The sequence below is a fragment of the Thamnophis sirtalis genome, unplaced genomic scaffold (genome assembly GCF_051295495.1).
Source record: "Thamnophis sirtalis isolate CommonGarterSnake01/CBP01778 unplaced genomic scaffold, rThaSir2_p1.2 scaffold_2, whole genome shotgun sequence".
In the NCBI taxonomy this organism is placed as follows: domain Eukaryota; kingdom Metazoa; phylum Chordata; class Lepidosauria; order Squamata; family Natricidae; genus Thamnophis; species Thamnophis sirtalis.
In genome coordinates this window covers 87,517,176-87,661,354 of record NW_028261382.1, presented here as the reverse complement: position 1 = coordinate 87,661,354, position 144,179 = coordinate 87,517,176, and the positions used below count along the sequence as shown (strand labels likewise).

The following is a 144,179-nucleotide window of genomic DNA, read 5'->3' as shown; positions in this document are numbered from 1 at the left end:
ATAGCTAATCTCCAATTTATGACTGGACACTTAATGACTATTCAAAGTTACGACAGACTCCCCCCCCCCCACAAGGTACTTATGACCCAGTATCCAACAGCCAACACACCAGTAGTGGGATTCAGCCAGTTCGCACCTATTCGGGAGAACCAGTTGTTAATTTTCTAAGCAGTTGGGAGAACCGGTTGTTGGAAGAAATCTCCTTTTGTTTTTCCCCCACTTTACAGGGCTAATCCTGTAAGGAAGGCAGGAAGGAAACATTCTGGTGGTGTTTCTAGCCTAATCTTTGTTGCCCTGCTTACAGAAACTGCCTCTCTGGTTAACCCTTATGACATTGTCACAGCTAAGGCGAAGCGCCCATCAACGTGAGTGACGTTGAGTTGACTATGCCCACACAGTCACATGACTACCGAGCCACACCTACCCAGCTAGTCATTAGGACAGAGAACCGGTGGTTAAATTATTTGATCCCCACTACTGCAACATAAATACAAACACACACACACACACACACACACACACACACACACACACAGGTTATATGATCACATTTTGGATATGCTGGGTAACCAGCCTGCATTTACAGATACTGTAAATTTAACTTATCAACCACTACAACTTACAGCCATAATTCTGGGCTCAAATAAATCAACAACTGCCTACCCAACTGAGCCACAATGTTTGGGCTGACAAACAAACTACACCCTGGGTTAGCACCATGGGCAAAAGAGTATTCAGAGTCATCTAGACCTATCCAATGAAATGCACATCAAATCGCCATTGAGTTACACAATTTGTAGAAAGCCGCTGCATTTTTATGGCTTTTTACGATTCAGTTAGTGGCCAAGTGGCCAAGACATCAATCTTCCCATGATTTCTATCCTACCTTTCCAGGATGGTGCAATGACCATCGCTAAAAGGAAATCCCACCCATGAGAAATTGTTCAAAATTGTTCATTTTTCCTTGGAAAACAATAGAGCAATTATCCACATCCACCCAATTTCTCTGACCACAAATTTAGAGGGGGATTTTGAAAGGTTATTATTTTTTTGTGTGGAGTCCTTGGTGCTCTCTGATTTTGGTTGTTGTCTTTTTCCAGACATTTCATTGCCAAACTAGGGAACAGTGCTATTTTTGCCCAGTTCCAAATCTATTCATTATGCTTTAATGACAATGATATAATTTATACAGTGGGGTCAGGGGGTTAGTGGGGTCAGAGGGGATGTTACATTTCAGATCAGTATGGAACCAGGCTACTGAATCAGAGGATTCTCAAGCTTTTAAACTCACCTCCAGATGCTAAATCCCCCTTGGGGGATCCAAGCATCTCTTAGATTCTTCATTAGATCACCTGGACATTCAGAGCCCCTAGCATTTCTTGTTCAAGCAACTGCCATTAAAATGCCACAGATGAGCCTAGTATTGCAAAGACAGAAGGCCACCGGCCTTCCCTGAGGTCAGAACTGCACAGCACAGGTGTTGAGTCAGAATTCCTCCAATGGAATTTCTCCAGATTGACATCAATGTTACCCAGAGGAGCACCTGCCATTATTCTCCCGCAAACAGCACAAGGAGCAGCCCTGAGCCATCCAGTAGGTCAAATCCTGACCTCTAAAGATGCAGCCACACAGGCTGGAATGTGTTTCCACAGCAACCTGTTGAGTTTGGGTTTCTCCCCCTCCCCACTTACCAAGGGGACAGTTTATGTTTTGGCAGCTAACAGAGCAGCCTAGGAGTGTAACTGGATCCACTCCTGGAATTAAAGCAATAGTCTGCATTGTTTAGGACGTTTTATAGATAGAGCGAGAGGAGGAGAGGGCTAGATGTTCAAGGCTGAGCCTCAGAAGCAAGTGCTGAAAATAGGGCACCTGTCTGCGTGGCCTGGAAGCTGTCCTACTGGACCATTTGTGGTTTAATGCCTGGCTAGATGTCAGTAGGAAAAAAATGAGTGGCAAAGCCAAGCTGCAAAGCCAAGTGCAGTGGTCAGGAGGATTTGCATACATACATTCAAGACCAAAATAAGGAAACCACCCAGTGTTTATCAGCCTGGTGGAAAACCTGTATCTTAGATCTTACATCTGCTATAATTTATAATCTGTCTTTAGTATGTGTTATAACAGATAACAGATTAACAGAGTTGGAAGGGACCTTATAGGTCATCTAGTCCAAACCCCCACCCAAGGAGGAGACCCTACACCATTTCTGACAAATTGCAGTCCAATCTCTTCTTGAAAGTCTCCAGTGATGAAGCTCCCACAACTTCCGAGGGCAAGCTGTTCCATTGGTTCTCACTGTCAGAAAGGTCCTCCTTATTTCTAGGTTGAATCTCTCCTTGGTCAGTTTCCATCCATTCTTCCTTGTCTGGCTTTGACGTGCTTTGGAAAATAGCTCGACCCTTTCCTCTCTATGGCAGACCCTCAAATATTGGAAGACTGCTATCATGTCTCCCCTGGTCCTTCTCTTCACTAGACTAGCCATGCCCAGTTCCTGCAACCGTTCATCGTATGCTTTAGCTTCCAGTCCCCTAATCATCCTGGTTGCTCTTCTGTGCACTTTTTCTAGAGTCTCAATCAGGGGTGGGTTTCAACCGGTTCGCGGCGGTCCCTGCGAACCAGTTGGTCGGCAAACCCGGAAGTAAGTAACTTCCGGGAACGGCGAAGGGCCTACCCACCCGCCCACGCTCCTTACCCGGTTTTGACGAGTTCTGCACTTCCACGCATGCGCAGGACGCATACAGCACCTGCGCGATCCTCCAGGAGCAGCTGGAGCATCGCACAGATGCTAGTACGCATGTGTGCACCGCGCACGTGCACGAGGACGCTGCCGGCCCCGTTCCAACCGAACCAGTTGGAATGGGGCGAGAAACCCACCCCTGGTTTCAATGCACAACAGAAGGTGCACTCATGGCCATTGTCTACTCTTGAAATATTGACATGAAGGTCCACTTCCAATATCTAATTTTCCTCTTGTTTATTAGAGGCAGGAGGAAACTATTTGCACAGGGTCTTCAGTTGTGTACCCAAAGGGGATTTATCATCTTGAGCATCAAGGGCAGCCTTTTATGAGAAACATCACTCTCCTCCCCCACCCCAATGGGAAGATTAGCTTGACACAAAAGCTTTTGGTCATCTGGGCAAATTTATTTCTTTGTTTTATGTGGTGTGGTTCTTTTCCAGCAAGTGGAGACCAGCAAGTTGGGCTATTGGTGTAAGGCTTGGTTGGATTGAGCCTTAGTTGAGGTTCCAGAGCCAAAGATCTTCTAGACTTTCTGGTCTACATAGTGGGACAAACCTCTAAGCAAGACGGTGGGATCATCTATGCAGCTCAGCCCACACCGGATGTAGGATTTCCTACCCCTCCACTGAGGTCTGTATTTCTTTGGAGATAATCTCCAAAAAGTCGATGGCGGGAGCAGCTGAAGTAAGCAGTCAGATGTTGCTGGGGGTGGAGATGGCCTGAATCCTGGGAATTTAAGAAAGAAAGCTAATGTGAAATGGAATAAGAATTCCATGTCGGATTCCTTAGCCGAATTGCCTGGCATCTTCTATATCCATTATCCTCATTAACCAGCTGTTGCTCCAACTGGATGATGGTCAAGAGACAGACGAAGGCCAGGGAAGGAAATCTTTGGAAGCACATCTGTCTTTAGCTCCGTTGTAATAACAGCAATCTGGACAGTCAAAAGAAGACATAGTCCAGGTGTGGGAAGGTTAAGGACTAACAAAAGAGGTGGGGGGGAAGAGAGACTTTGTTCCCACGGTTACCAGGATGCAAACATGGCCCCAGAAATCCTGGATCTAAAGATGCTTCAGGCAAGGAACAGCTTCTTTGGAAACACTGTCTGCTGCCTCTTGGGTTTCGTAGTGTGTCTGTTGAATAAATATTTCCTTTTCTCCCCCGTGCAGTGACACTTTCATTGTTTCTTCTTCCTAAACAAACAAAAAGACTGGATTTTCACCACTTTCTTTGTCTTGCTTCTTGTGCCATGTTAAAGCCAGAATACATACTGGTAGTAAAAGAGCAAAAATACGAGAAGGAGGCTTCCATGAAATAGTTGCTTTATCCTAGCAATGTCCAGAAAGGTTTCTTTCTTTTTCTTTTTAAAGGGGCTTTAGGCTTATTTTATTTTAAGGAAAGAAGTATCCAAAGGGTCAAGATGAGGGTTATGATCATGCAATCTTGCAACGAATCATAGGCCCAGGACAATTTCACAGACAATTTTTCTCTCTTTCCCCCCATTCCCCTTCTGACTCTAATTCTTTACAAAGTTAACACCATGGGGAATAGCCACAATCTTTTCCTTTAACTTTAATCCTAACTGAACTAGTTTTAGACATCAGTTAGAAACCTTAGGGAGTAGCTAATATTTTATCCAAATCCAGTTGTAAGTTTTGCTTAGCATGGTAAATTAAAAAACATCAACAACACAGGATTGTGCGATTTGTTCTTTTAGCATGTTGGATGAAGCGGGCCATGTAGCCGAGGTGGCGCAGTGGTTAAATGCAGCACTGCAGGCTACTTCAGCTGACTGCAGTTCAGCAGTTCGGCTGTTCAAATCTCACCGGCTCAAGGTTGACTCAGCCTTCCATCCTTCCGAGGTGGGTAAAATGAGGACCCGGATTGTTGGGGGCGATATGCTGACTCTGTAAACCGCTTAGAGAGGGCTGAAAGCCCTATGAAGTGGTATATAAGTCTAACTGCTATTGCTATTGCTATTGCTATTAAACAACTATAATTTACAGGCGTTTCACTTACAACTATTCATTTAGTCACTGAAGTTACAACAGCACTGGAGAAAGTGACTCATGACCACGTCTCACACTTACAATTGTTCCAGGATCCCCATGTTCATGTGATCAAAATTCAGATGCTTGGTAACTGACTTGTATTTATGGCGGTCCGAGTGTCTTGGGGTGCTTTTGTGACCACATTTTGTGACCTTCTGACAAACAAAGTCAACAAAGAAGCCAGATTTGCTTAACCACCGTGTTACTTACTTAACAACTGCAGGGATTCGCTTAACAACTGTGGCAAGAAAAGTTGTAAAATGGGACAAAACTCACTTAATAACTGTCCCGCTTAACAACATAAACGGTAGGCTGAATTGTAGTCAAGGACTACCTGTTTATCCATCGGACTATTGTGGTTTACATGAATTATTTTTGGCTGATGTGCATTTAGAATGGTGTGCATACCCACCTTTAATATAGGACTGTTCCAGGTAGATTTTGGAAAAGATATGATGGCTAGGAACCAGGGGTGAAATTCAGCAGGTTCTGACAGGTTCTGGAGAACCAGTAGCAGAAATTTTGAGTATTTCAGAGAACTGGCAAATGCCATCTCTGGCTGGCCCCAGAGTGGGGAGGGAATGGAGATTTTGCAGTATCCTTCCCCTGGAGTGGGGAGGGAATGGGGATTTTGTAGTATCCTTCCCCTGGAGTGGGGAGGGAATGGGGATTTTGTAGAATCTTTCCCCTAGAGTGGGGTGGGAAGGGGGATTTTGCAGTATCCTTCCCTTGGAGTGGAGATTTTGCAGTATCCTTCCCCTGGAGTGGGGAGGGAATGGGGATTTTGCAGTATCTTTCCCCTAGAGTGGGGTGGGAAGGGGGATTTTGCAGTATCCTTCCCTTGGAGTGGGGATTTTGCAGGATCCTTCCCCTCGAGTGGGATGGGAATGGAGATTTTGCAGGATCCTTCCCCTGGAGTACGGAGGGAATTGGGATTTTGCAGGATCCTTTCCCTAGAGTGGGGAGGGAATGGGGATTTTGCAGTATCCTTCCCCTGGAGTGCAGTGGGAATGGGTATTTTGCAGGATCCTTCCCTTGGAGTGGGGAGGGAATGGGGATTTTGCAGGATCCTTCCCCTGGAGTGGGGAGGGAATGGGGATTTTGCATGATCCTTTCCCTGGAGTGGGGAGGGAATGGGGATTTTGCAGTATCCTTCCCCTGGAGTGGGATGGGAATTGAGATTTTGCAGGATCCTTCTCCTGGAGTACAGTGGGAATGCGTATTTTTCATTATCCTCCCCCTGGAGTGGGAAGGGAATGGAGATTTTGTAGGATCCTTCCCCTGCTATGCCCACCAAGCCATGCCCACAGAACCAGTAGTAAAAAAAAATGATTTTCACCACTGCTAGGAACCAACAGATGCTAGGAAAAAATTGCAGGTGTCCCACAGCCACCCAAAACTTGTAACCTAGTTCCAAAGTTCCAAAAACTGGGACTTTTAATGGAAAATCAGATTGCTTATTTTATTGAACAATTTCTAGATTTTAATGGAGGGTTGACATATAATAAAGAAGCAAAATACCAAGACATTATCCACTGCAGTTTAGCATAGACCCTTGGGAAAAGATTGGTAAAAGGCAGAGCCTTTGAAAATCTCTCCCCACCACCGCCAATATATGCATATAGACAAAACAAGGGGATTTTTTAAAGAAATTGGCACAGATGCTGGTATACAGGCTGCAGTATCTCCTACAAAATGCAGACAGTTTTAAATTAAGGCTTTCTCTTAGGAGTTAATGCTGTATTTTGACATTGCTCAACACGATTAGCTATAACTTTCCATCCAGGTTTCGTTCAATTGTTTTTCATTTCCTTTAATGAATTCTTTTCTTCAGTCTGAAGATTATTATTTCAAAAAGCTCTGGTCAAAATTGTTCCGCTATTTCACAGGGACATTTATAGAGAGAACTTTTTCCTGCCTCTGAATTCCTTGACATTCAGTTTACTAAAAGGCCAAAGACGGCTTACACTCTGTAAAATATTCATCATGCACTTTGGCTAAAGGGCCATATAGAACATGTTGCTTGATTTAGTGACATTTTAGCAAAGCCAAAGAAATACTTGTGGCAAGGTTGAAGGATCGGAGGGCTGCAGCTTTAAAAAAAAGCGGTCAGTTATTTTTAAAAACCAATGTTCATTTGGAATGGGAAACTCTGCCAACCTGTCTGTTCCTAACCACAGCTTACAACCACGTGATTCATTTAACAATTGCAGTGATTTGCTTAACAGCCATGGCACAAAACATCATAAAATGGGTGCAAACTCATTTAACAACTGCTTTGCTTAGCAATGGAAATAAGAATGCAGTATTGCAGACAAGAATGTGCCCACTGCCAAAAGTTCGATCCTGACCGGCTTAAGATTGACTCAGCCTTCCATCCTTCCGAGGTGGGTAAACTGAGGACCCAGATTGTTGGGGGCAAGAGGCTGACTCTGTAAACCACTTAGAGAGGGATGTGAAGTACTACGAAGAGGTATCTAAGTCTAAGGGCTATTGCTCTCCTCCTTTTCCTCCTCTTCTTCCTCCTCTTTTGCCTCCTATTTTAATCTTATAAATAGCCCTGGTGGTTCAGTGGTTAGAATGCAGTATTGCAGGGTATTTCTGCCAACTGCCAGCAGTTCGACTCTGAATAGCTCAAGGTTGTCTCAGCTTTCCCTCTGTCTGCCGTTGGTAAAATGAGGATCCAGATTGTTTGGGGGCAATATGCTGACTCTGCAAACTGCTTAGAGAGGGCTGTAAAAGCACTGTGAAGCAGTATATATGATAAGTCTAAGTGCTATTGTTATAGGTCAAAGACTACCTGTATATTTTATTTTTAATGGAACAAAAGTGTGGAAATTATTACAACAATTGGCAAATCAGGAGCCTACTAAAGCAGAGCAAATTCAAAGATATTAGCTTCTTGGTTACATGGAAATGCAAGAGGACGAGGTAAAAGCATGGGATTCTGCATTGATTTGCTTGGCCCCAAAACAGTAAATTATATTTAAACATGTTGGGAACACATTGGCAGCAAGGGATTGTTCAGAGACAAATTCTAGTACAGGTAGTCTTCAACTTATGACCACAACTGAGTCCAAAATTTCTGCTGCTAAGGCAGACTCTGAATCATTTTGCCCCATTTTATGACCTTTCCTGCCATGGTTGTTAAGTGAAGCACTTCAGTTGTGAAGTTAGTAACAGAGTTGTTAATTGAATCTGGCTTCCCCTTCTGCTTATCAGAAGGTCACAAACATGATCACAGGACTCTGGGATGCTGCAACCATGATAAATATGAGACAGTTGCCAAATGTCTAAGGTGACCAGACATCCTGCATTTGGCGGGACAGTCCCGATTTTTTACAATTTGTCCCGCGGCGTTTTTGAAAAGTCCCAATTTTTGGAAAGAATGTACGACAAGCTAGGGAACGGCGGGAGAACAGGAAGGGAATATACGGTTTTCGGCGGCCATGTGGATATTTCGCCAGGATATGAGTTTTATATTATTTTTGTTAATTTTATAATGTTAAATTTTAATAATAACAAATAATTTTTGAGAACTGATTATCGAGAACTGCTTATCAAAGTTCACAGTTGTTAGAATTTAGAACTGGAGGCGGGGCGAAGGGGCGGTGGAGGAGGGCGTCACGCGGACATGTCCTCTCACGAGTTTTGGTGGTGGGTTTCAGCCCTGGCACGTGCGGGAGGTGGGGGAAAGAATACTGTACTTAGCCGCATGTCGCAGCGGGGGCGGGGGTAGGTTGTGAGAGAGAAGGGACGTGGCGGTCAGAGGCATGCGCCTGGTGGTTCTAATGCTACAACTGAACACGTTTTTTTTTTATTTTTAATCAAGAACCCCCCCCCTCGGTCAATGGTGTCCCGCTTTACCAATGTTAAAATCTGGTCACCTTACAAATGTCTGAATTTTGATTATGTGACCACAGGGATGCTGTAATGGTCAGAAGTATGAAAAACAGCCATAAGTCACTTTTATCAGTGGCGTTGTAACTTCAAACTGTCCCTAAACAGACAATTGTAATTTGAGGACTATCTGTACATCCATAAAGAAAATTTTAAAAGTATAGACACTAGATTTGGTCAGTGTAGCTAAGCAAGTATATACGTCTGCTTTGCAAACAACAAAAGAAAGAAAACATGGAAATAGCCCCCTTTGATTTCATGTTAGGATGTTTAAAACAAGGGTGAAAAGTAACATAAAATAAAAAAGTAAAGTCCTATTATTGCCAAAAACTGTTCCGCTTAATTCTTTTGTTCCACCCATTCTGAAAAATGTCCCAGGCAAAGGGCCGTCCAGAATGAGGAAATAGAAGCCATCATATTTTACTATGTCTAAAGTTCTCAAATAGATTACTTTAATCTACCGCCACGTATAGGTTAAAGATACAATCATGAAGTCTCTTTTTCTGTTCCTGGAGAGATTTTGTTTGAAGACAGTTCTTAATTTCCTGCTTGGCCTGCTTCAAAGTAAAGGGATGCCTTAGGGAGTATGTGGAACTGGTTTCTAGCAAAGGTTTTGGATGCAGAACTCCTGGGAAAAGTGACAGCTGCAGCCTTAAATATGACGGCGACTTTATAAATGAGATGAATTACTGGCAAAGCACTTTGCTGGGCTGAAACTGGACTTTGAATACAGGAAGACAAATCTGCTCTGAGCAGTAGAGAAATCGCCCTCAGAATGTCTAACAAAAACAGGGATGTTTTCTTCAAAAAGGTCATTTGGTACGCTAATTAATTTATTGAGCTAAAAACAACATACCCAATTAAACTACCAGAGGGATTTCTTTTTAGCTTCTCCAACCAGCAAGAGGTAAAGTAGCCCCTGCAGATTTTACTCTGTGCACTCTGTTAATCGTTGCTGACTCTAGCGGATTGTGCTCACCTCCTTTTCAAGGCCATTGAGACAGCACTATCCAAAGACATTTCCACAGTCATGGGGCCGCCATAACATCGCATAACATGACTGGCCCAAGGTCACCGAGCTGTGCATAAGGCAAGACTAGAACTTACAGTCTCCAGTTGATTGGCCCAAAGTCACCCAGCCAGTGTTCATGTCTAAGACACAGGGGTGGGTTTCAACCGGTCCACGGCGGTCCGCGCGGACCGGTTGGTCGGTGAACCCGGAAGTAAGTAACTTCCAGGAACGCCGAAGGGCCCACCTGCCCGCCCTCACTCCTTACCGGTCTTTAAAGGCTTCTGCGCTTCCATGCAGGCGCATGGCACATACAGCACCTGTGCGATTCTCCGCGAGCAGCTGGAGCATCGTGCAGGCGCTAAGACGCATGTGTGAACTGCGCACGTGCACGAGGATGCCACCGGCCCCCATTCCAACCATACCGGTTGGAACGGGATTAGCAACCCACCACTGTAAGACAGGATTAGAATTCACAGTCTCCCAGTTTCTCCCTGATTCCATCCTGGTAATGTTTTTTGAAGATATCTCCCACCTGACAGTTGGGTGAATTATAATTGGACTATGGACTGGGGTGCCAAGGGGAGGGGATTGAACTATACATGATATTCTTTGCTTTCGCGCCTAATTAACCAGATTCAGCTTTGCTTAGCTACTATTCGTTTGTAATGAGTAAAAATACACTTAATTTCAAGCAAATGGAGTTGAGTGGTTTCTTTCCTGATTATTAAATGAAGTAGCATCTGACAGATGCCTTCACACTACACCAAATTATACCACTTTAACATTATACCACTTTTTTATCGAAAAATTCTCCCCCCACCACAGATAAATGTATAACTTACCGGTAAAACTTCTAGAACCAAAGTTAAAACCTCTGCTAAGCCTCACCAAAGGTGTACCTTTCACCAAGCATATATTTTTGGGCCATAATACATTTTCTCCAGCAAGCACTCCACTGTGGTAGGAAAGCAACTATGCCTAATTGGAAATGCTGCATTTTTTTTTAATGGCTCCTGCAGAAGTATTAGCACATAAAAGACCAAAATAGATTTTAGAGACATTGTTGATTTCCATATTAGCTTCCAGAAGGCGGGTTTTCAAAGGTGGCACCTCCTTCTGGGAAAACTTGCTGCCTTTCAGGAAAATGAACTACATGTTGCAATGACCTTTCAAAACACGGAGAATACCAATTAGTAGCCCTCACCACAAGCATCAGGCCACTGGTTTCTATACCCCACCCCCTGGTGACTGTAATGCAAACTTCAAATTACTCTGCTCTTTGATCAGGTCACCAAAAATACCACCATAGAACTGGCAACCAGCCACTAATAATAATATTCAAATGAGTCCTGCAAATTTCGAAACGGTTCACTTAGATCCGAAGACCTCTCCACCACAATGGCCGTTAAATTAAAAACGCGGTATATGGAAACCCCATGAGAACATCCTCCGAGCACGATAGGTTGCAAAAGGAGGACAGGGGTGTTAATATTAAACCTTCCTCATCCGTTTACAACCTGTTGACATTTTAAGAGTCATTTTCTTCAACTGCAACCCAAAGCTGACTCTGGATGAGTGGGAGTTTGATTTTGTTTTTTCCCCCCCACGTGGGTTTAAATGTGAAACCTAGAAAAGTGGCTATGGGAACGGAGACAGGAAAATTTGAGAGCTTTAGCCTGCGTGCCTTCTCCCCTTAGGCCTCTGGCTCACCCACCCACCCACCCCTCCCTAGATCTGCTTCCCCGTGGATCTGGCTTCAGCAATTTGAAATTGATTATTTTGGTTTGCTTGTCTGCGTAAAGCCCTTCCTTTTCTGCTGGCAAATTAAAACGTGGCCTTGTTCAGGCAGCATGCTTTTAAATTGCTAAGGACTGCCAGGCTGGGCCTAGGGACAATGGCAACAAAGAGGAATTCATTAATTCTAAAGTGACAGTGTTTCTTTAAGAGGGGGCTTGCGGTACAGGAGAGGGGCCGGGTCCCGTTGATTGGGAATCCTGTTCTCATCAATCTCGCGCTGTGTGCAAAGGCAGCGGAAACGCAGCTCCAGATTTTGGCTCTTGGCTCAGCTGTTGGCTGAGCTGGGATCGAAAGTCTCTTTCTCAGGCTCCATGTTTCTCCTGGGGGAGGACCGGGAAAACGATTGCTCAGCCAGGCCCTATGTGCAGCCAACGTTAATGAAGCATCGCTCCTCCCCAGCAAGAGCGCGGTTGGGTATTTAAAATCCTGGAGTCCCCAAGACTGCGGTTGTTCAGGCTGCCTTGGTCCCGTCCCGTCCCAGAGCTGAGGGTGAGATATCTAAATGAGAGCAGCAAGGCAATGTCAGTTCAGCTTTGTGAGATTCACTCCCATGAATGCCTGAAAGGTTGCCTGTACAAACTGCATTAGACGCGCTCCAAAATGTTCATTCCTGATTGGCTACGCTGTGACCCACAGCTGCATTCCCTGGCTAGGGAGTGAAAGATGCACAGTGGCCTTTGTTCTGCCAAAATCAGGGCTTGGAACCATGACAGGACGATCATATTACTGAAATAGAGGGTCATCTGGAGAAAAATGATCCTCGCCAGGCCTGGAGGTATGGGGGGGGGGGAGGTTTATGTCCCTCCCTGGAGGAACAAAAACATGCAAACTCTCAGGTCCGCTTCCCTAAGACAGAGTCAGTGCAGCCGAGGTGCAAAAGACAGATCTAAAGGAGCCTCAAGCCTCCTGCTCCTCTTTCATCTAAATCACAGCCAGAGGACAAATATCCCCCTTGCTTTTTAATCACACAGCATGCTAAGCCGTAATACGGCTTGCTTGGTTTTGATTTCCCAGGTTATGTGAACCGAGCTCAGAGGTGGGTTCCTACCAGTTCACACCTATTCGGTAGAACCGGTTTGTCGAATCTACCGAACCGGTTAGAAGACATTCCACCAGTGGACCTGGAAAGCAGGCCACACCTACAGAAGAGGTTCTGAAATTTTTTGAAACCCACCACTGGTCCTTGGATATGATTATTCTACAATATCATGCTCATATTTATAAAACTCAGTGCCTCTGTGAAAGGATGACTACTGCGTTTGTGGTGCAATCAGAACATTGCGTGTGTTGAAGTTGTTTTAACGCAAACCAAAGATCCCTTTTAAAAAACAAGTTTACATCACATTCTTATGCATGCCAGTGCTGTGTGTGAGGTAATTTAAGGTGGTTCTGACAAGTGTCATCGGCATCTTCATATCCGGTTACATGGGCGGCAAGCCACTCCCATCCGGTCACATGGGCAGCAATCCACAAAGGAGGCCACACCCACAGAGTAGGTTCGAACAATTTTTGAAACCCACCACTGACCGAGCTGCACAAGGTTGTCTTAGTGTGATGGATGTACTCAGTCAATGATTCATCCATAAAACTGTACCTGTATAACTTTGTGAAATGGTTGAAGTTCTCCAATGAACATTTAATGGGCAATTGGGGCTTGCCGGTGCTTTATTCAGCAAACCATGGTTAGATAAACCATGACTCAATCTGCATCAATCACTGGAAAATGTCAGTGGGAAGGTGTTACTGCGTTGTCCTTATGTCCCATTTGTGGAACAAGGCCACAAGCATCTGGCCGGATTACAGAAGCTGCTTGTGTGATCTATAGGACATTTTAATTTATTTATTGCAAGCATTATTTTTATCGGACTTGAATTGGTTTATTGTCCTTCAAACAGAAGACCAATGAAAGAGAGTGGAGGGAGGGAAGAAAGAAAGAAAAAAGAAAGAGAGGGAGGGGTGGAAGAAAGAAAGAGAAAGGAAGGAAGGAAGGAAGGAAGGAAGGAAGGAAGGAAGGAAGGAAGGAAGGAAGGAAGGAAGGAAGGAAGGAAGGAAGGAAGGAACAAGCAAGAAGGCAACACGCAAGCAAGCTATGGCTTAAGATAGGAATAAGTTGTCAAGTGGGAAAGTCAGCTGACTTGGCCAGTTAATTGAGTAGGAAGTAAAGAACAAACAAAGAATGAATAAAGTGAACTATGCAGATTTACTGGCAATTTCTAAGCTAATAAATCAAACTAGAATCTGGACGACAGGGATCTTTGAACTACCTGTATGTGAAACTGACGGAGCAGATTGGCAAAAATATTTGCTCATTCCTGAGTCATTGGAGACCTCAGAAGTTGAACAGAGATTCTCTTGAGCGATTCCAGCCGTGTGAAATTCGGTGTGAATCTTCCTTGCTGGTACAATCTTAGCAGCCAGGAGAAGCAAAACCCTGTGAATTGTGTCTGAAATGACATATGTTGCATAAATGCCTCTGTTTTGCCAAATGTTTTTTTGTTCCCAGCCCCTTTTTGTTCGCATACGTTTTTTTCTCCCTCTTCCCTTCAACAGTTCATTGATCAGCTGCATTCACAGAAAATGTCTGTTGCTCTCTAGATAGTTGTGAAATCAAAATACGTATTACATGTTGTAATATGGGATAGGATTATGTGGGGTTTCAGGCTTAATTCCAAAATGATATTCCGGAGCATACAGGATCACAAACATATCGCTGGTCCACAATACTCTGAAAACAGCTGCAGTTTTTCCTGGGTTCGTATGCTGGCAGCTGCTTCAAAAAGTTGAAGATAGATGGTAGGTTTATCACTCCTAATGCACTGAAACAATTTGGGAGGATAAAATCTGAAAAGCTGCACTATCTTTGTGTGTGAAAAATAAAGTTTTCATCTGGGATTTTATCTATTCAACTAATCAATGGGTAAAGGCAAAGGTTCCCCTCGCACATATGTGCTAGTCGTTCCCGACTCTAGGGGGCGATGCTCATCTCCATTTCAAAACCGAAAGAGCCAGCGCTGTCCAAAGACATCTCCGTGGTCATGTGGCTGGCATGATTAAACGCCAAAGGCACATGGAATGCTGTTACCTTCCCACCAAATTGGTTACTATTTTTTCTACTTGCATTTTTATGTGCTTTTCTGAACTGCTAAGTTGGCAGAAGCTGGGACAAGTAAGGGGAGCTCACTCTGTTACACGGTATTAGGGATTTGAACCGCTGAACTGTTGACCTTTCTGATCCACAAGCTCAGCATCTTAGCCACTGAGCCACCGCATCTCTCCAACTAATCAATATGCTCTTCTTAAATAGTTCCATTCCATTCGGAATTCCCTCATCTCCTCTAGATTGTTTTCTATCCCATTTCCTTCACAATAATCTCACTCTTCATTTGATTTTTTTATTTGATTTTTTTCTTCTGATACCTTCTCAAGTGCCGGGAGAAAAATTGTGGCCAATGGGCAAACATATCCTGGTTTAGGGTGTTCTGTCAACTAAGCTTTCAAGGCATCCAACAATGCACCTTTTATTACAATACAAAGAATAGGGCCCCTATTTGTAAATTGTTACCTAAAATACATTGTAAATATCTATAATTGCCTTTGTTTAAAAGTTTGTGGCAAGATGCAGCTCAATATTCTAACATGCATACAAGCACACCAGGGGTGGTTCCGGTTTCTTTTACACCCTGGTTCACTTAGGGATGCGCTTCAGGCGCGCATGTGCTCTGCGTGCGCGCATGCACAGTAGTCCAAAAATTGTTTCCGCGCCTGCACAGAAGCAAAAAACAAGCTGATAAAACCAGTTCAGGTGCGTGGGTGGCCAAGTTACTACTTACTCATCCGAACCGGTAGGAACCAACCTCTGAACCACGCATTGTAGCCAGACGTAATTCAGACCGGGCCCTGAATGCCGGATCAGAGCAGGAAAGCAAGCCAGTGTGGACAAATTCACAGCAGCATGCAACAACTTCTGCCTCCTCGTCAACATAAAGAAGGCCGAAGTGATGCATCAGCCAGCTTCAAAAGCCCAAGAGCCCACCATCACAGCGAAGGGACAAAAGCTGCAAGCAGTGGACCAATTCACATACCTTGGTAGCATCCTCTCCCTTGCAGTAACAATTGACATTGGGGCCAACTGCAGAATTGCCAAGGCAAGCTCTGCATTTGGCAAGACTGCTGACCAACGTGTGGGACCGCTGGGGAATAAGCCTTGCTACAAAGCTCAAAGTCTACCGAGCAGTAGAGCTAACTACCCTGATGTATGCCGGTGAGACTTGGACTGTATACAGGAGGCACGCTAGGCAATTGAACCACTTCTAACACAACCTGCCTCTGTAGAATTCTGAGGATCTGGTGGCAGGCAAAGTGCCAGGCACAGAAATCCTCTCCAGAGCAGGCCTGCCATCAGTTCACACCCTGCTGGTGAAAGCCCAGACACGCTGGGCAGGCCACGTTGCAAGGATGCCAGACCGTCGCATCCCCAAATGGTTCCTCTAGGGTGAGCTGTCTCAAGGAAAGCGATCATGCGGGGGACAAAGGAAGCAATACAAAGACACATTGGAAGCCTCCTTTAAGTCTCTAGAAATCAACACCACCTCCTGGGAAACCCTGGCACAAGATCGATTGACATGGCGCACGCTGATCCACCAAGGCTGCCAGACATCTGAGGACAGAAGAACAACTATAGCACAAGAGAAGTGAGCACTCCGCAAAGCCAGAGCTGCAAATGCTGCAACAATGGTGCTCGCATATGTCTTCCTGACATGTGGCAGAATATTTCATGCCCGTAAAGGCCTTACCAGCCACCTGCGGACAAATCGTGGACAGCCCACAACCTGTTAGATACCAAGGTCCTCTTTGAACACAATGGAGAAACATCAGCCAGTCATATGTTAACCCAATTGTTTGAACCCAGCCATTGTAGTTAGCGTTTGGCTTGGGCATAATGCACATCTAAAACATTGGGTCAACTCTATAAACCATAAACTATGATTAGCAATGAGTAAACATATTATGAAAACAACCCAAGGTTGCATATTTTTTGCTTTAAAAAAACTACCTGGGCCATATTTGTGTTATAATCTGTCTCTGGATAGGGATAAATGAATCTATCAATTTCACTTTGAATCAGTTTCTTGTTCTTTTTCTTTGAAAACTGTGGCTTACTCTTCTGTAGGTACTTTAGATTTAGCCCCTTCTTAAATGAGGTTCTTCAACCAGCTTGAATTTCCCTTATTGATATATTTGCAACTTGATTGAGGCAATCAGATAGAGTGTTGCTGAAAGGGGAGAAAGAAGGATCCTTTTCCCAAGATCTGTTCATATTTCCCTCAATCTGAAATGCTGTCACTTCTTGTCTAGCTTTGACTCAAAGCAAAAATCATAGCATATAGCGCCCCTTACAAACAAGGCCAAAAATACGTTTTTCTACGCTTGGGCACTCAAATTTGACCTGTTTTTGGTTCTTGAAAGGAACTGTCTTTTCCTTTGATTGCACAACTGCTCATCACAAGAAAAGAAATTTGGTTTAAAGAATTTAAAAAAAGAAGATTCTATATATGTGCTCTATAACCCTAAGAAATAACTAGGAGGCTGTGGAGTGAGAAGACATCTCAGAGGTTGCAGCACCATGGATAGTTCCAACTGCTCCAATAAGATCTAAGGGGACACTACCTGAACAGCTTTGATTCAAACTCCACCCCTTGTCTTAAAGGGGCAGGCCTCTGGCCTAAAGGATGAACTCTTTTATTTTTTCTAACATTTATTGTTAGATGTATTGACCACATTGGCGCACCAGATTTATGGGGTGAGGTTCTGGAGGTGGCAATGCTGACTCTTCACTGGTGTTCCATGAACATCTCTAGAAGTTGTAAAGCAGGGTTGTCCAACCTTGGAAACTTTAAGACTTGTGGACTTCAACTCCCAGAAATCCCCAGCCAACATAGCTGGCCAGGAAATTCTGGAAGTTGAAGTCCACAGGCTGTAAGACTAGACAACTCCTGCTGTAAAGTCTTCCCACAATGGTTTGCCCTCCAGATACAGTGAATTGTAATGCTTTAGCATTCTTTCCCTATATTAATCAGAAGACAAAAGGGAAAATAAAGGTCCAGAAGTTATTCTCAATACCTTTCGAATAGTTTGTACACAGTTGCTGCATCACACCACCAAATTCAATGACACTTTTTTTCCTTTTCATGTTTTAAGTGGAAATAAATAAAGCCATTCCCATCTTACTACCATGCTTCTCTCTAGTGTTAAATAATACTTGAGAAAAAGTGCAGTCTACTGATGCAAATAAATAAATAAATAGTTCTCCACCCCTCTTTTATAGCAACAACATGGAAAACGTTCATGTCATTCATAAGAAAGACTTCATATTATTTTTTTAAAGTCAAGAATAGAAGGACTAGCTCATAAATAAGTAAAAAAAAAATCAAGAATGGCTTTTGATCGAATTATCTCGAACTTTCCATCTAGCTGTTCGCTATCTCTGGGGTAGACTGTGTATGGTTAGACGTGAAGAGAAGACCTGTCTGTCATCCCTTCTGAACCATAAAGTGGCTTGTCCTCTGATGTTAATTTAGTTAGATCACGGCCAAAGGGCGTAGCTTCTATCAATGCCAAGTCTTAATGAGCAGCTCATTTGAATCCATGCAAAGTACCAGGAAGCATGGAGACATGCTAATTAAAGTGACTGCTGTTCTTTAATTAAGCAGTAATTCCCTGCAAAGAGGTGATTCTCATGTAAATTGGACACCACTGAAGTGATGTAAATGGTTTGGACAATATCTGACCTGTTTTCATTGGAAAGGAGGAGGGAGGCATTATGCCAGTGTTCATGTACTGGTTTTAAGCAAGCAGATAAAAGTTATTCATTTATTGAGCTGTTGGGTTCTCAAGGCTTTGTCCGGGAACAATGGGATCAGGCAACAAGGGTCTCCTTACAATAATATATTTATGAATAAACCCACTTTCATGCTAAAAGCCTTTTCATAGTGTTCTCAACATTCAAGGGCATTCAGGACTGCAGATGTAGAGTTAAGGTCTGCCAGGAACAATGTGTGGGTGCCTGTGTGGGATGGGCACATGGGAGAAACTGGCAGAGAATCTGGCAATATCAGCATTTGGAACCGATTAAATGGCATAAAATAGTAGGCCAATCTGGGGGTCCTCTAGAGTTGTTCATCAGATCAGTTGTTACAAGAAGCAGAGAGACTCCAAAAATAAAGTAAAATCATATGTTTTAGCCACAGACTTTGTCGATTGAAGTAAACCTCAAGATGAACTGTTTGAATTCATGCTGGTATAATACCTAAATCAATTTTGCAAAACTGAGGAAGGTAGGCCTTGTTCCCAAATTCTTTCTGAATACGGCATTCCCACGTAAGTAATGTTTGTTGCAATATCAACCTGTCTATCAAAGCACACAGTGTTATATTGCAGCCCTGTGGGTTTTTAAAAAAAAATTAAAGAGAGAAACCTTTCTAGCTCTCATTGTATCTCTGCTCCATCCTTGCTCCCTCAAAATTTCATTCTCACTATACTCTTCCTTGAAACTTTGCGCATGCACTCATAGGCCCTTTCTCTCTTTCTTTCATTTCTGTATTTTGTCCTCTTTTGTGGAATTCTTTAATCCTGGTTGTGTCTTGGGGCATGTATGTCCTTGTGCAAACAGCTAGCAATCAAGGTTTCCCCAGTGAAATGAAAGGCAACCACCTTTGTAGGACATCAGGGCATCACAGATGCATTTCATCATCATCATCATCATCATCATCATCATCATCATCATCATCATCCTCATCATCATCAGGTCCTGTGCAGAGGACATTGGGCAGCAAGTTATTTCCAGCAGTTCTTATCATTCGCAGCATCTTCGGCTTTGTCCTAAAAGAGATTAATAATCTTAACATCTTCCTTAAGTGTTTGGCACCAAGGCTGGCTGAACTCTTTCCTCCAGGAGGCATCCAATGTAATGCAGTTTTTGGATGCCAGTCTTTAAGCCGTTGCATTTGGGATGCTGTAATTACCTTACTCTAGTGGTGGGTTTCAAAAATTGTTTGAACCTACTCTGTGGGTGTGGCCTCCTTTGTGGGAGTGGCTTGCCACCCATGTGACCGGATGGGAGTGGCTTGCCGCCCATATGGCCGGATATGAAGATGCCGACGACACTTGTCAGAACCACCTTAAATTACCTCACACACAGCACTGGCATGCATGAGAATATGATGTAAACTTGTTTTTTAAAAGGCATCTTTGGTTTGCGTTAAAACAACTTCAACACACGCAATGTTCTGATTGCACCACAAACGCAGTAGTCATCCTTACCTTTCACAGAGGCACTGAGGTTTATAAATATGAGCATGGTAGTGTAGAATAATCATATCCAAGGACCAGTGGTGGGTTTCAAAAAATTTTGGAACCTCTTCTGTAGGTGTGGCCTGTTTTCCAGGTCCACTGGTGGAACCTCTTCTAACCGCTTCGGTAGATTCGACGAACTGGTTCTACCGAATAGGTAGGAACCCACCTCTGCCTTACCCCTTAAAATTGCATATAGACAAAATAAAACTCTGCAGGTAGAATTGAGGAAGGTTTAACCCACCATTTTCTGCAGATCTTTTAAGGACCAATCCTCTGTGGTCACAGAGAAGATGAAAAGTAAATTGATCACTGAAAGGTAGTTCCCAGAAAAAAATCCCCATTTTAATCTCTGCTGATGAAAGGAAGAGTTAATCCTCATTTATGCATTCATATCATTCACCAAGAAATATTTGATTAGTTCCAAACATCACTCTGCCAACAAAAGTGTGTATAGTCATGGCTATGGTTTTCCCAGTTGCAATGTATGGCTGTGAAAGTTGGACCATTAAGAAAGGCTGAACGCCAAAGAATGGAGGCCTTAGAACTATGGTGCTGGAGAAGATTCCTGAGAGTCCCTTGGACTGCAAGGCGATCAAACCGGTCAGTTCTAGAAGAGATCAACCCTGACTGCTCTTTAGAAGGCCAGAACCTGAAGATAAAACTCAACAGGGACGTGCAGTCAGGGGAGGCAGAGCCTCACCACTATCATCATGAAAAGAAAAAAAATGTAAAAGGAAAAAGGCAAGAGCTGAGATCGGGATGAGCTAGTTGCTGCCAGAGTCATCGTGGATTACTCTGCTTAGTGCTTAACTGTTTAAAAAAGCGCCCTCTACAGGACGAGGCAGGAGAACGACGTGCTTCATCTAGTCTGGCGTTTTATGATCACTCAAGCAGAGTTAAGCAAGGATTGAAACCCTAAAAATTTCTGACGTAGGTGAGGCACGTCATTCTCTTGCCTCCTCCTGTAGAGGGTGCTTTTTTAGAGGCTTTTTTAAACAGTTAAGCAGAGTCATCCATTAAGGTGACTCTGGCAGCAACTAGCTCAGCCTAACCTCAGCTCTTGCCTTTTTCCTTTTACATTTTTTTTTCTTTTCATGATGACAGCCAAGAGCAGAGTTGTAATCCTCTCTGCAACAGCTGGAAAAGGTAAGTATGGGTCGGAGGGAGGGGAAGGAATTCAAACTTCATCCTCAAGTGTAGATCCCTCCCCAAGTGTAGTTTGATTGCAGGCAGAGCCACGTTGCCTTTTCAAACACACACATACACACACACACAAACACACGCACACCTACCTGGATAAAACTATATAAGCCCAGCTTCACTGATTATAAGTTTGAAAAGGCAACGTGGCTCCCCCTGCAATCAAAGGCTCGAATCAGCTCCAATCCAACTTCCTGTGGGCGTGTGTCTGTTTGAGAGAGAGGGAGGGAGAGAGAGAGGAAGGAGGGGGAGGGAGAAGAAAAAGAATGAAGGAAACTTTTTCGCAACGGAGAAAAAGAAATGCTGTCACTTTAAATTGGAACTGAGCATGCCTGGCTGTGGAATTCTGGGAGTTGAAGTCCACAAGTCTAAAAAAAATTGAAACCCCTGTGTCAGTGGCTCACCAGCCATAAGCCTCACCGCACGTCACTAAAACTCAAATGCTTTGGCCACCTAATGAGAAGGAAGGACTCACTGGAGAAGACCCCAATGTTGGGAACAATTGAAGGGCAAAAGAAGAATGGGATGACAGAGAATGATGTGGCCGGATGGAGTCACTGAAACAGTAGGCGTAAGCTTAAGCGGACTCCAGAGAATGGTAGGGGACAGGAAGGCCTGGAGGAATGTTGTCCATGGGATCGTGATGGGTCAGACACGACTTCGCAACTAATGGCAACAACAAAAACAATGCTGGGCTGCTTTTGGAATTATAACTAGCTCCAATCTCACAACTTGAATTATTTGCTTGAATTATTAACCCTGATCATCATTTAATTAATCATGTTACATAAGCACAACTTTGATAAGCTAGCATTGTACCTTGGCATTCTGCAGAACCTTTTGGTGGTTACAGAGTACTTTCCTCTTGGTTGTGCTGCCCAGCAGTATTCGGGAAAACAACAAGGGGGAAAGACTTAATTATCCCTAGTTCAGACTACACATCGATTGGTAAGGTGATACTCCTTGAATTAGGTTACAGGGATGAGCCAGAATTGACCCAGTGTTTCTGAACTACATCTTACACACTCTTACCACTGCCCATATTTGCTGGCAGTTGTAGATCAACAACATCTGGAAGGCTCCATATGGCTGTTGCTCAGCCACGACTTCAAAGTTTATGGTTCTATGAAATTTAAGAGAATTACTAGATTAGATATGGCTGGTTAAGGCCCATGAGGCATGCACAAAGATATCAGGAAACAAGTTCACAAATCGAATTTAATCAATCAAGATCTTTCCCTCTCAGGCGGTTGGGGACATGTCAGAGGTTACCAGGGTCAATTCACCATTTCTACATGGGAATGTGGACAGGCCAATCTGAGGATCCATATAACCAATACAAAGAGTTGTAGCATGCTGGACTTTCCCCGGAGCCGTATTTCACAGTCTCCTTCCAAGATGTGGTTTTTTAAATAATTGAGGTCTTGATCTTGTTTATTTGGCTTTTAATCCACAAAGAATAATTATCCTCGTAGGGGATTTAGTGTTTTATTAGAGGAGTGTTTCTTTTCTTTCTTTCTTTTTTTTTTAAAAAAAGTCCTTAAGCGCATCAGGCTGATGAAATGCATCTGTTTCCATGGGGCATTAAGATGCTGTTCCATCATGTAAGCAGAGAGGAGAATAATGGACAGTGGAAATCTGGAGTAATCCCAAACGGCAAGAGGAACCAATGTGCTATCTGAAGAAGAAAACAAAAACAGAGGCTTGAAGCTTATGGCTTTGTTTATTTTATACTTGGCCTGCGGAATCCTTTCGCAGGAAAGAAAGAAAGAAAGAAAAAAAAACCCTCAAAACAGCAGTAGCTATTTATATACAGCCAAGCCCAGAGTAAACATTCCGGGATGGAGTTGTCTCCATTCACAACACAGAAGCCATTTTCATGGATTCGTGCCATTTCCTGTTTCCATAGCAATGCGACTCACCCTGATTCGCCTTTATCACTTCCCTACTGCCCGAACCTTATGGAATTCCAGAATTCCAACTCATTCAGCTTTCCACAATGAGTTTGGCTGAGGATCAGGATGAGTTGTCTCACTGCCCATCTAATAAGAAGGACTCTATGGGCAATAAAAATGCCGAATCCAGTGTAAACCTCTGGCTGACGATGTGACCAACCATAACAATGCAGGGAGTCCTTGATTTACAACAGTCCATTTAGTGACCATTCAAAGTTACAATGGCCCTGGAAAAAAAGTGACTTATGGCCATATTTCACACTTCATCCCCATGGTCACTTCATCAAAACTTAGACACTAGGCAACTGGCTTGTATTTATGACAGTTGCAATGTTCCATGGTCATGTGATCACTTTTTGCAAACTTCTGACAAGCAAAGTCAATGGGGAAGCCAGAATTACTTAACAGCCATGTGTCTAAGTTAATCACTGTGGTGATTCACTTAACAACTCTTGTAATAAAAGTCATAAAATGGGGCAAAATTAACTTAACAACTATTTCACTTAACAATAGGAAATTTGGGCTAATTGTGGTCGTACGTCAAGAACCATCTGTAATCATAAGGGAACATCATTGGCATTGACGAAACCTCTATCAGTCAATTGCAAAAGGCAGCTTTACTTGGCACAGCTTACATCCAATAATAATAATAATACCTTTCGCACCATCAAACAACGACATCTGCCTAACGGGAGTCCTTAGAAAGGACTCCATAGGTTGATAAAGATGCCAAATCCAGTCTAAACATCTATCTGACCATGTGACCAACCATAATGAAGAATATATCCTTAAAATTCCTTGAAACATTAGCTTGACAAGGGAGAAGTTAAGATGATTCCTGGTTTGCTTTTGGAAACAGAAATTGCATGGCTTCAGGGCAATGCATGGCAAAGCCACCATTTGGTGCAGCTTCTAATATTGTGAAGGTCTTCCTGTTTAACATATATCTTGTTTTAACGGGTTTTAAGTAAAAACACATCTCCAGGCAGTGCCTCCTGGCCAGTGGTGGGTTTCAATTTTCTTTTAGAACCTCTTCTGTAGGTGTGGCCTGCTTTGTGGGAGTGGCTTGCCGGCCATGTGACCGGGTGGGAGTGGCTTGCCAGCCATGTGACCAAGTGGGAGTGGCTTGGCAGTCATGTGAGTGGGTGGGTGTGGCCAATTTGTAAAATGTGGCGAAACTCACTTAACAACGCTCTTGCTTAACAACCAAAATGTTGGCTTAGGAAGTCTGGCATTTGAAGCACGCAAGTCTTAAAGCTGTCAAGTTACAAGACCCTAACCTTTTAGAAAAAAAAAACCGGGGGCATTCAAACTTGACAGCTTTAAGACTTTAAGGTTTAGATAGGACTCTTAGAGGTGGGCGGGGCAACTGGTGAGCCAGCCAATCAGTTAGCGGCGGGCGGGGCAAGCGTGGTGCAGACGGGCGGGGGGAGGGAGCTGGAACCGGTTCTAAACGGCACGGTAGATTTGTGGAACCTCTTCTATAGAAGAGGTTAGAACTGGCAGGAACCCACCCCTGCTCCTGGCCCCATCTACTTCACCAACATCTTTTCAACTGTCAGCAGCTTCCTTTGTGAAGTGACTGGACAATGTAACATGAATGTTCCTTTTCACGTGCTTTTTTTTTTTTCAAAGAGCACAGTGCCCTTTGAGCAAGTAATATAATATTTTAACAGTTAAAGCAAGGCCATTATCTTTTCTGCGCTGAAGCATTCTGCAATCGCCTTCCTGCTTTGGATGTTGGTTTAGCAATCCAGAAGAATAGCCCTAAGCGAATGAGGATAATTACACCTTCAAGAGGATTTTTGTGAATATTATGCTGTAGAGGTCCAGGGTGTTTGGTTAAATATCATCCTTTTCAGAAGAATCATTCTAGGAACTCAGCCTTCTAGTGACCCAAATTAAACTGGTGTTTTTAAAGGAGGAAAGGGCAGTTTTCAGCAAGATACACTGTTCATCTGTGCTAAAGAATGAGCCCATAGATTCATTTCTCTAGCCATCCAACATATTCAGCTTAATTGTACAATTGTGTAGGAGTAATAATGGTTAGAATGGGCTATGCAAATGATCTGCCTGCAAAACTCTGCATGCCCACCAGATGTAAGCAGAGTTAGTTTTCAGTATCACATTTTCTGCCATCCAGAGGCCATCTGTATGTTTGCAGACCAGATTCAGTAGCCATAGTAGGAGTATTGATATCTGCTGTGACTTATCGCCACAATTGAGCCCAAAATTCCTGTTGCTGTGAGACGTTCTTTTTATTTTATACTCTTTCTTGCCACCGTTGTCAAAGGAATCGCGGTAGTGGTTGTGTTAGTTAGATACAGATTAACAGAGTTGGAAGGGACCGTGTAGGTCATCTAGTCCAACCCCACCAAGTTGTGAAAAGAATCTGGCTTCCGATTGACTTGGCTTGTCAGAAGATCACAAATGTTGATCCCCTCCGGACACTGCAACCGTCACAAATATGAACTAGTTGCCAAGCCTCCAAATCTGGATCAAACGACCATGGGGATGCTGCAACGGTTGTAAGTGTGAAAAATGGTCATAAGTCACTTTTCCCAGTGATGCTGTAACTTTGAACGGTCACTGAATGAACTGTTGTAAGTTGAGGACTGCTTATATTTGAGGACCATGTTTTCTGTTAAGATGCAGAAGAACATTATTGTTGCTGAGCTTATGTTAATTTATATAAGAAGTGTCATTGAAGAAAGAAATGTCCTTCTGGGTTCGGCTCCAAGTGGGGAAAAAGACACTGGAGACATGGAGGCTGCTTGGAAAGATGGTTTTAATGCTGGACACGACCACATGGCTTGAGCCCGGAACAGAAAAGATGATCACATGCTTCAATGTTGGTGGAGAAGAAGAGAAGGGCTGAGGGAGGGGCTTGCTAGGCTTTTTATAACCTCTTCAATCCCACCTCTCTGTTTCCTGTTCCTGTGTAAGAAATGTATTCTGATTGGTTGTCAGACTCCCATGGGGCCATGCAGGGGCGACTCTCTAGGCTGTGTTTTGAATCCAGGTTTGGTTGAGTTCTCAGATGCCATGTGGTCAGTTGGGGCCAATATTATCATGCTTTAACCCCATCCCCCTGCAGCTGAAGTGGAGAAGTCTTTATTACGTAAAGTGGACTAGCTTGGCCCTCTTAATGGCCCATTGACAAAGTGGGGATGGGCAGGAAGCTACAGGCAGATATTCTGTCTTTTAAAACATGTTTCTTTCTTTTCACATCCAGAGAAATATTCTGCCTTTTCAATATTTCCTAGGATATTTCATTTTTCTGGGAGAGGGCTGGGTGAAAACTTCCTACAAAGCGTCAAGTACTTCCATTCCATTTCCCTAACATAGAAACTCCAGATACTTTTGGGAGCTATAAACTCATTCTCAGCTAAGTAGCGCCTTCCTCCTCTTCTCCACACAGAGGCATCTTTTGTTCTTCTGTTCAGGTACTAACCAGGGATGGGCTTCAAAAATTTCAGCAACGGGTTCTCTGCCTGGTTGCTGGGTGGGCATGGGAATGTGTGGCCTAGTCGGCTTCCTGCACCATGGTGGGGCGCGGGGAGGGCGTTTTTGCCTTCCCCAGTCTCCGGAGGCTTTCCTTGAGCCTCTGGGAGGATGAAAACTGCCTTCCCCGCACTTTGGAGGCTCTCCTGGAACTCCCGGGATTCCATTTCTCCCCCTCCCTGAGCCTCTGCATGGGCCCTGCGCTTACCTCGCATCCAAAATGGGCCGCGTGGAGACTCCTGGGAGGGGCGAGGTGAGGTGGGCAGGGCCAGCCAGGGGTGGGATTTGGAAGTTCTCCGAACTGGCCATAACGTTAGCTACAGGTTCTCCCGAACCCATAGCAGCCCATCCCTGGTACTAACTATATCCAAACCAGCTTAACGTTTGGTAAGGATCATCTCTCCCCAGTTATAGCTGGTACTCAAGTTATGACTGTAATGGAACCTGTCCATCACTGTTGTAAGCTGTGACAGTCAAAAAATGGGTTGTTGTGTGACTGGTCCCAGTTTTAGAACTTTTTTAGTGGTGGTCATAAAGGAACACAGTGATCATTAGGCAAACACTGTGGGTTGTTAAACAAATACTGCAGTCATTAAATGAACCTATAATTTGTTATGGGGCATTTGTGCCAAAAAAAACAGAAGTAAATGCTGCGTTTTTTTTTTCTTTTAGCAAAAACATTGTTAAATGTGGTCACATGCTCACAGGATACTCCAATGTTAAAATACTGGACACATTTTTTGCTGCTATATCTGTCCCAAATCATATTATTTTGTAGAAAAGAGAAAGATCATCAAAACAATCAAGGGAGAATACGTAGCATTTTCGAGCAGTTCCGTTTAGGGAAAAGACAAAAATGGGGTCATTAGATTAAAATTTGGAAAGTATGGAAAAAAGAGGATAAGGATTCTACCAGACAGAGTCCCCGATACATGAGATCGCTAACTAGGCAAGAAGGACCCAAATCTCAGGAGTGACTCAATAAGTCTTACTTAGGAGTAAATATGTAGCAAGCTTGCCTTGTCACTTTATTTTTATTTTTAAAACATTGATAAAGGGGAGGTTTGGCACATCTCCATGCTTCTTCAGAATGTTATGCCAAAATTCTAAAACAGAGGTGGTGAGAACAGAAGAGCATTAAGTTGTCTCAATAGCAAATGCGTCCGGGAGTTTGTACGCATGTGGGTGCATTGAAGCTAAGTCTGAATTAGGACGAGAAAAAACAGATTGTGAGCCTACTTGAAGTTTTGGACAGCTAACAATACTTTATTCAGTTACTGTAAAATAAACGCTTTGTGTTACGGCATGCTCTAGATATGATCTCAAAAAAAAGGGGGGGGAATCCTGCCAGTTTTGTATTTTCTGTGCCAATCCTCAAGCTGCAAAAGAGAACCAACTGAAGCAAAGCACTGTCAGCTCGTTAGGAAAATATTTTCACCATTCAGAGAACTGCCGTGCTTGAAAATATAAAAGCAAACCCAGTGACGTGCATGCGTGTGTGTGTATGTAAACCCTGTGGTGGTTTAGTATTTAGTGTTGCAGGATAATTCTGCCAACTGCCAGCAATTCGAGTCTCACTGGCTCAAATGTAATAAATGAATAAATAGCTTTTTGGCCTTTTGGTTAAGATCAAGTGTAATAAATTCAAGAATCATGTATATGTATATGTATATGTATATGTATATGTATATGTATATGTATATGTATATGTATATGTATATGTATGTGTATGTGTATGTGTATGTGTATGTGTATGTGTATGTGTATGTGTATGTGTATGTGTATGTGTATGTGTATGTGTATATGTATGTGTATATATGTGTGTATATATGTGTGTATATATGTGTGGGAAGATCACTACTTCCAAAACAAAACTCAATATATATTTTTTTACTGTTGCCTTTTTGTTACATTTGTTATATTTGTGCTGATAAATAAATGGTTTCTGTCTGGATGGTCTCTTGTGACGAGCCGAAGAACAGAGAATGGAAGTAGTGATCTTCCTCCCATATTTGGGCATACCGGGGGTTGTAAAATCTAAATAGATACCTTTCACCCTGGCTGCCTGATAAGGAGTCGAGCTCTGTGGCTCAATGGTTAACACATCTGCCTTAGAGGCAATACAGCACAGGCTCGATTCCCAGTAAGGGCATGGCTAGCTGATGAGAGCTAAATAGCTTGAAATAGATCTATACTAGTCTCCCTTTATTTATTTATCAGCACAAATATAACATATATGTATGTATGTATGTATAGGTGTGTGTGTGTGTGTGTGTGTGTGTGTGTGTGTGTGTGTGTGTGTGTGTATGTGTGTATGTGTGTATGTGTGTATGTGTGTATGTGTGTATGTGTGTATGTGTGTATGTGTGTATGTGTGTATGTGTGTATGTGTGTATGTGTGTATGTGTGTATGTATGTATGTATGTATGTGTATACACACACACACACACACACACACACACACACATAAACTCTAGAATGCCTTGAGCAAGTTCAACCAAACTTGGTACACAGATGACTTATTCCCTGGAAAAAATACTGTGGAGGTAAGATACCCTTAACACCCCTCGGGGTGTGTGTTCTGTTAAGATACAGCCTGTTGTGCCTTAAAATGACTTCTACTGTACAGTGCAGTGGAGTTGCCATGGTAACAGCTTCACAGAACTCCACAAGGGGGCTTCCTCTGGTAAGGGGGAAAAGCCAACATTAGAAATTATGTTTTGTCCGGACATTTTCCCCGTATAAATAAATACACGGACAATGCCAGGTTATCACTAGTAATACAATAAAGGTGGTATGAACATCAACATCAATAGCTTGCACTATGCTGATTACAATACCTGATAGCTGAACACTTAAAGGCTCTGCAAACTTTAGTACTAAAAGTTAAAGAACACAGTGAAAAAAATGGGACTAAGATTAAGTATAAAGGAAACCAAGCTAAAAATAACAGGTAGAACAACCAGCCATACAGCTGACTTGCAGAATTAAGATACAGTGCTGAATAGTTTCTGCCTTTTAGGATCAAAGCACAGATGACCAGGTTCAAATTATCTTATTTTGGGCACATTATGCAAGGACCCAGCTCTATAAAAAAGACTTTGAACCTGGGAAAGGTAGAAGGAAATGGAAGAAGAGGATGACCATCAGCAAAGTGGGTTCTGTAAACTCAACTATAGCATTGATGGGTAATCCTAACAGAACAGATGAAGAATAGATCATCAGGTAGAAAATCTATCAGGTTGAAAATGATGGAACCGCACAACCCACCAATCAATCAATGCATATTACTGTCCTCATACGTCTTATTAAATCATGATTTGTTTAATCACAGTTTATTCAATCAGTACCACTTCTGGAATCACACAACATACTAAACCAGAAATTGTGGCATGGCCTTCATTCCACAATAGCTCTGGTCAAACACTGAAATAAACCACATCATGAATTAATTCATGCACCACGAATCCGGCCAAGCAAAATTCCTTAGGAATGAAAGTTGGTGCTTTTATAAATATTTGGGCTGCAATCCTGGAAAATGACTCAGTAAACTTGCAAATCCCTTTCGCTCCCAGGGTACAGGTTTATCAGCCTCGTTTCAATGCATTGCAGAAGTAGAGTTGGGGGTGTCAAAAGGCAAGTCTTCCTCTCCTCCCCCTGCTGCCCCCCCTCCCAAGCCCCGATCAAAACAAAATCTCAAAGCAAGGGGCCAAAGAAGCCAGTTGGTTCAACTTCCTGTCTCCTGGGGACAGGTCAGGCCAAGTTAAGTGATTTAACTTTCCAGAAGTGTTAAGTTCCCTTTCTTTACCCTTCGATTTTTGTTTTGTTCCTCCACCCACCCTTAGGCTTAAAGAAATGTGGATGTTTCTCCAACTCCCCTCCTCCTTTCTTGTTTAATTCTCCAAGAATGCAGAAGGATGTGTTACCCCAAGGCGTCTAACTTTAATCACAAGGTTTTTAAAAAAAAAAAAAAAAGTTTTGAAGGTCCTGTACTGAGGAGGGGGTGGTGGTTGGGAAACAGCTTTTCTAGGGTGCTAATTAGCTCTGGAGTTAAGCTTCTGACAAATCCAGTTGAAATCAATGCAAGATGGGAAGCACACAGATCCAGGAATGCAGGTACAAGAAAGGAATGGAGGTGAACTGAATGGCATTTTGTGATTATACCACCTCTCCCTGCTCTCCAGCAGATAGGGAGTGGGAAGGAAAGAACCCTTAATCAGGGACCATGGAAAATTGCATTGTGAACTGGCTTTTTTAGCATGTCTGCTTGGGTTTTTCACTATCAGCAGGACTATCCTCTCCTTAAGGAAAAGAAGGAAGAAAGGCTCGGTCAGAAGGATAGATGGATGAGAAAACACCATGCTGGGGTATTGAAGGCATCTTGGCGGGGAACTGGATTAGAACAGGTCCTTTGGTAGTCCTAATCTCTGCCAAAATAAAACAGCTGTCTCTGTGAAAGAGGCAGGAAAGCCACATTAAAGGGAATTTACAGGAGGCTGATATGATCATTGCAGTGCATTTCTAGCAAATATTTGGCTCCATACCAGCGATATCCAATCTTGGCAACTTGAAGACTTGTGGACTTCAATTCCCAGAATTCCCATCGTCCAGTTCAATAAGACTTTCTGATAATAGGTTTGGGGTAATAAAGGAAAATTTAGGAAGCACTAGTTTAAGGGATCTCTCTTTGTGGGAAAGTTCTTTGAGGTTAATTTGCTACGGTGCTTCTCTTTTTGAGAGGAGCTGTTTACAACTGGCTGTAAAATTTCCCCCATGACTGGCTGTGTTCAGCTGTAAAAGTTTAATCGTTGAAATATCTTGAACTATATTAAAATACAGTCAAAATTCAAGCAATATATCAGTTTAAAAACAAAGCTTTTGGGGGAAAGGTTGGGAAAAAAAGAATACTTTCCAACTTTGGAAATTTGGATAAAAAGCTTGATAAAACAACAGTGGGTTTATATCAACCCAAGGATGATAACCAAATGCAAGTAATGACAGTACAACTAGATTTACAACCAGATGGATTGGAATGTAGTTTCCTTCTAGGATGAGGTTGATTCAGAAAAGAGGACATAGAATAACAAGAGTTGAAAGGGACTTTGGAAGTCATCTATTCCAACCCACTGTTTCTCCATAGAGGTCCCCCTATGAAATTTCATTTCATTCATTTCATTTATTGAATTTCTAGGCCGCCCAATCCCGAAGGACTCCAGGCGGCTTACAGAAATGAAATTATTAAAAAGAATTTAAAAACAATAGGACACAACAAGGTTAAGAGGAAACACAACATACACCCAATCAGAGTGGGTCTGGACCTCAGTCAAGTGGTCAACAGCCCCAGGCCTGCTGGAAAAGCCAGGTTTTAATAGCTTTGCGGAAGGCCATGAGAGTGGGTAGGGCCCGGATCTCTGGGGGCAGCTCATTCCATAGGGCCAGAGCGGCAACAGAGAAGGCCCTACTCCTAGGCGTCGCCAGCCAGCATTGTCCCGCTGAAGGCACCCGGAGAAGGCCCATCCTGTGCGATCTTATTGGTCTAAGGGAGGTATGTGGCAGAAGACGGTCTCGCAGGTATCCGGGTCCTAGGCCATGTAGGATTGAGGATATAGAGCAGGGGTGTCCAATCTTGGCAACTATAAGATGTGTGGACTTCGATTCCCAGAATTCCCCATTCAACATGTTGGCTAGGGAATTCTAGGAGTTGAAGTCCACATGTCTTAGTTGCCAAGTTGGAAAACACAGACGGTCAGAATTGATAGTTGTAGAAAAAAGGACAGAGACATATTGCTTTCCCTTTGGGAGAATTGATTAAGGACAGAAGGAACTCTATTATCTGCTAACCAGTTGGAGAACATTGCAAGAAATAATACTTTTAACGCAAGAATTTTCTTTGTCTATCAGCTTGTGAGAAATGCTTAAATAATTCACCAATTGTTAGGGAGGTGGGGTGAGTGACATAACCTTACTTTTTAGTACTTTAAATAAATGTCTTTTACAAGTAAGGCTATTGGGATAAGAAAATTATCTGGATGGAATTTAAATACTGCATTAAAACTCCCTCTTCTCTAAATCTTCCATGTTATATTTCAAAATCTAGAAGAGGTGAAAGTGAGGCAGTGAAATGGTTTCATTACGCTTAATGTTTTACTTAACTTGAACCTTTTATTTTCAATTCCCTGCTAATGTCAATATAAAAAGTCCACAGTGAAGACTTTTGTTTTGTCTAGTGACGCTAATCCTTGCAAAATGCTTATTTTTAGAAGGCTGGAAAGTCAGCCAAACATGCTGCAACCTACAATCTGTCTTCCTTTTGGATGCGTAAAATGCGAACGTCCGTTGTTTCATGTTTATTGTTAATCTTAAAAAACCCTTAGCAGTCAAGTGCATTCTAAACACAGCCATATGAATCAAACCCACACAAACTAAATCATTTAAAATCTGAACTTTTCCTGCTACGCGGTGATTCTAGGATAAGATTTTATGGTTCAATATAATGAGGAAAATGTAAGAACTGAGCTCCCAATAAACGTATTCAGTAGTATATACAAAGCAATGCAATAGAATTAGAGATTAGTTAGATATACCTAATTTGGAAATGTAAGATACTGAGTACTAGAGAGATTGCAGAAAGAAGGTGAACTTGGTTTGATAGCTGAATGGTAGTTAATCTAATCACATTTGACTTTTTGGAAGGACATCAATCTTCTCCATCTGCATCGCTAAGCAAAAGCAGAAGTAGGCAGCCCTGCTGATCACTGTTTTCAAAATATTCTGCTAAGCATCTGTTCAGAAGTCTAGCAAGAGAACCATCTCTTGGAAAACAGCCTGAACCATAGGAAGGGGAAGGGAAAATAAAGGCAAGGAGAATGAAGATGGTTATCCTGCACTCAACATTAACATATGGATTGCAAACCATAGTGGTCTGGTTTACCTGGACACTGAATCAAATGTTCTCAAACCTGGCAATTTTAGGGTGTGTGGACTTCAACTCCTAGAATTCCCGAGCCAGCCATGGTGGCTGGGGAATTCTGGGACCCGGTCTCTATATCTTAAAGCCACTGAGGTTGAAAAACACTGCCTTAGCCCGTCGGGGCAAGCCAACACAGGAAAACATACAGTAGAGCCAGTCTGAGTTTCTAATTTTTTTTTCTTTGTTCCTCAGGACTGAAAATATGTTTGTTCTAACTGTTTCTGCATAGTTTCTCCAAAGCCATATCTGTGATTCTGCATAACACTGCACAAAATTCAAAGGCCATTTGGGCACACCTACCCTGCAGGAGTGTTGTTGTGGGAAAAATAGGTGGCAGCAGTATTAGATATGTTCGCTGCCTTGAGTTAAGAAAAGTGGACTTTTAAAAAAAGGCGATGGAGCTTCAATCACAATGCAGGATTTAACATGAAGGCAGGCTTGACTGTGGTCTGGACACACTGAGAGCATTTCCATCTCCATAAGAGAGGAAAACAAAAGTATATCTCTGGCATAAAAGTGTGTTGCAGAACATGGATATGAAAATCATGCCCAGAAAGCATAATAGAATAGCGCAAATAGTAAGTTATGAAAAGTAGGGTGTTGTGTTTTTTTTAAAGTATTTCTCATGAAAAAGATTATCATTGCACCTTCCTTACAGGTGCAAAAAATACAACCGGTTATGTAAAATGCATCTTAAAATTTCTTCCTCTCCTGGGGGCAGATTTCTAATTATTAAAAAATATGTTTTTTATTAATTTATCACATTGGGTTATTTTTAATTTCAGCCTTTGTTATGCATTTCGCCACTGTGGTCTCCAGAGGCATCAGAAGTAAAACGGAATCTCTGATACGGCATTCCATACCGCTGAGGGTAAATATATTTTAACTCAGTTTTACAGATGTGTAAATATAGATGATTGTAGCAGGTCAGTATTCCGGGCCTGAGCAGCAGAACTTTTACAGATAGTGCTCGCCTTATGACCATTTGTTTAACAACTGTTTGAAGTTAGAACTGTGGTGAAAACAAGAGTGGGCTTCAATAATTTCAGCAACAGGCTCTCTGCTCAGTTGCTGGGTGGGCGTGGCCATGGTGGGCGTGGCCTAGTCATCCTCCTGCATCATAGCGGGGTAGGGGGGGCGGTTTCACCTTCCCCAGACTCTGGAGGCTTTTCTGAGATGGAAGCTTCTGAGATGGAAAAAACTGCCTCTCCCGGTCTCCGGAGGCCTTCCGGGAGGCCCGGTTTTTCCCATCCCGGAGCCTCCGCTTGGGCCATTCACTTACTTCACATCCAAAATGGGCCGCGTGGAGACTCCTGAGAGAGGAGGGGCTGGGCAGGAGGGGCGGAGTGGGTGGGGCCAGCCAGGGGTGGAATTTGGAGGTTCTCTGAACCGGCCATAACGTTAGCTACGGGTTCTCCCGAACCCGAGACTTATGCCCAGTTCTCACACTTATAATTCTCACACCATCCTCGAAGTGACTTGATTGTGCTCATGCAACCCGAATGTATTTATGACAGTTGTAGCATCCTGGAGCCAGGGGATTGCCATTCGCCAGAAGTAAAATCAGTGGGGGAAGCCAGATTTGCTTAACGACCGTGTGACTCGTTTAACAACTGTGGCAAAAATAGTGGTAAAATCAGGCACAGTCATAACGACTGCATCATTTAGCAACATCAATTCCAGCCCCAACTGTGGCTGCAAGACAAGGACTACATGTACCGATATCTTTTATTGTTATTTAGTGGTGTGCAAATGCAGCTTTCAAGTCTTTTAAACGGTGGAGTTAAATGTGTTTCATGAACACAGCTTCCATGCTGCTTATGTGCCATCTCTTTCTATTGTTAAGAAACCTCCTTAAGCAATATTAGAAATAACTGCTGTTAGAAACATTATTAGAAACATCCAATAATATTAGAAATATTATGATCCGTCTAGGGCAGAGGTCGGCAATCTTAAACACTCAAAGAGCCACAACGGTCCTAACCGGAAGTTCAATTCTGGAGACGACCAGAAGTCCGGTTCCCCCACCATAGAGTCTCCTCCTAGTATGGCATTCTTTTTCCTCTGCCGACCGGATGTCCATTTCCCCCACCATAGAGTCTCCTCCTAGCGCGGCATCCTTTTTCCTCTACCTGTCCTAACTGATATTCCTATAAATTGTGAAACCAACCGGCAAGAGGGAGCCGCAGCAGAGGGATGAAAGAGCCACATGCGGCTCCAGAGCCACAGGTTGCTGACCCCTGGTCTAGGAGGACATTTAAAGTTAAAACTATTAAGACCATTCTTCCACAATTCAGATATTTCAAATCTTAAAAACCAGGAATCATAGTCATTGTAAATAATATGATCAACCAACCCACAGACTTTCCCCTAATTAAAACAAAAACAAAACACGGTCCTAAGAAGGATGGCTATATAAATTTAATTAAGTAAATAAATGTAATATTGCACTGATCAAATTACCAGACCTTCTGGAACCAAAATAATCCCACCCTCCTCCTTTTCTTAAAGGCAAAGTCTACATTCAAACTAGGTGGAGGGCTGATCCTTAGGGATGTTGTTTCAAGATTTGTGGACTTCAACTCCCAGAACTCCCCAGCCAGTCATGCTAACTGGGGAATTGTGGGAGTTGAAGTCCACAAATCTTAAAAGTTACCAAGCTTGGAACCTCTGCATAATCTATCTCGTCCTTGAAAAAGAACAGGCACGTATTCTCAACGCTACTTATGTTGCACTAGCGGTCGGAGACCGAACACCTACTCCGCTTTGCCCGATCTTCGCACCCCTTCCCCTTCCCCTTCCCGCTGTCATCCCAGTTGGTATATTCCCAATCCAAGCCAAAATAGAAGAGCGGGGAGGGGGAGGAGCGAGAGGCCTGGAAGGACAGCGCCGGTTGGCTGAGCGGGAGCCGAGGGCGGGGCTTGTAGGAGGCCAAGAGGGAGGAGAAAGGGGGAGAGGCGGCGGCGGTTGGGGCGGGCGCGTGAGCGCGGCCGTGCACGCGAGCGATGGGCGGGGCTTCCTCCGCTGCGGGCGCCTCTAGCCGAGCCGGGCGCGCAGGCTCGGTGGCTCGCGCGTCGCCTCAGCCCGTCGGTCCGTCAGCGCGTGAGGGAGCTTCGCCCGGAGCGGCGGCGGCGGCGGCAGAACGGGGACCGGGACCGGGCTGCTGGGTCGGCCGGCCGGTGTTGGATGGAGGCTCCCGTCCGCCTCGCCGGTTCTCACTGGAATGTCCTGGGGAGCGTCTGTCGAGCGGCAGCGGAGCCTCTCTGGGCGCAGCTAGCGCCGCGACGGCTGAGAGGTGTGAGGGGGGGGGACCCCCTCCTGCTGGGTTGGCAGGCGGCGGGGGCACCGGGGAAGGAGGGGACGCGGGAAGCGCGCTTGAGGTCGTGTGAACGCGCGCACGGGATTCTTGGTAGACCCCGCGCGTGGGTCAGGTCGGGATGGTGAAACGCGGGGAAGGGAGGGATGCTCTGGTGGATTGCCCGACCTTGTTTTCATTCTGCGTGTCCTGCAATTGGGGTGAGGGAGAGGGGCTGCCTGCCATTACCTGTGGGGGATGGGGGTGTGAGGAGGGGACGCCCGTGGAAACCCCGACCTTAAAGGGCTTATAAAGTAGGGGAGTGGGTGGCTTGGCGAAATCCTCCCCACGGGCGATCTCGTGGAAACCCACCCACGGGCTCGCAGGCTAGGCTGGCGGAGGCCGGTCAGCTTTCACCATCACCCTTTGCAGCAAGGCTGGTGACACCCATTTGGGGAGGGGGTGGTTGGGGAAAAGAGGAGGGAGGCGACAGGAAGATGAAAGAGTGCTTGGCACCTTGGAGGTAGATTTATGATCCCCCTCCAACGCCCCCCCTCCCATTCAATGATGGGGAGTTGTTGAATTCCCCATCTTTTGGGGTATCCGAAACTTCTCTTGGGTCTTTTGAGAAATGGATTGGCAAGATTCAAAGGGGTGCATCTCTCTTTTGGATCACTATTGTTGAGCATGGAGGGAAAGGGGGCTTGTGGGGGTGGGTGGGTGGGGTTGTAAAGCCTCACAGGCTTCCTTTAAGCATTAAGGGTTTGCAGAGAGTGAGCTGGGTTTGAACTGCTGCACCAAAATCAACCTAAAATTCTTCTGACGTCTTAAAAAGACCAGCAGGTATACAGTAGGGTAGATTTTCTGGGTTGTAATGCCCGTCATTTATTGCTCTGTCCCAAGAGACCAGTCAGTTTGCACCCACGGTTGGGTCTTAATCATAGGGAAGATCAAAAGGAAAGGAAATGCAAGGTGTGCAGAGGTGATAATTCTTCATAGGGCCATTCAGATGTGCACATAGGTACCCATGGAGGACTAAATGAAATGGGAAGTACATTTTTTTCTCTATCTAAAAATCCTAGGACATTGAAAAGAAGGAGTTAAAAGTGATGCTTTTTCTGATGCCAAAACATCTGCTCCCCTAAAGTTTAAAAGGGGAGGGGGAGAGCAAAAAGAAAAGTTACCTGTTTTTGAGCACATACAAGTGCAAAGTGCATATGCAAAATAACACTGGAATTTGTCAGGAGTTGCTGTTACTTCCTCCTTCCTATACATAATCAGGCAGTATGTATGGAAGGGAGTTGACCCTGCTTTACTGTTTCTTAACCCATGTGTAGCTTTTGTTTCCTTGACAGAATCTGAGATGAGTTAATTATTCTGTATATATATCCACTTGTATTTATTCCTCACCATAAGTTGACTTATGCAAGCCATTGCTTTTAATGTTTTGTCTCCCTGTGAATAGTCTGTTATGATACTTTTGATTTCAAAATGTTTTCTTTCCTTCTTTAGTTTATCATAATCATTTTTAGTTCTTTGTGCATCATATGGAAAAGTTATTTCTTAAATCTAGAGATTACTTTAGCTTTAACGTTACTCCAGGGGCATGTGAGAAATAGAATAACCTTGTGTTAGCTGGAATTTATTTCTCTTTGCTATGGAGGATGATACTTCATTTCCATAACAAAATCCTAAGAAGAAGCAGATAATTGGATCCTGTGCAGTCCTTTTGATATTGACTTGATCAGAAAGTTGCTTTTGATAAAACCAAAGGCAGTGCCTGGTACTTCAATGAGAAACATGATTGAGAGGCTCAGTTGTCATCTTCAAACTGTTTAACTTTTGGCAAAGTTCTTTTTGAATGTGAAATTGTAAGCTGCATCTTGTTTTTCTTAAAGAGTATTTATAGCAGCAATATGTTGGGAGGTTTTTATTTGGGCGAAGATGAAACGCCACATTTTGTCTGGAAACTTTAACTGTTTTTATGTGCTGCTCAACTAGAGAACATTCTTAGTAGGAGCAGATTGCATTACTGCTATCTGTTATACACATGTCAAAATTGCATAGTGTCCAAAAAGTTGTGTGAAAAGAAAAACAAATCTAAAAAGGAAATTTTAGTTTCATTGCATCCAATAAATCATCAATATAATTCATTTTGATTTGTGGGTTTACATAAGAACATTCCTTGTGTAAAGTGCTTTCAGCATATTAATTAATCAAAAATACACAAGATTGAGAGAATGGTGGGGGAAGGGTCAGTTCTCATAAATAGAATCAAAATCTTTGATTACAGCCATACTCTGTCTTGACACTTGTATTGCTTGTAACAAGTATATTAGCTATGAGTTTAATTTTATTTTTGTCTGATATTTAATATAATTCAAATGTATAAAGTCAAAAAATTCCTCTTCTCCAAAATAGTAAAAAATTGGATCTTGTTCTAGTTTGTATTTTTACATCACACTGGCCATGGTTGCAGGTGGTTTGACTTTGAAATAATGAAATTGATTTTGTTTAGACAGCATGCTTTGACAAGTTTAATAATACAGTAGTGGCTGGGTCTTGTATACAGTGGAATAAAACAGCTGTGCTACTTTTGTAAAAGTCAAGGGAACTCAATATTGAATTCCTGGTGGGAAGCTTATAATTCTACATTTCTTCATGGATATAAAATTCATACAGAGCTATTTTTGCATCTAGTATAAAGCGTTAACTCATTTCTGTTAGTTTTATTATGCATATCGTAGGTGCTATATTTTATTGTGTATAAATGACAGCTATACTTTGATAGCTGAAAATTCTTTAGGACTAGTTCTCTGCATTTTAAGCCAGTTTTTTTAAATATAAAAATATGCCTGATTGGGAAATAGTCCATTTATTAATTATAGCTTAGGGATTCAGAAGTTCAAGGTATAAATGTGCAGCATTTCATATGAGTCCTGTTATTAGGGGATTTTATTTTAAAAGAAACTGTAAGGGGGAGGGAGGAATCACTGCTGGTTTCTGTTAATACACAAAGAGCTAACCATGACTAACTACCTTGCTGTTAAAATGAAACCAGGCAGTATGGTATAATACGAAACATTCAATGCAGAATGTATAGCATTTTGCATGATTCATGTTCAGTTATCCTTCAGTTTTTCAAGCTTAAAACATACAGTATCACTATCATTCACAATCTGATAATAGGACCGAGGTGATATTAATGTGGCTCTTTTAAAATCAAACTAATTATATTTGCCTGAAAGAGCCACATTAGTGTGATTCTAGCTCCCTGGTGTTTTTTTGGAGCCCTGGAGACAACCTAGTGAATAGGGTTGAAAATTCATTCTGTATTTGATTAAATGGAACAGACTCGCTGCTTCTTACCCCAGCGGGAGCTATGAGATCTCTTGATCCCCGAAGCGGCTCATAGACCCTGGGAATTCCATTAGCAAGCACCTGAAGAATTTCTGCCCTGCAGTGCCTTTTTTTTTTGTAAGGGAGCAGGGGGAGTTGGTGGGGGAAATAGAACAAGAAGTATATCACTCTTGATGATAAGTGGGGGAGGCTGAACTGAAGTAGAAGAATCCATGTGTTGGCAGATCTAAAATCAAGGCATGACTTAACAGCCCAACCTGAAAGAATAGTCAGACACTAATGTTTAAAGTCAATCTGTGCTGTACTTGGGGCACTAAAATTAGTTCATCCACACTTAATGAAATCATCTGATTTGATTCCTTGTTTCTTAGTCTGAAGAGGCAAACTCTTGGGGAAGGTATGTGAAAACAGACAATTGTACTTGTGAAGTGGGTGAGTTACTCTTTTTTAATGAAATGTAATACAGTAGGCAGTGGCATATGCTTTTTGTAGCCTATCTATATAAATAGGAAGGTGATTAACATGTTTAAAATACAGCTTTCCAACTCTTAAAATGACAACATTCTAGTAATTATAATGCAAATTTGGGGTTTTCTTGCAGAGCATTATTTTTATTATGCCTATTACAAATTTGTATTATGCTGAATTCTTGGTAAGCGATTAACTTCTCTTTCAGGAGAAAGTACTGTTTTCAAATATTTAATCAAATATTGTTTATTTTATTTCTAGAATGCTGATAATGTATATGTAGTAGATAATTGAACCCTATATGTAAAAACCAGTTATCTCAGGAAAAATATCCTTATTACTATTAAGATGAGTAGTGCTTATTATCAGGTAGTAATTCTATACTAAGAAGTGCTTCAGAACAAAGTAGTGATTTGTACCGAAAGCTTGTTTTATGTGTAAGTAGTTGGCTTAGCTAAGCCACTTTAGATAGGTTTTCTGTTAAAGATTTGTCTTATGTTTCATTTTATTAATAATATAGAGCCAGGTGGTTGTTGACTGGATATCTTATCCAATCGTAATTGCAAAAATAATCAGGAATTAGTCCTCTATTTTGTGAATATTTTTATAATTGTTTCTAATATGTACACCCACTCTTTTTTGGCACAGTCACTCACAATCTCTGCTTCTTTACTGGCCCCAATATTTTGACATTTCTTTTTACTCAAAGATTTAGGAAGCTTGCTTTTGAGCTTATATAAACAAAACCTGCAGTTGACACACTGAAGCTCATATAAAACAATAACATCAGAGGGAATTTATTGTTTGAGTGACTTTTCAATGTTTAGAATTGGTAGATAGAGTAAATATGTGAAGTTGTCCACTGGGATTACAAATTTATCTAATATTGTTCCAGTTTATTGTTTGAAATGCTAACACTGATCATGTATTTGAATATACGATAAAATGAATTTGTAATATAAGCTTTAAAAAGTGGTTAATTTTCAACATGATAGACAGGATATGTTTGATTATACTGAACAGCACTAGACCTAATTTTCTATTTTTATGTTTAAACCACTAAACATCTGCTATAGTTTTGAAACATCATTTCAAAAAAAATTGTTATAGTCAGTTTGCAAGATTACTATATAGTTTTTCTGAATTTTTGCAACAGTTGAATGAAATTATATTTCAGATCAAATATTTATTGTGAAAACCTTGAAGATTATTTTCTGCGTACCTGAAAATATTCATCTATTTAATTTTGGTAGACCAGTTTATTTTGTTCTCCTACAAATTTGTAAATGTTTACACTCTGTTCAGTTCTACCAAATGTGGACTATTCTGTGCTCCCTCTGCTGGTCAGTTCCAGCATTTTTATAAATACCCTGTATTTTCATGTTTTTCTAGCATACTATTAGGTCTATTACCTAAGGCTTAAAACTAATTCACTAATGTTTCTCCATATGAGCAAGCATTGCTATGTCAAAATTATGTTAATCAGCAAGAATTCTTATTAGGTCTTTCTCTGTTGCTCCCAATACAAGTTTGGACTTCAAACTTTGTCCTGTTTCTAGTATTAAACAAGTAAATCTGATATTTTAAATTTGGTGATTTTTTTTTAAGATAATTTATTCCATACTTCTATTGCTTTCTTCCTCTTTCTGGTTCTCCAACTAATTCTCCTTTAAGTTCACAAGGAAAACAACATAGTGTATTGGAGGCATTGATCATTTTAATGGGGACAAAAAAACTAATGAAAACATTTTCTGCTCATTTGATTCCACTATTTGAGAGGTTTCAGAAAAAAATTGCCATTCGTTCTCGCAAATGTACACCACTTGGTAGTAGTCTTGTACATTTGTCCATTAACCTGAGAAATTTATTCTATCCCATTGGATTATTTACTTCCTGCTATAAGTGATTACAAAATAGCTCAGTTTCCCAAACATTTGCCTTTTAAGGTATATTCCCTTCAAGGTTTATAAGGACTGAATTAAATATCTGAACAACGCTGAACAAGCATTTTTCAAGTATTGGATTTTAAGTCATGAAATGACTCTGGTATTACATTTTGATTTTGATAAATCAAAACTTTTTCAACAGCAAAGTAACAAGAAACTCACTTCTCTTTAATTCAAATATGTAGACCATTGTTATGGATATTAGTTGAAAACTTGTGTATTTCTATGCTTCATTATCTCTTACCTAGCATTCTATGCTGCATATACTGACAATCAATAGGAACTATTTGCTTCATATATTATGTGGTCACTTCCTTTTTTTTCTTACACTACTCATTTCCTTCATGAGTAGGAATTTAATATGGTAGAAGACTGGCATAAAAGAAAACACAAACAACATGTGGATGTGATGTAAGCTAAGTAGTTGTGAATGAGAATAAGTGACAAACGTGGAGAAAGCACCAGCCAAAGCACTAGGGTGCTGGCCTCCAGTGTCTCAGAGTGCAACTAATTTAATACACTGTACTTTTTAGAAAAAGAAAAATATTTGTAATGAGGCATTGTGCATCATGGAGGCACAAAAGGCTGTTTGGCTGATGGAAGTGCTGGAGGAGGCCATTAGTGTGATGGAAAACAAAGTTGGAATTAAACTTTCTGGGAGCAAGTGAGAATTTGGTTTGCTTCATGAGGGAGCTTGGAAGGGGTACGTCACTCGTAATGGAAGCCCCTTTTTGAAAATGTAACACAACCCCAACAGTTGGGATCCAGTTTTCAAAGGTCTCTAGTATTGCTCTTTCTGACCAAAAATCTGAATTGTGAGAGCATGGCAGAAACAATTGAATGAATTAATGAATTCATTGAGTTTATAAATCAATATGTGAATTAATAAATTGAATTGTTTAGTGCATTACTAAAGACCAGGCATTGAGTAGCCCTGAAATACTGTTGTTTTTAAAGCCACAAATACACTAGGGCACACTGTTTTTAAATAAAAATATGGTCTTGCATTTTCAGTGGTCATGCTTTGTGGCTTGAAAAACAATGGCTAACATATTGGGCAAATTAATTTTAGGTAAATATTGAGGAATAATGCTTTAATTTTAGGTAAATATTGAGGAATAATGCTTTATCCTTTCATCATTTAATATATTTGCAGTCAAAGAGGACTTGCCTATTATTAGGGGATTTTTATAATTACAATATCAAGTCATTGGGTATTGGATAGCACACAAGTTTAATAGATTGTTATTACTGTATTATTAAAGTCTGAATTCCCTATAAAGCAGTTTCACCTGTTAGGGGGTACTAGTTTGGTTTCATATTCAGGCTAGAAATAGTGCCAGCAGATTAAAATACAAGCTAAAAAATAGATGTACTTATTGCATCTTGTTTTGTCCTTGCTATATTTTGAAAGGAAAAGTAGATTGGGAAGCTTGCCTTCAGTTCACTGACAAAAGTAACAAGATATTTTTATCTGGTTTTGGGGTGGGGGCAGGGTGGCATCTTAATTTTAATTTTAATCTTTTTCTGTATGTGTAATATGCCAAAAAATGTAATAGGAACTTGAGTGAAACTAAAATTTAGTAATTATGTGTTGATATGCTTCAGTCAAATTTATATCATCTCTGTTACCTGGACATTATTCACAGTTTAAATCTGAGTTATTTTATTCATTATGCCTGTATTTTCCCTCTAGCTGTAGAATAACTGATTTCAAATGGCTGGTGATGTAATCTATTAGTAGATTAGTGGGTAACTTCTGGTTGCAGATATGTATTTATATATTCCTTTCCTAAACACATAGTCTTATTTTCCTAAAATGGAAAGTCTGTAACAAATAGTTGTGCTTTCCTATTGTAAATGTAGAAGCAGGAAAAGTGCTTCATATCTGGGGTGGGGTGGGCTCATTACCTAAAGAAACTTCTTTTTTCCTGTGTTTGCATAGTAGTCACACAGCTGCAAGCATATGCATTTGAGTTAAAAGAGTAGGATTTTGGGGGCTGTGGTTTGACATTCAGAAAATCTGAAGCAACTGATATAAACCAGCTTGCAGAATAAATAGTTTCAAAATGAATTGTCTAGCAGTGATACCTTTCAAATGCAGATCAGCAACCTAAATTATGGACATGTCTGAAACAGAAAAAATCCTTTTATGAGTTTGTATTGGCTTATATTGCGATTATTTATGTTTCCTATTTTAGAATGGCAGGAAACCTCTGTGGAGACTGTCAAGTAGGGGTCAGCAGCCTTTTGAACTCATGAACACATTTGGCATATAGGGAAATGTTGCAGGCAGAGTGTTAAGGGCTCCTAAGAACCAGCCCATTTTTAAGTAGCTACCATGGAGGATGAACATTATTTCTAAATCCCAACTGCCAGCCCTGCTACCCTACATATCCTTGTCTCTTTGTGGGGAGGGGCAGAGGGGCATATGAAGCAGTGGTCTGCAGTCACCTGTTGTTTGTACAGGTAGTCCTCGACTTATGACCACAGTTGAGCCCAAAGGTTTAGTTGCCAAGTGAAGTGAATTTTGCCCCATTTTATGATTTTTGTGCCAGGGTAATTAAGTGAATCACTGTAGCTGTTAAGTTAGTAATACGGTTGTTAAGTGAATCTGACTTCCCCATTGACCTTGTTTTTTAGAAGGTTGCAAAAGGTGATCACATGATCCTGGGACTCTGCAACTGTCATAAATCAAGTGCCAAGCATCCAAATTTTGTTCACATGACCATGCTGTAACAGTCGTAAGTGTGAAAACAGTCCTAGGTCACTTTTTTCAGTACCATTGTAACTTTGAACCGTCACTATATGAACTGTTGTAAGTCGAGAACTACCTATATTTTGCAAAATAAATGTGGCTTAATTGAGACCTTGAAGCATTGTTGGATCAAAAATAACTTTAGAGGATATGAAGCCAGCTTCCCATATGTGGAGAAAAGTTATTTTTTTGTTTTAAAGTCAAACGTAAGAGGGGGAATCACCAAGGGAGATGGTGGCAAGCTTTAGGTCTGGGAGCTGTTAAAAGGAATGTGGGGTCGCAGGTTACCCACCTCTGTGTTTCCTGCTTTAATCATTGTATGCTTTATAAATGTTGGATTCAGGGGTTTCTGTAAGAAGATGGCACTTTTATGTATTTTACCAACAAAACATAATGATAGTTGTTCACCAAGATAACACGTTGTTTTAGTTCTGTTGTCTTAAGAAAATGTCATGATTAGCACTGTCTAAAGATTTTTTTTGTAGAACACATCTGTGATTTAAAATGAGAAAAAATAGTGTTTAGTTCAAACCATCTGCAGTTTCATGAGCCAGTTTAATTTTTAGCACATTTTTTTCTTGATAACTACAGTATCCTCCATTAAAAGACTCAGCCCTTTTTGTCACAAATACAGTGATACTAAAAGAGATTGATAAGAAACATTGACTCTTAGTTTTAAAGTAATGCTTAGTTACTGTCAGAGTGAAATGAGGATCATAATTAATTGTAACAGCCAAAATGCTAGAAATCATTTTTAATGGTTTTTTTAAAATTTACTTTTATACACTAGCATAGTATTACATTGTAGGTCAAATAACCCATGCAACTAACTCCTTTTCTTAGCCGCAGTGAATAATAGTAGAAGTCAAAGCGACATGGACCAAAAGAAAGCCCTGTTACAAATATACGAGAATTATTTATTTTTTGGTTTACAGTGATATGCAAATATGTTTTATTTGGAAGAAGTGCTATTGACTTATCTTTTGCTGCCATAGAACTTCTAAGAATACAGTTGAGGGACTGAAACTTTGAAACCAGCACTGTCTCCATTTCTTCTTTCCCTTGCTACATCAAACTTGTATTTTAATCCACCAAAATACAGGAGACATCTTTCCTATTTTTGAATAATAGAATCAGTAAGGTTTTAAAATGACTGCTAGCATTAGTTTGTGATCAAATTAAAAGTTACTTTGAACTCAGTCCTTCTGTGAGTGTAATTCGGAACACACTGATGCTTATTGCAGCTGGCAGCTTCTTGCTATTGCCTCTTTCTGTGTGTGAAACCCACCCCCCTTGGTGACCTTTCCTGGGGCTGGTCATGGTCCCTTTTCATTGTGATGGGCTAGAAATGGCTCATGTGGAGTTGATTATTTCCTTGCTTGTCTGGTCTGTTTGGTGCCATAACTTCAAGTCATTTCCATTTTCTTCCTCTGTTTTTAGCTGACCACAGTGAAAGGAAATGCTTTTGCTGGCAACAGGATCAGTTTGCATGCTTGGCTGGCTTGATTGAGCCTGTGAAAAGGTGGGAGTGCCTAGTAAATAAACCCCAGAGGTGCTATGTTCCTTTGGTGTCGTTAGTTGTGATTATTAAACTCCCAAAATCTACCCAAACATATATTTCTTACTCTTGGTTTCACTCAGGTCTCTTAATTAAGGACAGCCTTGTTTAATGGAAAATTATCTTGTGTGAGAAAATACTAATGCCTGTTACGTATAAACTTTTCAGCAGATTTAACAGTTCTCTAAACAACAAAATCAGTCCTGTAGTTAAAATGGGTAGCATATCAGTTATTGGTAGCTTACTACTAATTACTGTTAGCCAAAAAAAAAGTTCTTTGCATGGCAGCTCTCTTCCATTTATGATGTAGATTCTCTTAAATATTCTGTTCTTCACTGGAGAGTCAATGGAAGTGAGGGGAATGGCTGTTTAAATACTGTAGCTTCACTACTTTTTACTTTAAAGGTGCCTTGGCAAGAAGCTTACAATCCAACTTCACTTTCTAGGATTAAAGCACTATGTGGTTGTATATAAATTGTATATAATTTAGGTAGGGGACCCTGTGGTCTTCCAGATATGGTAGAAAGCCATAGAACCATGCAGCCTCACCAAAGCCATGTGATCAAAATTTTGGATGCTTGACAATTGGCATCTATTTATGATGGTTGTAGCATCCCATGGCAATGTAATCACCATTTATGTCCTTCCCAGCTATCTTCTGACAACAAACTCAATAGGGGAAGCTATGCTAAAGAGACTGACTACATAGCTTATTGAAATCAATCAATTTCCTGATTTTTATTTTCTACAAAGGAGTAGTTGATTTGTGCCTCTTCGCTTGTGCTTCTCATCAGATGTTGTCAGAGGTCTCCCAAAATGTCTTAAAAACTATAGCCTCGATAAAGAACCATGCATATGTTTCTATAAATTCCTTGTGTCAAAATACTTTTTTCTGATATGGTCCTAAACTCTTTTTTCTTCTACAAAAGAACCTATGGGAAAAGAAAAATCCAAGGGTTGATATTTATAGTTTATTGTTTAAAAGTAGCAGAAACCAACAAGGCTGAAGTTGTTTGGGGTTATTTCCTTTTGGTAAGATAGCTAATTTGTTTATAGAATTGTGGAGTGTGCTGTGAATTTAAAAATAACAAGATTCATACATGTTTCTACAAGTAAAAAGATTGAGGGTATTAAAGGCTTTCCATTCTGTGTTTTAGTTCTGGTACATATGGTTGAAACTATGTTAGCTGTCAACACCTAGCTGGCTGGGGTGGAAGCTAAGCGGGATCAGTCCAGGTTAGTACTTGAGATGAGATTAGCAGGCAGTACCTGGAGGAGGAAAGGGCATGCCGATTCTGTCATATTGCCAGGAAAGTTACATGGATGTGTCCATGAAGTTGAACGTCAACTTACCTTTGTACATATTTAAGCCTTATATTTTCACTCATGAAAAATATGCCTTGAAGATGTTGCCTACACTGTCTTCTTTTGTAGGTTCCTCACTGAGTCATATTACTCTGAAGCTCTCTGCCACCAGCCTTTGTAACTTGGCATTATGCATCCTGATCCAGTACCTTCACAAGAACTGCTCTTTCTTACAGTTTTCCTCTCCACTGCAGCTTCAGGTAAATTCACTTTCCTTGATATGTTCCTAATGTTCTCTTTTAGACTGATAAACGTCTTCCAGTGGACAATAGTGATAAACACCATATATGTGTGTCTTTTTTTCCCCTCCCTAGAGTTGATTCCTCACTTTATTTCTGAACCTCTCTCTACCGTCCAGAAGCCAGGAGCTACTATACAACTTTACTGTTCCGCTGAACCCTCTACAGCTCATCTCTCTTGGCTATTCAATGGAGAGAAATTGCATAAGAAGATAGAACAAGTAGACCCACAACCAGGATCCCTTACCATTTTCTCTCTTAGCCCTTCAAATTCTGGAACCTACCAGTGTGTTGCTAATAACAGTATTGGTGCAATAATCAGCAGGCCTGCGACTGTGTCTGTAGCATGTAAGTTATATTCTGATTGATGGTGAAACTGTACACCTCATAAAATTTTTATTCTTCCCCTTGGCCTCTTTTGTTTCTGAGCGTTTTATATCTCTAAACAAAACTTATTTCAGAGTAGGTTTAGTCACACACAAAATTAGGGGAAAGTAAAATTGTATGGATATATCTGAACTAATGTAGAAAGAAGCTTATAAAAATTCTCTTTCAAACACAGAGAGGAACAGACTTATAGGGAATGAAATCTCTGAAGTGCTGTATGTGTGCATGCGTGTGTGTTTGTGTATTTCTTTGCACACGTGTGTGTGTGTATGTATGACTTAAATGTTTAGTTATTTCTTACTTGAAAGAAAAAGAAATAAGCTAAGCTTATTGTTAATAGGTTTATTAATCCTAATTTATCCCACTTAATTATAAATTAAGGCGGTGCTGTTCTTCAGGTATGAAACAAAATGCAGCTTCAGATGGGCAAAACAGGATCATTTTGCAACTCCTTACACTAAGCAGTGTCTTTTCCTTGGCAGAATGCAGCCATCTGATCCCAGTAAAAAGTAGCATCTCTTCTAAGGAGGTGCTGTGCTTGCCTGCCTTCAAATACTAAGTGTTGAGCAGTCCAATTATTAAATACTCTTTTTACAATTTATCAGCCCTGCAAAGTTTCAGCTGGTAATTTAAACAACGTGGAAACAAAGATGCCCTGCTTCCTTCTCTCCGCTTCCCCCCTCCCCCGTATCTGCACAGAAGACTTATTTCTGTTGAGGGTAATTTGACAATTTCAGATCAGAAATAAAACGTTTGAATTACTCCTTTCTTATGCCTGAACTTGATACATTTCCATTATAAATATACTTTGCTTTTGAAGCATATCCAAAATACCCATAAGAGAAAAACTTCTCATAATTGAGAAGAATAAATGTTTTTGTAGAGTACTGACCCATAGCAAAATCCTCTTGAGAGCTTATGAACATTAGTTGGTACTTACAGATGCTAAGGACTGTAGAAAACTGTGAATACATTAAGTGCCTTTTGTACTGTATTGATTGCTGATGAAATGATTGCAGCCAGAACAGTATTGCATTGAATTGCCATGTAAGCAAAGTAGACATTTTTCAAGTTATAGTTGAGTTATCAGTTAGTTTAGATCAGCGTAGAAAACACGAGCGTTGAAAAGTCACTTTATTGGCAAACAGTTTGATTTCCTGTTAAGATTCTGCTGCTAATGTCCTAGTATTTACCAATTGATTCATTTGCTATTTTGGTGAATTGGTTCATTTGGTATTTTGGTCAGCTGTGCTGCAAAAAGGGCACAAGGTGACTATTCAAAATGGCTAGATGTGAAATATAAATTATAAAAAAGGTAAATAACTAAAGAACAACTATTTATCATCTACATCATCCAGTTGCACAGGGAACAAACTGGCTGCGGAAAAATATGTTGTAAATAGGATAAACCCTATTAGGCACTGTGGTACTAGTCAGACAGATAGTTGAGTTAAAACTGTTCCTATTCCCTCCTTAACTATTTGTTGTTGTTAGTCGCAAAGTCGTGTCCGACCCATCATAGCAGTAGTAGACTTATATACCGCTTCATAGGCCTTTCAGGCCTCTCTAAGCGGTTTACAGAGAGTCAGCATATTGCCCCCAACAATCTGGGTCCTCATTTTACCCACCTCGGAAGGATGGAAGGCTGAGTCAACCCATGGACAACGTTTCTCCAGGCCTTCCTACTATCCCTTGGAGTCCATTTAAGCTCATGCCTACTGCTTCAGTGACTCCATCCAGCCACCTCATTCTCTGTCATCCCCTTCTTCTTTTGCCCTCAATCCTTCCCAGCATGAGGCTCTTCTCCAGTGAGTCCTTCCGCCTCATTACGCGGCCAAAGCATTTGAGTTTCATCTTCAGGATCCGGCCTTCTAAAGAGCAATCGGATTGATCTCCTCTAGGACTTACCGGTTGGATCGCCTTGCAATCCAAGGGACTTGTTGGAGTCTTCTACTCAAGCCCCTCCGCCACAACAAAGCAGTTGATCCATGAAGGGGCCTTAACTATTTAAGAGAATATATTATTTTGAAACCCAAAGTTGCTCACTCACCTGGCAATCCTTTTAACATTGTGAAGAAAAAACAACAACAGAGATTCTCAAATTTTATAAAGAACCTGACAACTAGAAATTCTCCACTAAGGCACATTTGCAACTTATTCAGCCAAATTACTATGATTGAGAACATATACATTTACGTTTTCTTATTTATTTTTTTAGGAAGGGGAAATTCAGCATCCAATCAGCTGAAAGCAATAACTTTTATTAGGCAAATACTTGGTAAAGATCTACAAACACTACCAAAAGTTGAAAATAAAACAAAACGCTTTCATTTTTTTTAGATCTTGACGATTTTGAATCTTCATGGAGAAACACAATTTCAGTGGAAGAAGGGAATACTGCTTTAATAGGTTGCAAGCTACCAAAAAGCAATCCAAAAGCACAGGCTCGCTTCCGCGTACGGGGGAAATGGCTGGAACAATCAACAGGTGAATTTTTATGTCCCTTATTGAGAACTGCTACAAGTTTACATTTTAATGTATGATACAACTTAAACACAGTATTTTCCACAGAAAAATCAATTTATATTCTTTGTAGTCTAATTAAAATAACTCTATTTGTATTAGAAAACTACCTTATTCTGCCATCTGGAAATCTGCAAATTTTGAATGTATCTTCAGATGACAAGGGAATTTATAAGTGTGCAGCATATAATCCAGTTACTGATGATCTCAAACTTGAACCTACTGGACATAAGCTCGTAATCAGTAGTGAGTATTACATGTCAGTGTAATTAAACTGTCAAGGTGCAGTGCCATTGCTTTGCTAGGTTTCTCATCCATCTAGTTTGCTGGAATGCCTGCTTGCTGAAAAGTCTTAACTACCAGTAATTATATTCATCATTATTAAATGCTGTATGTGAACGAATAATCCCAGAGTTAAGGATGTTAAGCATTTCTAGCCTTTAACTAATAACTGGCTGTTATTGAAAGCTGGATTTGCATATCATGGGAATCTTTTGTTTGTATCTAGGTCTCCAGTCCATAGAATGTCCAGCTAGAATTGGGAAAAGGGTCCTGTATAAAACCTGGGGTACTTTAATAGAGTATGCTGAGCCAGATAGACTCATGGAGAGGCTTGATAAAAGGTGATTTCCCACGTTAAAATAGTTCAGAGCAGATGAGGTATGAAGCATGATGAGCAAATCGTAAATAACAACTCTGCTGTAGATGACAGAATAAGCTGGGCAAATTAAAATTAAGCTTTTTACAGGCTTTGAATTTAGCCAAATATCACAGATAACAGATTACAATTAAATATTATCTTTCGTGACCTAACTTCCACAGTGGATAGTTACAACAAAAATATATAAGAATTGCAAACAAAGCAAAATACTTTGTGTGTGGGGGGGAAACAATTTAGGAATCCAAGGAATTTGAGGTACTATTAGAAAGGCTCATGCTAATTTTTTCCTCAATTTGCAGACTCTTCCTCAGCGGATTTTCATATTCTTCATCCAACCAGTTCTCAGGCATTGGCAATACCTCAACATAGACCTCTGATGTTGGAGTGCGTAGTTAGTGGGCTGCCAGTTTCTTACGTTCACTGGTATAAAGATGGCAGAGATGTGCTAATTCAGAACAGATGGAAGCTCTTTCATTCGCATCTTACCATTGATTCTGTGGATCTCTCTGATGCGGGAAGTTATTCCTGTGTAGTCCAAGATAATTCTGGCGTTGTGAAATACGTGAACTATAGCATAAATGTGCTTGGTACGATGACAATTTTTAATTTACAAATTCAGAGTCAAATTATTGCTGCTGCAACAGAGTGAAACAGGATATAATGCTTCCTTTTTCTTTTCTTTTTTTTCCTCTGGCTTTAGAACCTGCTTCTATATCAAGAGGATTACAAAATCAGTTAATGTCTTGGGGCAAAAATTTGCATCTTTCCTGTGAAGTACAGGGAAATCCTTTACCTAATGTTACCTGGTACCATAATGGAATTCCCATCCATCTTTCTTCCCGGCACTTCCCTTCAGGAAACAAGCTGAGAATAAATCAAATTGCTCCAGAAGACACAGGGTTGTATCAGTGCTTAGTAAACAATGGCATTGGATTTTCACAGTCCACTGCGAGATTTCATTCCCAAGCAGGTAAAAAGCACATGATACATTTTTCCTATCCTCCTTTAGTGTATATAGTTGGCTTTGTGAGCTATTTCTACTGAGTAAATCTTGACCACTGAGCTATGCATGGACACTGCTAGGAAACCTTTTTCTTTGATAAACTTGCCTGAGCTGTAAAATTATCCACGGAGCTCTTACAAATTATGAATTGTCATCCACTTGTGTATTAAGCTTCTCAGAACTTATGCCTGCTGTTTAGAGTGTTATTACCTACAATAAATACCCACAATATTTTAAGGTTCCCATTCCCTCCCCCCTCCCCTTTACTATCCTTGCTCTTTGATATAGTTTAACATATAAGACAATTTTGTTCATGCAAAGCAGCATGTGAATATTTTAAATAAAAATAATCACTTGGGCCTTTATTTTTCCTTACCAATCCAAGTTTTCAATGATAGTTGAGCTCTCTTGAGAAGATCTTTTATTGTGTTAGGAGAAGAAAAGAATGCTAGTTATGCTAGCTGCCTTGAGTTAGTTATCAAAATAATAAAGGTAGGGAATAAATTGGTAAAATAAATACATTTGTAACTCAAGGCATTCTTTCAAAGGATTATTATTTCATGTTATTCTTCGAAACTTCATGGTCTTTTGTGGATGTGTAAGTGTCTCTCTATACATATGGATGAATAGTAAATTGTATTTTTTTTCTGCTTTCATTTGTTAACTAGACAAAAATTCCAAGCCAATTATAACTTCACTGCCAGCAAACACCAAAACGATAGAGGGCGACACTGTGTCATTGTCATGTAATGCCACTGGATTGCCTACCCCTGTAATTCGTTGGTACAACAGGCATGGAATAATTAGCACCCATCCTTCACAGGTGCTCTACTCAAAATCACACAAGTCATCTCCCCAGTCAAGAAGTGGTAATTCCATTGCAGACAGAGCCTACTTCATAATGTCTCGCAGTGGGTCAAGTTCCTTATATATTCAACCTCTTACAACAGAGCATGCTGGGAAATACACCTGTGAAGCAACAAATGATTATGGACTGGCTCGTTCAGAGACTTTCCTTACAGTTGGTGAGTGCCATCCCAGTTGTCTTACTAAATAGTGTGCAAATATTTGGGCCGTTTGAATGGAGGTTTTGCACTAATTGAACGTCCACAAATTTCCACATTGTAAACTTACACATTTTATATCTCATCAAATTTCTATTGCTTTCTATGTTGAAACATGCTCTTCCTGTGCCAGATCTTTGCAAATTAGGTGTACTATTTAAACCATAGTTAGTTGTCTGTTTCTAGAATTGTGGCCTATAATCAACACTTGTAACAGCAGACTTGAGATTATAATAAGTGTTGTTATGTTTTGAGGTCAGCTGGGTTCAACTTGATTTTGTTGACATATTAGTATTCATGTTGAAACAATTAAACTTTCTTCCTCCTTCAGTAGACATAGGCATGTAAGAATCTAGAAACTATAGGGACCCTTGCAATGGGATTAAAAACTGTTATTTGCTGTTATAATCTAATTTCCTTTTTAAAAAGATATAAATCACTTCTGATGATATGCATTGGTTCAGTTACGAAGAAAGGTTGATGGGAGAAGTGATAGTATGAAGTGTCATTTGTAAAGATCTTTGAGCCAATACCTGTCTTTAATCTCCAAATCCTTCTGCAGTTCCCTATGAAGCCAGTACAAAAACCGAAACGCCTCCTTTTGAAATTGCCCAGAATGACGATGGAGATGGAGATCTTGATTCAGAAACAGGCCTTCCCCGAAAGTCTCCGGCCGAGATTCTTACTGACAAAACCGCTACAGAAAAAACATCCAGTGGCATTTCTCCACCTGAAGCTCCCATCATTCTCAGCCCTCCACAAACACTTAAGCCAGACCAGTATAACCTGGTCTGGCGATCTGGAAAGGATGGTGGTCGGCCAATCAATGTTTATTTTGTGAAATATCGCAAGGTAGGAGTATCCTGGCTCTAAGCAAATATTAGTTTTTGTGGCTTTAAAAAAAACTTGGAAAGCTACGGTATCCTGGTATTAACTATGAGAGAGGAAAAAAATAGGATGCTACTCTACGTCAATTTAAAACATTGGCAGTAATAGTAATTAATGAAAGTTGGCCTTTGAACATCTTTGGGCCTTATATTACAGGAAGATTTAAATTTACCTTTTTGCCGTATGTGAAGGAACTTTTGTGGCAGTCCTATGCATTTCATCGTCCCTGTGCTGTTTTTAAATACAGTTTGGTAGCTAGATAGCAACTATATAAACAATACAGTTCAACATTAGAACTAGCAAATTGTTTACCTACCTTCCTGTAAACTTACATTTTTATATCATTTTTTAATTCTCCTTTTACAGCTGGATGGCAATATTACTAATTGGTATACAATCCGTGTTCCTGGAAGTGAAAATGAACTTAGTCTTACAGAACTGGAACCTTCCAGTCTATATGAAGTCTTGATGGTTGCAAAAAATGATGCTGGCGAAGGTCACCCTTCCATGCTTACTTTTCGCACAAGCAAAGGTAAGCTTTTGTTAGACTACGCATCATTCCCTGAAATATATATTTAGGTGACCTTTTTTCCGAAGTTTGCACACTTGGAAACCTCCGACATGTTTCCCCTAACAAACAGTTCCTTCTCATTTCCCAAAGCAGCAGAGGAAATGCCAAAGCAGGGTAGAATCAGATTCTCCCATCCCATGAGCAACTCTGTCAAAGATGTTTCATATGTGGGAGAACATTTCTTAGACGTTTCACATTGGTTTACTTGTGGATGCTCAAAGTCTCTTCTCTTCTAACTCACTTTCATGTGAGAACTTTCCTTGAGTGTCAGTAATTAAACAAAGCAACCTGAGTAAAATATGGGGGTTTTCAGCATTTTTGTTACCTGCTTGCATAGAACAAGATGTAAATAAGATCAGTGGTGGATTTCACATTTTGTTACCACCGGCTCACCGCGCACACACCTGCTCGCTTCACGGGTGCATGTGCGCCTTCCACGCATGCACCTGGCTTTCCATGCATGTGCTTTGCTGGTGCGTGCACCTTCCATGCATACAACCAGCCTCAAAAATGTGCCTAAATAGGATGGCATAGAGCCGGGGTGGGTGGGCAGGCCCACCCTCAATTTCCAAAATCAGTTTGAGTGAACCGGTCCGAACCAGCTGAATACAACCTCTGAATAAGATGTAATGGACTAACACTAAAAAGGCAAAAAACACCTGAAGCCATTTTAAATTATTTCCTGAATACAATTTTTTTTTTTTTCTCAGAAAGGTCATCCTCTTCAAAAACCTCCCAGACTCCCTCTCAACCAATTCCTAAAAATCCTCTCATTCAGGAAGGAACAACCAACAATTTTGGCGTGGTCCTCCCAGATCTGCCTCGACATAGTGGTGGTAAGTCCCACCAATGCATCTGAAAATAATGTACTTTTGAAACATCGACTTTAACCACCTTTCAAAGCTGTTAGTTGTGCACTTCCAAGGTCACTTGTGGGTTTAGCAGAACACATTTCAAAAGAAAATAAGAGATCACCTTTTTCAAACACTGAACTCTTCTTTGGAGTTTAGTTTAGTTCAGTGATAGGATATGCAGACTATGTAGCTTAAAGATCAGGTAGCATATGATTCACCAGGGCCTGATACCTGGAAACTGTGTGTGTCTGAGTGTCTGTTTGTCATTATAAAGTGGGTGGATAAATAGGCTGAAGTTGTATGAGGCTGCTTCCTATATTACAGTTAATGATTTTAGGCAGTATTGCCAGAAAACGTTTCTGCTCCAATGTTTTGTGAAACTGCTGCTAAGGAGAATAAGAGGATCATCTAATTTAATGATCTTAGACAGCTTTAGATGTTTAAATGCCTTTTTTGGGGGGGAAGCAATCAATTCTTTTGAAGCAAGAAGCAACATTCTGCTTCTGAACATTACATAGTTCTGTGGAACCAGCATAATTATGTTTAATTCAAAAAAATTTGCGATTTGAATAATATCAGGGCTTGTATTACATGTCATTTGTTTTATGAAACAGCTTTAGATTATATGCCAAAGTGTTAGGATTAAAGGAATTTATGCTTAGTTAGATTTTTAACACTGGTTAAATGTTTTCTGTTACTAAAATAAATGCTAATATAGGGCATGTTCTGTCACTCTGGTTATATTGCAAAAATGTGCAGGTTTTATAATTTATGAGATTTATGGGTGATCCCAATTTGTTATGACTCTGGTCAATATAATAAAACCATAGCTTGTATCATTAAAATGTCCAAAAACCTTCAACAAACTATCCAGTTAGGTTTCATATCTTGAATATAATATCCATTCTGTTAAAAAAATAAAGAGCATTTTGAACTACTTGAGTCAACGTACAAAGTTGGTAACATCTTAAAAATACACATTTTTAGTGTTACACTCTACCTTTCTTTTTCCAATTGAATATTTTCCTTTCTTCATGGTGTATCTTGTATAACTTGATATAAAACATACAAAACAATCGGGATAATATCTCAGATAATGATTGTAATCAGACTTCCTAACATTCCTTTTCTCCCTTTTTCTATTTCCACTGCTATCTAACTTCAAGTGAGTTCAGTAAGTATTAATGTAATCTGCATGGTTTTGAATCCTAGCTTTTTTGTGTGGGAAGGGTGCTTTTGAGTCAGTTTTTGACTCCTGTGGACCACCTGGGCTAGACCCTTCAGTTTTCTTGGCAAGATTTTCCAAAAGTGGTTTGCCATTGTCTTTTTCCTAGTGTTAAACAAGAGTGACTGGCCCTAGATCATTCAGATGGATTCATGTTTACACTGGACTAGAATTTATAATCTCCTAGTTTCCATCCTGGTGCCTTAACCACTGCATCAAGCTACCTAAGTTGCTAATACCTAACAGAGATAGTATAAAGTTTTCATGAATCTATGAATTTCACTTTATGTTTTAGACTCACTATCATGCAAAAATTATTTAGCTTTTTAAAAAAATAAGCTGAACTCATTTTGGTATTAACTGGTTTCTCTGTCCATTTCCGCGGTTGTGAATTACTGTAAATTATGCAATTCTCTTTGGTGTGCTAATGATTCAGGATCCACATGTTCTGGATTAACTCACTATTGTTGCATAGGATTGTCAATAAATTGTAGAGCCAGTACAACTTTTTGCTTGTTTGGTTGATTCCATAAGTAGCTTTGATTCTGTCTTTGAAACTGGAAAAAAGTTGCATTTCAGGAAGGATTTTCTAGAATTAAATCTTAAGTTACCTTGTGTAGACCAGACTGAGAAACCCATGCCATATTGGTGAGAAATACTTTTATTGCAGCAGCTGTAGTAAAAGAATGTTGTGACTCTGAATGCACTTCCCCCTTATCTCCTTTTATCTTTGTGTGAACTAGAGGTGGGCTTCTTGAAATGGGCTTCTCTGATTGTTACCTTCTTCTGTCCTTCAAGTCTATTCCATATGCCCTTTAAACATTGGGTATATCTTTTTAATTTGACTGACAAACAGCCTACAGATATAAAAATCAATGATGTTTTTTGTACACAATTTTATATGAAGATTTGTGCCATTTTCTTTTCTAGTTCCCGAGGCACCGGATCGGCCTACTATTTCCACAGCATCAGAAACCTCTGTTTATGTCACTTGGATCCCACGGGCAAATGGTGGATCACCCATCACTGCCTTTAAAGTAGAATATAAACGTGTTAACAGAAATAATGAATGGCTAATTGCAGCAGATAATATCTCTCCATCTAAACTTTCAGTGGAAGTTGATAGTTTGGATCCAGGTATTTATATACATGTCTTGTCCTAATGTTGGCCATTTGTCTCTCCCCAGAATGGTATTTATTTCATCTCATTCTCTCTCTCTCTCTCTTTTCTTGACAGGAACTGCATATAAGTTCCGTGTAATTGCTGTTAATAATTATGGGGAAAGCCCTCGAAGTTCTCCCTCTCGGCCCTATAATGTGGCTGGCTTTACCAATCGATATTCCAACCGCCCCATCGCAGGACCTCACATTGCTTATACTGAAGCAGTCAGTGACACCCAGATCATGTTAAAGTGGACTGTAAGTATCCAGTTCTTCTTCTGGAAATAACATTTTATATTTTTTTAAAGACGTTGTGTGTGCAGTAAAGCAGTTTGCTCGCTAACTCATAGAACAAAGTTCTGTGTTAGATTGTTAGGGATAGATAATGCTATCTAAAGAACTTTGAATATTTAACATCCTAAACCAGCTGTGGTTTGCATACGGTCATTTTCCATTTTGATAGTTTATATTGTTTATTGTTTAATGCAGTATAAAAAGTAAAAGTGAGTGATGAAAATATAATAGAATATTCGAATGAAAATGGCATATTAAATGCTGATATATTAATTTTTTAGATCTTAGGTTCTAATTCTAGTTGTTTCCATTTTTAATGATTGAATATGTAAGTTAATTTTTAAAACTGAAGATAGAAATGCACTAGAAAATGAATTCTTTCTCTGCATAAATTGGTGGGGGTTTTTTTTGCAGTTTAATTTAACAGTGTCATTCAATCAATGAGGACCCAGATTGTTGGGGGCAATATGCTGACTCTCTGTAAACCGCTTAGAGAGGCCTGAAAGGCCTATGAAGCGGTATATAAGTCTACTGCTATTGCTATTGCTATAATCTATCTTCTCTGCATCTTTATTCCTTATTGAATGTTCTGAATTCTTACATGTTAAACATTTCTGTTTTAGTATATTACTTCAAGTAACAACAACACGCCTATCCAAGGATTTTACATTTACTATCGCCCAACAGATAGTGACAATGATAGTGATTACAAGCGAGATGTGGTAGAAGGTAAGATCTGTGCACAATCCTTTGTTTTGTGTATTAATGCATGGAGGCCTGGTTAAATGAGATGTAAATATTATCTTTGTGTAATTATTTTCTTATTAAGACTACAGTAATAACCCATTGGATATACTGTATTTTTCGGAGTATAAGACGCTTCTTTTCCCCTCAAAAAAGAGGGTGAAAACCTGGGTGCATCTTATACACCGAATACAGCATATTTGGCCGCCTGAAACCGCGCTCCCTTCACAAAAATGGAGGTGCAGAGGGTTTGGGAGGCCTGCAAAGTGCTCCTGGGGGCTGGGGAGGGCAAAAACGAGAGAAAAATGGGCTGTTTTTTTCTCATCTTTGTCCCCCACAGCGCCCAGGAGCAATTTGCAGGCCTCTCAAGCTCTCTGCATGCCCCGTTTTTCACAAAAAATGAGGCGTGCAGAGGTTTGGGAGGTCTACAGAGTGCAAAAACTTTTTTTTTAATTTACCTTTTCAAAATCTTGGTGCATCTTATACTCCGATGCGTCTTATACTCCCAAAATATGGTATTAAATTTTTGTACTCATTCTTTTAGAGACCAACAGGTTAGAAAAGGCTGACACAGAATATATCACTTTGCCTAAACTTGCCTAACCCTGACCGTATAAAAACAATTTATCAGATTTGTCAATGATTTAATTTTGGAATTAATTGTGGTTTTTTTGTTGTACATACTCTACAAACGCAGAGTTTCATAGACTTAACTTTTGCCTCTTATAAGATTATCTGTTCCTTTTTTTTAATAATGCATTTCATTTGAAAGAATACAGTTCTATTAAATAGCATTTCTCTTTGCTCCTTTTTTCCTCCAGGTGCAAAACTATGGCATTTGATAAGCCATCTACAACCTGAAACATCGTACGATATTAAAATGCAGTGCTACAATGAAGGAGGAGAAAGTGACTACAGCAATGTGATGATATGTGAAACCAAAGGTAAGAAACAATTGTGGGCTCTTTGGTGCTCTTTGAGCTTGGTGATTTTCTTGCAGACGTTTCATTACCAAACTAGGTGACGTCATCCATCATTGTTGCTTCTGATCATAAATCAGCTTATTAATAAGCAAACTTGGTCAGTCTTAAAAGCAGATGTTTATCAAAAGGGGAGAAACATTGTCTAACTAGCATATATTCTATTATGCCTTTCTAAATTGAAACAGTGATCTCTAAGCTGAAGGCAAGTAGAATAATATGGCAATCTTTACCTTCCCTCCTCCTGTTTTTTTTTCATTCTTTTGTAATTGAAATTATTTACCATATGCCGAAACAAATGCATCTAATTTTAATAGTACTCTAACTAATGGATTTAATAATTTTAAAGCATTTTCAGCCATTGCTGAAGTTTTGCCAAAGGTCAGAATAACAGTTGCATGAATTTACCATTTATTTATTTTTTCATTCAACCTTTATTGCTTTCATTCCTATTAGTGAAACGGTCACCTGGAGCATCTGAATACCCAGTAAAAGACCTCAGCACACCACCTAATTTCCCTGACCGTGGAATTGGGAGCAATGCAGGTCAACCAAATGGTTCAGTCCGGAGTAGCAGCATGTTGTATCTCATTGTCGCCTGTGTCCTTGGAGTGATGGTTTTCATTGTGATTGTCTTTATTGCCATGTGTTTATGGAAGAACCGTCAGCAAAATGCCTTGCAAAGTATGTTTCTTTTCACGCAGCCCTGTTTTATTAATTGGTCACAGATCATAGTTACAACCATTAGACATAAGTTACAAAACAATTGATAAATCATCAGCAACCAATAGGAGAAGAGAAGTAGGAAAGATGAGAAATGAGTTCGTGCTGTGGGAATTCATTCATCCAATATTTTATTTTATTTAACCAACTTTATTAGTGTTTTTACTATTTCATCATTTTATTTTGATTTTTACTTCTGTTTAATATTCCTGGCCCTGGCCATGATAAAGTACGATTGATTGAGTCACAATGACCTTGAGTGCTAAATACATGAAACTCTGTAATCCATAAGTATTGCTATGTATTTTTATCATGATTTCCTCTTAAATGTGAATATAAGTAAAGACAAAACATTTGTAAATATGCAATGAAATTTAATGCTTACTCTGTCCCCATGCCTTTCTGATTTGGCTAATGGGGATTAAGTCTTGCAGAGATTCATTTTTATTTTTAAGTAAAGCCAACTATGCTATTTGTTTTAAATTATATTTAGGAAGATTTTTCCTATTGTAAGATTTGCTATAGACCAGGAGTGTCAAACTCTATTTCATTGAGGATTGCATCAGGGTTGTGTTTGGCCGGGGGTTGCGGGGGGGGTGGTGGGGGTGGCCAGCTTGTCGGCACTCATGTCGGGGATGCCTGTGGTGGCCCAAGCGCTCTGCCAGTGAAAACAGGCTCCCATGCTCCATTTTCGGCTGCCACGGCCTCCTACAACCCACAGCCAGTGAAAACAGAGCTTGGGAGGGCCACACATGGCCCTCCTGAGCTCCGTTTTCACTGGCAGAGGGACCGTGAGCTGGTCCGCTGTTTCCAGGGCAGCCCTGTGGGCCAGATCTAAACACCTTGCAGGCCTGATCCAGCCCCCGGGCCTTGAGTTTTGACACCCCTGCTATAGACTCAAACTGTTAATTGACATGGTGTATAAATGCAGGGGAAAATAGGTCTACATCTTCATCTACGTGCAGTACATCAAAGTTTTATTGCAATTTCTAAATGATTTTTTTTCTTCCTTGTTTCTATAGAGTATGACCCTCCTGGCTATCTCTACCAAGGTACAGATATCAATGGACAGATGGTTCAGTATACAACACTACCAGGCACAAGCCGCATTAATGGTGGCGTGCATGGAAACTTTATCAGTAATGGAAAACATAATAATGGATGCCTCCACCTCCATCATAAGGTTGCTAATGGAATGAATGGGCTCATGAATGGTGCCATCAATGGAGGAACTGGGGTTTATCCAGGACATTCTAACTCCCTTTCCAGAACCCACGTAGAATATGAACACACCCATCACATAGGAAATGTAAGTAAGCTCGATGCTTTATCGGTCAAACTCTTGTAGCTTTGGTTGTTACGAACATTACCCTACTTGAAAGCGAGATGTTGCAAATGTCACATCATTTTCATCTTGTTCTTGAAGATCATATTACTGGACACCTATTAAAGTATGCTAAAGTCACCAAAATAAAGACTTCATCATGAGAGCAATAAATATGCACCTACTGATACTTTAAAAGCCATCTTTGTTAATGTAATATTTGGAAACCTGAATACTTTCATTTACTGATAGGCCACATCTTCCTCCCATTCGCTCATTTTTGTATAGACCCTAAGTTACTGAATTTGTAGCAGTCAAGAGTTTTCTAATGGAAACATGTTGCTGAAATGAAACAAACAAAGGTTTTGTCATTCCTGTGGTTACTGAGAGGTTCTGTTATCAGGCAAAGATGCATGATTTCGTTTAAACTTTCGATTTCTGTAAATAAATAAAAAGCACATTAAAGAATAAGGACTTTTTATATAAATTTGTGAAGCTGATTCAATCAAATTCAGGTTCAGTTCAGGAACTAATGCTTCAGATGGACTAGGTTTGAAAAGTTTTAAACCATAAAAATGCAATAAAATATTGTTATAGTCACATGATGCTATTTTATCAAATGGTGAATATGCACATAGTTAGAGGTAATTTGGTGGGGACACGGTGGCTCAGTGGTTAAGACGTTGAGCTTGTCGATCAGAAATGTTGGCAGTTCGGTGGCTCAAATCCCTAGTGCCACATAACGGAGTGAGCTCCTGTTATTTGTCCCAGTTTCTGCCAACATAGCAGTTCGAAAGCATGTAAAAATTCAAGTAGAAAAATAGGGACCACTTGGATGAGAAGGTAACAGTGTTCCGTGCGCCTTCACCGTTTAGTCGAAGAGCCGAGGTGGCGCAGTGGTTAAATGCAGCACTGCAGGCTACTGCTAGATCAGCAGTTCAGCGGTTCAAATCTCACCGGCTCAGGGTTGACTCAGCCTTCCATCCTTCCGAGGTGGGTAAAATGAGGACCCGGATTGTTGGGGGCAATATGCTGACTCTCTGTAAACCGCTTAGAGAGGGCTGAAAGCCCTATGAAGCGGTATATAAGTCTACTGCTATTGCTATTGCTATTAGTCATGCCGGCCACATGATCTCAGAGATGTCTTTGGACAGCGCTGGCTCTTCGGCTTTGAAATGGAGATGAGCCCCGCCCCCTAGAGTCGGGAACGACTAGCACATATGTGCGATGGGAACCTTTACCTTACTTAGAGGTAATTTGTATTAAGTTTCCATGATTTTTTTTTAAATTGTATCCTGCAATGTCTTTTTGCCAGAAGAGTACACATTACTAGCAGATCAAATCTCTCCTTTCCCAATATTAAGGGATCTCCCCCCCCCCAACAGATTTAATGAGGACAGAGTGGAAGGAAAAAGTAATTTTAATCATGGGAACAGAAATCAATTTTGAATAATGTTGGATACAGCTTTTTGTATTCTTGAAAACTACCATTCATATAATCCTGATACATTAACTGCCCATTTCCATACCTGAGCTTTTATTTCATAATAGTAAGGACATTTGCCTTTGGAGAAAGCCAGTTCTAATCTAGAAACCAGTTCTAGTCCCATTTTAGGCATGAAAGCTGATTGGGAATCTTTGGGCCAGTCATGCTGTCTCAGCCCACAACATCTGGCTCAGACAACAGTTCCTGTCACAGCCAATTGATCAACACTGAGTTGATCTGGGGGGAAAACCCAGACCCTACAGATGCAGGAACAATGTTAAAAAAAGGGGGGGGAGATGCCCTTTGAATATCCATCCAAACTCTTATGTTGAAATTTTGATAATGTGAGATTAGGGTATTCCTAGCAGACAAGAGATTGACTTTAAAAAATATATATGCATAGATTTGACATGTGCCAAGTCCTTTTGTGACTAAGCTGTACTTCAGATCTAATTTTAAGTAGGTACCCTTAATTACATTTCAGTGTGCCAAAACCTGGAGCTCATAAACCAAAGAATTCCTTTTTTTTTTTTTTTTTGGTTCTTGCTCAGCCACACCATAATATCTGCTTTCTTTTTAAGTATTTCCTTTTTAAGAATGAACTATTCTATTCACGCCTGTTTTGAAAAACACAATTCTTGGGCTGTTTGTTTGCTTTTTTTAAAATTGTGCAGCCTACTTTAAATAGCGGCTTCCTTACTCATGCTGAGCTGAAGACAGTTCAGATAGAGTTTTAAGGTTTGAGGAGTGAAGAATGCAGGTTGATAATTGTTCCGTGCTGCTTGAGTAGCAACAACTCAGGAGGAGCCGCTGGGTTAGAGGTCCTACACAAAACGGTTTGAATGTTTTATGGGAAACCAGGAATGTGTTCAGAAATTAAGTAACATCATCTGCTTTGAGTGGGAGGGTGAGAGTGCAGTTGTTTGCTCTGGTAATTGAACATAAACACTTCATTTCATGGAATAACAGATTGCTAGAAGTACAAGAATTGCCATTCAGATAACCTTTTAAGTCTTCATGTTTCCTTGTTGTGGACCTCTTAGATCCTTAAGACCCATTTAAAGGCTAATCCAAACATTGATTTTAGGAATATTTAAATGTAAGCACATAGAGGAGGGCGGGCTGTGGAATTAAATTAGAGCCTATGCGGCTGGGTGAGCTGAGGACATAAACTTAAAACAGGTGTTAAAGATTCTCCCTTTAGATGCTCCCCAAAAGCCTAATTCTCACATTTAAATTTATCCTCAAGTAACAATTTCACTCAAGTAGGAAATCCTTCATCATTCAGTGTGTAATTACTTCAGAGATTCCAGTGCTTATATTGGTTAATATCCTTGAGAGTTTTAAAACCACTTGCTGTGGCTATTCATCACTTACTGAACTTTAGTCACTTCATATCCTGCTTTTCTTTGGGAAAGTGTCTCTAATGCTCTGAATAAAAAGGAAGAATCTACATTAAAACATTGGTTTTGCTCTTTGTGCTAAAAAAAACTCCCTTCACAAATATTAAATAAATGTTACAGGATTGAAAAAAGTTGAGCATAGATGGCAACATTTTCAAATAAGGTGTTGTAGCCTCTTCACGGAATTAGTTCCCGATTCATAGATGAGAAAAAGTTATCCTGTTTCTCCCCCCCTTCCCCCCTCTCCCCAAAGTTTAATTACTTTATCCTATATGCATGCACCAACTTGGGAACAGTTATCTTGAATTTTATCTTCCACTAAGGGATCTTAGTATTTAAAATTGTAGATTCATATTACTACTTATTTTGTCGTATCTGCAAGTATTTCTCAGATCTCCCATGTACATATTATTTAGCAATGAGTTATGTGTTATTAATGCTGTTTTTTATTTGCAAAGATTGTACAGCCAAAACCAAGAGCTCAGAAATCCCCTTGCCTTCTTTCTTCATCCCTTTTGGCTGACAAATTAATGCATCTGTAAAAATAACAGCAAATTTCAAACCCAGAGTTTAGTCAGGCAAGCTGATCTAATTGGAATAATTGGAAGAAACTGGGACATTGATTATATTTCATCAGTCACACAAGCAACATCCTGTCTCCACCAACAGACAGTAATTTCCAGTAAAGAAAAATTCCCTTCATTTCTGTCATCAGTAGCATTTTTCACTTCTTTCTTCAAATTAAACTTGGGCGGTTCAAACTGAAAATAAAGCCAAGGAAATGATGATGTACATGTCTAAACCATAACATTTCGCTTCGCTTCGCTTTGCTTTGCTTCCCTATAGCACAAGCATGGGCAACTCTTGCAAGTTTATGACCATGCTGGCTCAGGAATTCTGGGAGTTGTAGTCCACAGGTTGTAAAGCTACCATAATTGCTCATTCCTATGAATGTCATGGAATATATACTGTGCCTGCTTGTTTAATTTTCACTTACAGACTCATTTGTGATTCCTTCTTTTAATTTTCAAATATTTCCATTCCCCCATCATCCAGGGTGGTGACGTATATACATCAGTCCCTCAGACTGATCCTTCAGAGTATGCCAGCTGCAGGAACTGCTGGAATAATAACAGGTAATCAACCTAAAGAGATCAGAATGATCTTTGGATCTCTGAATTTGAAGCCTGCACAGATTAGTGATCCCAACTATGTGTCTAGCAAGAGAATCTTGATATTTGCATTATTACTCTTCCAGATTTACATGTAGAAAACACTGTGTGATCTAGAAACTGGCTTCCCAAAGACCTTTCTGCCTCAAAGTATTTAAATTCTTTCCGTTTTAAGTTCATAGCCAGTTTTAGTCAATTATAACTTAATGAGGGCAGTTTTGTGCTACACAGACATTTATCAACTGCAGGATTTGCTTCAGCTATTTTATTTGTTCAATTTTGATGCCATCTGACTCCAAATCTGGGCTGAAGTACAAGATTCAACCAAACTTTGGCTTTGTAAATTAGCGGGCACATTTCTTCATGTAATTAGCCATTTCTTAATATAGGAAACAATCTGTCACATTCCTTGCAATATTGAAATGGAAATGGGCTTGATAGAAGCAGGCAGTTTTCGCTCTGAGAGGAAAAGACTCTTGGATCTAATTTAGATGTCTTGAATTGCAAGGAAGCCTAAAAATAGTATTCAGCCTTACTTCAGACTGGTTCTTGAGCGAGTGGTTAGGCTAGGTATAATGTTATCCACGGTGGTTGTCCCAATTTCACTCTTTTCTGAAAGCTGCCAAGTCCTTTTGCTCTCCTTCAGCAACAAGATTATATAACAAGGGCCTGAGCAAACAGGCTGAAGGCTTCAGCTTTTCCATCCCTTCTGCAAATGTTCTGTTGATGGGCCAGAAATTGCTTCATGGAAAGCTTGCCCTGCATGAAGAAACCTTACTCCGTTTAGGATAGGTGACCTTAGGGCTTAAGGTCCCACCCGTTTTTCCAATTTCCCAGTAGCAGGTTTTAACCACAATGGCCAGCCTTGAAGCTATGAACTGTCTCAGAAACCATAAAGAATTCCCAGGAGTAGCGTTTTGGTCTCGTGTAGTGTACGGCTGTCCCTTGCAGGCCCTTAAACCAAATAAACTCAATATTTGTGGTTCAACACCACTATTTTACTAGCCATCCTGTTCAAAATAAATGTGGAATAATAGTTCCGCTTTGTAGATTATAAAATGTGTGCCTTGTGTTGACTGTATATTTTAAGCTTAGTGACTCATGCAGTAAGGGGGGAAAAAAACTTTATGCAAATACTTTAACGCTTGTTTACAGCAGAGTTGAGCCATTTTTTTTTCTTCCTCCATGAAAAACAAGCAAAAATTAACATTTCACATAGGAGCCTCTCTTTTGCTTCAGTTTAACTAAGCTCATAACCTAGAATGGATTGATGGACTATAAAATTAAATAGCAGCTTTCTGTCAGTAGTTGTTTCTTTTTTTCTTAATATTTCACAAGGCACCCTGTTTTTTCTGCATTGAAAACTCATATAATAACAATCTTGGGATTGTGCGACCTCTGCTTATTGCCTGTGTTGCAAATTTTACTTTTATTTAAATGTTTGCTGCGGTCCCAGAGCACCTAGCACACCAGGTACAGACAGGGAGTTGCATTGTCACTTTTCCAATAAAATCAAACTGGAAGTCAAGGATTTTACATGGTGCAAAATGTAAGGTATTGGATTATGGTTCAGGTTCAATTTAATTCTTAGCTATAGAGCTCACTGGGTAGAAAAAAATAAAAATGCTTGGCAACCAAAAGTCAGATTTTTTTTTGGTTCTTGCAATACTGCATAAAATACTCAAAATTCTACATGTTGCATCTTAAGTGAGTTCCACTATGTGTGTATTTGTTTATAGTTAACATTAAAATGGAAAACTAAGAGAATTTGGTACAATGGTTGGGGAATTCTGGGAGTTGATGTCCACAAGTCTTAAATTTGCCAAGGTTGGACACCCCTGCTTTAAAAGAAAACTCACGGTGAATGTAAACAAACAATTGTAACAAATAGTTTAAATTGTGCTGCATTTTGCCCCCTATAGACATAGTCTTTGCATGAGTTAGTACCCATACTCCTCACTTTACATTCTCCCTGAGTTTCTCCCTCTTTTATCTAGTCCGTTGGTCTTTCTCACCTACTAAATATGGTAGCAAGCATCTTGAATAAATCAGAATTCATCCACTTTTTAAAGACAAATGGGAATGTGTTTTTTAAGTGGCTTCTATTTGAAAGCCTGGAAATAATCTGTGAGCTGCTGTCTAGCATTTTTACAACAAACGAATCTGTAGGAAGAATATGGCTTCATATTTTGTGTAAAGATAAAATACAAAATCCAGAGTGATCATTCCAGATTATTTTGTTAGATCCAGCATTTACTTATATAATCATTTAAGATACTTATTCTTTCTGGCCCTCGTGCTTTATGCAACAGTTCCGGCATCTTCCCTAAATAGATGTAGCTGTGATGTGGTTTTTCACTAAACTTATGTTTAATCACCAATAATAAAGTAAAGTGCTTGTTAGCATTTACTGTGAATGTTGAGAAAACAACTTGATAACTGCCTTCATATCTGTGGAAGTGATGATCAACCTGCAAATGTTTAAAGTACTGGCAGCTTCCCAAAACTTTGGATTAGAGCTAGCTTGCCTACGAAGGATTTTGGTTGTTAAGTTGCCTTTTTTTATTGTTTTCTTTTGTTCAAAAGCTGAGTAGCTTCAGCTATAAGAAACTGACTTCCTTCTCTGCTTGACTAGCTGTTTACAATCCAGAACAAGAGAGAATGATCAGAGTCTCTTTCTTGGGAAGAATCAGAAAGCATGTTCTCACTTTCTAGGATTACAGTGGAGAAGAATGTCATCAAGAATGAAATCATTCTGTCAACAGCAGATTTTCCAATTTGGAGAGCAAACTGGCAAACATAGCAAACAATCAAATCCCTTGTTATATTGCCCAAGTTACCCCAATAAAAATTATCAAGATAAGCTCTTGAAAAGAAGTATGAAATAGTACTTGTTATTAGACACACAAATTCCTTGTGTGCCCCATCCCACTTGGCCAATAAAGAATCTTTTCTTCTATTATGTATATTAATAATTGTAATAATAAGTATTTTGCACATGCTTGTGCTGCTAAACCAATTTTCAGATTTTTAATGTTACTCATTCATATCCTAAACAACACCTAATCCAGATAACTGAAATAAGATAAAGCTTTTGCTAGCCGTATACATATTTTAATTGCGGTTGAATGCATTATATTATTAATTTTGAAATTTGGTAACTTACTACAGATTCACTATTCATTGCAGTGAATGATCATACAGAGGCAGACATAGAAATACTTTGAAGAAATAAAGACTATATTGGTCAGTGAAACATGATGTGCATTCTGATCTACATTCTTTCTCTTGTCTTGGCCTAAATATTTGTAGGTGTTTCACTAAAACCAGTGGCAATTTTGGCAACAGTTCTGTTCCAGTGATTCCCATGATGGCACCTTATCAGCAAGACAGTCTAGAAATGAAACCATTAAATCACATGATTGTGGCCATGTGCTTGGCCTCCACAGTCCCTGGATGCAGCATTGAGACTGAGGAAAATGATAAGGAGAAGGCAGAATCGCCATCACATCAGGACTCTTGTGGCCAAGAGAATGTGAGCCCACTCAATATGAATTGTACATCAGGTATGTCAGAAAAATGGAAAAACATGCTTCTTTCTTAATTCTCAGTCATCCAGATCATGGTTGTCCGAAAAGTGCTTTTTTCAAAAGGCAGCTGGACTTTCTTTGTTTTCCCTTGAAGATGTTTCACTTCTCATCCAAGAAGCTTCTTCAGTTCTTATCTCTTGGATCATTTGTACATTTTTTTTCTCTCCCATTCAATTGTGTCTGATTCATGGACACTGCCTGGCCAAGTTCCCAGCATTTTTCCTGGCAAGTTTTTCAGAAATGGTTTGCCGTTGCCTCCTTCCTCGGGCTGACAGAAAGTGACTGGCCCACAGTCACCCAGCTGGCTTTGTGCCTGTGGTAAGACTAGAACTCATGGTCTCCCAATTTCTAGTCGATGCCTTAACCTCTGCCCAAACGGGTACAGTAATTGGTATTTTTCATAACTAAAATATATTAATTAATCCCCAGCGAAATCAGAATTAATGTAAAGGCAAATAAATACATTTTGTGCTTCTGTCTCGGCTTACCTAATGCTCAGCTACTTTTCACGATGCTTTGCAAAATTAGGAGCAGAATTTCCTCTGCTTTTCTCCTTCGATTAGGCTGTGAGGATTGATTGATTGGTTCTAACCATGGACCTGGTTTTTTTTTAAAAAAACTTTTTAAGGATATCTTTAGCTGTTCTTCTGCCTTTCAACAGCTATAATTAATTGGGTTGGATCCTTATCCAGATGCTGCACAAAATGGCCTTAGTGTGAGGCCAAATAGTGACATTCAGTAAATGGCAGCCAGTTCGGACTTGCATAAATCTTTTGAATAGTTGAGGTTGCTCAGGTAGCTGACAAACAGATGCTGACCATTGTTTCCCTTTGCAGAACACAGTGCACATCTGGAGACATCTGATGCCACCTTGAACTGGAGCCCCCTTTTTCATCGGCCGATTTCAAAACACTGTCATGAAAAGGCCGCAGTGATTTCAAATGGGGGTGTTACCTTGGACAGTTTGGGGGGACATCAACAGCTCCAGATACAAGAGACTTAAAAGAGACGGCCTTCCTCGATACTCCAGTAAAGCCAGTAACTGCACAGCAGAATTGCTGGAAGGGACGGACAACAAAAAATATTAATTATTAGAATCACTATTTATTTTTCATTTTGAGATGCAGTGTCCTATGAATGTATGTTTTAAAACGCCCTTTCGCTGTTGTTTATTATTTATCCCCCCCAAGAAACCAACCTCCCTGAATGAAATCATTGTGACGATCAATGATACTATAGACCAGTGTTTCTGCAACCTTGGCACCTTGAAGAACTTGGCTGGGGAATCCTGGGAGTTGAAGTCTACACATCTTCAACATGCCAAGGTTGAGAAACACGGTTATAGATGATGTCTTCCTTGGACAGTGATCATTGGAAAATTACCGTGGCAGTTTGATGTAAAGGTTTTAGCAAATATACACCTGAGAGAACCTCAGGCCCAGGTTGGACTGCAGCTTATGATTATATAGCTAAGTGGTATGAATCAGACAGAAGAATTCCAGCCTGTCTCAAAAATTACCAGCTATTAATGGAATCATGATAACTTTCTGAAGGCATATTAATCTGGACTTTTTGATTCATTTGATGTTGAATGATTCTCAGTCTTTCCAGCAAAGTCTTGCTGATTGGCAGTTAGGCATATGTAAGTGAATGTATTTAAAAGTATACAGTTCTTCTTAGGCTGGTTTGATGATAGCAAGAGGAACAAGGCAGGCCTTGTGATATTGTCACAACAACAACAAAAATCGTGGTAGCATTTCTAGCCACCTAATCAACAATAAGGGAAGACTTGAATGTGACTATTCTGTAGCATTGTCCTTTGTTTTTATTCTAAATGTTTTAAAATTGATTCTTTTGGTGTTCTCTTGGTGTGTCTCACATACAATACTGTTCACTTGTTATGTATCGTGTTACTTTTTTTCTCACAACATAGTAGTACATTGTGCAAAGCATAAGGTAGGGGAAGAAGAGGTAAAGAAGAACTTGGCATACAATACGATATAAGGAAATTGGCAGAAATGTGCTCAGTTGAAAATATCCCCTCTTTCTTTCTTTAAAGAAAAAAAAGTGTTTCTCTTGCTTTAAGGTTGCTTAATTAGCCTAACTGATTGCAAGTTGGGGAGGATTTCCATCTGTAGTAGTCAGTAATTGCATTTCATGGCATTTTCTAAATAAATGCTAAGAGCACATTAACTTCTACACGGTGCTCTTCACCAGAATTTCATCCCAATTTTTACACAACTTGGAAAGTTGGAATGCCAGATCAGAAATACTAATCCTGTTTCCTTTGGTAATACAGAATTGCTGCTTTACCCAAAGGCATCCAGTGCTATTAAATGGTAAAGTTCAATTTGTCCTTGATTTGTACAAAAAAATGATGTGTGTATCAGGAGAATAGCTGCGTAATTCCTCTTCCCCTTTCAATCTTAACCAGTACATATACAATGTGAAATATCTAATAATCAGAGACCCCAAGTTCTAAAAGTGCAGTTGGCCCAAGCAATAAGGATTGATTTTATAATTGGAGCAAGGATTGAAAAATAAACCCAGAGGAGAAGGGCTGTTTCCAAGAGTAATAATGCCATAATAAAAGTAAAAATCTGTTCTAGAAGACAAAAAGTGGTGCCCAGTGGTACCATTGGCCACACTGAATAATGTGTGTGTGTGTGTGTGTGTGTGTGTGTGTGTGTGTGTATGATTAAAAATGGACTCTATATTTTTTATAGCTATTGCAGCAGATATCAAGCGCCGTGTGTATATATAGCGTGTGATTATTTTATATGATGTGTATTATATAATTTTATAAATGTGACTCCCTTATGAGAACTTGCTGTGTGGGTATGGGTTGCTATGCAAGATAGGGTTTTGGTGTAAAATGCTGTTTGCTTTACATTGAAACTTACAGAGAAGGATTGCTTATACAATTAATTTGGAAAGGTTTGAGAAATTACTTTTTCAATGTTCTATGAAATGGGGTCACAACCGTGAGGGTGGGACCAACATCTCTGCTGGTTGTGATAAAAAGAGAAGTCTTTTTGGCCAGCCAGATTGCCAAAACACTTTTTGGCAGCAAATTGCTTCTGTCAGTTCCGTCTTTACACATTTGATCCAGAAAAGCCCAGATAAGTAACATAAGAGATGATATTATTATTATTTGAAGGTGAAGAAATGTCAGCCTCTTCCTTAACAGAATCTTATCAAGAATTTTTTTTCTTATATTGTGACACTGTTTTAAGTGTTTTTCCCTCTTATTGTATTTTATTTATGAAAGTTATATATTGTCTTTATATTTTAGGGGGATCGTGTGTTCCTTCCAATCATAGATGCATATAAATGTTAGAAAGCATATACAGGTGATCAGTTCCTGAAATCTAAGTGCTCATTCCCCTGTTTAAATTTGGATTGGTCTGTTTTGCCCAAGAACTGGTCAGACAATCTCATTTGGCAGTTTTACCCTCCCATTTTAAGTTGTAATGGTTTTTCAAAATCATTAAACCCTTCTGTGAGAATTGGGACATCTTGTTTAAGCTATTTTGAGTGGCTCTTCTTCCTTCTTCCAGCCTTTAGGTTTGGACACTGGGACCCCAGTACAAATCTTGTTCAGTTGTTAAATTGTCTAGCATCTTCATCTATATTAGATATCCTTTGAATTGTGGCATGATGTTAGCTCATTTGCAGAATTTACTATTGAAATACATTGCAGCAGAATTTAAACACTGTTATCCCACAGAGCATTTCTCATGTATCCTCACACAAAAAGATGAAAATATGCAACTCTATAGGAAATCTTTATTGCACAGCTTTTGCCCAGAATTGATTCAACTCACATTTTGTTCACCTTTGAGTTTGACTAAGAATAAAATGAATTGACAGAGCGATTTCTAAACACGGACAACATCCGTGTTATCCTGATCCAATGCCTAGGTAAAGCTACTGGTTTAAAATAGTAGGTTCAACTCTACTCACTGCCTGCTGTTAACACAATAGCTATCGAGAATATGTCCCGTTAAAAGCTGTGTAACCGACTTATGTAAAAGGTGGTTTTGGTGCAATATGGTTTTACTTTGAACTGTTTTCCTGAAGGTGTGTGATCTAGCTACGCAAACTCTAAAAGATGTTATTCTCAGAGCTTTCTCCTCCGGTCTTTGAAAAGTCACTTCACTAAATAAAGTATCTCTGTTTAAGCAAAAAGTGTTATTTCAGTTACTTTGATTTTGCAATTTAATTTAAATTTAAAGATGCATGTATTTTTTGTCATATAAAAATGTTATATTTTCTTTTAAAAGTTGTAATATTCTTTTTTTAAAAAAAACTGTACAAAATGTTTAAATATTGTAGGTTTGGGCAGAATTTTCTTTGTGTTTATAATATTAAAGAGAATAACACTGGTCCTGTCTAATGGTCTGATATGAGAATTATTATTACTGTTATTTCTTGTTGCAGTCTTATTTAAAACAACGGTATCCTTATGCCATGAACAGAAAGCTCTCACAAGTTTCTTTTTTTTAAAAAAAAATCTTGTTAATGTTTCAAATCATGCATCCCCAGTTTTCTTTTGACCTTTCTTAACTATTGTCTAATGCAGAAGTCTCCAAACATGGCAGCTTAAGACTTATGGATTTCAACACCCAGAATCCCCCACTCTGCATGGCTGCCTGAGGAATTCTGGGAATTCGAGTCCACAAGTTGCCAAGTTTGCAGACCCCCTGGCCTAATGAATCCCCTGAGATAAAATAGCAGATATGCAACCTATTTTAAAAAGGGGGAAAGTCGTGTGTGGAATTCAGGATCCATTTGTCCAAATTAATTGAGACTTCCTATTACCATCTTTAATGAGGAAAACATAATTACGGTATCCATTTTATCTTAAGTCTCATTGATTTGGAAGAAGGCACAATAAAATCCTTTAAATGCCCTTTACCTTGTCTTTCTCCCCTGTCCCTTCCCTCAGTTGCCTGTTTTCTCCACCCTCATCCAGCTTAACTAGTTTCTTTATTGACTTTTTTGATTATTTACAGCTCTCAGATGATTCTTTAACTTTTACAAGCAGGATTGGGCTAGATACTGAGGCATTTCCCAGTGGTGAACTGAATTATATCCAATGGAAACATCCCCCTTCCATATTCTTAAATGGAAGGAAATTATAGCGCATTTTGGGACAAATGGCTATTGTCTAACTCCAGGGACTCTATCTATCTATCTATCTATCTATCTATCTATCTATCTATCTATCTATCTATCTATCTATCTATCTATCTCTAAATCTATATCTATCTATCTCTATATCTATCAATCTGTCTGTCTGTGTATGTGTATGTATGTATATATGTATGTATATATCTCTATCTATTTATCTATTCCTATCTATCTATCTATCTCTCTCTCTCTCTCTCTCTATCTATCTATCTATCTATCTATCTATCTATCTATCTATATATATATATATATATATATATATAATCTATATATATATATATATATATATATATATATAATCTATATATATATATATATATATATATATATATATATATATATATATATATAATATCTATAGATAGATAGATAGATAGATAGATAGATAGATAGATAGATAGATAGATAGATAGATAGATAGATAGATAGATAGATAGATAGTATATATAGCCAGTATACATGCTTTACAACTGAGTGCTCAACCTGGAGGTTTGCAATGTCATCACAGGAAATCCATGAAGGCTTTGGAAGAAATGTCATAATTTAAATCTTAAGCCTTGGTGGTCCGTGGCCATGGTCAGTGGCCACAAAAAGTATTTGAAAGTCCGTGATGAAGAAAAGGTTGAGACTCACTGCTTTACAATAGTGACTTGAGTCTATTGGAGTTATTAACTAGAGGGACCAAACATCTAAATCAGGGGTGTCCAACCTTGGCAACTTTAAGACTTATGGGATTCAACTCCCAGAATTCTTCAGTCAGCCAACTGGAGAATTCTGGGAGTTGAAGTCCACAAGTCTTAAAAGTTGCCACCCTGCTCTAAATGTTCACTGTGAACATTTATTGGAAAAGTTGCTTCATACAAAGGAGCTAGCACTGTGTATTAAATTGTGGTAGCAAGCAGGGATGTGGTGAATGAATACATCCCTTCCCCACCCATCCATCAGGTCAACAGATGACTAAACCACACCACAGGCATTGTTTGCTAAGGTGATTCATTACTCCAGCTGTCCAGGGCTTGGCTGCCTTCGACAAAAACTAACACACTAAAACCTCATAACGCAAAGACTCCCTGGCAGATAAGACAGGGTGGGTGCTTGTGACCTGGCAATCCCCATCATGTTCCTAAGTTATCATTTTACAAGAAGAATGGGCTGGAATGTGAAAAAAACAAGCAGTTAACCAGCTCTGACTTAAACTGGAAAAAGATTGATCTGGAAAAAAATGCAGCCTCCTTTTCCTCATTCAGGAGAGAATACATTGGAAAAATAGCTAGTCCAGTGGTGGGTTTCAAAAATTGTTCGAACCTACTCTGTGGGTGTGGCCTCCTTTGTGGGAGTGGCTTGCCGCCCATGTGACCAGATGGGAGTGGCTTGCCGCCCATGTGACCGGATATGAAGATGCCGACGACCCTTGTCAGAACCACCTTAAATTACCTCACACACAGCCCTGGCATGCATAGGAATATGATGTAAACTTGTTTTTTAAAAGGCAACTTTAGTTTGCGTTAAAACAACTTCAACACACGCAATGTTCTGATTGCCCCACAAACGCAGTAGTCATCCTTACCTTTCACAGAGGCACTGAGTTTTATAAATATGAGCTTGATAGTGTAGAATAATCATATCCAAGGACTAGTGGTGGGTTTCAAAAAGGTTTGGAAGCTCTTCTGTAGGTGTGGCCTGCTTTCCGGGTCCACTGGTGGAACCTCTTCTAACCAGTTTGGTAGATTTGACGAACCGGTTCTACCGAATAGGTGCGAACTGGTAGGAACCCACCTCTGAGCTAGTCCTACATTATTGGTTGTTGATTGAGGGAAGTGTATTGCTGAACAACTATTTACCTGCAACCTTAGAAAGTAGACTTAGGAATGAAAGATGCTGGAACTTTAGTTCTTCAGCCCCTAAAGGGCACAAGTTCCATATTGCAATAGGATGTTAGGAATGTGTATGTTGTGGGAATGTTTTTGTGACAATGTTAGACACAAGCAACATTTTTTAAAGTGCATAATTTGCCTTTGTAAGCTTGGCTTAAGGCTCAAAAAAAAAGGACACAGACATGGATTTAAATATGTATGTGGTTTCTAACCTCATTATCTGAAACATAATACCCTTTTGCAAAACCGGAGGGTGTGGAATCTCAATTTTCAATTTGCACACATAATTTATGTTATCATACTTATGGTAGCTGTAATTTCAGCAGTGACCAATTGGACTTGGTGGTTTTTCCTTCAATTAGACCCAAACTAATTAAGACACAATTAAATAAAGCAATGTATATGCCAAGCCCTGTGAAATGATGGACAGTGGGGCGGTACGCTTTTGTTCTGGAGTATTTAAATAGCCATTTAATTCAATTCATCTGTTGCATCTGAGGATGGTGAAGCTAAACGGAGGCAAAGCTTCAGAACAGCATGGACTCATCTTACATCCATGCCATCCAAGCCCTTGAGTTTTCCATCCCTGAGAAAACAAAGATTTCTCTGATGCCAACACATGAAACAGCTTAACAGAGTCACCAAAAATGTACAAGGTTCTTAACCAAAAGTTCCGCATTTGTTGATCCATGAGTTCGGTTTCAGTGACTCAGCTGTGGCCTCTGCAGCATCGGCAATCCCAGGAAAATATATTGCTTCAAAGTTGTCCAGAGCCGAGGTGGCGCAGTGGTTAAATGCAGCACTGCAGGCTACTTCAGCTGACTGCAGTTCAGCAGTTTGGCTGTTCAAATCCCACCAGGCTCAAGGTTAACTCAGCCTTCCATCCTTCCGAGGTGGGTAAAAATGAGGACCCAGACTGTGGGGGCGATATGCTGACTCTGTAAACCGCTTAGAGAGGGCTGAAAGCCCTATGAAGCGATATATAAGTCTAACTATTGCTATTATTATGCCTGATCCCATATTGTAACTTCCCTGCCAGTTTGTTTTATTTTTGCAAAATAAAAAAAAAATATTTTTGCAAAACAGCTCTTACTCAAAGATGCACTTTGGTTCTGTGGGTGACAATGAAATCTCTTCGGATATGTTCTTCTCCTTTTCCGAGGTCCTTTTTGGAAAGGCCTTGCATCACCCAAAAACTGGAACGACGTCCACAGGTTCTCCTGTGCACCACAGCTGTTCCCTGTGCTAAGAGCCGAGGTGGCGCAGTGGGTTAGGGTGCAGTACTGAAGAGGCCACTTCAGCTGACTGTTATCTGCAGTTCAGCGGTTCTAATCTCAGCGGCTCAAGGTTGACTCAGCCTTCCATCCTTCCAAGGTGGGTGAAATGAGGACCCAGACTGTGGGGGTGGCGATATGCTGACTCTGTAAACCGCTTAGAGAGGGCTGAAAGCCCTATGAAGCGGTATATAAGTCTAACTGCTATTGCTATTCTTCCTTTCTTTTGCTGATCAAGGACATCTTCAATCAACCTATCCTACGTTGAGTACTAAAGAGTCAGGTTTGCTGGTAGTCATGGGGTGGCTGTCACGGTGATTGTAACGTTAACTGGATCCTCAGGAGGAGGACTGGGGGCTGGCACTTCTTCCTGGGCCCCTGGTGGATCCTCCGAGGTCACCCCAGCTTCCGTCTGGATTCCCTCTGCAGAAAACAAAGCAAGGACAAGCGCCTATGAGCTGATGGAAGAGAAGCAATAACGAAGTAGAAACCCTGAAGGCCAGCTGTTTCCATTCTTTGTTTCAATGGCTTCCAGATTCATGTTCAACATCAGATGATCAGGGCCCACCAATAACAACAGAGAATAAAGAGCCGAGGTGGCGCAGTGGTTAGAGTGCAGTATTGCAGGCTACTTCAGCTGACTGCTAGTTCGGCAGTTCGGCTGTTCAAATCTCACCGGCTCAAGGTTGACTCAGCCTTCCATCCTTCCGAGGTGGGTAAAATGAGGACCCAGATTGTTGTTGGGGGCAATATGCTGACTCTGTAAACTGCTTAGAGAGGGCTGAAAGCCCTATGAAGCGGTATATAAGTCTAACTGCTATTGCTATTGCTATTGTTTGCTAATCAATGTGTTTCAACAGCACATTGTCTCCTAGAACAGGAGTCCCCAACCTTTCAGACCTCAGGGACCACTAAATCCATAATTTTAAATCCCACGGGCCACTAATACGACTGGCTGGATGGCGTGGCTAGGTGGTCATGTGACTGGGTGGGCCTGGCCAACTTGATGTCACTCACATCGAGGGGCACCTCGCCAACCTCTATTCACCCCTCCCCTCCCAGCCATTCCTGCCCTCCCTGCCCAGACTCCTTAGGGCCCCAATAGGAAGCAGTTGTTGTAGCTAAACAGCCACCGCAAGAAAGAGTTTGCAACACAGCTGGCTCAGTTCAAATTGGATCTGACCAAGAAGGAGGCTCAGCTGAAGCATCTCACTGAGGACTACGAGCATAGGCTTTCCAAGCAGAGGGGAGACCTGCAGGAATGCAAGGCCAGGCACTGGTGCCTGGAGGCTCAGTGGACTAAGTTGATCAGCCAGTTCCAGGCCATGATGCAGTCCCATGGAACAAGGCCCTCCATCTCTTTTTCCACCAGTGGTGCTTCCCTCCCGCCTTCACCCAAAGCCCCACACCAGGAGGCTGAAGCAGGCCCCAAGTTGGAATTTCTGCCCCCACCTCCAACCCACACAAAAGGACCCCGAGGGGGGAGACTTTCTGCAGCAACATTCATTGCACGCGTCCGGCCCACAAACTATAGTTTGAAGACCCCCGATTTAGTGCAATATAAAAAATGCAAATAATTTTTCTGCAGACCATCAAAATTTTCTCATGGACCACCAGTTGGTGACCGTTGATCTAGAACAAAAGGCCATAAAGAGAGGGATGAATGGCCAGACAAAAGGGAAGCCCGATACCTTCACCAATGGGCAAACTAGATATCTCAAATGCAATCAAGACACTCATGAATCTCTGCCATGTATAAAAATCTCTCTTTGATCACAGGGACAGAGAAGCCACTTCAATGCCTTTTGAGAAGCTGTGTATTGCTCTCTTCCCAAAATAAAATAAGCTGGTTATTTTTCAGTTTAAAAACAATGGCTTGATTTCCAGCAGCTCAAACTGATAGATAGATAGATGATAGATAGATAGATAGATAGATAGATAGATAGATAGATAGATAGATAGATAGATAGAGAGAGAGAGAGAGACATACATACATGCATACATACATAGAGATAGAGATAGATACACACACACACACACACACACACACATATATATATACATACATACATACATAGATAGATGATAGATAGAGGTAGGTAGGTAGGTAGGTAGGTAGGTAGGTAGGTAGGTAGGTAGGTAGGTAGGTAGATAGATAGATAGATAGATAGATAGATAGATGATAGATAGATAGATAGATAGATAGATAGATAGATAGATAGATAGATAGATAGATAGATAGATAGATATGGATAGATAGATAGATATAGATATAGATAGATATATGATAGATAGATAGATAGATAGATAGATAGATAGATAGATAGATAGATAGATAGATAGATAGATAGATGATAGATAGATAGATGATAGATAGATAGATGATAGATAGATACACACGCAGACAGGCAGACAGGCAGACAGGCAGATGGATTTGCTACTTTTCCTGGGAAATGAATAACTGAGTATGGAAACTGAGTCTGTAGACATAAAAGTTTTGGGGCCAATGGTGTCTCTACAGTCCACCTACCAGTAACTTCGATTCTTGAAGATGAAATATATGTGGAAGGACACCCCTGTAGCCTCCTAGGAAAGCAGGAGTTGGCCACATTTACTTGCAGAATTTTGTTTTCCTTCTCTAATACCCAAAGATACAGCAAACAGGAAGACCCTTTGGCAAAACTTTCCACCTTCAAGGGTTCTTTTCCAGTGTGGCAAGAAACAGAAGTAGCCCTCGACTTACAGCCATAATTGAGCCCAAAATGCATGTCGCTAAGTAAAAAAAATTGGGAAGTGAGTTTTGCCCCATTTTACGACTTTTCTCCCATTAAGTGAATCACTGCAAATGTTAAGTCAATAAGATGGTTGTTAAGTGAATCTGACTTCCCCATTGACTTTACTTCTCAGGAGGTCGCAAAAGGGGATCACATGATCCCAGGATACTACAATGGTCATAAATATGAACCAGTTTGTCAAACATCCACAGGTAAATCACGGGGATGCCGCAATGGTCATAAGTGTGAAAAATGATCTTAAATCACTTTTTTTTCAGTGCCATTGTAACTTTGGTCACTAAATGAACTGCTGTAAGTTGAGGACCACCTGTATTTCAAGGTCTGCTCTTCGATTGATCCATTCAGATAAGGTAACCTCCAGAGATTTATCACCAGCTTACCTGCTGGTGTTTCCCCAGTTGTTGTGGAAGTCTCTCCAACCTGCTCACTCGCTTCTTCAACTTGCTCATTGGCTGCATCGCTAATTCCTGTTGGCATCTCAGCATCTTCCGGAGTCCCGATTTGCTCTCGACTTTCAGCTCCAGCCCTAAAGAGAAGAGATGCATTGACCCATTACCAGACTTATGAGGCAGACCAGTAGTGGGTTCCGGATCCTGTAGAAACTCATTCGCTGCGTAGGGGCTGGGCTTCCTCGCTGGGGATGCCCACTGCGCACACATGTGCATGCCACTGCCCAGCGACACTCAGCTGCTCGGCGGAGTGGCACAGCTGTGCACGCGTGCGCAATTGTGCCGTTTGCCTCAAAAAGTGGTAAGGAACGCGGGCAGGCGGGTGGGCCAAACGGCCCATCGTTCTGGTACGGTAGCCGCTGCTCCCATCTACCACCGGTACACCCGGAAATCACCACTGAGGCAGACCAGACTGGAAACATAACCAGATGAGTTCATTCGACTTTATTGTAAGGCGACATTAACAGAATCTTGCAATTCTGAAAGTACAAACTTCCACCCTCACTTTTTCCTGCCTGATAAGTTAGGGTGGATCCCTTCGAAGTTTCTTTCTGTTACTCAGTTGTGGATTCCTCACCACCCACCCACCCGCTTTACCTGATCATTCCTTAAGCAGCATCCCTTTCCCCCTCTCCCCAGGTATTGGCCGGAAGTGGCATTCAGCTGGTTCAGACTGGTTCACCCAAACTGGTAGCGGAAATCACCTATCCTCCCTGGCTCTAGGCTGACCAATTTAGGCACATTTTTGAGGCTGGGCGCATGCATGGAAAGGGCACACACCAGCAAACCAGTGGTAACAAAATGGGAAACCCACCGCTGGTATTGGCACATTGCATTACACCCATGGCCATTTGCTATTCCCTCCCACCTGTTGCTATAGCCACCGCCTTGAAAGCTGGAAAAGGTGACCCGTCCAGCTACTGCCAGAACTACATGAAAGAAAGCTTTTCTCATAAAGATTTGAAGATCAATAAACCATCAAATCAGGACGATGGCTGGCATATAGACTGTAGAACGAAAGAGAAAAAAGGAAATGATATGAAACTATATGGGTTTGTGGAGATACCATCCCTAAGAAAACATAAACTGAGATTTGAAAGAGACACCTAGAACAATAGAAAAAGAAAGGGAGGGAAGAAGGAAGGAGAGGAGGAAGGAAGTAGAGAAGGGGGGAAGAAGGAAGGGAAAGGAGAAGAGGGTGGAAGGGAGAGAAAGAGAAGGAGAGATAGTAGGAAAGGAAGAGGAAGAGTGGAGGAGAGGTAAGGGAAGAAGAAAGAGGTAAGGAGAGGTGGGTGGAAGGGAGAGAAAGAGAAGGAGAGAGGGTAGGAAGGGGAAGAGAGAGGGTAGGAGTAGGGGAGAGGTAAGGGAAGAAAGAAGGGGAAGGAGAGGAGGAAGGAAGGAAGTAGAGAAGGAAGGGAGGGAGAAAAGAAAGGGAAAATAAGGTGGTGTCATAACAGGTGCTAGGGATGGTAAACAAAACAACTCAAACTGTATACTATAATCTTTTAAATGGAATAACAAAAGTATAAGAATGGCAAAGAAAAAAATAACTATGTGAATGTCTACCTATAATTGTATGTAAGAGAATAAATGACAGTAAGAATATAAAACACAAAATAGGAAAACAATATTTTGTTATAAATAGCTAAGTATAAATAAATATAGAATAGTACATATAAATGGATAACGAATAAGGAGACCATGAATGCAAGATAGAAATGTATAGAAGGGAAAACACTAACTGTAAAGAAACCGATACAGAACTGCTGTATGATATATGATGAAACTTCTTGTTCCTATGTTCTGTTAAGTCATGTGTTTGTTTTTGTTGATGCGTTTATGTGTTTAAAATAAAAATAAATAAATAAAGATTTGAAGATCAAGCTTTTTTCCCCCCAAGCGTGAGCCAGACTAGGGTTAATAAACTTATCTGCAATGAATGGGATTTAGTGATTGTGGGCTGGTCTCGACTGTCTCATGTTTTCTTGTGTTTTTCATTCTGTCTGGATGTATTGGTTTTTAACCCCACATGAGCCACCCAGAGTTACAATTTGTGAATTGGGCAGCAATATCAATGGATTAAATAAATAAATGGCAAAGCATGTCTGAATTATCCAAATCTCTCTTTTAATATCAATGCCAGCTGAATATCCACTGTGATGATAAAAGCACCTGAGGGTAAGATAAGAAGCAATGAGTAGAAACTAATCAAGGAGAGAAGCAACTTAGAACTAAGGAGAAATTTCCTGACAATTCATCAGTGGAACAACTTGCCTCCAGAAGTTGTGAATGCTCCAACACTGGACGTTTTTAAGCAGAGATTGGATAACCATTGGCCTGAAGTGGTGTAGGGTTTCCTGCCTAAGCAGGGGGTTAGACTAGAAGACCTCTAAGGTCCCTTCCAACTGTTCTATTCTATTCTGCGCAGGTGGTGCAGTGGTTAGGGTGCAGTACTGCAGGCCACTTCAGCTGACTGCTATCTACAGTTCAGTGGTTCTAATCTCACCGGCTCAAGGTTGACTCAGCCTTCCATCCTTCCGAGGTGGGTGAAATGAGGACCCAGACTGTGGGGGCGATATGCTGACTCTGTAAACCGCTTAGAGAGGGCTGAAAGCCCTATGAAGCGGTATATAAGTCTAACTGCTATTGCTATTGCTATTCTAAAGTTCTGGAAAATATAAACTACACACTTTGAGGCAGCTCAGAAGATTCTACTTGTTACAGATGGCTAGAAATATTAATCAGTTTTTCCCAAACAGGCCTGTACTGCAGCTCCTGTGTTATCTGGAGATTACTAGCATTGCAGCCCAATATACCTACTGGATGTAGATCGATGAGAGGGAATAAGAGAAAGAATTCAAGAGGAGAAAAAAAATAAAAGATGAAAAGGAAAAAAAATGAGCTGTCACTTACATTCTGAAGAGCAGGTCATGTAACCCTAGGGGATAAGAGAAAGAAACTCCATTTTAGAAACTATTCTGTAAGAACAGCCAAACTCTAAACTAATGAAGGGTACATTAACAAGGACTTTAGGAAGACTCTCCCCATGGCAATGCCATGCCCTATTTGGTAGGGAGAATTTGCAATTATGTTCCACAACCATCATCTCAGAACATTGTATTTCCATCCTGCCAAGGGCTGTTAGCTGTAAGTTTAATTTCTGCTTAATGGTGGCTCTCTGGTGTGGTGCAACAGCCTATTGAATATACAGTTTCCATTACTTTAGTGATCTCTTCAATATTCATGCAAGAACCGTGGTGGCCCAGTGGTTAGAATGCAGTATTGCAGGCTAACTCTGCTGGCTGCCAGGAGTTCGATCCTGACCGGCTCAAGGTTGACTCAGCCTTCCATCCTTCCTAGGTCAGTAAAATGAGGACCCAGATTGTTGGGGGCGATGCGCTGACTCTGTAAACTGCTTAAAGAAGGATGCAAAATCACTGTGAAGCGGTATATAAACCTAAGTGCTATTTCTATCTATCACTGCTTGATCATATGGTCTTTAGCGCACAAAACTTACTAACGTGAAGAGAAACATAACCCTAGCCATCTCAGAATCTTTCGCCTGCTGGCAGAACTAAAGTAAGGAGACGACCACTGAAATGACTTCCCAGGAAGATGAGTGGGGGACTCAACAAGAGCCTGACTTTTTGTCCTTGGAAAAAAAAAAACCTTAAGGAAGGATTTCCACAGATCCCATAACCGAGCTGCTGATTGCCCCCACACTCACTTGGATTATTCTCCCGGTTCCGAACAATGTATTGAAAAACTAGGAGAGAGATGACGGTTGCCACCACCATTCCTGACAGAGCAGCCGCGATCACCACAGGATATGCATTGAAAGGAGGATCAGCTGCAAGAGAGAAGAAGAAGTAGATGAAGGCAGTGGAGTTCCACCAGGGCCAGACCTTCAAGGCTTTGGAGAACGATGTGCCAGATGTGCTCTCTGTTATTTTAGCCCCTCCTTCCCTTGGCCAGTGATTTCCAGATGGGTTGATGCTCAGCTCATCAAATCCACCATCTGGCTAGAAGTTTATAGGCGCTGAGGCACATCTGCTTCATTCTTTTAAGAGGAAGGTTCTGGAAAACAATAGTTTGAGCTCCATGAGGTTGTTTATACAATGTCTGCCAAGGTGGATTAGTTGGAGGATATTTATTTATCAGAAGGCAAAGGATGACCCACTACGGAGTCAACCATGTCTTCTAATACTTCAACATCTTCAATTTTCAGATAGATTCACTTCGGAACAAAGCTCCGGGGGTTACCAACAGCTACCATTCTTACGTTCTAAGAAACTGATAGGAATCATGTCGGCCTCAGAAGCCACCTTGGAAATGAATATCCACTTTTCAGCATGCCAGCACCACAGCTTGCCCTTAATTTCTTTTTTAAAAAATTAAAATTATACAGTTCATGTAGGACAGGGTTCATTGCAGGCACCAATAAACTGTCCATGGGATTATACGTCCTGCAATAGCTTCCTGGTGTGTTTGCCAGATTTTAGCATGTGTTTTTGGTAACTTCCTTCACCTTCAAGCATAAAGAAATATCATCTTTCCTGAGAATATATGTAGTAAACGATTGTATAGGATAGAATCGGATAATTACTTTGGGTTTGCTGCTTGAGGTTAGCTTGACCCTGTGCATGAAATAGCCCTACTGTTGGTCTGCTTTAGAAACCACCTTTACTAGGTGTGAAGGTTGTGATTGTCTGAACCGAGAAGCCCTGTTGGCAAACCATTATCAAGGCAATTGATCCAGGGTTGGGCTTCAAAACTTTTAGCAAGGGGTTATCTGCCGAGTTGATGAGTGGACATGGCCATGGTAGACATGGCCTAGTCCAGTGGTAGTCAACCTGGTCCCTACCGCCCACTAGTGGGCATTCCAGCTTTCGTGTTGGGCGGTAGGGGTTTGCTGTAACTCTGCTTTATAAATTTTATAAAGTAAAGTTACTTCCCTACTTTATGAAATCACCATTACTGTGGAACTGGTGGGCGGTTAGAAAATTTTACTACTAACAGAGCAGAGGTGGGTTCCTACCAGTTCGCAACTATTCGGTAGAACCGGTTCGTCAAATCTACCGAACTGGTTAGAAGAGGTTCCACCAGTGGACCCGGAAAGCAGGCCACACTTACAGAAGAGGTTCCAAAATTTTTTTGAAACCCACCCCTGGTCCTTGGATATGATTATTCTACACTATCATGCTCATATTTATAAAACTCAGTGCCTCTGTGAAAAGTAAGGATGACTACTGCGTTTGTGGTGCAATCAGAACATTGCGTGCTTTGAAGTTGTTTTAAGGCAAACCAAAGATGCCTTTTAAAAAACAAGTTTACATCCTATTCTTATGCATGCCAGTGCTATGTGTGAGGTAATTTAAGGTGGTTCTGACAAGTGTCGTCGGCATCTTCATATCCGGTCACATGGGTGGCAAGCCACTCCCATCCGGTCACATGGGCAGCAAGCCACTCCCACAAAGGAGGCCACACCCACAGAGTAGGTTCGAACAATTTTTGAAACCCACCACTGTAACAGAGATACAAAAGTGGGTGGTGGGTATAAAAAGGTTGACTACCCCTGGCCTAGTCGGCCTCCTGCACCATGGCATGGGGGCCGTTTTTGTCCTTCCTGGGCTCCAGAGGTTTTCTTTGAGCCTCCGGGAGGGCGAAAATGGCCTCTCCCGAGGTCCGGAGGCTCCCCAGAGGCTAGAAACGTGCCCATTGCTGGCCTTCTGGAGCCTCCCGTTTTTCACCCTCCCTGAGCCTCCGTGTGGGCCCTGCACTTACCTGGCATCCAAAATGGGCCACATGGAGACTCCTGAGTGGGGGTGGGTGGGCGGGGCCAGCCAGGAGTGGAATTCGGGGGTTTGCTGAAGCATGCAGAATCTTCGCTAGAGGATCGCAGCCCACCCCTGACCTGATCAGTAGAACATCTCTCCCCACCCCACTCTCCATTTCTGGGCAAGGAGATTAAAGCTTTTAAGGAAGGAAGCGGTTTGGGGCAATGTCAAAAAGGAATGGGGTTAAGGAAGGGTCTCTGTCCTGATTAAATTGTTCCCCTCTTCTGCCTGCAGCTAATTTTAAAGATGGTTATTTCCTTAAAATATCAGGAGATCCAATTACGGATCTCTCGTGTTAACAAGTCGTTCTGGCCCTCGGCAATTCTGCATTTTGGGACGATTCTTTCTCTGCCAAAGGAAACCCTCAATGAGGCTTTACACAAACTCTTCTCTGGCCTTTCAGGTCTCCGAGCGATCTTCCACCCCGCATCTGTTTCCAATCGTCTCCGTTTTTCCAAGAGAAGACTTTGCTTGTTTTTCTTGAGCATTTCGATTTGCTTTGCACCTTCCGAAGGCTCTTCCCAAACCTCGCTCGGCCTTGCTTGTTGCAACAGCTGCTGCCCTTATGAGGAGAAAGGACGAGGTGGCCATCTTTGTTCGAATAGGGGAGCGTTCGCTCAATCACTGCCAATCACCTCCCTGCGGCCAATTAGATCGCATAGATTAGGCCTCCTCCAAGTTCCATCTGCCAGTCAGTGCCGACTGGCAACCACACGGAGGAGAGCCTTTTCAGTAGCAGCTCCGACCCTTTGGAATGATCTCCCCGTGGAGATTCGTACCCTCACCACCGTCCAGACCTTCCGCACAGCCCTTAAGACCTGGCTAGCCCGTCAGGCCTGGGGATAAAGATAATCTGTCCCCACCCGAATGATGAATGAATGTTGCTTACTATTTTACTTTTATGTATTGTTTTGCGTCTATTGTCTTGTACCCTCCCTTCCTTATTTTATGTAAGCCGCCCTGAGTCCCCTCAGGGAAAAGGGCGGCCTATAAATTCTAATAAAATCCTAAATCCTAAAGATCACCGAGATGACTTTGAGGTCAGCAAAACAGGCAATTCTGCTCTGGTGCTGCCTGATCAAATCCTGCTTCTGCAGGACAGATCTTCTGCAGGACAGATCTTGGCCACGGAAGGAAATGCCACATCAAGAAGAGGGAATATTGCTGACATTCCTGTTCTCTTCCAACCAGGTCATAATGACACGGGTGCCACCTGCTAATTGTCCACATACAGTGTTCAGGGCGCCTGGAGTTTCTACGCAATTACAGATTGAATTTTGTACATTTTCCCCTCCAGGACAGGAGTGTCAAACTCAATTTCATTGAGGGCCACATCAGGATTGCGTTTGACCTTGGGGAGCTGGGGTGGCGGTGGCCAGATCTATGTCATTCCTGTTGGGGGCACCTGGAGTGGCCTGAATGCTTTGTCAAAGAAAACAGGCTTCGGAGCTCCGTTTTCAGCTGTCCCGGCCTCCTGCAACCCTCTGCTAGTGAAAATGGAGCTCGGGAGGGCTGTCCTGAGCTCTGTTTTCACTGGCAGATGGTTGCAGGAGACCGGGGCAGCCGAAAATGGAGATTGGGAGCCTTTTTTTGCTGGCAAAAGTACCTTCACTGTTTCCAGGGAGGCCCCGCAGGCCAGATCTAAGTACCCCATGGGCCGAATCAGTCCCCAGGCCTTGAGCTTGGCACCACTGTTCTAGGAAATGGTTACTCTTCATAAATCATGGTTTTCCCATGTGCTTATTAATTCACAGTAAGATAAAAAAAAAAGACTCAATCGTTAATACTCATCTGATCAAGAGGCCAGGTCTTTTCTGCTGCGTAAGGAACTTTCATTTCTTTATATTTGGCCAATCTTATAGCAAGAACACAAATCGGTCAACCTGGGCAGAGATTTTTCTTTCAATACAACTAGGAGAGCAAGCCTGGAGATTGTTTTGTAAAAAGCCCAGTAGCACATTCCACTTCTCCAAAAAAGAAGAATAATGCCGAGAAGGAAAGGTGAACTTCACCATGCTGTTAAGAACTGACGTCACACAAAGATGAAAATCCTGTCAAAGTTCATCTCTTCACACCTCTCATCCTGGTCCCAACCTTGAGACTGGTGTGTAACTACCCACACGACTCAGGTCTGCAGATCTCATGCAAGATGAACAGAGGAGTAGCTGAGGCACATCAAATGCAGAAGCAGAGGAGCACACTAAAAAGCAGAGAGAGACTCAGGACAGTGTTCTGGAAGAAGCAATGGCAGACATGGTTCTTTCTGGTCATTCTAACATCACCATTATCCCCATCACCATTTTGTAGTAGTAATTGTGAGAGTTGTTTCAAATTGAAGAGCACTTTGGACTGAATAGGGAATGTTGCCTTGCATCAAGTCAGCCATATTTTCCTAGTTAGCTCAGAACTATCTATTCAGGAAGGGGGTTTCCAAGAACTGAGGCAGCCCAGGCTTTGACAAGGAGAAGGGACAAGGACCCACTCATTATTTTCTTTATTTACTCCCCGCCTTCGTCATTTTTGTAAATAATTCAAGGAGACAAACAATACCACACGCCTTCCTCCTGCTGTTTTCCCCACAATGACAACCTTGTGAGTTGGGTTGAGAGAGTGATTGGCCCAAAATTACCCAGCTGGCTTTCATGGCTAAGATGGGACTAGAACTCACCGTCTCCTGGTGGATTGGCCCAAAGTCACCTAGCTGACTTTTATCCCTAAGGTGGGACTAGAATTTATTATCATTAGCCCTGAGTCATGCACCTTATCACAATTTATCATATAGCCCTAATTATCCAACTCATTATAATTAACCATAATTACATCATACTACCTCACAAGGTCTCATGGAGAAAGAGGTGGGCCTATAGACTGCACATATATACAACTTGCTCTTCTTTCTGGCATCCCCTATGAAGTCTGTGAGACCGTCTTCTGCCATATACCACCCTTAGACCAATAAGATCGCACAGGATGGGCCTTCTCCGGGTGCCTTCAGCGGGAGAATGCCGGCTGGCGACGCCTAGGAGTAGGGCCTTCTCCGTTGCCGCTCCGGCCCTATGGAATGAGCTACCCCCAGAGATCCAGACCCCACCCACTCTCATGGCCTTCCATAAAGCTATTAAAACCTGGCTTTTCCGGCAGGCCTGGGGCTGTTGACCTCTTGACTGAGTTCCAGCCCCCCCCCCTCTGATTGGGTGTATGTTGTGCTTTTTTTAACTTTGTTGTGTCCTATTGTTTTTAAATTCTTTTTTAATATTTTCATTTCTGTAAGCCGCCCGGAGTCCTTCGGGATTGGGCGGCCTAGAAATTCAATAAATGAAATGAAGTCCACTATCTCCTGCATGCAGAGTGGAGCAGGCCTGATCCTCTCATCTAAATGCTCAACTGTCACCTCTTCCTTCAGAAGGAAACCTTCCAAAACAGCTGGGTTTTTTTTCCATACGTGTCTGGATGGGTTCAGTATAGTTAGCCACTCGAATGCACCTGGGGTCTTCACTTCAGAAGGATGCCCGGTGGTGCGATGGTTGACTGCAAGGATCCGGAAAGCATAGGCCACTGCAGGATCCAGGCCACCCAGTTTTCGGCCACGGACATCAGGGTCAATGTTGTTGGCTACCGTTTCCCAGCTGCTGGCCATCTGCTTTGGACCGGTCTTTTTGGCTTCTCTTCTCTGGACTACAAAGCCAGTCAGGTTTCCCGAGCCTTGGGTTTCCCATTCCAGTTCCACCTCTGTACGTGGGCGAGTGTACATGAGTCTGCTGATTGTCACGTTGGGTGGGTTGGGATATTCTGCGAAGAAAAGAAAAGGCATGTATAATTGCTGCTTGTTTACAAATTTGCATTCTCAGAAGACCCTCCCTGTTCACGGGGCATGTTTAATTTGGGGATCAAAGGCATAACAGAGAAAAACAAGTGCCAGGATCCCCCTCTCTACCACATGGCAATAAAGTACAATCGTTGGCAGAAATTACTGCAGGGAAAAAAAAATCAAAATCATAATGTTGCAGAAAATGACAGGCTTTAGACTTGTATTGTATTGTATTATTTGTATGCCGCCCTTCTCCGGGAGGACTCAGGGCGGCGAACAATTCAAGGGGGGGAAAAAAGGGGAACATAAAAAGACAAAATACAAATAATAAAAGTAGACAACAGTCGCACAACCATACATGTCGAGAGGGGAGGGAACTCATCACCCCCAGGCCTGCCGGCAAAGCCAGGTTTTGACGGCTTTTCGGAAGGCCTGGAGAGAGGTGAGGGTCCGGATCCCTGCGGGGAGTTCATTCCAGAGGGCCGGAGCTGCCACAGAGAAGGCCCTCCCCCGGGTAATAGCCAGGTGGCATTGGCTGGTAGATGGCACCCGGAGGAGGCCAACCCTGTGAGATCTAATGGGTCTGTGGGAGGTAATTGGCAGCAGGCGGTCTCTCAAGTACCCAGATCCAATACCATGAAGGGCTTTATAAGTTACGACTAGCACCTTGAAGCGTATCCGGAGACTAATCGGTAACCAGTGCAGCTCGCGGAGGATAGGTGTAACGTGGGTGTACAGAGGTGCACCCACAATCGCTCGCACGGCTGCGTTCTGGACGAGTTGAAGTCTCCGAATACTCTTCTCAGGATACAGGAAAAGTTTATTTGGCAGCCAGGTTCAGAAAGCTAGCCCATGGCTTAGCATTGCAAGTTCTGAACAACCTTCATTATCGAAGCACGCGTTCTTATACATTCTCAAAGGCAGCGTAACACGGAAACACTTAACTCATTTCTTAGTGGTTACCTTGAGGAGAAAACCTTATAAGGAGATGGGGTCTTACTTCTCCTTTTGTTACAGGTATGGATTACGTGTCATTAACGAACTTTAATTGAACCTTGTGGTTTGGACTTTTGACATAGGTTTTGACATAGGGACATTGGCTAGAACATCCTGTGGTTAGGCCCTTGCTTCCTGTTCTTTTGCAAGCTGCAACTCTGCCTATGTGGCTTTTTAATATAGAAGTAAAGGGGCCCCGAGAGGCTGTCCAGCCTGACCCAGTAGGTTTCACACTTAACGTCCAAATCTCACTTTACATCCTACTTTAATAAGAAGAAGTCATAAAATCAGGATCCTTCTTTTCACAGGGGAAGAAAACTTGGAGGAACTGTAGAACAAGCGTGGATTCCCACTTCATGGATTTGTGCTTCCCGGGTTTGAGAGATCGAAAGGAGTTTTGTGGTACCCGTCAAGAAGCAATGGATGAAAATTAATCAAGGAGAGAAGCAACCTAGAATTGAGGAGAAATGTCCTAAGAGAACAATTAATCAGTGGAACAACTGGCCTCCAGAAGTTGTGAATGCTCCAACGCTGGAGGTTTTTAAGAAGAGATTAGACGACCATTTGTCTGGAATTGTATAGTATGAAATGAGCCAAGGGGTGGACTCGAAGCTCTCCAAGGTCCCTTCCAACGCTATCATTCTGTTATTCCACTTACTTTTTACCTGGAGGCTGATGGTGGCAGAGGTGTTGCCCACCGCGTTGATGGCAGCACAACGGTAGGTGCCACTGTCCCGTATCCATTCGGTGTCCTGGAGAGTCAAATTAAACCACGTATTCTCCTGCTGCAGGTGGTATTTCCTAGTGCTTGCTGTAATGGGCTGGTTCTTATTATTATACCAGAAGACTTCAGAGCCCAAATAGGCACCTTGGAGGAAGCAGGCCAACTGGACCTCGCTGCCTTCAAACAACGACACCTGGGACTGTTGCACCGTAATCCTGGGGGGTTCTGTGCGTAAAACAAAACAGAATAAAAGCAACTCTCAAAACCAACAGCTTGAAGGAGACCAGTAACTAGGTTGGGACCTTTTCCATCACCCCATGAAAGCTCTGGGCCTTCAACATCCAGGTGGAAGCTTTGCCTGAAGCACATCTACCGTCCCAACAGGAAACAAACCAATAATAAACTGAGATGTAAACAGCATTCAGGCGGGCTGGTCTAAAGAAAGAGGTTGGGAACAACCTCATACATTAACATGCTAGTAAATGAGCAGCATTGCCCAGTGGCAGCCATGTTGCAAAAGCAGTTCTGCATGTGTCTCAAAATGGCTGATCAGCCCCAAAAGTCAAGAAGGGAGAGCCCAAGATCTAAGATGGCTCTCCCTTCTTGACTTGGAAAGCCAATTATAGGACCAGAGGACAGTTCCATTACATAATTTGTTTGTAACGGAATAAAGACAAATCCTTTGGCCACCTAATGAGAAGGAAGGGCTCACTGGAGAAGAGCCTCATGCTGGGAAAGACTGAGGGCAAAAGAAGAAGGGGACGACAGAGAATGAGGTGGCTGGATGGAGTCACCAAAGTTGTCGGCATGAGCTTAAAGGGACTCCAGAGGACAGTAGAGGACAGGAAGGCCTGGAGGAACGTTATCCATGGGGATCACGATGGGTTGGACACGATTTCGCAACTAACAACAACAAAAAAAAAAGAGAGACATGGAGGAAGGGATCAGCTTGAGACAGGTAAACTTGATGGAACGATGTCTTTCCCACTCTGATGAGCCAGTCAATCCTCCATTGACCCTATTAGAGCCAAGGTGGTGCAGTGGTTAGAGTGCAGCACTGCAATCTACTTCAGCTGACTGTTAGCTGCAGTTCGGCGGTTCAAATCTCACCGGCTCAGGGTTGACTCAGCCTTCCATCCTTCCGAGGTGGGTAAAAATGAGGACCCGGATTGTTGTTGGGGGCCAATATGCTGACTCTGTAAACCGCTTAGAGAGGGCTGAAAGCCCTATGAAGCGGTATATAAGTCTAACTGCTATTGCTATTATTTTTTCTTGAGCCACATTTATCTGCTTACCCAGCTGGATGTGGCACTCAGAGGTTCTTGCCCACAGAGGGTGAGCTGCCATGCAGGTGAACGTCTTGCCTCCAAGGGTGGCATTGGGCTTCATGATGAAAACATGGTGTGATGATTTCATGCTTCCCAGCACATGATGCCTCCAGTCTCTCCACCAGAGGGTCACCGGAGGTTCTCCACCTGGCCAGTCACAGGTCAACATGAGGAATTCGTTCAGTTTGGTTGCTACCACACTGCAGACCAGGCTGCCGCTTGGAGCCCCTGAAATACATTGATCAGCTTTCAGAGGCGGCTTTGCCTTTGCGCACTTCCTAGGCTTCCTAATATTCATGAATATTAGTTGGATAACTTTTCACAAATAAGAGCTAATTAATGAGCCCCATTAATTATCACAAATCCAACAAATCAATATAATTTATGATAGTGAGCCAGATAATTAGGGCTTTTTGTTATAAATAATGCTAGTAAACTAGAATTATTATCATAAATAATAATGAACTGACTTGATTTAGAGGAATTATGACTTTCTTTAGGGGTTTAACTTTAAAGAGCTCCTCTTTGAAGGAGAGGGGCATTCAGAAATGTGAAATATAAGAAGGAAGGAAGGAGGGAAGGAGGGAAGGAGAGAAGAAAGGAAAGAAAGAAGAAAGAAGGAAGGAAGGAAGGAAGGAAGGAAGGAAGGAGGGAAGGAGAGAAGGAAGGAAAGAAAGAAAGAAAGAAAGAAAGAAAGAAAGAAAGAAAGAAGGAAGGAAGGAAGGAAGGAAGGAAGGAAGGAAGGAGAGAAGGAAGGAAGGAAGGAAAGAAAGAAGGAAGGAAGGAGGGAGGGAAGGGGGAAGGAGAGAAGGAAGGAAAGAAAGAAAGAAGGAAGGAAAGAAAGAAAGAAAAATCTGGATGTGAATATTGAAGTATTGAATTTGTATAAGGTGGTTATAACCATCCTAATTGCATAGGGCTCTATGTCCCCATAGTTGCATTTCAATAAAAGAAAAGAAAGAGAAGTTTAATTAATCATGAATTGTTGCTGTAGCATAATTAGTACTTTAGCCTCAACTTTTGGGAGCCTCAACATCTGTCTCTAGAATAGCAAAAGGCTGGTACTCACAGACAGTGGTCCTGCAAACCGCATCCTTTCTCAGTGCTGGATGAGAAGCCAGGCAGATATAGGAAGTCCCATTGGGAACATCTGCACCCTGATGGATTTGAACAGCTCTGGAGAAGCTTCCTGTGTCGGTTTCTTCTGCCCTCGATTTTACCCAACGCAAGTGCACTGAAGGGAATCCCCCTGGCCATAAGCAATGCAGAGCAAGGTCTTGGAAACTGGAGGCGGGCAGCGACATGCAGTTGAGCTGTCCCTTGGGCAGATCTGTGCATAGGGTAAACATCATATCAACAGCAACGAGGACTTACAGGGGCCAGAAACATCCATGGAGGAAAACATTATCCAAAGGGTGATGGTGGCAAAGAGCAGGGTCCCATCCCTGCTGCTTTGGGATTAGACACAAAAGCTTGTTTGACCCACAAGATGTTTGTGACCATGTTCTCCGTGCCCACCCAAAATCATTGCTCTTGCAAGCCAACTTCTACCCAAAGTTGACCAAGAGTTTATGCATTGTCCGCTCAGAATCTCATGACTCCTTGGCCAGGAGCAGGAGATATAGCAGATATTTGCCTATTTCTTTGCATTAGCATACTGGGGAAAGCTTTGATGACAGAACTGGTCTCAAAAATGGCTAGAAGAAGCGGAGAACGTTTGCCGTGGGGAAAAAAGTTGACAACTGCCTGCTTAAAGATGTTCCTTGGTGGGAAAAGAAGCTTGGGGTGGGAGGGACTATTGCCCTCACACTCCTGACATTTTTCCCACTGGTAGTTGCACTACTAAAGCATGGAGCTGAGAGTCATATGGGCAAACTCATAATTTATGGCTTCCTATTTTGACAACCTCATATTTTTTCTTAAGCTTTGAATTTCTTTGGTTTTGCATCTCTGTAAATTCCTTCATTCACCTTAATTTGTTTCTTGCTTAAGAATGAAGTCATCAGTGCAATAGCATCACACAAATGCATTATAAAGTTGTAAGAGCTGAGTTCTGGATCAATATCTTCAATGAAATAATGTTCTACGTAAATGCTAGCCCTGATCTCAGATAAGATTGTTTCCTATATACACTACATTGCCAAAAGTATTCGCTCACCCATCCAAATAATCAGAATCAGTTGTGAGCGAATACTTTTGGCAATATAGTGTATATGGAGATGATTTTATTTGTACATTTATTTATTTTGCAGAGAAACATTAGGAAGATGAGTTTCTCCCACACCCCACAGCTTAAATTCTTTATGGTACCATCCAACTAAAACTGCATCATGTGAAGATGATGGTACAGAGGTTGAGTGGCTCTACATTGTTTCAGGGAATCTAAGGTTCTTGCAGATTGGTCTTTGAGGTGTTCCTTGTTTCGAAATGTCCTAGGTTAATTTGGTCAATGTTGTTATCAAACATATTTTTCAATGGTCCACAGACAAGGAATATCACGACAAAGAGCCTGCTTTGATCTACTTGAAAAACAACTGGTTGCGTTTTGCTGCAAGACACAAAAGCAACATTGGTCCACGATTACTTTCCTATTCTATTAATACTTTTAGCAAGTTGGCCTCCTTCTCTGTGATTATTCCATGCAGAAATCCATGGAATCTTTCATTTTTATTTCTCTTTTGGGGAAAAAAAAGAGAGAACTTGAAGAATTTCACCAGAAAGAACAGACTCTGTTGAAACAAGACATAGTAGACTGGGCCAAGTGAAAAGTGAAATAATCAGGGTGCAGAACAAGAATTGTTTATCATTCTCTCAGAAGGGAAGCTAAAATGTTACTACCAAAACACCAGCATTGGAAACCATGATAGAAGAGGAAATCACCACCTTTTTTTGGAACTGATATTTGGCACCCAGATTATGTTGACATTTTTCTTTTGGCATCTTTTCAGCTGTGCCAGGATAGTAATGTTTGAAATAGTGAATTTTAAAAAAAATAGAGAGATAGGAAGCAACAGAACATGCTAAAACCTCATGCCTGTGAATATAGGTAAAGGTAACTTACAATAGACAGTCAAGATAATAGTGGCCTGGGTCCGAGTATTCAGGTGCATATTCTGAGCTAGGCAAGTATAGATGCCTGTTTGAGTCCGGGAGATTCTGGCAATCACGTACTTCTGTCCAGAATAGACTTGAGAGCTGTTGTAGAACCAAATGTAGTGACTGGGAGGATTGGAAGAAGCTAGGCAGGTCATGATCACCTCTTCTTGTTCATTGGCTGAGAAGCCGTGTTGGTTAATTGCAAATGGCTCTATGCTGATCACTGGTTCATCTGGACCGTCTATGGAAGATTAAACTAGTTAATAGAATGCAATCTGAAGAAGGCATTTCTGTTGATGAGATACTGAACATCTGAAGATTGGGTTTCCCGACAAATGCGCGCTCGACTGAAGCACGCCCGACGAAACCGCGGCGACAAAACCGCGAGTTCTAAATCACGCCGACGAATGAGCGCAGAAGCGCGCCGACAACAGCACGCGGACAGAAGCGCGCTCTAAACCTAACCCTAAACCTAACCCTAAACCTAACCCTAAACCTAACCCTAAACCTAACCCTGAACCTAACCCTGAACCTAACCCTAAACCTAACCCCGAACCTAACCCTAAACCTAACCTTGAACCTAACCCTAAACCTAACCCTGAACCTAACCCTGAACCTAACCCTAACCCTAACCCTAACCCTAACCCTAACCCTAACCCTAACCCTAACCCTAACCCTAAACCTAAACCTAAACCTAAACCTAAACCTAACCCTGAACCTAACCTTAAAACTAACCCTGAACCTAACCCTTACCTTAACTTAAATCGCGCTTCTGTCGGTGCGCTGTTGTCGGCACACTGTTGTGGGCGCGTTGATGATGTCGTGGTTTTGTCGCCACGTTTTTGTCGGCGCGCTTTAGTCAAGCGCGCATTTATCGGGTCACGGAAGATTGATCTCCCCAATCTGGTGTGTTTCTGGTGCGTGCTGCAATTCCTATTCAATCAAGTCAATACATCAGAAGTAAACCAGATAGGAAAATCTAACCTAATCTGCTTCGCTAGGAATTATCTATTTTATTTAATGGTCTACTCTCTGCTAAGATTACGATCTGATTGGCAGCACATAGAGTTTCCCAAAAACATAGAAAAATTGGCCTTATTGACCGGTTGCTTACAGATAACGTCAAGGTACATCCCATCACTGGTTTGGCTGTTGACCTCATTGTGGGCTGCGCAGGTGTACCAGCCCATGTGTGTCCGGTTTGCTGAGGCCAGGTTTAAGAGATGCATCTCTGCTTCAGCTAGAACTACCAGGCCATCTCGGTTCGTGTAGCGTTGCCAAGAATAAGTGATAGGAGGTGTCCCTTCTTTCACGGTGCAGATCATCACAACCGACATGCCTTCCACGGGTGTTGAATTGTTAATCTGCAGAAAGGGCTTGGGAACTGGGACTGGGGAGACCAAATGAAAAGTTGAGAAGTTAAGAAGAGTGAGACATCCTTACGTCAAGAAACATGAATGACCTGAATGAGTCGTGCCTACAAAAATCCATTTCTAGTCCACATTGGTTTTTTTTTCAGATTAGGGAATTGATTTAAATCACCCACGGAACTACCCAAAGATTCAAGGTGCAAGCTAAAACAGAAACACGGGCAATTCATTTGGAAAAGGGAGATAAAAATGAAGCCAGAACTTTTTATCTTAGGTTTAATGGAAAAAGAATTGGGGGAGAATTTGGAGCTTTATTATTGTATATGTTGAGAGCAGTCAGACTCACTTGTCCTTACCTCCCCCCCCCTCTACTTTTCTATTTACTTTGCATTTTGTATTTTATAATACTTTATAATTCAAAAAAAAATTGTTGACTAGGACTGGGGGGAAAAGAATCACAGGCAGTTCAACTATTGGCCTAAAAGTTCAAATTCATCATATAGCAATAGCAATAGCAATAGCAGTTAGACTTATATACCACTTCATAGGGCTTTCAGCCCTCTCTAAGCGGTTTACAGAGTCAGCATATTGCCCCGACAGTCTGAGTCCTCATTTCACCCACCTCGGAAGGATGGAAGGCTGAGTCAACCTTAAGCCAGTGAGATTAGAACCGCTGAACTGCAGATAACAGTCAGCTGAAGTGGCCTGCAATACTGCACCCTAACCACTGCGCCACCTCGGCTCATATATAAACATAAGTTCAGTTTTTATCATTGCCCTGGCTATTACTTAGAGCAGTGATCCTCAGCCTTGGCACCTTCAATCAGGATGGACTACAACTCCCAGAATTCCCTAGCCTATATGTTGGCTGGGGATTTCTGGGCGTTGAAATCCACACACCTTAAAGTTGCCCAGAAAGGCTGAGAAACAATGACTTAAAGCTTTGCTGGCTGAGGAACTCTGGGAGTTGAAGTCCACAAGTCATAAAGTTGCCAAGGTTGGAGACCCTTGACTTAAAGAACCTGTTACAATGGAAGAAAATAATGCATGTTTCTGGTTTACTTCCAGGGCTAAACAAACCAATTTCCTTAAGTGGAGGAGGAGGAAGAGTTGGACAAGAATTCTGAAACTAAATTCAGCATAATTTAAATAATTTGAAGATTGAATACTTTTCTGCTGGGTGACTAATTTTTAAAAAAATAATATTATGAGTGCACTGAAATTCTAGTTTGCTTAAGAACCTATTTTACTTAATCTCCCACCCTACAACAAGTGGGAGAAAGGATTTAAAAGATTTGGTAGCAAAAGGGTGATTTAATTCTGGATTATATTACAAATAGAATGGATTGAAGTCCGTGATGACCTTTGGTTACACCTATATAGAGAGCCATCATGCTGAACCTATGGCATATGTGCCATAGGTGGCATGCAGAGCTCTCTCTATGGGCCAGCCGACGCCCCAGCCCAGCTCATCACGCATACATGTGTGTCTCCTGCCAGCCAGCTGGTCTTCAGCTCACTGCCGTGAATGCTTGGGGATGAAGCGCATGCGCAGGAGATGCCCACATTGCATTTTGGGGCCTTATGCAGTGACACCCCCCCACACACCACATTTTGGTCCTAGAAGATCTCCTGCACCAACCTGGAAGCCAAAAATGGGGGGGGGAGAGTACACGCGCTGGGGGTGGGGTGCACACAGAGGGATTGTGCGTGTATGCGCGAGGGGGTGCACGGGGGGGTAGGGGACACAAAGGGAACGTCCAGGGGAGGCACACACGATTTGCATCACATGACTTTGCTTTCGGGACATGATGACAGTGGTTAGCCATCACTGATATAGAGCATCAGTGGCCTGTTCAGGCAAGAGGTAGAAATCACAGACTTGGGTGGGTTTCCCCTCCCCCCCATAATGCAGTTTTTTTAGTATCTGAACATGGCAACCGAGGAGTTTTTGCCTCCCTCCCTCTGCTGAAAGCGCCAGGCTAACTGCCCCAGGAAAAATAACAAATCAAGTTGTCTTGTGATCAAAGGCAAAGATGAACCTTTGCTGGAGATGAATGACATACCTGGGAGAGAGAATCCTCCATCAGCCAAAGAGCTTTAGTAACTTGCATTTAACCAACGTGATCACGGGCAAGAACAGCTGGCCAGGGACCATCAACACTGAAAGGCTATTTACAACGTTTGACCTACACCAAATTTCAGGTTAAGATGAAAGAAAACTGAGATTGGGTTTCTCCAATAGACCTTTTGGGAATTCATTGTTGGAATGTATTTTTATGCAACAACTACATTAGTATCCAGCCAGTAGATGGTAGTATTTACAAGTTTGGATCTATGGTATATATTCTTTGCTCTTTTGTTTTAAGTAGAATTTCCTCTTTGCTGTTACAGTTAAAATAGTTAAGCAGTAAAGCACATGGTGACTGTACTCTTTGCTCTGTGGTGCTATATATAAAAGAATTTCTAAAGATCTTCTCCTCTTAACTGGTACACTTCAAGAGGCAACATTGATTTCTTAGGGGAGGTGATTCTCCTGCTCTTATTTTGAAAGGTCACCATATGTTGACATGCCCCATGTGGAGTTTTATGCATATTGTCCATTCAAAACATGACAAGACCTACTGTTGCTAGCTCTAGATCCCAGATCGCCAGATGGATTCCTGCATCATCAACTGACCTGATTGCACAATGACTCAGCCAAAGAATATGAGATCCAGAGTGAAGAGTTGGGTTCTGCTACAAGATCCTCAGTTGGAGAACTTAGAAATCCAAAACTCTTGCATTAAGGAGCCAACTCAAAACTTGTTGAGCTTCCCATGTAAAAAGTAATAAGGAGTCATTTTTGTAGGCATGTGTGAAAATCATTGATCAAATGAAATGGAACAGAATGGATTATCAATGGACACATGTGGAGTGTCCACAGCAAGACAAGACACTATCAACAAAAAGAAAAATGTGCATTATAATAACATAATGCACATTCCAATGCTTATCTAGTATATTTTTTATACAAGTACATAAAGGGGTAGAGTTTGCATCCTAACATGTTTCATCACTGGCATCCTTGAATTCCGGGGCAGAAAATACAAGGATTTTGATTTGCTATGAGTATCTTGGGATCATAAAGAGAGCAAATTGGATCAGTTTGTTCAAGGAGAGAGGTTTTATTCCTGCATCATCAGCCGACCTGATTACAGGATGACTCAACTGTTGCTTTTAGGGATATCAGGGGAGATGGGAAGAGCCACTGTTCCTTGCTAGTAAGAGAAGAAACATGAATGGGATTAAGTGCTTATAGCCCACTTTGTACAATTTCCTCATTAGGCTTGCCATTATCAATCATAAGGGCCAAATCTAGTGAATTTCATTCTGCTTTTGTAAAGGGTGAGCTTTCTTTCTTTCTTTCTTTCTTTCTTTCTTTCTTTCTTTCTTTCTTTCTTTCTTTCTTCTTTTTTTCTTTCTTCCTTCCTCCTTTCTTTTTCTTTCCTTTCTTTTTCCTTCCTTCCTTTTTTCTTTCTCTCTCTCTTTTCCTTCCTTCATTCCTTCCTTCCTGCTTGCTTGCTTGCTTTTCTTCTTTCCTTCCTTCCACCCATCTTCTCTAGAAGCAACTTTCCTTTTAGCAAAGAATGGATTACTTAGAATGGAGGGTCTTTATGTAGAAGCAGGAAGAACTCCCTTGGGTCTGACACAGTGGTGGGTTTCAAAAATTATTCGAACGTACTCTGTGGGTGTGGCCTCCTTTGTGGGAGTGGCTTGCCACCCATGTGACCGGATGGGAGTGGCCTGACACCCATGTGACCGGATATGAAGATGCCGACGAAACTTGTCAGAACCACCTTAAATTACCTCACACACAGCACTGGCATGCATAAGAATATGATGTAAACTGGTTTTTTAAAAGGCATCTTTGGTTTGCGTTAAAACAACTTCAACACACGCAATGTTCTGATTGCACCACAAACGCAGTAGTCATCCTTACCTTTCACAGAGGCACTGAGTTTTATAAATATGAGCATGATAGTGTAGAATAATCATATCCAAGGACCAGTGGTGGGTTTCAAAAAAGTTTGGAACCTCTTCTGTAGGTGTGGCCTGCTTTCCGGGTCCACTGGTGGAACCTCTTCTAACCAGTTCAGTAGATTTGACGAACCAGTTCTACCGAATAGGTGCGAACTGGTAGGAACCCACCTCTGGTCTGACAGGATGATGGGGAGACAAACACATTGAACCTGGTCCCTCTTCATGTTTGCAAGATCAGAAGACAAGTCAAAGAAATCAACTCGGATCTCATCTCTGGGGAAACACCCCATTTCCTCAGAAAGCATTAAATTAGGACTCAGAAGCTGTGACTTACCCAAGACGAGAAGCTCAATGTAGGAATAAGCCACTTTGATCTCTCCATCCACTTCGTACATGGCTTGGCACATGAAATGTCCCTCAGCTGCTTGCCGCAGCCTCTTAATCTCTAAGGTGCTGTTCCTCAAACTGATCTCCCCCAGAATGGCAGAGGCCTTCTCCACCTTCGATTCAAGGCCATTGCTGATGGCCACAGCTCTGGGGATGAGGGAGCTGGGTTTGGTGAAACTCCAGAAGACAACCAGGGGTTGAACTATGTCACCACATGGCAACCTCACCGAGCGGTTATGCACCCCTTTGATCACTTGTTCATCATAGTCTGCATCTTCCAAAGGGAGAAGCTGACCTGGGGGAAGAATGAATGAATGAATGAATGAATGAATGAATGAATGAATGAATGAATGAATGAATGAATGAATGAATGAATGAATTATTACTGCAACGCGCTCTACATGGGGCTACCCTTGAAAAGTGTTCAGAGACTGCAGCTAGTCCAGAATGCAGCCGCGCGAGCGATACTGGGTGTACCTAGGTACATCCATGTTACACCTATCTTCCGCGAGCTGCACTGGCTACCTATTGGTCTCTGGACGCAATTCAAGGTGTTGGTTATTACCTTTAAAGCCCTACATGGCTTAGGGCCAGCATACCTGCGAGTCCGCCTACTGCCACATACCTCCCAGCGGCCGGTGAGATCCCACAGGGTGGGCCTCCTTCAGATGCCGTCAGCCAGACAATGTCGGCTGGCGGCTCCCCGGAGGAGAGCCTTCTCTGTGGCTGCTCCGACCCTTTGGAATGAACTACCCCCAAAAATCTGGACCTCACCCATTCTCATGGCCTTCAGGAAAGCTGTTAAAACCTGGCTATTCCAGCAGACCTGGGGCTGTTGACCTCACTGTTGAGGTCCAGTCCCGATCAAAACGAATGTATGTGTGGTAATTTTAATTTTCTGCCTTTTTATTTTTATTATTTCTTTTTTCTCTTTGTTGTAAGCCGCCCAGAGTCCCTCGGGATTGGGTGGCCTATAAATCTTATTAATAAAATAAAATAAAATAAATCATTCAATCGATCAATCAATGCTGAGTTTTCAGGCCTCTCCAATGTCTCATAAGCAGATTTTTTTAATGAATAAAAGCCAGTTGGCTCTCCTCTCATTCAGTTTAAGAAGATAGGAGCTTCATACGTACTAAAGACCAATTTCTTGAGAAGGCAAACAGAGCAACACATTTACTTTTATTATTCATTTCTAAGCCACTTTTAAAAGGGGAAACCCCTACAAGTATGCTGGGAAACAGAGGTTTCCCAAAAAATATTTGCTTGGTGCCCGTGGACCAAAAGATATAAATCTTTGATCTGGCCCAGGATGTTGCTCCACATGTGGACAATTCTCAGCCAGCCTTGCTTAGTCTATCATCCCCATCTGATTGATCTGATAATCTTGTGCATCTTCAGGAAACTTTCATATGTTGATATTAGGTTTTACTTAACTGGTTTGTTCTTACTGTATAAGTTGTCTTTTATTTGGACATGATTGGTTTTCATCCATCTATCCGAATTCTAAAGAATGAAGAATGGTTTGAACACACTGGGCAATGAAGAAGAAATGAATAAATATGGGTATGTGTATATATATGTGATGGAGTCGGTGGAAACCTGGAGAAGCTGCTATTAGAAGGTTAAATTTTCTGATATTGAGGTTCTAATCATTCTGGAACCTTTCCAGCTGTTGATCTTAAAGCAACACCTGTTAGGATGGATCACCCAAAGCAGCTAACATTTGGATGTTTTAGGCAAAGGAAAAGGGGGCATGCACAAATCCTGCCCCTTTGCAACTGCTGCAAATTCATTGGGAAGCAAATTTGGGCATTCTGTTTTCTTTTTTTTTTATTTCTCATATATACATTCACAATTATATGATCTCATAACTGTTATTAATAATATGTATTTGTAACAATTTTTCTCCCCTACAGTTGACAATATAATTGAAGTTGCTTTCTTACCATCCTATAAACCCATCTTATTTTACAACAATCCTACTTCTTCTTCCTTCCTTCCCTCCTTCCTTCCCTCCTTTCTTCTCTCCTTCTCTCCTTCCTTCCCTCCCTCCTTCCCCCTTCCCTCCCTCCTTTCTTCTCTCCTTCCCTCCTTCCTTCCCTCCTTCCTTCTCTCTTTTTCTCCTTCCTTCTCTCCTTCCTTCCCTCCTTCCGTCCCCCCTTTCTTCTCTCCTTCATTCCCTCCTTCCTTCCCTCCTTTCTTCTCTCCTTCACTCCTTCCTTCCCTCCCAGGGCATTCTGTTTTCACAGGGATTTTCAGAGATGCGAATGCCAGCATTAAAGTTCTCCAGTATCGTTTGTTCCTTCGGAAAGAAAGAAAAAAAGAAAGAAAGAAAGAAAGAAAGAAAGAAAGAAAGAAAGAAAGAAAGAAAGAAAGAAAGAAAGAAAGTCTGAAGAAATTAACAGCATCTCAAAAGCAAAATTAAATTGCAGACAATAAACTGTCTCCAAAGAGAATGGCTCTATTAGGAAAATTCATATTAAAAACAAACAAAAACCCAAAGCATAGATATTTAAGTATTGATGAATGCAAGCTAGGTCATTTTCATTTTAAACAATGTTTAATGAAATTTACATTTACAGCTACATAAATTAGGGGAAGAGGCATGGAAAGCACCCAGGGCCATTTATTTGGTGAAATGGGCAACTCTACAAATTTGATAAATAAATAACTATAATACTTACACAATAACTACAAATATAAATAAAAAGGCTTTCTACAAGTCTTTCTTACAAGGCACACATACGCACGCACACCAGATTAGACTTCTGCCCTACAACTGTTGTGCCCTGGGCCGAATCTCAACTTTGGCGATAGAATCATGTCCTCTGCCAAGGTCACAACCAGGTTGAAGTACTCACCAACAAGAGAAGAATTCAAGAAAATACAAGCAGGAGGCAGCCATCACCATATGTGTAAAATTGAGATTCAGCCCAAGGTACCCAATCAATAAGGGAGGCAGTGGCTGAGTAGCTAAGACGCTGAGCTTGTCAATCAGAAAGGTCAGCAGTTCAGCCGTTTGAATCCCTAGTGCCACGTAATGGAGTGAGCTCCTGTTACTTGTCCCAGATTCTGCCAACTAGCAGTTCTAAAGCACGCAAAAATGCAAGTGAGAAAAATAGGAACCAACTTTGGTGGGAAGGGAGCAGCGTTCCGTGCGCCTTCGGCATTTAGTCATGGCGGCCACATGACCACGGAGTCGTCTTCAGACAGCGGTGGCTCTTCGGCTTTGAAACAGAGATGAGCACAGTTCCCTAGAATCGGGAACGACTAGCACATATGTGCAAGGGGAATTTTGACCTTTACACAATCTTCCATCTAAGCCCATTATCTTCATGTAAGGCTGCGCCTTTAAATGTTCCACCACTGGGACTCACAAGCAAAAAAAAGGAATATATTTTGCTTCTTTCATAGGCGGACATACATATTTTTTGCATTGCAGCTGGCCTGGTAAGATTGCTAACAGGTTACTCACCATAAACCACAGCTGGGAGGATATATAGGACTTTCAGCAAGCTGTTAAGTTGTATATTCTTTGCCAATCCATAATCCATTGCTCCATGTCAATGCACAGGACAAGACCCAGAAGACAGACTCTATGTGCTCTTTCCAGAGCTTCACATCTCCTCAGCTTCCAGGCAAGCCGTGAAAGAAGTCCACTTCCTGTTTCTTCTGCGGGCTTACTAACCTCTGTGACTAGGGGACAGGTCTCTTGTGTCTCTTCTTTCAGTCTCTCCAAGATAAAAAATGCAGCCCTCATTAGGCTCCGATTACCCCTGAATCATCCCCGATTAACGTTCAATTATTCATTTATTCTTACTTAATCTCGTTTTCCTTGATCTATTATGCAGGAGCTTCTTTAGAGAAATGGTGGAAATACAAGTCAAGTTCCTTTGGTTTGGGCATCTTGAAGCCGTGGTTTCATACCAGTGGAAGATAAGGACTGAAAGCATTAAATTCTCCATGCAAAAGTCTAAGCATAATACTTCTAGTTTGCAAACCTCTTGTGCAATTATATTTCTTTGGGCAACGTGTTTGCAATGGCAGAAGAGTAAGTGTTTTCTTTGAAGGCATACTTAAGTGCAAAGTCAGTCTTACTCTTCCTGGGTTGAATGACACCTTTTAAATTTCCAATATGCGCATATTGAACACACATTAAATACAAAAATATAGCCAAGCAAAATAAACAAAGTCTCGTTCAATGAAGGCAACAAGGTATATGGAAGAATTCTTATGATTCTCACAATTGCTAAATAATCTATATTCTTTGATAGATATTATAGTTTGAAATATTCCCGCTTGCAAATTTTGTAAAAAGATTTCCTATATTATCTGTTTTAATACTGTGTTTCCCTGAAAATAAGACAGGGTCTTATATTCTTTTGACCCCCCCCAAAATAAGCACTTGGCCTTATTTTCAGGGAGGTCTTATTATTTTTGAGGTGCAGGAGGTGGCGAGCATGGTCACCTCATGGCTGCTGCTGTGTTGCAATATTTTCAGAGAGGGCTTATTTTCGGGAAAACAGGGTATCTTTCTAACTATCATTTTAGGCTCACTGGTTAATAATTGCTGGGACCATGCTAGTTCTCATTGCACTGAAAACATTATTTTCTGGAAATAGTGGAAACCTGGTAAACTTCAGCTAAGCCCTGTATTGTAGAGAAAATTCTGGTGTTGTTTCTAGCCTAATCTTTATTGCTCTGCTTACAGAAACTGCCTCTCTGGTCAACCCTTATTTCATTGTAACAGTTAAGGCGAAGCGCCCATCGATGTGAGGGACATTGAGTTGGCTATGCCCACCCAGTCACATGACTACCGAGCCATGCTTACCCAGCTGGTCATTAGGGCAAAGAATCGGTTGTTAAATTATTTGAATCCCACCGTTGAAGTCATCCTTTATTTTGATCATGCAGGATTCCACCCCTGGATTTTACAGGTGTAAAGATTGTTTATTTGCCACTCTCTGGGGATTTCCAGTCATCCATGCCTGCCATCTCCAAGAGCTCACAGCTTCACAAACACAACAGCTGCTTCTCAGATACTCTTCCCCATAGCCTTTAAAAAACAGATCCCTCAGCAGGACAGAAGAAAGAGGGGTACAGAGGGTGGGAGAGAGGACTGGAGGGAGGGGGAGAAGGAAGGGAGGGAGTGTATCGGGAGAGAGGAGTGGAAGAGGGGGAGGGGAAGTAGGGTAGAGGGGAATGATGGAGGGAAGATGGAAAGTTGGAGGGGGGCAAAAAAAAGGGTGTATGGAGGGTCGAAGAGGTACATTGGGTTTTTACTTTTGGGGGTATTGCTGATAAGAGGAATGGCTGCGTTTATTGTTTAATGTTATATGGCCCCGGTGATGCACAGTATATACGTGACTGTACGAAAATGAAAATGGAAAATAAAAACACATTTACAATAGATCCCTCAGCAAAGTGGTGCTCCTCTCTTTCCTGGTGAAAACAAAATGGGATGGAATGAAGTCATGGGGGGGTGGGTGAACCTTCCTCCAAAAAAGCAATCCAGAATCTAAATTGAGGGGGGTAATTGGGAGGGCAGAAAAAATATCAAAAGAAAGGCCTCCTGCGAGTGGCAAACAAATTTCAATGCCTCCAGAAGTTCTTTCTTTCCAGTATGAAGGCACGCCAGTCCCCAAGGGACAGATACGATTACTACGTAGGGTACAGACCACACACAGAGAGAACAGAAAAACACACACTGGATTATCAGCTTTCTCCTCATTGCATATTCCACGCCCAGCCCTGACTGATTCTTTGGCTGCCGCTGTTCCTTCTCGGAGATCCCAAGTGAGAAGAAAATCATGACTTGGTCGAGTTGGAGGTTAGAGGCCTTTTAGGTCAGGAAACAGGTGGGGAGGAGTTTGCCATGGTTAACCTTTGGTTGCATGGCCACATGGAGCGGGAAAGACCCAAACAGCTCGATTTTAAAGCAAAGTTGACTTTCTGCTACGATGCCCACAGTTCATGAAGATTTCAAATCCACATTGACTCTGTTTATTGAGTAGCATGAGAGGATTTTGTCCATATGCAAGTAATAAACATATTCTATTTAAGACAGAAAGATGATTAGGGGACTGGAGACTAAAACATATGAAGAACGGTTGCAGGAACTGGGTATGTCTAGTTTAATAGAAAGAAGGACTAGGGGAGACATGATAGCAATATCTCAGGGGTTGCCACAAAGAAGAGGGAGTCAAACTATTCTCCAAGGCACCTGAGGGTAGAACAAGAAGCAATGGGTGGGAACTAACCAAGGAGAGAAGCAACTTAGAACTGAGAAGAAATTTCCTGACAGTTAGAAGAATTAATCGGTGGAACAGAAGTTGCCTCCAGATGTTGTGAATGCCCCAGCACTGGAAGTCTTTAAGAAGATGTTGGATAGCCATCTATCTGAAACGGTATAGGGTTTCCTGCTAGAAGACCTCCAAGGTCCCTTCCAACTCTGCTATTGTATTGTATAGAATTATAAAAAATAATGTGAAGACTCTAGAAAAAGTACAGAGAAGAGCAACAAAGATGATTAGGGGACTGAAGGCTAAAACATAGGATGAAGGTTTGGAGGAACTGGGCATGGCTAGTCTAGTGAAGAGAAGGTCCAAGGGAGACATGATAGCAGTCTTCCAATATTTGAGGGGCTGCCACAGAGAGGAGAGGGTCAAGCTATTTTCTAAAGAACCTGAAGGCCAGACAAGGAATGATGGATGGAAACTGAACCAGGAGAGATTCAATCTGGAAATAAGGAGGAACTTTCTGACAGTGAGAACAATTAACCAATAGAACAGCTTGCCCTTGGAAGTTGTGGGAGCTTCCAAGACTTTCAAGAAGAGATTAGACAGCTATTTGTCAGAAATGGTGTAGGGTCTCTTGAGTAAGTAGGGGGGATTGGACTAGATGACCTATAAGGTCCCTTCCAACTCTGTTAATCTGTTAAAACTTTAAAGAAGCAGAATAGGAAGAGTATTGATCTTTTTGAACTTTGGTGTGGGAGAAAACTCTTGAGAAGCCATGAAAACAATCCAAGAGAACCAATGACCAGCTTCAAATCATCCCACTTCAGGCACATCATGCAAAGACACTGATGCTAGGAAGGTAAAAGGAAAGAAAAGACCATGGCTAGAAGAAGATGGACTCAGTTACCCCAGAGATAGGTGAACTGATGTGATGGACTGTGAGAATAACCTTGAGCAACAGGAGGAAGAGCCAAGACTCAAGATAATAGTCATTTGAATCCAAACCAGAAATGTAATTTGAGACTCAGACTAGACCCTTCCTAATTCTTTATATAAAGCCAGGGCTTTCAGCTTTGCAAGATTCTGTTACTCTAATCCTATAATAAAAATAGTATAAGCATTCATAAATTTGGTTTCTAATCTGATCTGCCTGAAAGTGCTGTTAACTGCTTGATCATTGATCTCAAAAATGCCAGAGAAAGGCTGGGATTCTGTTTTTCAGAAATATGATCGTGTAAATTATTTTAATCTTATATATAGGGAACTCCATCAAATGTACTTTTGTGAGCTACATCCCAACTGTCAGATTATATTTATCTTCTCTCTCTCTCTCTCTCTCTCTCTCTCTCTCTCTCTCTCTCTCTCTCTCTCTCTCTATATATATATATATATATATATATATATATATATATATATATATATATATATATATATATATATATATATATATATATATATATATATATATATATATATATATAATGGCTGTGTGTGTGTGTGTGTGTGTGTGTGTGTTCCAGCATAACTCTGGAACGCCTTGAGCAATTTCAACCAAACTTGGTACACAGATGACTTACTCTCTGGAAAAAAAAACACTGTGGGGGTAAGACACCCCTAACACCCCTCAGGGTGTGTGTTCTGTTAAGATAAAGCCTGATGTGCCTTAAAATGGCTTCTACTGTACTGCTGTAAAATGGCTTCTAGTGTACAGCGCAGTGGAGTTGCCAGGGTAAAGGCTTCACGGTAGTCCACAAGGGGACTCCCTTTGGTAAGGGAGAAAATATTGGTCCTTCTCTTTGATGACAAGGAGTTGCAACTGTCTTAAGACCAGACTCATCTGCTCCAAGGCACTTTTCCTACAACGTTTGTCCAGCCAGGTCATAAGAGAAAAGGCGGTGATGATTAGGAAAATGATCTTGGAGCAAACAATGAGAGCCTACTCTTCTAGTGCTTCTCTTGACCCGATGATTAATGAGCTTAGAGTATGACTATCTCTTATTATTTAAAAACAGTTATTTTTAACAGAACCCACTCTGCACTCGGATGGAATATAAACATCAATCCAAGGAACAGAGGAGAAACGTTTCCAGCAATGTTATTACTCTTCTTTTTGTTCCAAAACCACAAAAAAAAAAAAAATCTACAAAGTTACTTAAGGATTGATGTGTTGATCCCACACTCTTTATTAATGTGCCAATTGATTTAGACATCAACTGACCATGTATGGTGGCTTTTCCTAGCCAGCTGTCTGCCAGATGTGTTGGGACTACAATTCCAGAAAATGCAGGCCATGGACATTTTAGTCTAGGTGCTGCTCCGCATTCTTTATCTACTGAAGCTCCTTATAAGACACTGCTGTGCTTTTCAGCTATCTTGGCAGCCAAAAAAGCAATATATATATATATATATCTTGCCATCAAGAAAACAGAGGTCTATAACCTGAGGCCCAGGTACTTTGAGTGGGATGCAAGTCCTTGGAAAATTAGGAACAAATTGTAACATGAAAGCTAGAGAATGGGAAAGAAAGATTTAAAACATACTTGGTGATTATTCATAACACCACAATTCCTTTTGAATTCAATTTAAGTGATGCCAAACGACATCAAATCAACCTTTATTACAAACAACGGCATGGGAAGGGTGGAGCACAAGAGTTTTAAAAGCAATAAAAAGAGTACAAAAATAAAATTGCATTAAAAAAAACTGAAAAGGGTAAAAATAAAAAATCTTTTTTAAAAAAAAAATCTAAAAGGAAGGGCAAAAAATAAATGAAGGGACATAAAAACAAACATGGAAAGAAAAAACCTAATACAAATAAAAGAATACATCTTTTACTAAACACTCTATGATAATCAATCTGGTACTCATTAAAATTGATTTGTAGCACCTCCTGACATACTTTAGATCAGTGTTTCTCAACCTTGGCCACTTGAAGATGTCTGGACTTCAACTCCCAGAATTCCCCAGCTGGCTGGGGAATTCTGGGAGTTGAAGTCCAGACATCTTCAAGTGGCCAAGGTTGAGAAACACTGGTTTAGATGCTGCTATTCAGAACATAGCAGCTTTCTTTATTGTAGCAGAGTTGGTGTCTGAAAGCAACAGAGAGTATCAAATTATTCTGTGCACCATGGATATTTATTCAATAATGGTGAAATAAGGATAATTCCACTACCTGTGTAAGGTTTGCCAACTGCACAGTGGCAGATAGGACAGGGTTCCACAAGGTTAACGTCATTGCCCTGAGGATCATTCGTTGCCCTCTCCCCTCTTTGGAAGAGCTTTAGAGCTGCCTTAAGAAAGTTCAAAACATTCTTCAAGATCCATCTTATCCTGGGCACCCCTTTATTTTTGAACTATTACCATCTGGCAGCCGGTACAGGAGAATAAAAACAAGGACAAGTAGGCTGTAAAACAGCTTCTATCCCAGAGCAGTGACTATATTGAATTCTACTGTATAGTGTAATATTAATACAATATTGGGTTTTCAATTCAGTTGTGTAGAATGTGAAGCATGTGTGTTCGTGTTTTATTTTTATAGTTATAATGTACACTGAAGGTGGCATTTAATTTCGTTGTACGATGTGCAATGACAATAAAGTAAACTCACTCACTCACTCACTAGTTCAAGCACTGGGAAAGCACCAGAGGTGGCTTCCTACCAGTTCGCACCTATTCGGTAGAACCGGTTCGTCAAATCTACCGAACCGGTTAGAAGAGGTTCTACCAGTGGACCCGGAAAGCAGGCCACACCTACAGAAGAGGTTCCAAACTTTTTTGAAACCCACCACTGGTCCTTGGATATGATTATTCTACACTATCATGCTCATATTTATAAAACTCAGTGCCTCTGTGAACGGTAAGGATGACTACGGTGTTTGTGGTGCAATCAGAACATTGCGTGTGTTGAAGTTGTTTTAACGCAAACCAAAGATGCCTTTTAAAAAACAAGTTTACATCATATTCTTATGCATGCCAGTGCTGTGTGTGAGGTAATTTAAGGTGGTTCTGACAAGTGTCGTCGGCATCTTCATATCCGGTCACATGGGCGGCAAGCCACTCCCATCCGGTCACATGGGCGGCAAGCCACTCCCACAAAGGAGGCCACACCCACAGAGTAGGTTCGAACAATTTTTGAAACCCACCACTGGGAAGCACAGCTTTGTTGTTTCTACATGTCCAGAGTCACAAGATGCCGAACTAATGTTTTCATTCTCCAGCTCTACCCCAGTTTGGAGAAGTCACGTGCCTGGCAACAAACAGCCCTTTCAAAGATCTGATACAGCTTTTTGCCTGGGAAAAACAAAATAACAGAATAGGAAGGGACCTTGGAGGTCTTCTAATCCAACCCCCTGGTTAAGCAGGAAACCATATACCATTTCAGACAAGTGACTGTCCAGTCTCTTTTTAAAATCATCCAGTATTGGAGCTCCCACAACTTTTGAAGGCAAACTATCCCACTGATTAATTGTTCTCACTCTTAAGAAATTTCTTCATAGTTCTGGGCTGTTTCTCTCCTTAGTTAGTCTTCACCCATTGCTTCTTGTCCTGCCCTCAGGTGCTTTGGAAAATAGCCTGACTCCCTCTTAGTGGCAGCCCCCCAAATATTGGGACACTGCTATTGTGTCACCCCTAGGCCTTCTTTTCACTAGACTGGCTGTTCCGGCAGGCTGTGGCTGATGAGTTCCCAGCCCCACTCAAATTGTTGCAGCTGTTGATGAGTTTTTAATGTATTTTTTTGTACTTGTCTTGTCTTCTTGTTTTTTGTACTTCCCTTTTCCCTTTTCAGTTTGTTAGCCGCCCTGAGTCCCCTCGGGGAATAGGGCGGCATACAAGTTTAATAAAACTAAACTAAACTAGACTAGACTAGACTAGACTAGATGTACCCAGTTCCTGCAACCAATCTTTGTACTTTTTACCCTGCAGAAAAACTCTGCATTTGCAAAATGCAGCATCGTACAGGTAGAAGAGAGACGTTTTGGCCCTGCGCATATTATTGAGCATTGAGGCAGCTCCAGCCGTGACAAACTTCTTCTGGGAAATGGGATGGTTCTGTTTTCTTTGATTAACTGCTCCAGGATACACACTCCTCTGGCAACACACTCTGATTCTACGTGGCTTTTTCCAAGAAATACATTTCAATACAGACAACCTCAAGGGAGGCAGGGGAATAGTCAGGTCTGGAAGCCTGGCTGTTTTGGCACATCCCACATATGCTAATCCTGCTTTTCCCCCAAAACAGCCAGTGCAATTTCAATAGCACGTAGAAGCATGCGGATGTCAGTAATGTTGATGTTATCCATTCAGTTGAGTCCGACTCTTGACGATTCAATTGGCCAGGTCTTTCCACATCTTCTGATCTTGCACTATTTCTTTGAGTTGTTCTATGGTCTGGCTGGTGTCAGTTGATATTGATATTATCCAGCCACCATGTTCTTTGGCTGCCTGTTTTCCTTTTACCCCTAACTCTTCCAAACAAAATTGCTTTCTCCAGTGATTTCTCCCCAGCATGACAGGGCCAAAATAAGTGGGACAGTTTTGCGATTTTGCCTTCCAATGACATGTCCGGTGTTATCCACTCCACAACTTGCTTTTTAGTCATCTTGACTGTCCAAAAAATAAACAAGAGTCTTCTCCAGCACCACAGCTCAAAGAAGTCATTTTTTCCCCCCTTTTTCGGTAAAGTTAGTAAAATGTAATTAGGCTTTGACTTGGAGGACCTGTTGAATAACAACTCTTCATCCAGCTTCAATTTGCTGGGCAAGCTTCGATCAGACGGTCTTTCTCGGAATGGCCTACCCACGAGGCCATTGAGAAAACAAACTTTGAAACTATAGATGCCCCTTGAAGGATGCTGGCAGAGGGATTGGCTTTAAGATGCTCTCACTCGACTGTTGATAGAACTAAGTCCTGCCGTTAATGTGCAAGGCCAATCTTTTAAGAACACTGATAAATAAATATTTCCATACAATTACAACTAGGTTGAAAGGGAGTCAGTTTCCTGTCTGTTCTTTAAATGAATGGCACTAGAACCAGTGAGCCTAGGTGGCAGGTAGCCAATTAAATATTATGTGGAGCTTCCTGATGGTATGAAATGGGTTGTCTTGGAAGATGGGAATAAAGTTTCATTTACTAGATAAATACAAAAAAGTTGGGCATTGATGCTGTATCAAGGTGCTTTTTCAAAAGGCAACTGGACTTTGTTTTTTTTTTCTTAGAAAGTGCTTCGCTTCTCATCCTAGAAGCTTCTTTAGTTCTGAAGAAGAAGAACTGAAGAAACTTCTTGGATGAGAAGTGAAACATCTTCACTTCACTGCACAAAAACAAAGAAAGTCCAGTTGCCTCTTTTGAAAAAAAAACACCTTTGGGACAATGAGGACCATGAATTTCCATAGACATTGATGCTGTAGTTGTATCATGCATTGTACAAGTTGGACTAGATGGTCTCCAAGCTATCTTCAAGCCCCATGATTACACATTGAACTGATTCCAGTATACTAATAGTACTATCTTTGCAAAGCTATCGGGCCTTACTACATTCCAGCTACTATGCCTTTTTGATAGACATTCCAAACTTGAATAAGCAGATCTCCACTTATCCATTTATATAGCTTTATATCAAGGTAACTATTATAGTTATTCCTACCTTGGGATTTATACTTTAGGGAAGATGATGCCAAGAAAAGTTCAACTCACATTTCTTAGGCCTTCCTGAGAAGGCAAACCAGCTGTTGATTTAGTTTACAGGTAGAAATGTCTAATGTATTTGCAGATTAGTCAATATATTCTATAAATTGATATTCTGCTGCATATGTCAAATGAGACCTTTGTTCAGAGCCTAGCAATGCTGGTTTTCCCATGATAATAGCAATAGCACTTAGTCTTATATATGGCTGCACAGTGCTTAACAGCCAGAGGTGGGTTCCTACCAGTTCGCACCTATTCGGTAGAACCGGTTCGTCAAATCTACCGAACCGGTTAGAAGAGGTTCTACCAGTGGACCCGGAAAGCAGGCCACACCTACAGAAGAGGTTCCCAAAATTTTTTGAAACCCACCACTGCTAAAGGGTTAGAGGTGCAAGGATCTTGTAATTTGACAGCTTTAAGACTTGCATGCTTCAATGCCAGAGTTCCTGAGCCAACGTGACTGGAAGAGGAATTCTGGGAGTTGAAGTCCACAAGTCTTAAAGCTGTCAGGTTTGAAGCCCCCTAGTTTTTTTTCTAAAGGGTTAGGGGTGCAAGGATCTTGTAACTTGACAGCTTTAAGACTTGCATGCTTCAATGCCAAAGTTTCTGAATAGCTACTTGGACCGACCTAAGTACTAATTCATAATTTCATATCCGGTCACATGGGTGGCAAGCCACTCCCACAAAGGAGGCCACACCCACAGAGTAGGTTCGAACAATTTTTGAAACCCACCACTGTTAACAGCCCTCTCTAAGCAGTTTACAGAATCAGCATGTGGCCCCCAACAATCTGGATCCAAATTTTACCGATCTCAGGATGGAAGGCTGAGTCAAACTTGAGCCAGTCAAGATCGAACTGCTGGCAGTTGGCAGAATTAACCTGCAATACTACATTCTAACCACTGTGCGTGCAGGCAGGCAGGCAGGCAGGCAGGCAGGCAGGCAGGCAGGCAGGCAGGAAGGAAGGAAGGAAGGAAGGAAGGAAGGAAGGAAGGAAGGAAGGAAGGAAGGAAGGGCAATAGCACTTAGATTTATATACTGCTTCACAGTGCTTTACAGACCTCTCTAAGCAGTTTACAGAGTCAGCCTCTTGCCCCCAACATAATATTGGGTTGTCTTCAAATTGGTCACAAGCTTTAGCTTTCTGAGTTACAGTCTGCTCATGATAATTCAAGTCCACAGCCTTGGTTTGTTATTTCATCCCTCCTTCTCCACTTAGCCTGAGCCATTCAATATAGATGAGGGCTTGTAATGTAACTAAAATGCCACTGTCTGTGAGATGAGAATGATGTAGAGATTCTTCCGAGCCGAATGTCTATTCATTCTTGCATCACATGATCCACGACAGGAAAATAGCATCCTTATTACGTGTGAAAAAAATCCAAGAGCAAAGTGCCATGAAACCAAAGAAGTAACTTAGAGATTTATATTTCAGAACAGCTTTGGGACAAACCAAAGGTGGTCATTTTACTGGGGTTTTTCTAGGCTTGGCTGCAAAAATAATTTGTTTGGTTGTTTTTTTTAATCTTCGTACATCCCTTCAGGCAGTGCTGGAAATATAAGTTGTTCGTGCCCTCCGAGCTACTTTGTAAAAATGCCTTCTACCTAGGGAATGGATTGAGAGACAGGCCAATCTATTTACAACCCACTAGCCGGTTCAAATTCCAGGATGGAAACGTGGAATGATAAGTGTTGTTCCTTAGAGCCATGAAGGAAATATCACGTACTTACCTCTATGGATTTTTTTTTTTTGGTCTCTGGTGCCTGACCAAATTAATTTTGAAGTACGCATCTGGTAGGTTTAGACAATTGAACGACCTCAGGATTCGGATGGTGAATTAGACAACTGATGGCTTCCTCACCCATCCACCCACCCCAAAAAACCCCTAACGAGGCACAAATTGTGTGCATACAAGTAGAAGGACTGTCATTCAACATAATCATCAATGCAAGGAATAATAAAGTAAAAAGAATCCCCTTCTATATTTTGAAATGGTGTAATAATTGCAAATCTAAAACAGCCCATCTTCTATAATAAGCCATCCTTTAGTGTAGCACAGGCTGCAGCATAGGAGGGAAGGAAGGAGGGAGGGAAGAGGAGAAAAGAAAAGGTGGAAATAAACAAAAAAAGAGGAGTTAAAGTTCTGAAAAGACAGTGCACGATGGATCGGAAAGATCACTTGGGATTTCTCCAAGGCTTTCTGTCCAAAAGAAGTAGCTAAAAAGTTATAAAAGAAGAACTAACTTTCAGTCAATCCAGGATGCAGAGAATGTTATAAACATCAGATGTCCAGAGGAAGTTAATTCATACATATTGGGAGCTGGGAATTCTGCTATTACAATTTGCCCCTAAGTGAATTTCATGAGTGAGATGAATTCCTTCTCCAAACCCATCAACTATCTGAATTTATTGATAGCATAAACAGCCCGCAGCTTTGGTTTCTTCAAATGATTAGGGTATCATATTGTTATGGGAAGGTAAACTGCTTGAAATTGTGGAGACAGGAAAAATCCATTTATTTTGTCGATTTGCATCATCCATACCAAACCAAATCTAGACGTCATACTAATAAGCAGAGTCATCACCCTGCCAACAAAAGTGCGTATAGTCAAGGCTATGGTTTTCCCAGTTGCAATGTATGGCTGTGAAAGTTGGACTTTAAGAAAGGCAGAGCGCTTTCTTTGCTCTGTACATGTTTTGTCCTGGGTGCCTGTCAGTGGTGGGTTTCAAAAATTGTTTGAATTTACTCTGTGGGTATGGCCTCCTTTGTGGGAGTGGCTTGCCACCCATGTGACCGGATGGGAGTGGCTTGCCACCCATGTAACCGGATATGAAGATGCCGACGATACTTGTCAGAACCACCTTAAATTACCTCACACACAGCACTGGCATGCATAAGAATATGATGTAAACTTGTTTTTTAAAAGGCATCTTTGGTTTGCATTAAAACAACTTCAACACACGCGATGTTCTGATTGCACCACAAACGCAGAAGTCATCCTTATCTTTCACAGAGGCACTGAGTTTTATAAATATGAGCATGATAGTGTAGAATAATCATATCCAAGGACCAGTGGTGGGTTTCAAAAAAATTTGTAACCTCTTCTGTAGGTGTGCTTTCCGGGTCCACTGGTGGAACCTCTTCTAACCGGTTCGGTAGATTTGACGAACCGGTTCTACCGAATAGGTTTGAACTGGTAGGAACCCACCTCTGGTGCCTGTGCAATACTCCCTGGATCATCATGGACTGTTGATATTCCTGGGACCCCTTGCACAATGCCAGGTTGTTGGTTTTGTTTTTGAGATCCTGCAAGGCCTAATTCCTAAAAGTTTCCTCATTCGAGGGCTTAAATGTAGGTCCTGCAGGGCTTCCACGGATCCTGTCAAACCAGACTGGTTTGTGATTTCCGCTGACATCCCCAGACATCGTTCTATGGGGTAATGGAATTGAGTTAGTTACTCCTCCATCCTTGGGGATCATTTCATAACAAGCCAGACTGTGGAAATCTCTCCCAAATCCCCCTTGGCTTCCATCCTCATCCTCTTGTGTGGATGTAAATATATCTCCCCCTCCTTAGTTGCTATGTCAGTTTTAAGAGCCTCTGACCCCTTACCTAGCAAATGTTTCCTGTGTTATCTGCGCAAATCCTAATTTATGGTCTGCCTTCTTCCAGAAATGCAATCTCTGGTTTCAACAAATTGCTGCTAGCCTTGTCAAGGAAGCATGTGCAAAAGCCATTCCCTCATCACATAGCTTCGCTGATCTCTGTTGGCCTTTCAGCAATGTAGTTCTTCTTTACCCTGGGCTTGGGGTTTCTGTGTTGCAGAAAATGACAGGCTTTAGACTTCTCAGGATACAGGAAAAGTTTATTTGGCAGCCAGGTTCAGAAAGTTAGCACAATGGTTAACATTGCAAATTCTGAACAACCTTCATCACCAAAGCACACATTCTGATACATTCTCAAAAGCATCGCAACACGGAAATACTTAACTCATTTCTTATTGGTTATTTTGGGGGGAAAGCCTTATAAGTAGATGTGGGCCTTACTTCTCCTTTTGTTACAGGTATGGACCACGTGTCATTAACGAACTTTATCTGAACCTTGTGGTTTGGACTTTTGACATAGGGACGTTGGCTAGAACATCTTGTGGTTAGAGGCTGATGACATTTCCTTTAAGCAGACTTCAAACTGTCCCTTTTATGCAAAGGTGGGTTCCTACCAGTTCCCAGCTATTCGGTAGAACCGGTTCGTCAAATCTACCGAACCCAGTTAGAAGAGATTCCACCAGTGGACCTGGAAAGCAGGCCACCCCTACAGAAGAGGTTACAAAATTTTTTGAAACCCACCACTGCTTTTATGCCACGTCTTCATTCTTATATTTTTAATCCATATTTTATTCTACTTTATCTGGACGTTATTTATTTTCTGCCTTGGAGTTAGTGTTGATTCCTGATTGCTTGGACAAGTCCATACCGTTTTCTTGTGGCCAGAATTCAGAAATGGTTTGCCATTGCCTCCCTCCTAGGGCTAAGGGACAATGACCGGCCTAAGATCACTCAGTTTTGTACCTAGGTAAAGTTAAAGGTCCCCTTTGCACATATGTGCTAGTCGTTCCCGATTCTAGGGGGCGATGCTCATCTCTGTTTCAAAGCCGAAGAGCCAGCGTTGTCCGAAGACGTCTCCGTGGTCATGTGGCCAGCATGACTAAATGCCGAAGGCGCACGGAACGCTGTTACCTTTCCACTAAAGGTGGTTCCTATTTTTCTACTTGCATTTTTTATGTGCTTTCGAACTGCTAGGTTGGCAGAAGCTGGGACAAGTAACAGGAGCTCATTCCGTTACGCCGCGCTAGGGATACAAACTGCCGAACTGCTGACCTTTCTGAGCGACAAGCTCAGCATCTTAGCCCCTGAGCCACCACATCCCCCTGGGTTTAACCTAGTATCTTCCAAATGCATCAGATTTCAATCTCCCAAATTCCCCATGAGACGAGAATTCTAGGAGCCAAAGTTTACATGGTTGTAGAGTGGTTAAGTTGGAAGATTTCTGCAGATTTAGTCCCAGCAGGAACATCATGTAACAAAAATAGAGGAGCCAGGTTGGAAGAAGGATGCTTCAGTCTACAAAGGCATACTCTAAAAATATCAGTACATTTGCTATTCTGCAGCAATACTTACAACTCTGAGCAATAGGTTTGTCCATACATTTAAAAGAAGCAGAAAGCCACAGTCAGAGCCAGCCTGAAAAAAAAAAAAACTAAATTAGGATAGAGGGCTTGCAGCCGTTTTCAAATATATTTGAGTTTAAGGCACATTGTTTTTCTCCCGAACATGGCAACCATGGGTTGTCAATTTGTGTCATCGGTATGTTCTTGTTTGTAATGCTGGTTGCTATCTTCAGAGAAGGCGTGATGGTACTAGGGTGGGTAGGACATGAAGTCATATGGGGTAGAGTGTGCCAGAATTGGAGGAGCAGTTCAGGAAAAAAAATGCTGGATTTTGTGAGTCACGAAAAGTCCTTCTTCGCTCTTGTCGGAGGGGAGAAAGATGTTGGGATGAAGAGGGAGGCTTGGAGGGTTTTCTTAGGAGACCTCAAGGAAGGCAGAGCTACTCAGGGAGGAACTTCTGCCACTCTCAAGATGTATGGCAACAGGGCATTCTATAACACAGAGGTGGGTTCCTACCGGTTCGCACCGGTTCGGTAGAACCGGTTCGTCAAATCTACCGAACCGGTTAGAAGAGGTTCCACCAGTGGACCCGGAAAGCAGGCCACACCTACAGAAGAGCTTCCAAATGTTTTTTGAAACCCACCACTGCTATAACACCTCACAAAGGTTTGTTGGAAGAAATGTCCTTCTGGGTTCAGTTCCAAGCGAGGGAAAAGACACTGGAAACATGGAGGCTGCTTGGAAAGATGATTTAATGGTGGACAGGATCACATGGCTTGAGCTCCTGAACAGAAAAGGGAGGTCAAATGCTTCCAGATGTTGGGTGAAGAAGATTAAAAGAGGCAGAGATGCTGGAAGTCCCTGGTTTTATGCTCTCTCTGGCCTTTGATCTTGATCTTGTATTCCGATTGGTTGCCAGACTCCCATGGGAAGGGGGGCAACCTCTAGGCTGTGTTTTAAGTAAAAGTTTGGTTGAGCATTGCTTCTTCCGACGTGCCCTGTGGTGAGAGGGGTAAAGGGCTAATATTATCATGCCTTAATCCCATCACCCTGGAGCTGAAGGGGGAGATCTTTGTTATGTAGAATAGACTGGCTCAGGCATTTTAATGGCCCATTGACAAAGGAGGGGGCGATTAAGAATGTGTCTGTTTCCTGCCTAAAAACACGTTTCTCCATTTCTTATCCCGGGAAATATAATATTCTGCCTTTTCAATATTTCCCAGGATATTTCATTTTTCTAGGAGAGGGGTGGGTGCTAACTTCCTACAGGTTACTAAACTTAGTAGTTAGAAACAACATTCCTTGAATGCTCAAGGCCAAAGTAGCAATAGCAATAGCAGTTAGACTTATATACCGCTTCATAGGGCTTTCAGCTCTCTCTAAGCGGTTTACAGAGTCAGCATATTGCCCCCAACAGTCTGGGTGCTCATTTCACCCACCTCGGAAGGATGGAAGGCTGAGTCAACCTTGAGCCTGGTGAGATTTGAACCGCCAAACTACAGATAACAGTCAGCTGAAGTAGCCTGCAGTACTGCACTCTACCCACTGCGCCACCTTGGCTCTTGTGAAGGAGTGTCACAAAGTGAAGGAGTGTCACTGTTCAGCCAACTAACAGTTGGCAAAGGGGGATGCTATCAGCACGACAGAATAATGGATGGAGCTGAGGTGGCGCAGTGGTTAAATGCAGCACTGCAGGCTACTTCAGCTGACTGCAGTTCAGCAGTTCGGCTGTTCAAATCCCACCAGGCTCAAGGTTGACTCAGCCTTCCATCCTTCCGAGGTGGGTAAAATGAGGACCCGGATTGTTGTTGGGGGCAATATGCTGACTCTGTAAACCGCTTAGAGAGGGCTGAAAGCCCTATGAAGCAGTATATAAGTCTAACTGCTATTGCTATTGCTATGCCTAAGGCAGGACTAGAAGTCCCAGTCTCCTGACTTCTAGCAGTGAAAAACACTGCTACAAACTGAGAAAAGATTGAGATTTTTTTAAAAAACCTGCCCATTTTGAGACCTGCCAAATGTAGTTGGGGTGACGTTTGCCACTGTAACAGAATATATCATGCACTTTACTGCCCAGGTATTTTATTTATATATATATATATATATATATATATATATATATATATATATATATATATATATATATATATATATATATATATATATATATATATATATATATATATATATATATATATATATATATATATATATATATATATATATATATAGTGTGTGTGTGTGTGTGTGTGTGTTTGTGCTGATAAATAAATAAAGGGAGACTAGTATAGATCTATTTCAAGCTATTTAGCTCTCATCAGCTAGCCATACCCTTACTGGGATTTGAACCTGGGCTATATTGCACACTAGGCATACTAGGCAGTAGGCATATATATATATATATATATATATATATATATATATATATATATATATATATATATATATATATATATATATATATATATATATATATATATATATATATATATATATATATATATATAAAGTAAAATAAAAAGTTTTACTGCTACTAAAACAAGCAGATGCTAATTATAACTCTTACGGATTCTTCTCCATTTAGAATAGTGCTTTTTCTAAAAGCTGTCATTAAAAAGCTGAAATAAAAAGGGAAAGCAAAAACACGTCACCAACACATCATGGAGACTATCACACATTGTCACTCGGCTTGGAAGTTTTTAGATTGTCTGTAGTCGTAGAAACCGTGTTTTGTCCACAAGCCTCTGAACAGAAGAAAAAAAAAAATCAGCTCCAAGGCTACAACTATTTTAGACCTGATTGTGTAAATCCAGAAATAGAGAGAGTGGGAATGTTTTCTAATTCAAGAACAATATGCTTTGGATTGAAGCAAAACATTATATTATCATTGTGGCCTCACAACATCACTACCTTGAAATGAAGATAAAGACCCACTCCTATTTGTCTCTTTAGGAATGCATGAAGCCATGTAATTGTCACTGATAAATTATATTTCTATTGAATTGTCTCTTTCCACCAACCGCAGCCAGTCAGCACATTATACAGCCACCTCGCAGGGGTGATATGTCAGCAGTGTTACAGAATGTGAGAGGCTATTGTGGGAAGTTCTCCCAGAAAAATGAAATGTCCTAGGAAATATTGAAAAGGCAGAATATTTCTTTGGATGTGAAAAGAAAGAAACGTGTTTTAAAAGACAGAATAGATGCCCGTAGCTTCCTGCCCATCCCCACTTTGTCAATGGGCCATTAAGAAGGCCAAGCTAGTCCCTTTACATAATAAAGACTTCTCCACTTCAGCTGCAGGGGATATGGGATTAAAAGCATGACAATATTGGCCCTTTACTCAACTGACCACATGGCACCTGAGAACTCAACCAAATCTGGATTCAAAACACAGCCCAGAGAGATGCCCCTGCATGGCCCCATGGGAGTCTGACAACCAATCAGAATACATTTCTTACACAGGAACAGAAAACAGAGAGGTGGGACTGAACTAAAAAGCCTAGCAAGCTCCTCCCTTTGCCCTTCTCTTCTTCTCCACCAACATTGAAGCATGTGATCACCTTTTCTGTTCAGGGCTCAAGCCACGTGGCCCTGTCCAACAATAAACCATTTTTCCAAGCAGTCTCCATGTCTCCAGTGTCTTTTTTCCCACTTGGAGCCGAACCCAGAAGGACATTTCTTTCATCACTATCATAGAGAAGACGGGTCAACTTAATCTCCAAAGCACCCAAAGGAAAAAGTAACAGGTGGAAGGTCATTAAAGAGAGATTCAAACTAGAAAGGAGATTTTGTGATGGTGAGAACAATTAACCAGTGGAATGGCCTGCTCTCAGAAGTTGTAGGTGCCCCATCACTGGAAGTTTTTAGGAAGAAATTGAACGGCGGTTTGTTTGGGTCTTCTGCTTGAGCGGGGAGTTGGACTAGAAGACCTCTAAGATGCTTCCAGTCCTATAATTAGATTAGATTAACAGTGTTGGAAGGGACCTTGTAGGTCATCTAGTCCAACCCCCCGCCCAAGCAGGAGACCCTACACCATTTCTGACAGGTGGCAATCCAGTCTCTTCTTGAAAGCCTCCAATGATGAAGCTCCCACAACTTCCGAAGGCAACTTCTCTTCCACTGGTTTATTGCTCTCACTGTCAGAAATTTCCTCCTTATTTCCAGGTTGAATCTCTCTTAGTTCAGTTTCCATCCATTATCCCTTGATCTGGCCTTGACCTCCTTCTTCTCTAGAACATACAACATAATTCTATGTTCTAAATAGATGGTTGTTTTCATAAGTGCTATACAGGAAATCAATCTGCATTTTCAGCAGCCAATTATCTAGCATCAGAAGAGTATCTTGTCCCTTTCAGCTTCTGGCTAACAGTAAGGGCATCCATCCCAAAAATTACTGGTGTGGTTTAACTGAAGGGGCTTTAATGCCAGGGGTCTGGCTGGAGAATTCTGGGAGTTGAAGTCCACAAGTCTTAACGTTTTTTTCAGTCCTAACTTCTCCTGGAAGGCTATGCAACTGCTTTTAGTTCTGACTGATTTGCTTAGTGCAGTGGTTCCCAAACTTGGCAACTTCAAGACTTGTGGACTTCAACTCCCAGAATTCTCCAGCCAGCTGGAGAATTCTGGGAGTTGAAGTCCACAAGTCTTAAAGTTGCCAAGTTTGGGAACCACTGGATTAGTGATAGTCCCACCTCTCCATTCTGTGCACCTAATCTACATTGTCACAGTGCACATTATTAGTTTCGCTAACCAGAACTAATATCCGAAAGAAATTTTCATTCAAGGAAGAAGAGGCCCTTGCAGGCTTGCAGGGGGAAAAAAAAACATCAATCAATCAACTCTGCAAATACTGTTCCAGCCTGTATCGGTCCATCATGCGTCTTACCTCGCTTTTTAAAAGGGCACCACACCAAAAAGTATGTTTTGCAACCCGGAGGAGCTGGCAAATCAGTTAGATTAGCCATTCCCATAATCGGAGCCTACATTTTGCTTCAGAATAGCAGGCCTTGTGGTCCCGTTTCTACGCAGGGTACCAGTTTGAGGAAAGTTGGTTAAGCCGTATCCTAAAAACGAGTATCCCATCTGCAATTAGAGCAGGGAATGGTTTATGTTCCCCTTTCGCCTGCCCGGAGGGCTATTTTTAATCCCCTTCCCGGCGTTTGAACGTTCTCAGTTCAAGAAGAAGGGTGAGCTCTCAAGGAGAGACGCCTGGACAGCCTCCCACTCCAACATGCCTCAGGTTTCCTTGGCAAGCAGAGAGGGAAAGAATTACTCTCTCAAAGCTGCCTTGTTTGAGCTTGTCGGGGAGATCTGGCAGCCTGAAACCCTGCACTGTTCCCATAGTAACAAACAACTAAATAATGACAATTAGCTGTTCTCCCACAGGGAGCAGGGGGCCAAAGAAAACAATGCAAAATTACCTGCAAATTCTTCATCTCCAGCATTTACACGCCAGGCCCCTTCCAAACCACCAATATTTTAATTAAAATTAATTGCTCATTGCTTTAACAACATCCCCCACCCAATTAAATAATAATCCTGAGGAATACAGAGCAAAGTGTGAGTCTCCCTCTCCAGGATGGTATCCCGGTGAAGCAATAGCTAAGCTAGACAGTAACTCAGTGTCTTACAAGAGGTTCTCTCTGGCATTTGCTTTCTCACACCACAGCTGGAAAAACTGCCGGGACCGGCCATTGCGTTCTCCTGTGAGTTTGGCGCAGGGGTGGGTTTCTCGCCCCGTTCCAACCTGTTCGGTTGGAATGGGGCCGGCGGCGTCCTCGTGCACGTGCGCGGTGCACGCATGCGTACTAGCGTCTGCGTGACGCTCCAGCTGCTCCTGGATGATCGCGCAGGCGCTGTATGCGTCCTGCGCATGTGTGGAAGCGCAGAACTAGTCAAAACCGGGTAAGGACCGCGGGCGGGCGGGCGCGCCCTTTGCCGTTCCCGGAAGTTACTTACTTCCGGGTTCGGCGACCAACCGGTTTGCAGGGACCGCTGCGAACCGTTTGAAATCCACCCCTGGTTTGGCGAGACAGGTTAGACAAAAAGGAGAGTCAACCTCCAGCTTAGTTTAGTTAGTTTGATCATCTAATCAACAAGGATTGTTCCGTGTTGGGACGGCTGCAATGAAATAGTCTTTTCTCCATCCAAGATAATCCAAGTTTCCCTAGATAGCAGAAGGTCCTTGTCAAGGTCATCCTTTGCTGGTAGACTGTCCCCAATTTGATGACCCCTGGATGGGTGAGACTACACCTTACATCATGCCTAGCAAGAATATAGCCATGTGAACATATGAAACAAACTCCTTGTCCTGGCAAAAAACCCTTTTTTTTAATTTACAGGGAATTCTGCTCATTCACAGCCAGCAAAGTCTTTCAAAGGAGGATTTACAGTCACAAACCTTATCTGGCTTAGAGAGCTGACAGGCCAATAACTGCAGAACTTGGCAAGGAGTCTCGGAGAGTCACTAACCAATTAGCAAACGAATTGTCTCCTGCAAACGCCACTCCCTTTTCGCTCCTCTTTTATTTCCTCAAGGAGGGGCCATTCATTATCTGGCGTTACTCCCAAGTTGACCCATGCTCTTTAGTTGTTCCCTTCATCTGGCAACTCTGCGCATGTGCACACTGGGAACAGGCTCCAGTTGTTTTTCTGCCTTACTGATGTCTGACTCTGAAAGCAGCTGATAACTGGCATACGGCTGTGGCCCCCTCTCTGCCTCTGACACAGAGCCCTCATCAGAGCCCTTCCCCAGACTCCAGGACTGGCCCATGTTCCTCCTCAACCTCCTCACTGTCCGAATCTGCTGCTAGCTCTTCTGGCTGCTGGCAGGCCACAACACTGACATAGAATAACCTCCAAATATCACTACAGTCTTAAGAGTAACACCCCAGCCTTTAAACTCTGTGATGCCTGATTCCACAAAGCAGAAAAGACAGCAAGGTAATCCTTCACCGAGAATTTCAGAGTCAAGAGCTGTTCAGATAGAAAAGCTGAGATGAACCCCATGATGAAAAACCAAAACTTCCCAAAGATGTAGCACGAGGTGTAGACACTCTGTCTGTCAGGACCCACATGTTTCATCCACACTCCAAAAATTAAGTAAGGCCTGAGCCCATTTCTTGTGGTTGATTCAGGAGTTGCGGGGGGGTGTCAATGTTCCCTCTAAATTTTTTTCAGTGTGTGCAGAAAAGTATAGTGTTTGAGCGGCACATTTTCATGTCTGAGCACCTGAATTTTTTTCACAAATGTTTCACAGAGCAATTGATTTATAGGATCTGAATTGGAATGGAGAAAAATGGTTTTATGCATGAGTGTGTATGTGTGTGGGGGGGGGGGGGGGTTGTTGAGTGAGCGAGGGTTCCGATAAGGGAACTGTGCCTATTTAGAAAAGAAGGTAAATTATTGCAAACATGATATATGTTTCTAGAGAGAGAGAGAGAAAGAGGGAGGGAGGGAGGGAGGGAGGGAGGGAGAGAGAGAGAGAGAGAGAGAGAGAGAGAGAGAGAGAGAGAGAGAGAGAGAATCCCTCCTTCCTTCAGCCCAACACACTCTCACTGGCATCCCGGCCGGACGAGAGGGACTGCAGAGGGTCTCCCTGAGTTTAGGGCAGCGAGTCAGGGCTGGGCCAGCTTGGGCACCACAGAAAAGCAGCGGCAGCCAAAAAGGGAAGGGCAGGAACAGCCTGAAGCCACCCCCACACCAGCTAGAGGGGGTGCTGTGACAGCCGCCCGGGACGAGGGGACGGCGGTGGCCAGGGCGGGCAAGGGCTGCCCACCCTCCCCACCCAAGCGGGCTTCTTGCACAGCTCTAGCCGGCAGCTCGCATGGGGTTCCATGATAAGAGCCGAGGTGGCGCAGTGGTTAAATGCAGCACTGCAGGCTACTTCAGCTGACTGCAGTTCTGCAGTTCGGCTGTTCAAATCTCACCGGCTCAGGGTTGACTCAGCCTTCCATCCTTCCGAGGTGGGTAAAATGAGGACCCGGATTGTTGTTGGGGGCAATATGCTGACTCTGTAAACCGCTTAGAGAGAGCTGAAAGCCCTATGAAGCGGTATATAAGTCTAACTGCTATCCGTGGTCCAGAGCGCTGCCGCTTCCAGCGGGATATATTCTGCCAGGCCCTCGGCGGCGTCTTTAGATGGGGATCTCACCTGCCCGCCAGCAGCTTCTCCAGCGTCCCGTCTGGAAGCAGCAGCACAACGGTCGCCGTTACCAGGGGCGAAGGGGTGGCGGTGGCGAGAACAGGGGAGCGCCACCCCTTCCCCTTCCCCAACATTGGCTGTTGCGCTTCCGCTTCCATTAGCAACGTTGCGCTTCCGCTTCCATTAGCAACGTGGTTGTTAAGTGAATTGCTGCAGTTTTTAAATTAGTAATGCAGTTGTTAAGTGAATCACTGCAGCTTTTAAATTAGTAACACGGTTGTTAAGTGAATTGCTGCAGTTTTCAAATTAGTAATGTGGTTGTTAAGTGAATCGCGGCAGTTTCTAAATTAGTAACACGGTTGTTAAGTGAATCAGAGTTGGAAGAGACCTTGGAGTTCATCTAGTCCAACCCCTAGGGGTGGGTTGTGCGTGGATGTGCCCACACCCATTATTTTATGTGCGTGACACTCCATGCACATGCAACACCCCCGCATGCATGCGTGTGCACCTCCCGCCCCCTCCCCCACTTTTGGTGTGCATTGGAAAGCCAGAGGTTTTCTAGGAGCCTGGGGAGGGCAAAAATGGCCCCTCTGCCCTCCACCCCCTCCCGAGGCTCTCCGGAGTCTTCAGGAGGCTGCCCTGAAGGCTCTGGAGGGCAAAAAACAACCAAACATGCAAACCGGAAGTTCAGACTTCCAGTTTGCATGTTGGGCCATTTTTCTCCCTCCAGAGACTTCAGGGAAGCTTCCTAAAGGCTCCAGAAGGCGAAAAAATGGCCCTACTGGCAACCCAGAAGTCTGTTCCCGAACGTCCGGTTTGTGCGTTGGGTTGTTTTTCGTCCTCCGGAGGCTTCAAGAAAGCTCTGGAGGGAGAAAAACGGCCAAAAATGAAGGCCGAAGTCAGGCGCTGGAGCTGACAAACAAATGGCTCCGTATGCCACCTGTGGCACGCATGCCACATATGTTTGCCATCACGGCACGTTAGGGAAATATAGCTGAAATATAACTGAAAATATAGCTGGACATTCATGTACTTGGAAGCATGAGTTCATAAATAGGGTCCTTGAGCACAGTTGTGCTATAACTACAAACTGTTCACACTAGAGGTGGATTGCTCCCGGTTTTCCCGGATCCGCCAAACCGATAGTAGTGGCGGTGGAAGGCTCCGCCCATCTACCAGGACGCTTCTGCACATGCACAGAAGCGCTGCATGGGAGCGCACATGGGAGCATGTCCAAACTGGTAGTAAAAAAATTGGCAACTCACCGCTGGTTCTCACTGGTTAAATACTGCTACATAGAACATAGCAAAGAGTAAGAAATAGTGCACTTGATATATGGAACGCATGTGGAAAAAGTTGGAAAAGAACCTATATTGCAAGTTTTACAATCTTATGGCTACATTTATGATTTTCATTATCCTTGAACCCTGAGTGCAGTTCCTGACTGATATATCTCAAATTGATTGAGGGGAGGAAGGCCAAGCCAATATTCCTGGCAGATCAGATGCTTCGTATTCTCTACTACAATAAAACACCTTGGAATATTTCTTGAACCTGATATATTCATGGAAAACTATGGATTGGAGTGTCCTATTTGCAGTGTAGTTGATAGCCTGGCAGAATAAAAACAGCAGTACAAATTCTACTTCAGAAGCTGGATATTAGCGTGTCAAACATTAATATGTTTATTTAAGGGGCTTAGAATCGGATGCAAGCAAGGTGTTTTAGCGGGAAGCACTGTGGAAGTTCGGATTTCTTGCTCAGCTGCCGAATTCACTCCATCCCTCAAAGGGATGAGATCAGGAATTGGAGTCAACGTTATCCTGCAAAGGAGACAGAATCCAAATCAAGTTGCCAGCAATAGGAGAGGCAAGTATGTCATTGGTTCCTTAGTCTGCTCTCGCTTGTAGGGCAGCCCCCTCCTCAGCAGGAAAAATGAATGTAGTCAGAATGAGATACGGACCTTAGTAAGTTTTCTCTCTAAATATAGGTCCCTCCAGTGTTTCTCTTATTTCTTTATTTTATTAACAATGAGATATCCTGATGCAGTATATGATGCCCTGCTTCACAGCAGGAAAGAAGTGGTGCCAAAACTGAGTTTTTTCTTGTCTTTCTAGAAAGGCTGGAACCAAGTACTGTATATACTCAAGTATAAGCCTAGTTTTTCAGCCCACTTTTTGGGCTGAAAAAAGCCGCCTCGGCTTATACTCGAGTCAGTGAAAAATTTGCCCGAAATGGAGGAGAAAAAGGGGCGGGGCCATGCCACTGGGTGACACTCGTGAATGGCCTGGTGCCCCTGTGAGTTTCCCCTCCCTCTGTGTCAGTTTGCCGCGCAGCGCGCACCGCACCATCCCCCCTCCTCACGTTCTAATGTAATGCAGGGCTGTCTTACGATTCCCCTTCCTCCCCCTCCTGCCGCTCTGCAACGATGTCCCACCTCCTCCTTGTTATGGCAAGCAGCCACATAGAGATGTCCCACCTCCTCTGGTACAGTGATCCAATGATAGGAATCACTGTGCCGTGTGTCATAGGAGGCGGGACATCGCTCCCGCGGCTGCACGGGACATCATCATCACAGCGGGACATCAGCATCATGAGGTGAGTGAAGTATTTCATTGAATACACCGCTAGTTTACTGTTTTTCTTTGAAATAAATATTCAAAAACATTATTGGTATCTATTTTTATTTTTGAAATTTACCGGTAGCTGCTGCATTTCCCACCCTAGGCTTATACTCGAGTCAATAACTTTTCCAGTTTTTTTGTGGTAAAATTAGGTGTCTCGGCTTATATTCGGGTCGGCCTATACTCGAGTATATACGGTAGGTCTCCATGAGTTAACTTAATAGCAAGAATTATGGACCCTTCACAAACAAAGTGGGTCTGCGGAGGTGGAGGAAATAGGACGAGTAAGGAGAGATGCCAGGATAGCCAAAAGATGCCAGGTCTATTATAGAGAGTCAGCCAGACAAATTCTCAAAAGTGAATAACTAGAACAAAAAGTCAAAGTCTATGGCCAGATCCACAGAGGTGGAGATATTATTTCAAATGTTGCAGTAAAATTCATGGGCACTTAGGTGCAAAGCAGCAGCATTTTTCCAGAAAAACATTAAAACATATACAGTACATTTTAATGGTACATGATACTATTTCCTTCATGGAGCATTACTGCAAGGCAGTCTGGACAAACAAAAGCATCTCCAGGCATTACACGACTTCCAGTGAGGAATATATAATTTCCTTTGATTTTACAATATTTTGCTTAATCCCAAGGAGATCCCTTTTAACAATTGGGTGTAGACATCCTCACAGAACTCTTTGCAGAAAAAACAGTAAAAACAAGCTTGCTTTATGGCATTCCTTTATAAAATGACTTTTTGCATTTTTATAATTTTAAAAGATTTCCTGATTTTGCTGATTGCACCCATTGAGAAATTCCTCACTAGTCCAGGGCCTGGATTGCAGAACTGAGATTAAATTAACTTTAGGATTAAAGAATTTTCAGATCATTGATTGATGGACAAGACTAAAATAAGATTTGTTTTAATAATGTGCTGAGGCAAAGATTAAAATTTCTTCCTTACCATAAGTTTAACATCTAGCTCTGCATTGATAGACATCTAGGAAGTTGTTTGCATTCCCATCACATCCACCATAAATAAACCTTTCACATCTTCGAGTTGCTGTGTTGAAATAGTAACGACGAAACATAGCTTTGCATGGTCCTTTAACTTTCGGAAGTTGACATATATTTTGAGATATAACTGAAAGTGAAATGAAGAAATTAAAACAGACTGTCCCTCTTAAGGAACCCCAGATCATCACATGAGAATATACTGGATTCTGACTCCAGAGGGCAGGGCACAATGAACATTGGAGCATTTATTGGAAAATTAAATCCTGAGAAAACCTCCCTAAACCTCAGAGAAAGTGAAACGCTTTGCCTGCCCTCCCACGATGAGACGCTCCACTTTGTGTCATTGTTTTAGCCGCCAGTCCCTATGTTTTAGCCGCTTCTGTTTAGGGCTTCCTAAAACCAATAATATATTCTGGGGGCTCCTCCATCGCCACCCTGTTCTTTCTATGATCTTATTTTGGAAGGGAAAGGGGTGATTGCAAGCAGATTGCGTGTAGTTGTGCAGAGAAAGGAAGGACTTATCTACCTACCTCGAGAAGAGAAGCTGAAAATGAGCAGTCCAAAAGTGAGGAGCATGTAGTTGAAATGCATCATGGTGATGAAAATGAGTATCCAATGCTGAGTTGAGCCGTTTTATACTTTATCCAACTGGGAAATAGACCTGGGCATTCAAGTATTTGGAACACCAAGGTTCCATTCCCCCAAATTTGAATAATGCTCACATCGCCAAATGGTTACTCCAAAGACCAATTGGGAACAGTGAGAAAATCAGTAAAAGTCCATTTATTGATTTCTAAAGTCAATTGCTCATTCATGTGGTTGGAACAAGGAAGTCATTCATAGCGACCCTGGATACAATTCCACCTGTCATCCATAGGTACGGCTTTATAGAGCATAACAAATGAATAACAAAATGTACCCTAATAAATTGAAGCCATGAGGAAAGAGATAAAAAGGAAAAAAACCTAGAATGACCACCTCCCCTCACTCTGTTTCTTTCTATCCTTGCAAACCATCTTTGTTTTTACCATCTCTGTACACGGCTATGTATTTACACAACAAAAGTGTCTAATCTTTTTTTTTTCTTCAAAGATTCTTTTATTACATTTTCCTTTTCCTTTATACAATCACTTAAATACTGTGCAGTTAAAAAAAAAGAAACAATAAACAACTCATAACACTTCTATCCTACATACACCCTTCCTTCTACCCCTCCAACTTTCATTTCTCCCTTCCAACAATCCCCTCTTCTACTTCCCTTCCCCCTCAGCCATTCCTTTCTCCCCTTCCCACCATCTCACCCTCCTTACATTCCCTTCTCACTCCCTCTTAATTCCCCCCTCTTCTTTCCCTCTACACCTCGCTTCGGTGTATTTCTAGTATTCATTGGTCTATTTGTTTTATACTAAAACAAAAGAAAAATAAAAGGAAAAGAACGAAGAAAAGGGAAAAAAAAGGGAAAAAAAGCAACAGTATCCAAGTGCATTCATTGTTCTAAAAATTGAGTCTATATTTCCACCCTCCCCCCCCCCACCCCCTGAACCCCCCTACCTGACCCCCTTCCGACTTCCCAGGTCCCATTCCCGGCATCGTTCTTTATCAAGCAAAGTCTGGAGTATATTGAAACCAAATAGATTAGAAGTTACAAAATAAAAAAAAAGGGAGGGATGTGGACGAACCTCTACACAATAGAGGTGAGGAATTTTCCCAGTTTCTATCGGATAAAATCACTCAGATTCGGACGGACCTGGACTCCACTTGGACGGTACCAGCCGAGGTGCCGGGGGAAGGTCCTGATCGGATTTTATGGAGCAAGTTTCAACTTGTCACCCCTGAGGAAGTGGACAAGGCCATGGGAGCGGTGAGTGCCTCCACCTGTTTACTGGATCCGTGTCCCTCCTGGCTGGTCTCGACCAGCAGGGAGGTGACGTGTGGTTGGCTCCAGGGGATTATTAACACCTCTCTTTGGGAGGGATCCTTCCTGCACCCCTTAAAGGATGCGGTGGTGAGACCCCTCCTCAAGAAACCTTCCCTGGATCCAGCCATTTTGAACAACTATCGTCCAGTCTCCAACCTCCCATTCGTGGGGAAGGTTGTTGAGAAGGTGGTGGCCTTTCAACTCCGACAGACCTTGGATGAAACGGATTATCTAGATCCCTTTCAGTCGGGTTTCAGGCCTGGTTACGGCACCGAAACTGCTTTGGTCGCCCTGACCGATGATCTCTGGCAGGCCAGGGATAGAGGTCATTCCCCTATCCTAGTGCTTCTTGACCTCTTAGCAGCCTTTGATACCATCGACCATGGTATCCTTCTGTGACGGTTACGGGAGGTGGGAGTGGGAGGCACTGTTCTACGGTGGTTCTCCTCCTACCTCTCGGACAGATCACAGTCGGTGTTGGTCGGGGGACAGAGATTGACCCCTAGGCCCCTCAAATATGGGGTGCCGCAGGGTTCGGTCCTGTCCCCCCTCCTGTTCAATATCTACATGAAGCCGCTGGGTGAGATCATACGCCAGCATGGGATTAAATATCAATATGCGGACGATACACAATTGTATCTGTCTGCCCCATGCCAACTCAGTGAAGCAGTTGAGTGATGTGCCAGTGCCTGGAGGCTGTCAGGGTCTGGATGGGAGCGAACAAGCTTGCACTCAATCCAGACAAGACCGAGTGGCTATTGATGTTGCCTCCCAAGGACGGTCCTGATATTCCACCTCTGAGCCTGGGGGATGAAATTATCTACCCCTCGGAGAGGGCTCGCAATCTGGGTGTCCTCCTGGACCCACAGCTGATGTTAGAACACCATTTGTCGGCTGTGACCAGGGGGGCCTGTGCCCAGGTTCGCCTGGTGCACCAGTTGCAACCCTATCTGGACCGGGAGGCACTTCGAATGGTCACTCACGCCCTTGTCACCTCAAGAATGGATTACTGTAACGCGGTCTACATGGGGCTGCCCCTGAAGAGTGTCTGAAGACTACAGCTGGTCCAGAATGCAGCCGCGTGAGCGATAATGGGTGTACCGAGGTACACCCATGTTACACCTATCCTCCGCGAGCTGCACTGGCTTCCTATTGGTCTCCGGACTCGCTTCAAGGTACTAGTCGTTACTTTTAAAGCCCTACATGGTATCGGACCTGGCTACCTGAGAGACCGCCTCCTGCCATTTACCTCCCAATGACCAATAAGATCACACAGGTTGGGCCTCCACTGGGTGCCGTCGACAGTGCCGGTTGGCAGCTCCCCGAGGGAGGGCCTTCTCTGTAGCTGCACCAGCCTTGTGGAACAAGCTTCCTGCTGAGATCCGGACCCTCACCACCTTCCCGGCCTTCTGTAAAGTGACTAAGACCTGGCTGTTCCGGCAGGCCTGGGGCTGTTGAGCATTCCAGCCCCATTTGATGAAATGGATGTTGTGTTGATTTTAATTTTGTAATTTTAAATGTTTAAATGTTTTTATTTGCTCTTTTTATTTGCTGTGAGCCGCCCAGAGTCCCTAGGAAGTGGGCGGCATACAAATACCATTAAAGTTTGAAAGTTTAAGAAGAGACAGCCTGGATGCATTTCAGGAAGTGGCTGAAAGAAAGCACTTTATACCTATAAACCGTACCTTTCCGCAAAGAGCCAGGTATGTTAAGTTCCAGGAGAATGATAAGACAGACGGTGCCCCAACTCTGCATGGCAAGTGCCCCACAAGAGTGCTTGCTTTCAAGTATCTCCTTATATATTGCATATAAGAGAAAAGAGCCGATTAATTTTCAATGGTCAGGGAAGTTTTGAACCTGTTCTATTTTAGTTCACGGTATCCTGCATTTAAACTGCTCTTCAGATAAGGTTGATTGCATTTTAGTCCAGGACACCATGGAACCTTGAAGTCAACCAGGTGACATACCAGGTTTCCAGCCCACAACTGATGAACAGAACATCCTGTTCTTTCAAAAGATGAGGCTGTCAGCACCTCTCCATTTAGTAATTAGGAAAGAAGACCATGAGACTCCATTTGTAGGAAATCAAATGTACTTTTACTAATTTAAAATGGCTAAAGAGCGGTTGCATAGCAAAGTCTGGTTAATTAGGCGCGAAAGCAGTTGATATATAGAATAGCCCATTCCACTCCCCCTGGCATCATAGGCCTAGTCCAATCATAAGTCCTTCAAGTGTCAGGTGTGAGATAACTTCAAAAGACATCACGAAGATGGAATGTCGGTGCCGTTAACCCAGGCGGGAAACATCCACGCATGCGTAATACGTCCATCCAAAGATCTCCAGAATCTTCCTCCAGCACAACTAGTAACCCCTCCCAAATACCATGCCCTCCCTCCCCGTTTCAATGGCAGCTGAAGCAACAGCAAAGCAGAAGTTGACAGAGGCTACTCCTCAATAAAATCATACCCACACTCCCAATGGCGTCCACATTCTGAGCCGCAGTGTTCTTCAACCTCCTCTATGTTGTATATGCAAAAACAATTCTGCATATGTTTGCCTTCTTTAAAGTCAAGATCTTCATCATTCTCCATTGTCCTTCATGCTCCTGTATGAATTCATCTTGTTGTTTATCTAAGACCCGCACTGACGCAATGATTAGAATGCAGTATTGCAGGTTACTTCTGCTGGCTGCCGACTGCCAGCAGTTCGAGTCTCACCGGCTCAAGGTTGACTCAGCCTTTCATCCTTCCAGGGTGGGTCAAATGAGGACCCAGATTGTTGCGGGCAAAATGCTGAGTCTGCAAACCCACTTAGAGTGGACTGTAAAGCACTGTGAAGTGGTATATAAGTCTAGGTGCTATTGCTATGTGGCAACTGAGCCCATTGATTGGGAGTTTAGGAACAGTAAAATAATTGCCACTAACACTACCGTCAACGCTTAGCTGAATAACCACAGTAATAGCAAAGATTAAGAGCTGGTTGCAATCAGGGTTTCCTAAAATCTGTTGGAAGGGATCTTAGAAATCAGGGATCCCCAACCCCTGGGTCATGGCCCATTACCGCCAGGTTGTGGCCCATTGGGAACCAAGCCACACAAGCATTGGTTGAGTATCTACCCATGCAAAGCTCCATTCGCGTGAGTGGCGGCTGCTTGATGAGTGGTGCATGGTGAGCGATTGTGAGCGGCGGGCGGACTGATTCACACGCAAAGCTCCATGTTTGTGCAAATGGAGTTGCGTGTGCCTGCTGCCCGCATGGAACCATCCCCTCTCTGCACCCCACCAGTCCCCCCAAGCTGAAAAGGTCATAAATCAGGGTCCATCCCCATTCAGTTGTCCTCTAACCTCCATCTCGAAAGCTAATGGTAGTGTGGAGTCCATGTCATTTCTAAGACTATTCTACCTCTTAACGTCTCTTCCTGTCTGAAGTTGTTCTTCCATATTTAGCTTACTTTTCTATTTTTCAAATCTGGTGTCAGGTGCCACGTGTCCGATGTTGATCATTTGACTGCGGGAATGCTGCAACGGTCGTAAGAGCAAGGGCAGGTCATAAGGCAGAGTTTTCAGTGTCCTTGTAACTTCAAATGGTCAGCATATGAATGGTTATAAGTCGAACACTTCAAGGTTTCTCCTGTCCAGTCGTGTCCGATTCTAGGGGGTGGTGTTACTTTGTCATTAAAAACAAAACCAATAAACTTACCCTATGACAAAATGTTCATGATAGAAGCCCATGCTTTCTTGATAATAGTAGCAATTACTTCTAACTAGGCACAAGCATGCTGTTTAACAAACATTTCTGGGTTTTTTGCCCAGTATAAATATTAAAATAAGTGATCTGTAGATTATGCCCTCCTTCCCTTTTTGAACATTGGGACATTGTGTTCCTCTGTGTGTGTGTGTGTGTGTGTGTGTGTGTGTGTGTGTGTGTGTGTGTGTAAAATGAGTACCACCTTGGCTTAAGAAAACATAGACTTGGATTAATTTGAAGAAGTCATTGAGTTTAAGATTGCCAAATGTTTTTTTGAGCTAAACCACAATGACCTTACTGGTTTATAGCCAAGGCTGTCTTAGTCTTGATTCCATTTTTTTTTCAATTACACAAAATAGATATCAAGAATTCATTCAAGGTAGGAATTACATTTTAGGCTGAGAATTCCAATTAAAGAAACGCAGATGCCCACACTCTAAATTTATTCATCTTCTGTTGGTTTGCTGAGAGCCGAACTCACTCAGAAGAGAACAATGGGCACCTTTAGTGTCACAGGAGTTGACACAGGTACCCACACATACACAGGTTCAGCGCATCAAGGAGGGTAGTAGCTCTGATTCTAACTGCCCTGCCTCTTGCCCTTGTAGCCAAGAATCCCACAGGAGTATCAATCAGGCCACATATCAGGGGTGAAATCCAGCAGGTTCTGACAGGTTCTGGAGAACCAGTAGCGGAAATTTTGAGTAGTTCAGAGAACCAGCAAATGCCACCTCTGACTGGCCCTGGAGTGTGGTGGGAATGGAGATTTTGCGGTCTCCTTCCCCTGCCACGTGCACCGTCACATCCACCAAGCCACACAGAACAGGTATAAAAAAATTTGAATTTCACCAGTGCCACATAGGTAACAAGGCTTTCTTTGTATCCCCAAACTGTTCCTTAGAATGGAAGACTCTCTAGATGTTTGTTGTTCTGAAGACTGAAATTCCCTGGCTGGTAGCATTGGTAATTTTATAAAATGCTCATCACACTTTTTCCAAATGTAGGTAATTATATTGCCCAACAAGGGAAACTTGATGTACTTCTATATCTTTTTGCAGGATACAATGCAAGGATTCAGCACTCTTCTTTCCCTTCAGGAAAACAATCTGTGATTTTTAATTATTACTAATAACTTCTGATTGAAATTCAGAGGGAAGATATTCCTGTCGAGATCTGTCACCACCTTGACGCACACCAGACAGTAACCGTGCCTGTCGAAGCAGCATTCTTCCTCCGCCGCCCAAATCAACAGTTGTTAATTATATCTGTTGAACTGGAGTGAATCCAAAAGGGAGAAGAGACTCATAACTAGCAGAATTAATTGGCAAAAAAAAGAAGAGATAATTTGCCTTTCTGTCAATCGAGATGGTAGAGATTCTGGTTGCCTTGCAAGCACAGTCAACGTCTCCGAGAAATAATGACATCAGATATCAGCAGATCGATAGGCAGGGAATTAATTAAGTTAAAGAAGACAAGCCAAGCCAGCTGTATCGCAGCCGTTGGTTGGTTCCCCTCAAGGTACCTTCTGTCAGTGTCTGGAGACTAATGGTTGTCTTGTCTTCAGTGGGAACTTCAGTGCGATTGAACAGATAGAAAGTCTGCGGTAAGAAAAGGGCCACACCAAGGCAGATTGGCAGTGATGACATTCCGCCTTTCTTCACTCTCTTGGGTAAATAACACCTAGGAATTTGGAATCCAGCTTTTCCCCCCTAACAGCTCGTTCTTCTCTTCTTTTATTTCTTTATTTATTTTATTTATTATTTTATTTATTTTATTTATTTATTTTATTTATTTTATTTATTTTATTTATTTTATTTATTTTATTTATTTTATTTATTTTATTTATTTTATTTATTTTATTTATTTTATTTGTTTTATTTGTTTTATTTGTTTTATTTATTTTATTTATTTTATTTATTTTATTTATTTGTTTTATTTGTTTTATTTGTTTTATTTGTTTTATTTGTTTGTTTGTTTGTTTGTTTTATTTTTATTTTATTTTTATTTATTATTTTATTATTTTATTTATTTTATTATTTTATTTATTTTATTTATTTTAATTTTATTTATTTATTTATTTATTTTATTTTTTTATTTTTTTATTTTATTTATTTTAATTTTATTTATTTTATTTATTTTTTATTTATTTTATTTATTATTTTATTTTATTTTATTTTTATTTATTTTATTTATTTACTTGGTTTGGTTTGGTTTTTCAAACAGGTACAAGATAACAGGTTTAAGAATAAACATGGACATGAACAAAGGAAATGGGTACAAATAAATGAGGAAAGTAGGACAGGGACGGTAGGCACGCTGGTGTGCTTATGCATGGCCCCCTTTACAGGCATCTTAGGAATGGGGTGAGGTCCACAGTTAAAACTGAAGCTGTGAGGGTTTGAGGATGTAACAACAGAGTCAGGTAGAACAGTGTTTTTCAACCACTGTGCCGTGGCACACTAGCGTGCCGTGACATAGTGTAAGGTGTGCCGTGGGAAAATTACTTTATATATAGTCAATATAGGCACAGAGTTAAATTTTTTTAACATTTTCTAATGGTGGTGTGCCTCATGATTTTTTTCATGAAAAAGTGTGCCTTTGCACAAAAAAGGTTGAAAAACACTGAGGTAGAGCATTCCAGGTGTTGACCACTCTGTTGCTGAAGTAGTATTTTCTGCAATTGAGTTCGAAGTGGTCCCTTGAGTTTGTATTAATTTTTTGCCTGTGTATTATTGAGGTTGAAGCTGAAGAAGTCATTGACAGGTAGGAGATTGGAGCAGACAATTTGTGTGCTATGCTTAGATCAGACCATTGGTGGTGTAGTTCCAGGTTGTCCAAGCCAGTAATGGTATTCTATTCTCTTCACTACCTGTTCGGTAGCAGGAGCATGCGCAGAAAGTCCATGATGATGTCAGGGTGGGTAGGTGGAGCCTCGTGCCGCCATCACTACCGGTTTGTCCTTACCGGTGCGAACCGGCAGTATACCACCTCTGGTCCAAGCCCAAAATTTCAAGCCTGGTGGCATAAGGGATTCTGTTGTGAGCAGAGGAGTGGAGGACTCTTATCATGAAATATCTCTGGACTTGCTCTATTGTATTAATGTCCAGTAGAGCAGTGTTTCTCAACCTTGGCGACTTTCAGTCCTGTGGACTTCAACTCCCAGAATTCCCCAGCCAGCTATGCTGGCTGGGGGATTCTGGGAGTTGAAGTCCAAAGGACTGAAAGTCGCCAAGGTTGAGAAACACTGCGATAGAGAGTCTTAATCTGCCATTTTAAGTCATAGAAAGCAAAAGCCTCCATCCAAATACAGTAAAAAGTTAAAATATCATTCACAGAGCACAGATGTTATTCAGTACTTGGAGTAAATGGAAGACCAGGACTGACATTTTTCAGACACGAGAGCTCAGTGTGAAAACAGATTAGAAGAAAATCCACCCCCTTGATTGAAATCACAAGGGCATTTAAAAAACATCGGGAGCTTCCTTGCTTCCTTCCACTGAAGACTTAAAAGTTTTTCAGAAGATAAAAGGGCAAAATATCACGAAGTCCAGGGACATAATTAAAATGCAGACATGAAAGGGAGATCACCGTCAAGGATCAAATCATCTTGACATTGAAATAGGAGTTGGGTCTCAAATGTTCTTCTACGGATGAGAATGGGGAGAGAGGTAAACCTGGATACTTTGCTCTGACTGAGTTAATCTGCATGAGGTATCATTCACAAAGCATCTCTCTCTCCCTCCCTCCCTCCATTTATCACCAGTTGTTAAGAACTTCTTTTCAAGGTAGATGCAGGATGAAAAAGCATTACACAAATTTAGCAATAGCAATAGCAGTTAGACTTATATACCGCTTCATAGGGCTTTCAGCCCACTCTAAGCGGTTTACAGAGTCAGCATATTGCCCCCACAGTCTGGGTCCTCATTTCACCCACCTTGGAAGGGTGGAAGGCTGAGTCAACCTTGAGCCGCTGAGATTAGAACCGCTGAACTGCAGATAACAGTCAGCTGAAGTGGCCTGCAGTACTGCACTCTAACCACTGCACCACCTCGGCTCTTATTAAATTTAGACAAAGGAAGCATCATTCAAAGCTGCTGGAAAAATGTAGTCACATAAATTGTGCCTCTCCTCCGCCAACTGGGCGAACCAGTTGTTAATTCGTGTGCTGCCCACCCCTGAAGCCACCTTGTCAGTGACAGCCGCGACAAGATCTGAATCCGAGACTTCCTCGCGTATTAATGTGTCTCTTGGCTGTCCTGCTGCTCCTTCAATCATCCAAAGCTATTGGGCGTACGGGATAAGCTTAACAATATCTTGTCCATTCCAGCCGGAATTGTAGACTCGACCTTACAGCTGGTTCCAATGTTCTCCACTAACTTTATTGAATTTTAAAAAAAAACAATTTATCATTCCTGCTCTGCCGCAGGCCTGCTGATTAGCTACATATGACACGGGCCAATTGTGGAAATGAGGCTGGCAATATAAAAGCAGGAATTGTTCAAGTCATAGAGCAGGGGAGGGGGGGGGGCAGGGGAGAAAGGGAAGGGAGATGCAGCAGTAAAGGGAAGTTGTAGGAAGAGCATAAGCGTGACTTAAAGAGGGTGAGGTTTTGAGCATCTCTGCCGTATTTTGTAAATGGTGTTTACAACTGGACCCATTGCTTGATTTCAGGAGAGACACCTTTGCATAGTGTGCTAAGTTATAGAAAGCGAAACTATTTGAAGACAAATAGATCCACTAGATTTAGATTCATATTTAGTTTATTTGTATGCCGCCCTTCTCCGGGAGGGACTCAGGGTGGCGAACAACTCAGAAGGGGAAAAGGGGACACAAACACAATACACGTAATTAAAATACACAAGAGTCATACAGCCATACAAGTCGAGAGGGGAGGGGAACTCATCAACCCCAGGCCTGCCGGCACAGCCAGGTTTTGACGGCTTTCCGGAAGGCCTGGAGAGA

General features: G+C 41.8%; 2 protein-coding genes across 3 annotated transcripts; one reads left to right on the top strand and one right to left on the bottom strand.

The window, feature by feature from the left end:
- Positions 1 to 36,524: 36,524 nt before the first annotated feature.
- On the top strand, positions 36,525 to 74,908 carry CDON (cell adhesion associated, oncogene regulated). Of its 2 annotated transcripts, none has more exons than XM_087706331.1 (20): positions 36,525 to 36,773; positions 48,298 to 48,428; positions 48,587 to 48,815; positions 51,195 to 51,341; positions 51,480 to 51,623; positions 52,338 to 52,625; positions 52,739 to 53,008; positions 53,710 to 54,066; positions 54,668 to 54,957; positions 55,360 to 55,525; positions 56,275 to 56,400; positions 58,574 to 58,780; positions 58,881 to 59,062; positions 59,722 to 59,827; positions 60,664 to 60,786; positions 61,279 to 61,506; positions 62,568 to 62,854; positions 66,815 to 66,894; positions 70,243 to 70,496; positions 71,357 to 74,908. In XM_087706331.1, the coding sequence occupies exons 1-20, from the start codon at positions 36,665 to 36,667 to the stop codon at positions 71,521 to 71,523; spliced, it is 3,891 nt and encodes a 1,296-aa protein (XP_087562457.1). In that variant the 5' UTR covers positions 36,525 to 36,664; the 3' UTR covers positions 71,524 to 74,908. The 2 variants fall into 2 exon arrangements, with proteins under 2 accessions (XP_087562457.1, XP_087562456.1); XM_087706330.1 differs by having other exon boundaries at positions 36,527 to 36,773; positions 48,543 to 48,815.
- A 4,206-nt stretch (positions 74,909 to 79,114) lies between these two features.
- On the bottom strand, positions 79,115 to 107,234 carry VSIG10L2 (V-set and immunoglobulin domain containing 10 like 2). The gene is made up of 12 exons (XM_087703509.1): positions 107,156 to 107,234; positions 103,625 to 103,972; positions 99,012 to 99,287; positions 97,863 to 98,138; positions 95,871 to 96,131; positions 94,769 to 95,029; positions 93,408 to 93,698; positions 91,429 to 91,734; positions 85,836 to 85,958; positions 85,022 to 85,046; positions 82,040 to 82,185; positions 79,115 to 79,287 (listed from the first exon to the last, which is right to left on the bottom strand). The coding sequence occupies exons 1-12, from the start codon at positions 107,232 to 107,234 to the stop codon at positions 79,160 to 79,162; spliced, it is 2,520 nt and encodes an 839-aa protein (XP_087559635.1). The 3' UTR covers positions 79,115 to 79,159.
- Positions 107,235 to 144,179: the final 36,945 nt, after the last annotated feature.

Excerpts from the sequence above, each read along its gene's own strand:
- CDON (XM_087706331.1), top strand. The coding sequence starts at position 36,665 with ATGGAGGCTCCCGTCCGCCTCGCCGGTTCTCACTGGAATGTCCTGGGG. Across the intron at positions 53,009-53,709 it reads GAGATTTCATTCCCAAGCAG|ACAAAAATTCCAAGCCAATT; the intron begins GTAAAAAGCACA and ends TTTGTTAACTAG. Across the intron at positions 54,067-54,667 it reads AGAGACTTTCCTTACAGTTG|TTCCCTATGAAGCCAGTACA; the intron begins GTGAGTGCCATC and ends ATCCTTCTGCAG.
- VSIG10L2 (XM_087703509.1), bottom strand. The coding sequence starts at position 107,234 with ATGGATTATGGATTGGCAAAGAATATACAACTTAACAGCTTGCTGAAA. Across the intron at positions 103,973-107,155 it reads CCTCCCAGCTGTGGTTTATG|GTCAGCTTCTCCCTTTGGAA; the intron begins GTGAGTAACCTG and ends TTCTTCCCCCAG. Across the intron at positions 99,288-103,624 it reads CATTGAGCTTCTCGTCTTGG|TCCCAGTTCCCAAGCCCTTT; the intron begins GTAAGTCACAGC and ends TGGTCTCCCCAG.